Here is a 131305-nt window from a genome sequence, read left to right as displayed (position 1 = left end):
AGTTTTAGTTACAAAAAAGGCACATGACTGCTATTTTTGGGACCCACCCTCACAGTGCTGTGCCAGCAAAACAACTCAAAAGCTAGTCAATTCTTGCCCCAAGACAGTGATTCAGGTCACTGTTTGCTCTCTGCTTCCCTCCTGGGACTTGGAACCACAGAAAACATGATGACTGTTGCACATTTGGGTGTCTGTAAAGCAATTATTATGTGCAGTGTTAGAATTTTGTATGGTATTTAAATGCAAATTAGGATGAGATCCTCAGTTTTTGTCTATAACTTCTGCAGGATTTGAACCCAGTTGTCCAATGAAAAGTTTACATTCAATTTCAACCTATTATGCCACAAGCCTTCAGCTGATGATATTACAAAACAGTTTTGTACTCTAAATAATAAAAAGTCATGAATTGCTTTTAACATCAAAAGTAGTAATGGGATAAGAGTTAAAGTACTTTTATGGATTAGAAACTTGCTAAGAAACAGAAAATAAATAGGAAGAAACGGTCTTGTTTCAGCATGGCAAAAGTTAACAAAGGGGTGCCTTGCTTCTGCACTAGGGGCCTGCTCTACTGGCCCAGTGAAATCCAGGGGAGTCTTTCCTTTTACTTCAGTGGGCTTTGGATAAAGCTGTGTGAGGTGTTTAATATATTTATTATCTGGAAAAAGGAATTGACACTGGGAAACAAAATTTGCATATGAAGAGCTCTGAGAAGCTTCAGCAGGAACTAAAGATTAAACTAAGATCCCAATCCTGTAAAGATTTAGCACATTGCACATGCTTAACTTTACTGTTGTCATGCTGTCTGGAATAGCTCATGACCGTGAATGCCAACCTCAGAGCAGACTGTCAAAAAATGGAAAAAATCCCCAACTGGTTGTATGTTCCATAATTAGATTTCACCAACCTAGTAACAAGTAAGAACTCCTGAAGCACTATAACAGTTTTACCACAGAGTCATAGATAGTCCCCTTGGACATTCCAATTTATCTTGCCACCCAGGCAAGATGGAGTATGTGATAGATGGTCATTTTACACCAGAAATCACAATAATATTCAGGTTACTCTAAGTCCCAAGGGGCCAGTCACTTACCCCAGGTCAATTTGCACTTTAGATCTCACACCAAAGACAACATTTGTAGCCAATCCTGTACTTAACTAAAGGTTTATTAACTAAGAAAATGAATGAGAATTATTTACAAGGTTAAATCAGGAAACATACACACACACGCACGAGTTACCGTCTTAGATTTAAAAAGGTAATATAAGCTTCTATAATAAGCAGCTCTATCTGAACTTTAGGGCTGACCTATGCCAAAGGGATCTCTTGCTTATGTTTAGGAATCTTGTCCCTCTTAGGGTATGTCTATACTGCAATTAGATGCCCATAACTGGCAAGTGCCATCCGACTCAGGTGCACGGGACTTGGGCTAAGGGGCTGTTTAATTGCAGTGTAGATGTTCGGGCTCAGGCTGCAGCCTGAGCTCTGGGACCTCCCACCTTGCAAGGTTCTAGAGCCTGAGCTGCAACCTGAGCTCAGACATCTACACCACAGTTAAACAGACCCTCGGCCCATGTCCTGCGAGCCCAAGTCAGCTGGCACGGGCCAGCCACAGGTTTTGAATTGCAGTGTAGATGTACCTTCAGAGTCCAGACAGCATAAAGTCTCAGTTTCTCCTTGTTAGAGATTTTTATCGCCCCTCAACCTAGAATCCAATCTGATGGGATGAGTTCATGCGCAATCCTCTCCTTCCTGGACGGAGTTGGGAATGCAATCAACAAGGTCTATCTACCCTTTGGTGCTACACGATGCCTCATTTGCTTTCAATGGGCCATCTTTTGTGCAGAATGAACACTTTACCTTCATTAATGCTTTTTTTCCTATTTGGTGAGGACTTCATAACTGGGATACAGATATTATAAGTAGGATTAACACATGTAGCATCCTACAAGCATTCCATAAAGTATAAACACTTTCTTATAATTAATATCTATTTTAACTATACTAACCCACAGTTAAGTTTCCAACTATGCCTTTGGTCAGTGTTCAGTGAGGCCCTGGGCCTTGGCATGAGCTGACACCTGGTCTGCCAGCATCATGGTTACCATGAATAGTCCCATTGATTTTGATAGGACTACTCATGGTAGTAAAGTTAAGCACATGTATAAGTGTTTGCAGGGTTGGGACCCATGTGACTCATTCTTATATAGTGATGCACAATTCTTTAAAAAGCTGGGAAATCTCCACCCAAAATACTTAGTCCACTGTGAGTTACAGTTGCTAGCATATTCCACCAAACAAGTCATTCAACACGCCATCTATACTCCATCTGTTTGACTTTTGTCCCTCAAATACCTTTTCTCCACCACCCACACTGTTGCTTGTTTATCAAGAGTATCATGTTATTTGGTGTTTTCCCTAAAGCCACAGCTCCTAGAGCCATGAGATTGTGAGATTTGTAAATTTAATGATTTTTAAATCATAGACTTTTGGGGGCTTGACATGATTTGTGAATTCTTGGGTTTGGCACTGCTGTACCTCTCACTTTTTTCTGAAGGGGTGAAGCTCTGGGAGATTATTTCTCATTGGATGGCTAATTCTGTCAATTTGCTACTCTCTAATTGAAGGTTTCGACTGGAAAAATATAGAAGAAAATGAAAAAGTCCAGAGATGGTGCTTAGAGGATGGGACTTGTAGGTTACAAACGAAGGCCAAAAATGAGGATGATTTAAAATCAAGCAGATGATGAGTTAGAGAAGAGATACTCAGAAGTAGGAAGGGTGCAGTGAACACTGATTTGTCCCTATGATTTGAATGGTAAATGAAAGGGTAGACAATATAATGGGGGGAGGCAATGCTGCTTTATATAGTGTGCAGCCAGTGAGGGATATTCCTGTAGGCAGGTTGTTGGCCACCTACCAAGTGCTTAATTTGTAATGAAAGAGGTGCCAGGGCTCAAGCAATTTTTTTACATTTATAACTGCTGCAGCAAGCCCAGAGGTGGTGGGGCTATGAACTGCCAAGCCCTGGCACAAATTAAGCCCTGCACCCACCGAGTGATGTAGGGCCCCCCAGGCCGTCCACGGGCCCCTCAGTGAGAGTGGCAGGATGTTGCCACAGCAGCCCGGCAAGGAGAGGAGCGAGGGTCCCTGCTGGAGCTGGAGCATCACAGGTCTCCCGCTTCCTGGTGCTGTGCCAGGGCCTCTCGGCAGCAGGGGGAGCCCTAAGCGCCCCAGCCCCGCCCCCGGGCTGCTCAGGCCGGGCTGCGGCGGCGCGGGCGGAGCTGGGCCGGGAAGATGGCGCCGCCGCTGGGGCTGGCGAAGCGTCTGTTCCTGGCGTCCGGGAGCCTGAGCCACAGTGAGTGCGCGCGGGCCGCGCCCTGGTGGGGATGGAGGCTGGGGAGACCTGACCACAGCCGCCGGGAGGGGAGCGGCGGGCCCCAACTCCAGCAGCGCCCGGTAACGCCCCCCTCCCCGCGGCTTGGGGCTGCCAGTGACCTTCAGCCTCCCGCTGGGCCAGTGGGCGCCCCAGTCCCTGGCGGAGGAGGGGTGTGGCTGGCAGGGCCGGTGCGGGGAGATTCCTCATCTGGTGCCTCGTGCCGCGTTGTCTTAAATGTCGGCGAGGGCTGGCAGGCGCCGGTACACACGGAGGGGGGTTGCACGGTAGGTGCTCGCCCGCGACATAGGATTTGTCCTGGCATATTACTGCCTCAGAAAGTAGGTGATGAGACTTGGGGGAGAAAGCGGGTTTTGCTGGTCCCCAGGAGCTGGGTCTTTGGAAGAGGTTTGGAGAAGGGAAGCACTGACGGGATTTGCCCGTTATATTCTGTGTGTGTCGTTTCAATGTCCATGAGCCCATCTGTTAAATGGGGCTAGCTGGGGCCAGCCTTGGACACAAACAAATGACCTTTTCTGACCCTTCTCTGGTGCCTCTAAATCCCAGAGAAGTTCTATACCAACTCCTTGCCAGACTGTCCTTCCTCTATATTTTCACACATACCTTGGAAGTTGGAACAGACAGAGGCAAATCCTACCCTGCTTTTGCCCTCAACCTCTTACTGCCATCTCTGGGCAGGCTCAGGTTAACAATACTGCCTATCTCATAGTATTAGGATTAAGTTTTTTAAATATTTTTAATTTTTGCATATAACACTCATTTAATAAGTGTAAAATCTCTATTCTAATCCCTCTTTATATTGAAACACTTAAGATGCTTTGAAAAAATTGCATGGAAGAAGTTATAACAACTTATTTATTGTCTTTATTACTTTGTTCTGCACACCAATCACCATAGCAACTACGGTGACCAGATGTCCCAATTTTATATGGACAGTCCCAATATTTGGGGCTTTGTCTTATATAGGCACCTATTACCCCCCACCCTGTCCCGATTTTTCACAGTTGCTGTCTGGTCACCCTAATAGCAACAAGGCACATATATAGAAATGCACAATATTATTGTCTGTATTACATGAAGCTGTTTTTATTTCACACATATAATTGTCTCTAGGAAGGTTTTCCAGCTAAGCTAAAGGGTGACAACAAAGGTTTTATTACTTTTTGATTATCATCAAAGATAATTGGTTAACCTCTCCCTGAGTATCTTAAACTGCTTCCCCCAGGAAATGCACATATTCATGCTCTTGTTATATTTTTATTTTTTGACGCTGGAAGTCCTGATTAAATAATTTTCACCATAATAAAGACCTTTTTTTCCTTTCTCCTCTTTGTGATGATTAGATCTAATACACGGTGTGATGATGTATGTAGTTTACTGGTGGAAGACCCATTGCTTAGGACTTCTAAAGTGGGACAACCAATTGAGTAAAATATAGTAGGGTACAATCCTATATTCCCAGAGGGATGGAAATAGGTAATTTAGTCAGAATTGTGCTATCACTGTTGCTTCTCATCGTTCCCTTGATGAATTCTTGTGCTCAATGAATGATCTTTGCAGAAATGGGTGAAATGATAGGGCTGGAAGACCATTTACACCAGTAATATAATTTGTCAGAAAATCTTTTATAATACAGATCAGACAAGACTGTCATGAATTGGTTTGATAATCTAAATAAACTTGACAGAAACTAATGTGTGTGTAAAATTCCTATATTTTAGCATTGACTCGTTCTGCATTCGTTGCAAGAAAACCTGACTATACAAAACCAAACTGGAAAAAGATTGGACTGACTTATGGCACCACTGCAGTGCTGTGGGTCCTAGTAAGTATTCTCGCGTTGTTATGCTATACTTAACTAGTCACTAGAGAAATCTTAAGACAGTGGCTACTGTTAAGAGAAGGTTGTACATAAATACCTATTCATTTGCTGTAATGGATAAGATAACTGAAGGAAATGTCAAGATTTAAGAAATACACATAGATCAAATACATATCTCTGAAGCCTCAGGTAGTTTGTAATATTCCTTTAAAAACTAGAAATTCACGAAGCTATTCCTCTTTGCTACAACTTTCCAAACAACCATACACTGAAGAATTGATTTTCTACAGATCTACCAACTTCTCTCCCAGGCCAGGGGTGGGCATGTATATATTTATGTGTAGAAGTGTTTAACAGTATGCTCTTTTCTGCTCTAAGAAAACCCATGCTTTAGGGAGGAGCTGTAATAAAACCTTATTTTTCTTTTTGGATATATTAGGAAAATCATAATTTTATGACTGGATCAGACACTCCTATTTTTTTGCTAGTTTAAAGCTTTGTCCTGTCAACTATTAGGGCACCATTGTGCAAGGCACTGTGCAAATTCTTAAATAAAATTTCTCTGCCTTGGAGACATCATGGCTCAGGATAATGGCAAGACACAACAGGTGGAGGGAGCATGTAATAATAATTGTAAAATGAACATGTTATGCAGAATAAGCAGCAGTCAGAGGAATGTTTCACTGCTCCCAATTTGTCCGGTAACTGGTATCCAGTATCCAGTCTCTATCAGTGGCCAGCGCAAGATGCTGCTGTGGAAGGTGTAAGAAACCTTCCTGTGGGTAGTAGTGGGGTACTGGTAGTCCTCCCAGAGAGTCTCCTCCTAACTTCTGATTGTCAAACACTGGCTTACATCCTGAATCAGGAGATTTTCTCTCTTTTAAAACTTACTTTTATTTCTTTTTACAATAATGCTGGTTCCAGCTTGCTGCTTCCCCATATGGCTTTTTTAAATCATACTGTCATCTTCTAGCTCTTCAAGCAACATGATAAAGATGTAATGGAATATGAAAGGAGAAGAGAAGAGAGGGAGAAACGTGATGCATGTACAGGATGTTCATAGTAAGTATTCAAATACAGACTGGTAATACATAGACTGATTTATCTCTTTGTAGACAAGCCTACCTCCTGCAAGGTGCTTACTGGCCTGTCTTGCCAATTAAAGAATGAGAGTTGACTGTTCCTCTTCTTTCCTTGTTTCCTACCCCTTTACTCACTATCCCCTCTTTCCCTCACTTAACCCCTCATTAAAAAAAATTTAAAAGTCCAACACAAATAATAACTAAGATAACTGTGCCAATTCATCGCTATATTCATTTACATGTATGTTTTATCACCATTCCCAAGCCTTTCTTTGGCTTTTAGACTGTAAGCCCACCATGGCCTGAATTCTCTTTGTGCATGTGTATGTCTGAGCATTTGTATGATGGTCAGGACAATGGGCCTCGGTCCTTATTGAGGCCTATGGGCAGTACCATAATATATATGTTTTGATGATAAGATGTCTCAAGGAGCTGTTCAGCTTATTGTAGGATCAGGCCCATAATAGAAATCATTATTTTCTTAATTTCACATATCAGAATATTCCTGTGCCTTGTATTTTATATATCTTGGTTACATAGAGGATACCACAACTCTAAATCAATGCATATGAATTGGGCCACTTGATTTTTGACATATAAAGATAATAGCCCTCATCATGCCAATAAGAAATGGATATTTCACTCATCTGTGTTTAAATGTAATTTATTTACTTTACTGTTACAAAACATATAATTAACTGACAGATATGGGTTCAGAGGCAGTTAATATGCAGCTTTAAAAGAACATTTTTTGTTGGGAAACCCCACTGTTGCTGGTCACTTTTTCTTCAATTTGATATAAATGTCTCTACTGTGCAGCTAAAAATGGAATGGACACAGAGAAAACATTTAATCACACTTACTGAACATATTTCATTTTCCATGTCAACCTTACAAGTATGGTTTTTTTCCCCTAGGTTGAAGATATGCTCGAGGAAGTGATTGAACGATAGTTGTAATCCACAAGGAAATGATGAACAGAGTATCAGGAAATATCTGGATATTTATCTGTTCTCAATGTTTGTACAGAGCACTGTGAAATAAACAACAATTACTGTGGAAGAAGGGGTTGAATCTATTTTCTTTCTGTAAGTGTTTTATTCTGTAGAAAGTGTGTTCAACTGATATTTCACATTTGCATAAAATCTGTGTTACTGTTTGAGTTAATGATTTTTCATTTTTAACAAATCGTGCTTTTGAGATTACCTCAGTTATTCTAAAACATGGAGTTCAAATAGTACTGTCTCTGTATTTTTATATGTAGCAAATTGCTGAAGTCATTAACTAAATCATTTCAGTCACTAACCTTTAAAAGTATAGAAAATAAACCATATGACTTACATAAGTGTAGGGAATTCACTTAGAAAAAGTGAATCATGCTTCATGAAAGAAGAGCACTCAGTTACAATCTGTATATAAATGCTAAAATGTGCATTTCTGGTATTTTATCTTGTGAATATTGTACATTGAAAATAATTTCTTCTTATAAGGTCTTGTTTGAAATTCCACTTGGTTTTGGAAAAGTTGCTTCAGAAGCTACTGCAACTCACGTTTACACATCTGCATGCAAGCTTGAAGTCATTCCTAGAGCACTAGTGTGCTTCTCCAATCTTGTCTGCTCTGCAAGACGCACACTGGGTTCATTGCCCTATAGCAAAGATGTAGACCTTCATTCAGCTAGGAGAGAAAATACAGAGCTGTAGTCAGCCTTTGGATTTGGTGTGGTGGATGTTTGGAGCTTTTGCTTTCTAGGGCTTTTTGAGAAATGCTATGTACATTACAGAAATGCTGTGTAGTGTCTCTTTTGAAAGTCATGAAATATGGAATGAAGGGTTAGTCTTAACTTCGAAGTTAGGCTGATCTGCCCTTGAGGGTTTATATATCAATAAGTACCTAGCCAATTTGTCTTCTAGGTCTGAAATTGTATCCCCTGTTTTAGAAGTGCTCTTTTGAGAATCACAGAAGCAGAATTCGCCTTCAAGAATTCTGTAGGGGAGGAAAGGGAGTTGATAATTTTTTGGAGACTGATTACAACCAATATTTAGTTTGAATTGTAAAATTTCAAACACACACTAAATCAGGCTCTTAAATTAAAAGTTTAATAGTGCAAAGAGAAACATACTTCCATGTTTTTCCCCTTCATGAGTGTATATAGCACAGGGGTAGGCAAACTTTTTGGCCTAAGGGCCGCATCTGGGAATAGAAATTGTATGGCGGGCCATGAATGCTCACAAAATTGGAGTTTGGGTGTGGGAAGGGGTGAGGGCTCTGGTTGGGGGTGCAGACTCCAGGGTGTGGCTAGAAATGAATTCAGAATGCAGGAGGCGGACTCCGGGCTAGGGCAGAGGAATGGGGTGCGGGAAGGGGTGCAGGCTCTGGCTGGGGGTGCGGGCTCTGGGGTGGGTGGGGCAGGGGATGAGGAGTTTGGGCTGCAGGAGGGTGCTCCAGGCTGGGACCGAGGGGTTCAGAGGGCAGGAGGGGGATCAGGGCTGGGGTGTGGGGAGAGGCTTAGGGCTGCAGACTCTGGGCGGTGATTAGCTCAAGTGGCTCCCAGAAGCAGCGGCATGTCCCTTCTCCGGCTCCTACGCTGAGGTGTGGCCAGGCAGCTCTACAGGCACCGCCCCTGCAGCTCTCATTGACGGTGGTTCTTGGCCAATGGGAGCTGCAGGGGTGGCACTTGGGGTAGAGGCAGTGTGCAGAGCAGAGGCCCCTGGCTGCCCCTACGCGTAGGCGCCAGAGAGGGGGCCATGCTGCTGCTTCCGGGAGCCGCGTGGCGCGGCCCCCGACCCTGCTCCTCGGCTGGAGCAATAGAGTGGGGCAATCCCAGACCGCACTCCCCAGTGGAAGCTCGAGGGCCGGATTAAAATGGCTGGCAGGCCAGATCCAGCCCACAGGCCATAGTTTGACCACCCCTGATATCACACCTGTTCAAGTAAATATGAACTCCCACGTGTAGCTATGAGCAATATTTGGGCCATAAAACATGTAGCTGATAAATGCTATTATGGTAGATTTAGTTTTATGCTTTGAGGTTGGATAAAAAAAAACCCTGCAATCCCATTCTTACAAATTATCTCATCGATAGAATACTGAACCTCTGCAGACGAAGGTAGTGCCCCACTCCTTGTGTGTCAGTTCAAAATACTTCCTTATCATGACAAGTTAACCAAAGTGCTGATGAGGCAGAAATACTTAGCCTTCCTCGAAGGTACATGTGATATACCAAGCATCTTCCTAGGATGGGACTTGAAAGTATGTTTAGGATTCAGTTTCCTGCCGCTACTTGGTCATTGTCCATTAAGTATTTGCTTGTTATTACTGATTCCATGTGTGATCTAATGATTCCGTGGTCATTTAGTTTACAGCAAAGAAAAAAGGAGAGGATTCCAGAACTCTCACCCTGAAACTTCATTGGTCATGCATCTTTATTGCTATCATACCTTTGTCCCTTTCATCCTCTCTTTTACTAATAAGGAAGGTTGTGGTTTAGATACTTGACCTCATGGCTTATACTAAGTCTTTGTCTGCGCTGTATTTTGAAACAGCCAATGAGAATTAGGTCTTTGCATGAGGAAATTGACTAGCATAACTATTCTGGAATAATTCCTCCTCTGGACACTATTCTGGAATAAGTGATTTTATTTTCAAATAATTACTTGGCTCTCTGATACGTAATATAGTTAAATGTTCCCACAGTCCAGTTTTTGCTGTTGTAAAACAGATTTTCATTCCATATGCTTAATGAGTTATGTCTATTTAAGTATTACGCTATTTCATCCCTTTACATACCAGTCCAGCCCTAAAGATATCGCATGTTCCCTGAGATGGGATGGTGACGCAGATGTCTTAAACTGATATTTGGTGGTCTGTAATTAACATGTTTTTTAATTAATTGATAAAACATTTCAAGACCTCTAAATATATATGTAAGAGAATGGTTTCCTCCTATTTAAAGGCTGCTTAGAAAGGTTAAAAATGGGTCTGTGAGGGTTTTTTTTGTTTTAAAAAGCACATTTATGATGTAGAGAAAGTGTGAAATGTTTTTTTTCATTTAAAAGAGAAAAAAGGAGTAGGGTTATGGTTTCTACTTGTTTTTTCTTTACTGAATTAAATCTTCCCTTCCTTTGATGACTAAGGGTTTGTCTTTTCTTAGAAAAATGACAGTAGGGTAACTGCATCAATTTTTAATTCATCTATTAGACTGGGGTGCAAATGTTTAATGTAATACCTAGACCTTATACAGTGCTTCACACAGTATCATTATCCCCATTTTACAGATGGGGAAACTGGGATAGAGAGGTGAAGTAATTTGCCCAAGATTGCAGAGTAGGGAACAGAAGCTAGCTCCAGGGTCCTAGTCCAGTGCCTAATCTAGTGGATCATGCTACCTGTAGATGCATGTAACCATTTGAAATCAATGAATCTGTTTAAGTGTGATTTAAACTGGTTAAGTGAATTGACATTATTAAGGGTTTGAACTAATGTAACTAGATATTTAAAATCTGTCTGGTTACACCAGTGCATACATCTAATCTAGTCCAGTCTTAAAAGAATTGCAGTGGAAGCACTTGAAGGAGCAAGGATGCCGAGTCTCAGAGAAAACTCAGACAGCTAGAATAAAAGCTAAATAGGTGCTAACATCAAGAAATTAATCAGACTGGATTAAAATAATTTCCCCTTTCAACTAATCAAGTTCTTATTTCCTTTAAACCTGTGTTGGCTCTATTGCCTTAAATGAAGACTACTCAACCCTACTGAAAATTCCAGCAACTCCTTTGTGATTATCCAGATAATCTCTGTTTCTTCTGTGCCCTGTTTCTTTCAATCAGATGCAGGCATAGAAACCAGCAGCTGTTACCCTGTTCCTAACATACCTCTGAGTCTGCCAAGACCCAAACTTGGGACACAGTGTGTGACAAAGACTTGCAATATAATACTTATGCATGAAATTTAATATGCTATGGGATTCTTCTCTTTACTAAAATAGCCTTTATTTTTATGTAAATTTTCTACAAATAGAGAGGCCACCACATTTGGGTGAAATGTAGAAAAATGGGACTAAAATGAGTGATGTCACTCAAAAGGAGGGACATTGGGGAAAGATGGTTCTCCAGTGAAAAATCTTCAAATGAACTTCCCACTTGGGCCATTCGCAAGGGGTGCTGGATCAACCCCTAAAACTGACCATCACATGTCTTTCAGCATTCACAGAAGCCTGACCTAGCAGGGATTAATCTTGTATGCATTTTGGAGCATAGATGTAGATCATGTTCTATTCCTTTTAACTACAGGTCGGTGTTTGAGGCAGCATTGGTCCCTACGCTAAAGTTATAGAAATAAATTTGACTTCTGCTGAAGGTGTGGAGTTCTCAAAGGGCAATAATAAAAGTTTGACTACGAGGGTTAAGAATTGGCAGTAGGGGGCCCAGCTTGAAGTTCTGCTCTGACAATATTTAGCTCAAGGATAGCCAATCTGGTCCGACAGATGCTTTTGAATGGACCTTGAAATCTTTTTATTTATTTGTTATTTTTCTGAGTCTGGACCTTGACTATATACCTTGCCCAAGAAATTTAGGCCTGGACAAAAAATAATTGATTACCTTTGATTTAGCTGATGGAACATAGTACTGCTCATCCTACTGTAGCCTAAATAGCAGTCACAGGGTGGGAAACTTTCAAACAGTATGTTTTGCTTCTTTAGCACAGACTGCAGTAAATTGCAGCAGAGGATTAAAATAAACTGAGATACAAAACTGGAAAGACCCTTCTTCACAACAAGAGAACCTATAGTCTTCAAGAATCCTGCATTCCTGGCTTTTAAATCAGCTAGACGGAACTAGCAAAATTCTTCACCACAAACGTGAGAGATCCCTTGTGGGCTGAAGGATTTGTGTGTGCCCATTACTCAGATTACAACTTTTTTTAAACCTCTCCTCTTATCACCCCAGCCCTTTAGTTATGTAAATGACTCCCCATGGGAGAGCTCCCAATCCCTCGGGGACTGGTAGGTCTGCACAGTCCGTGGCTCGTGCCTCAGCCTTCTTGGGGTCATTTCTCGGACAGCAGAGGGGAGGGGAAGGACCTGAGGTCCGGGTCAGAATGAAGGGATGCTGGGCCCTGGTTGGAGAGGTGCGGCCTGGCCCCGGGAGGAGGAGAGTGGGCCGGGTCTGCCCTCTCTCTCCCCTCCCACTCACGCGGAATCGCTGCCTCCTTCCCTCGCTCAATCCCGCAGCTTCGCTCGGCAGCCGGGTGAGCTCTGCCCAGTCGCTCCGTGCAGCCGCAGCGCAGCGCAGCCACCATGTACGTCTGCAGGGCTGCCTGGCAGGCGCTCGCCGCTCGCTTGGCCAGCGTGTCCTCCACTGCCAGCCTGCTCGGAAAGCGCGGTAAGAGCGACAGGCGGCCGGGGAGCCGGGGCGCGGGCGGGCTGGGGTAGAGGTCAGACAGCAGCGCTTCATGGTCACGGCTCCGTCAGGTCACCTGCAGCAGCCCCCGGCTGGGCTGGGCTGGGCAGGGCGGCGGGATCGCGCCGACGCAGGGCGGCCTGCGCGTGCCTCTGGTTGGAATGCCCCGGGAGAGGAGACGTGAAGGTCACAGGTGGGGAATGGAGCCCAGCCGTGGGTACGGGACAGCTCAGCCCCGCCATCCCCCGGCCAGGTCCTGCAGAGGAGGAATGCCAGGCAGAGGCAGGAACAGGCACCCGGCTCCAGGCCTGGAAGCTGCTCCTTTCCTTTGACATATCTAGGTGTCGCCCGCCTCTCTCTGTACCGTTGCTATTTGCCTGACCAAGAGGTGTCGTTCAGCCTTGAGTTACCGGATCCCTCTGCGCTGATTTTTATTTCTATGTCGTGCTGAACACCGGGGGTGGGGTGGATTGGGCTATTTTTTGCTGAATAAGAAAAGGGGGTGGGGGGACACGAGTCTATAAAAATGCCAACTGAGCATTGTGAGCGTGTTGTGCAATTGAAGCCAGACGTCCTCAGTCTGCGCCCTACAGGGATCCCGCATGTAACCAGCAGACACAAATACAGGAGATCGCAAACAAGGTCCAACGATTTTGTGAATAATTTGGAGCTCTGAATGTGGCTGGGTTGGAATAACGAACGAGAACAGAATTTTCATGCCGTTCAGCACCAAAACCTGCTGCCCCCAGCCAGTGTTGATCCATTTAATTTGTTATTCCTGAAAATTTAGCATTGCAATAAGCTATGTGTTTATCTGGGTGTATGTACTTACTCTGTTAGGTTATATTTGGTCCTTATATCCTTATCTTTCCCCCATATATGTTTCTAAATTCCATGTAATGTTATCTTAGAAGAACAAAACTTGTTTTAATTTTTTAAAGGTAATGATTAGCAGTGATGACACCTCAGTGTTTGCTTAGTGACGGAGAATAAGTGCTAAGGATACAAATTTAAGATTCAAGTATCCAAAGGTGATAGCAAAAGTTTGCTTTGAAAAATACATTCCCCTGGTCTTCTCTAGTAATGACAAATATTTTGTGTAGAGTAACTGCTGTGTTTAAAAACAACTGGTCTATCGAAGATGACCAAGTCTCCATAAAAAACAAAACAAAACTCAGTTTATTCTTGACTTGTTTGATCTTCTGAGTCAGTGGTTAAATGTGTATTCCTCCTCGTCACTCAAAAGAAAATGCATTTATATATTTAGATTAGAATATTTTTGTTTGTTTTTTGTAATTTGAATGAAAATAGTCAAGAAGAGGCTCTGAGTAGTTTCCAAACTGCAGCTTTTCTCTCTGAATATGATGATACAATTCAGTCTGGTACATAGCAGTGATACTTTTTGACACTTCAGGAAGTGTATAACCCATAGCAATGCCTCTCAACCATACTGAATATTTTCATCCTAACTGTATACTTTCATATAAATAACACACAAGCCACACTGAGAATCCCTACCCGCAGAACACTGCAGCAACCGTTGCAACAGTGCTTCATCAATATTTATGCAAAGTAAGAATATCCATCAGATTCCTGAACCAAGAGAAGAGTAAGAATAGCATGTGATGAGACAAATGCTACTAGACATAATCTGGCACATGATGGTAATAGTTTATTATAGAATGAAGCTATTGATTCTTCTTACAGACACTGGTATGTATACAGCTGCAGAAATGACTGGACAATATACATATATTTTAAATTGCAATATACCCTATGAATATATGATTAAATTGCTGCAGGCTGGAGTCCATTTTGCCTCCCTAAATACCCTAGTTACAACTCTGATGACAGAACTGCTTTATATTTAATGAAAGATCGTTCAGGAACATAACACTTAGTATACATTATTAATTTGGGGTGCAGTTACAGAGTACAGTTAAAATCTTCATTAGGTCACAGAAGTATGTATGTTGTTTTCTAAGCACTATTTGACATTTAAACTGATGTGCAGTAGAATTCCTTGGCAGTGCCTGTTGGATCTACATCTGGGTGAGCATCAAACCACCAGAATCAGACAAAAACAAACCCAGCCAACAACGCTACTGTGCCCCCATAACAAATTTCAGCTACTACTGATAACAAGGTGTAATACCCCACCCTTTCTTAACCATTCCCAAATGCCTGAGAGAGAGGGGTCTTGCGGGATGTTCCAGACCAGGACTCCTTGGAGTGACCTCCAAGTTTGAGCTATTGGGACCAGGAATATGTAAATCTAAAGCCAAGGACTCCTCCCAAAGAATCCCCAGCCAGTAATCCTTCCTTTTTAAAGTGACAGGGCTGTGCCTCTGTTGATCACAACTATGGCAGAATCACACAGGGACAGAGTCATTCTCACACATAGGTATAGGGCTTTATAGGTTAAATTAATAGACAGCCAGTGCACATCATGGATCACACGTATAATGTTCTCACAGTGAGATACTCCACTTAGCAAGTGCGGAGCAACATTTAGTTAGTTAAGTACTTGGTTAATTTTCTTTGTGTTTGCCAGCTGATTTTGTTTCAACTTTCTACAGATTCATCACTCTGCATCTCAGGTTAGATGATATTTTCTGCTATTTTATTAGCACTTTATTTTAAAGTTATTTTAATGTTTTATACAGCACCTCTTCGCCAGATGTCATCTGGCAGCGACCCTGGCTCTTCTGGGGAGAACCTGATTTACTATCTGTTTGCTGGTGTGGCGTGCACTGCTGGTGGATATTATGTAAGTGCCTCGTGTTTTAGGAGTATATGAAAGACGCAGTTAACATCAGTGGCATGTGGTGCAGATGTAGCACAATCACATACTCAAACATGGACTTAAAATATGGTGAATCAAGCTTCTCTTCTCTTCCCATACTAGAGAAATGAGATGATGGGTTCTGGATAATTAAATTTCAAATTGGCGGAGGGAAGGGAGCGAAATCCCTTATCCCAAAGTAAAGCTGAATTTCTCTGTTGGATATTCTTGAGGTGGGAATTTCACACCAAATGATGCTGTTCTACACCGGCAGTGAGATAATGTAAAAGAGGTGTACAGAAATAGAGATACCAAGCTTTTTCCTTTTTCTGTGTTCTTGGCTAATAAGAAAACAAGTATAAAGATTACAGGCATGTCTGAACAAACCATGTTTGGGCCCAGTTCAAGACCCGTTCTCCTTTGAATAGATTACTCTTTGCGAACATATTTTTTGAAGCACGGATGTCAGACTATAACACTCCCGTCTTCTAAATACTTCAGTTCTGTGAAGGTGTAGCGTTTTCATTATGGAGTGATGCATTTTTTATTCCCCCTTTTCCAAAGCCAGTCTCCTCCCTCCTCCTAAGTCTTTCACACTTTTTTTCTTCCACTTCATCTTGCTAAATCCTTCATTTCTCAGTTTCTTCCGCCACTAATTGCTACCTCCAAAAATAACACCGTCTAGTGGGTGAATGGAATCTATCACTCAATAAGTATTCAAAAATATACTCATTTTATTATTTTCATTAGGCTTAATTTTCTACTTCAAGCATTTGGTTTGTAATGATTTCTACTGCTGATTGACAAATATTTTTTTATTAAATGAAGACTATTGGGTCAGTTTTGACCCCTACATTTAGGGTTTATAAAGCATAAAGATTAACAGAAATATTTCCTTGTTTTTCAATATTCACCTCCAATTCCTAAACAATGCAGTTTTGTGTGAGTGTGAGGCTGACTAGTTTGTTTCCACTTTGCAAGAGGAGAAAAATGCAAAATTTAAAACTAGACGTTTGTATGATTAAAATTTAAAGTAGATGTATTTGTATTTTTAATTATCTAAGGTGACCTTTCAACATAGGGAAGAACACTTGGTTAACATAGGATTTTTTTTAACTCTTTAGTAGTAGAGCTTGGAAATAAGTGCAGGTATGTAATTTTATTTTCAGGCCTACAGAACAGTCACGTCAGACAAAAAGAGGTACAACGAACGTATTCATGCTATTCAGCAGAGTAATACAGCTGAGTGGAAACCAAAACCCTGGCCACCCCAGTGTAAGTTGTGGTGTTTTTGTTTTGTTTTGGTTTTTACCACATTTCTTTCAGCACACAAGAATTCTACAAGAAATGGAGTTTATTCCTAGACTAGACAGTCAGACCTTTACCATACTTTGTTTCCTCCACAGTCTGTAGCTTTTTACTTGCTTTATCAGTTTAAATCGTTCTGCTGGTGTTTAAATTGCAGAGAAAAAAAAACGTAATGAGAAGACAGTGAATCCGGTAGGTACCCAATTAGAAGAAATCCATTTGAAAGGAAATGGTTAATAGACTAACCAGTAATAGCAGATTGGGTGATAGAACTTGATGATTGAAAGCTTAATTAAACTTGACTAAATGAATAACGCTGTCAAAACCAGTTCTGTCCTTTGGTTTGTTTGTGAAGCGAAATTATATCTTTGTCCTGGTCAACAGTTTGGCTCCAGGCCATGCATTAGTGAACACAATTGCTGCACAGTCCAATCTCAGCAGGCTGGGGAGAGGGACATTTGTTTAAGTTTTCAAAATACCGTGTATAAAACCCATTTCTTCCTCTTGCCCTCCCGCCTCCCAAGCATTGGCTTAGTTTAATGTTAAGATTAACTGACATAATTTAAATTTACAGCCAGTTAAATGAACTAGAGGATTACAGAGCTCTGTTAGGTTGAGCAGAGACATCATTAGCTCAAATACTCGTGATGGAATCTTCTTGTTCTTTAACATTATTATTGTACAGAAGTTTACAGTCTTTTTCAATTAATCAGTTACTTTAATATAGATGGAAAACTATGTTTTTCCCCTGGTGTGTACTTTGCCCATATTTATATGTGCTGTTTCTGATATTGGTCTATTTGTATGTGCCAGAGTTCACACAATGTGTATGGCAACCTAACACTACTAAAATTAAAGAAAAAGACGGTGGGGAAGGAAATTAGGCTAAAAACGACCTGAGGGTTTAAAATGCATTAAATGCAGTTCCATTATGAAAAGTAACTGTAAAATGACATTGTAGGGATCCATATTAGGGTGACCAGATGTCCTGATTTTATAGAGACAGTCCTGATTTTTGGGTTTTTTTCTTATAGAGGCTCCTATTACCCCCCCACCCCCACCCCCACCCCACTCCCGTCCCAACTTTTCACACTTGCTGTCTGGTCACCCTAATCCATATATAGATAAATAGATAGATATAGATATATAGATATTGCTTCAAGTGCCAAATCAGATGGGCTCAGTTCACAAATAAAGAGATGGCACTTAGCTGGTATATGCGATTTTATGTCTAAAGTTTGCTGAATACAACTGAATACATACAGGGAGCAGATTTCTGGAATAAGAAAGCACCATCTTTAAAGTCCCATTTCAGAAAAGGATTTTAACACTCCTCTTATAAATGATAAAATATGTATATTTCTTTCCTATTCTTAAACAGCTGGAAATGGTAATTTTTTAAATTTCCTCTTTACGTGTTAGGACTTGTTAGTTTAAATACAAAAAGCAAACAAATACTGACTATCCCTTCCCAAAATGTAAGTCTTTATTTGATAAATGTGTGAGAATTTAAAATACTTCTGTGATGAGACCAAAAAAAGAGGTTGCTTTTTCCTGACATTGGCCTATGCAGTACAATATTGGGATGGTCTCAGAGTAATCCTATCCTGAAGAGCCTGATATTTGTAGAGAGGGGTAGACAGTCTACCAGTGGCAAGTAGAACTTCATAAGGTAGTTAATTGGATTCTTTCTCTGAGGATTTGATCTTACAAGGTGACGAGGTTTGTGGCCCTAATCCAGCAGAGCATGTGTGTGCTTAACTTTCAGCTTGAGTGTGATCCCACTGAAGTGAATGGGCCCACTTGCATGCTTAAAGGTAAACATGTATTTATGTGTTTTGTTGGATTGGGGTCAGAGTACTTTATACCATGTGGGATCAAGCCTTTATTTTGTAATGATCTTCAAGATCCTTTCCACAACTTTATATCTGTCCTGTATAATACCTAATGTCTTTCATCTCCTGGATGTATTTCACAAAGATCTGATGAAGCAGTAAAGCGACCATCAATGGAGGATACTCAGATACCTTCGCTTCTATTTTTTGTCAGTTCACAACTGTTCACCAGCCCTCCAGCCCTCTTCTTTAATGACCATGCTTGTTAATAAATTAACTTACATTCTGAAACCTCTCTCCAACCTCCTTCACAGGATCAGACTCCTGACTCTGAATGTCAGTCTTGAGGTCTTCACTTTTAATTCAGCATTTGAATAGCTTTAACCTCAATTTATAATACAAATCCACTGTTGAATCAGCTCTCACATTTCTACCCTTTCTGTAGCTTTTAAAATTCTTCCTCCCCTTCGATCCCCACCACCACGACCCAAAATTCTCCTCCCACATTCCCTAAACTGGCTTCTGGTCCCTTCTATCTTAGAATCCCTTATATTAACATTTTTCATTTTCTCAAAAGCACAAATGTCTTTGCTCCCTCTTATTTTTTTCTTCTATGTATAGTCCTAATTCTGTATTTAGCATGTGTCTCATCATAGAGCAGTGCTACATGGCTTCCCCTCCCTGCCTCCACAGGATCAGTGCCCACAACGTCTCCACCCCCAGCTCCTTTGAGTGCAGTTAGTTATCGTACTTATTTTTCATAGTGCTTGTTGTGGAAAAAACTAATTAGAGAACTGGTGAACCTGCCACTCAGAAGAACATAAAATCTAACCGTTTAATGCTACAGGTAGTGACTTATTTGAGAAATTTCTGAATTTTTGGGGATGTTGAGGAACAGTACTAAACAGTGGACAGAGATAAACACATCCCAGTACACTCTCTTAGCATGATACAGATAATAGTTTTATTAATGTAACACGGAGGAGGCAACCATGGGAATAGATGGTAAATTCCAGAAGGACTGGAATTTACAACCAGGGAATAGATGGTTAGGTTAGAGGGAGAATTTCCTTCACTTTCTACTGGTCATTTGTCTTTCCTTTCCTTAAAATAACCAATGTCATTTTCTCTGTTAAATATTTTTTCCCAAAAAATACTTAATTCGCAGAAGGCACACAGCCCTCCCAAAAATAATTCATACAAAAGAACTACAGCATACAGCAACTGGAAGTGGTCAAAAAAGGGAGAAATATCAAATGCTTTTTTCAAGTTCATTTTTAATTTGGTTATTTGCAACCAGCTCTACTAGCAAACCTTTAAAACTCCTATCGATCTATGAACCAGACTTTAACAAACACAGAATGTAATAGTAGATTTTAAAGTCTCTGGTAGGAGCACAAATAGAAATAGTGGTGGAAAATCTTAGGGAATTATCTTATTGTAAAGTGAATGTTTGCCACAACAGAGTGCACTTCATGTTTTATCCTTTGAGTGCTTGTATTTGCTTATGTGTCCTCCTTTCTTGTTCTAGTGTGTCCCCTTCTTCAAACTTGTTTCTGATCTGCTTTTTAGTGGTAATTTTCTCTTAATGTAACTTTTAATTGTAAAAGCTGATTCAGCCTTTCTAATCACTACTCTACTTTTACACTTTCCAGAATAAAATACAAGGGAAATCTGTCTTTCCAAACCTGAGGATGTAAAATACAAAGAAAGGGATAATCCTTCACCATTGCATACCTCGCAGCCTACCTTGGGATGACTTTATGCCTTCTACTGTAAAACTTCACACTTGTGAGACTTAAAAAATACTATCTTTACATTTGCAAGGCCAAACCATATTGAGCTACTGAATATATCCTGTAGAAGGCAACTTTGAGATTTTTAAGGAGCTGGCTGTTTTGAATGAATGCACTTGTATATTTGACTGTCCAATAAAGTGTACTGAATGTTGAGCTTGCCTGTTACTCTGGTCTTTGTGTGATAAAGCTTAGTTTGTTGGAAATATACTAAGGGACACTTAAAGGGACACAGTCAGGTAACTTCATCCTATTTAGTGTTTTTGTTTTGTTTTTTAACCAATGGAATCAGATTTTGTTTGAGTTTAAACCCAAATAATGCAGCCCTGTGCTAGTGCATGAGAACCAGGGAGTGAAACTGACTGGTCAGTTTCATCCCCCCGCCCCCATCTGTTTGCATTCTCCTAACTGAGTGAAATGCAAAAAGTAAGGAAATGGCATATGGCCCTCCCTTTTAATCCAAAGTACTAACATTTTTAAAAACAGGATTTTTTTTTAGCCTGACAATGTCTCTTTAAGCTTTTTTATTTTCTCTCTCTCTGCCTGCCTGCAACTGTTATACGATTCTTTCCAGTTCTGTTCTTCACCTGGTGAATTTGGTGTGAGGGTTAACTGACAATGAATACATGGCATACTGTTTCATTTTGCCAACTTCTGTGATGTTTGTGTGGTTTTTATGCATGTGTGTGTGTTCTTTGCATGCCCTCTTACCTTGGACTGTATTCATTTTAATTATGTTTTTGAATCCCACTTGAGTCTGAACTAGTTCATTCTCATGAGACAACACGGGGTTTCACTGCTTCTGAACAATTTTATACACAGAGATGCAGGCAAACCTCAAACAGAGAGAGCTCAGATTTGCAAACAAGAAAATGATCAGTCGTAAGTGGCTGCATGCATCTCCAGTGTCTCTGGATGATCAACTATGGTTTAGTGTTTACAAACTGTTTCTCTATTTTATACACCTAGTTTTTTTAAAAGTGTCTTCTGGTTTTTTTTGTTTCTGCCCCATATATAGAGAGAGTGGGCTTTACTTTCCTTAATTATTTATGAATGCCATTACTCTTGAACTGCAACTCTGACATGGTGCTAAACTGCATAAGAGCTTCTAAGCAGGACAGTTAATGTGTTGTATTCCATGTTTAGATAATTTAATCAGTGAGTATAACTGGAATGTGGACTCTGATCCTACTCCCAAAGAAGTCAATATCCATTTTGCTATTGAGTCCTTCAAAGAGAACCAGTTTGGACCCATAAATCTTACATCCCTCTGGCATGGTTTCTGACGCACTTTGTGTGCGCGCACTCATTCTATTATTTTCTTTGTTGTCAACCACTTGCTTTAAGCCATATTTTCCTTTCCATTATAGTGACATGGTAGTAAAGCTAAGCTAATGATTGAGAATATGGCTTAATGACATTTTAAACATTATCTGATGCGGGGACCGTAACTTTGAGTTCTTTCACTTTTATATGGAAAATCTCAACCACAAAACGAACAAAGTTTTTTTCAGTGTACATTTAAATAAGATGGTGAAAGCAATTGGTGAACTTGTTTTCCTGTTGCATGCATACACTTTACACTTGCTTTATTGTATTAACTAAATCCTTAAAAGGTGATGAACTGGAGACAGCTGAAGACACTGAAGCAAGTGAGCAGGCCACAGAGGCACCTACAGAAGAGGCTGACGCACTAACTGCTGATGAATCTACAGAACAGAATGAGAGGTCTATGGTATCCACAGAAGCTGAAGGGGAAAAAGAATCGCCAGTTGCAGATGCATCCTCTGCTGTGGAGGAAGCACAGCAGGAAGCCACTGCTAGCTTGGAGGCTGCCCAAGTGCAAGGTTAATTCATTATTATTTTTTTAAAAACAAAAACAAAGACAAAAATCTTTTACTACAGGGAGTTCTACACTGTTTGCAACAAATAGTGTAGTATTCCTAGTGGAATTAACCTGCAGTGAAAACTAATTCCACCATCTGCTTGACAAATCATGAGCTTTACATTAATTGTACTCTCAAGAATTGTACTACAGTAATCTTTTTTTCCTAAAAGCATAGCACCTCTGGCACTAAAGTTGGCACTTAAGACCATGAGAATGAATGGTCCTTACTACTTCTACATCCCATGTCTCTTCCACATGTTTTTAAAGTAACACTGGCAAATAGAGTGACAGGAATACACGTGTGTTAGTGCCCCCCCATAAGGAATTTTTACAGATCCATACTAACACAGCTACCCCTCTGATACTTAACTGTCAGTTTGATGATCACATTTTACAGTGCAGTAAAAAAAAAATCAGAATTAGGTATTTAATACGGCTTTGCTGCAGATGGCAAAAAAGGGTTTGTTGGAGGCTATTTGTCTAGTTATGTCTCAAGTCTTCTGAAGCTTTTCCCTGTTTGGGACATAGTAGTTTTTCACTTAATAAAATTTGTTTTCATTATCATAAAAGCAATATAAAAGCAAACCTACAAGTACATTGTTGAAATGCAATTTTTTAAAAATGAGACTTTATTTAAAGAGTACACAAATCATCTAAATTGATTTTAGTAATATAAATCTTGTGACTGGGCTGGAAATATAGAGCATCCATTCATGCTGTTCTTCCAGAAAGGAAGCGCTTAAAGACGATAAAGTCATTGCGGAGAAACTAAATGGATTCTTTGCTTCAGTCTTCACAGCTGAGGATGTTAGGGAGATTCCCAAACCTGAGCTGGCTTTTGTAGGTGACAAATCTGAGGAACTGTCACAGATTGAAGTGTCACTAGAGGAGGTTTTGGAATTAATTAATAAACTCAACATTAACAAGTCACCGGAACCAGATGGCATTCACCCAGGAGTTCTGAAAGAACTCAAATGTGAAGTTGTGGAACTGTTAACTAAGGTTTGTAACCTGTCCTTTAAATCGGCTTCGGTACCCAATGACTGGAAGTTAGCTAATGTAACGCCAATATTTAAAAAGGGCTCTAGAGGTGATCCCGGCAATTACAGACCGGTAAGTCTAACGTCGATACCAGGCAGATTAGTCGAAACAATAGTTAAAAATAAAATTGTCAGACACATAGAAAAACATAAACTGTTGAGCAATAGTCAACATGGTTTCTGTAAAGGGAAATCGTGTCTTACTAATCTATTAGAGTTCTTTGAAGGGGTCAACAAACATGTGGACAAGGGGGATCCAGTGGACAAGTGTACTTAGATTTCCAGAAAGCCTTTGACAAGGTCCCTCACCAAAGGCCTTTACGTAAATTAAGCTGTCATGGGATAAAAGGGAAGGTCCTTTCATGGATTGAGAACTGGTTAAAAGACAGGGAACAAAGGGTAGGAATTAATGGTAAATTCTCAGAATGGAGTGGGGTAACTAGTGGTGTTCCCCAAGGGTCAGTCCTAGGACCAATCCTATTCAATTTATTCATAAATGTTCTGGAGAAAGGAGTAAACAGTGAGGTGGCAAAGTTTGCAGATGATACAAAACTACTCAAGATAGTTAAGACCAAAGCAGATTGTGAAGAACTTCAAAAAGATCTCACAAAACTAAGTGATTGGGCAACAAAATGGCAAATGAAATTTAATGTGGATAAATGTAAAATAATGCACATTGGAAAAAATAACCCCAACTATACATACAATATGATGGGGGTAAATTTAGCTACAACGAGTCAGGAAAAAGATCTTGGAGTCATCGTGGATAGTTCTCTGAAGATGTCCATGCAGTGTGCAGAGGTGATCAAAAAAGCAAACAGGATGTTAGGAATCATTAAAAAGGGGATAGAGAATAAGACTGAGAATATATTATTGCCTTTATATAAATCCATGGTAAGCCCACATCTCGAATACTGTGTACAGATGTGGTCTCCTCACCTCAAAAAAGATATTCTAGCACTAGAAAAGGTTCAGAAAAGGGCAACTAAAATGATTAGGGGTTTGGAGAGGGTCCCATACGAGGAAAGATTAAAGAGGCTAGGACTCTTCAGCTTGGAAAAGAGGAGACTGGGGGGGGTATGATAGAGGTATATAAAATCATGAGTGATGTTGAGAAAGTGGATAAGGAAAAGTTATTTACTTATTCCCATAATACAAGAACTAGGGGTCACCAAATGAAATTAATAGGCAGCAGGTTTAAAACAAATAAAAGGAAGTTCTTCACGCAGCGCACAGTCAACTTGTGGAACTCCTTACTTGAGGAGGTTGTGAAGGTTAGGACTATAACAATGTTTAAAAGGGAACTGGATAAATTCATGGTGGCTAAGTCCATAAATGGCTATTAGCCAGGATGGGTAAGGAATGGTGTTCCTAGCCTCTGTTCGTCAGAACATACGTAAGAACATAAGAACGGCCGTACCAGGTCAGACCAAAGGTCCATCTAGCCCAGTATCTGTCTACCGACAGTGGCCAATGCCAGGTGCCCCAGAGGGAGTGAACCTAACAGGCAATGATCAAGTGATCTCTCTCCTGCCAGAGGATGGAGATGGATGGCAGGAAAAAAATCACTTGATCATTGCCTGTTAGGTTCACTCCCTCTGGGGCACCTGGCATTGGCCACTGTCGGTAGACAGATACTGGGCTAGATGGACCTTTGGTCTGACCCGGTACGGCTGTTCTTATGTTAACAGCTAATATCAGTAGGGAGACATAAAGGAATCATGATTTCATGGTGGATCAGAAAGTAACATCCACTTAAATCCAAGGTCTTTTGTAAAAAACAGACATATGCACTTGATCTGCTGTGCAGTGTCTCAGTACCTGTCTTGCAGAGAAGAATTTTTTTTTTTTTTAGTCTTTAGTGTGAGTGTAACGTGGATGAAAAATACATTGATACAGCTTTCAATATGATTTGCAATGCAGTCTAGGAATTTCTTGGGTGGATAGGAGAAGTAACTATTAATGTACTGTTCCTGGAACGTACCTTCTACTGTGAGTGTGCATGATACCTCTTCAGCCAAATGAGCTAGCATCAGCCTAAGGGAATACATTAAAGCAGATTTTAGAGGTTTTTTAAAAATGTCATGTTGTCAGTTGTGGTGATTTGAAATGGACTTTTAGTAATGACTATGAAAAACCCTCCATAAATTAGGTGTATTGGCTAAGTCTTGCATTCACAATACTGAAGTGACTAGTATAACACCAGAGCTACCTCCAGCCTTGCTATAGGCAGACACAACTTCATTGGACCTCGTAAGTTGCATCTGCTTACCCACGTTGGCTCATAGAGCATTTTTTACTGGCAAACAGAATGCTGAGTTTGTGTGTGTCAACTGCCTATTACTAAATAAACCAGGGAGGTACATTTTGCACAGGATTTCAAATTGCAGACTTCTGTAAAATCTCTGGATCTGCTTGGATTTTTCATTCATGTTTAAAGAGTTTCTACAGACAACTGTTTGCAGAGCAATCAGTTATGAAGTATATGTATAGAGTAATAAATGTAGTTTAAAACAACAAAGCAGTCTTCTATTACTCATTCATATTCAATTCAGTGGGGTAGTCAAACTCTCAAAATAATTGTGTACTGTTAGATATTACCTGTGTCACTGATGGCTTGTCTTTACGATTTTTTCTCATCTGATGAATATGTCTGAATGATTCTTACATTCTGCATATGAAGTAGCAAGTTAAGGAACTTATAAAGCAGAATTAAAGAATGGCAGAGGATCTTTCAAAATCTCCATTGCTATACAATCCTAGCAGACGGCTATTCTAATTCCATGGTAAATACAGTCCGACCTATAATAATGCAGGCAGATTAGAGCTCCAGACACAGAGGGTTCAGCAAAATATTTGCACAGCTCTTCATAGAAGTTGTATAACGTTTTCCCTCCCTTTTAGCCAATGCCCCGTCTTGTTGCAGAAAAATTACAGAACTTTTCTTAAGACTCTTCTGCTGTTGCCTTTATCTGGATGCAGTTCATACATTTTCCTGTTTTACCTACCTCTGTATAGCTGTAGCCATCTTAAATCCTGTGTAATTGCCACTGTACTATAGATGTGGAAGCTAAGATCCAGGTACTTTTCTGGGAGGCATTGTTCTCTAGTGAATGTGGCGTGAGACTGGAATTTGATGGTCTAATTGTGAACATAGTAATTTTGGGTTCCTCGTGGTGTGTTATGAGACCTACTTAAATGTTTAAGTACTATGTAAGTGCAAATTATTATTGAAGTTGATCAGAGGCAGGTACAGTATTCTTGACTTCAGCCCTATGTTTTTCAAGAGGCCTAAAGCGGAACAGTACCAATGCCAACCCTGCCTTCCAAATATTTGATTTAGAGGGACTCTGAGATTTTGTTTAATTTTGAAAAAATGTAATGTTTTTGCAAGGTTTTCAGAACTTGGGGTGTGAAATTGCATGAACCAAACAACCAAACAAAAAAGCCTTTCACCATTTTCAGCCAGCTCTCTGCTAAACTCTGATAACATTCTGCTACCATGTAATATTCTGTTTAGTCACCACCATGTACTTACACTCCCCATGAATACAGTCATGTTCTCATAGAAGGTTATATCTTGTCCAGTGTAGCAACTGCCTGTCCCCTCTTGAATCTGATACATTATGATCTTTACCTTTACTATAATTTGGCACTGAATGCACCTCTAGAGACCAGTTTTACCTGCATACTATTAGATAATGCCAAACTCCACTCACTATGTAGAGTCTCAGCCAATATAGCTGAACTATATACTGGATCACAAGCATATTCAGTGGTTAAATATTAGTTTCTTCTTTGAGTACATAACATGAAATTGTATGAAAACTGAAATTCCCTCTTTCCTGGCAGAAAATACGGAAAGCGCTGATTCCTTATTTGAAATGATACAAGGAGGAAGTATTCTAACTTATGTTGACAGCTGTCAATTTCAACCAGATCTCTGATCAAGGACTGGATAACGATGCTATTTTTCAAGCAACTTACCTTCCGTAAACAAACAGTTTGCATTTTTTTAAATTAATTTTTCTTTTGCTTTATCAAACAACTTCTGGTAACGCCATCCTCTGCAGTGTTTAATGTAGCCTCTTTGTTTAAAAACAATCAACTTAGGTCTTGACAAGCTTTCACAGAGTTAAATATAGCAATATTTTCCTTTCAAATGTTTAGGTGTCTACTACTGATCATGAAAAGGCAGACCTACTAAAATACCTGCATTTTTAACAATTATTTGTAAGAAGTGCCCTTTTCAAAGCTTGTGTTTGGTATCTCGACATGCCTCCTGCATAGTGTTGCAAGTATTTTTTCTAGAAAGTTAAATACAAACAAACTTTCACTACTTACCATGGGATAAATCAAGTTCTTTTGCCACATAATTGGAAATATACAGAATCCAGCTGGTGAACATCCATCTTTTATTCCAGGGTGTAAAAAGGGATATTTAAGGGGCTAGAGTCAACTGATTAGGATAATAACTATTTTACCAAGTAAATCAAAGCTAGTTACTAGTCAGAATTCTCTCCACACCCCCAATGTAACCCTTCACTGGTACCTGTGATACATGGAGATTGGACAGGCAGTCTGTATATTTAACAAGAAAACTCTGTGAAATATATTGCCTCTAATTTCACATTGCCAAGTGTTGCTTTCTCTGGCCCAGTCCTGCAAACAGTTCTGGCCACAATGAAGAGCTGATTCTGTTTCATTTAAATCAATGAGAGCAGGATGAGGGCCTTAGTTCCACTGAAGTCAAGGGGAATCTTTTGGGGTCTGGACCTAACGTTTTAAAGATGCCACGATCGCTGCCTCCATGTTACTCTTCTGAGATTGAAGGTTACTCTGAACTCCAGTTTCCTGCATCACAAAGGCTGATCATGGAAGTTGAGCTATCAAAGTGCCATATTGTTGTGTGAAACTTGCTAGTATCAGTCTATATTACAGTTCATGCATTAGGTGTTCAGAGGCCATTAAATAAGGCCCATTAGTCCTGGGTTATAGGTATTAAACAATGCATGAACTGATAGGACATTTGTACTAAGAGTCTCATTATTAATGAGAGCATTTGGACTGCTTTTATGCAATAAATATTTACTTCCACTCTGGTATTAATAGCACAGGAGCAGAAACATGTTTTGTTAACTCAGAACAGACATTAGTTACTATGTGTTTTAGGCTTCGACATGCCTACTTCCTTCCCATTATTTATCTGTAGATTCCGAGTCAGATAACTAATGTCGGCACAGCTGCTGGTAGGCATACCTGTTTAGCACCACTTTTATTGGCAGATAGTACAAAGCTGTTCCATATATTTAATGTGATGGTATAAAGAAAAATTATTATCTAGCACTCTTCATCAGTGGATCTCTAAACTTTATTTTTTTAATCAAAATCCTGATTCTTAAACAGATTGAAGAGAAACATAAACTTGAAAACCACATATACAGTGTGCTGGGCTTTAGGATAACTTATTAAAGTAACTAACTAAAATGTACACTTGAGTACTTTCACTGTGAAAAAAAACTGCAAAAAATTGACGAATAAAAAGTGTTTTTTCTTATACTTTGTTCTTGGTTGCTGTTGCAGACCTATGTAAGAGCTCTTAACCTGACTTCCTGATCTTGCACGGAATTGTAATCCTGTGTTTCAGGCTTCTCAATTTGTTACCATAGAAATGATTGTGATATCTGTAACTAAGTATTATTAGGACAGCTCTCAATCTGGGATCAATTGGGAGGACAAGATTGGCTATGGGGCAGGAAATGCTTGAGAGTATATGTCTAAAAATTAGCAAAAGTGGCAAAGGTAAACTACAAAAGCTAAATGTTTTAATCTGAATTTACCTGTTAAGATTGAGCACTGTTATGTTCTTGAAAGGTGACTACCCTAAGAGTTTTAAATATCGTATGGGCTGTAGGCTTTGCCGTATTTCAAAGTGCTTGAACTGGATGCAGGGAGGCTTATAGGTAGTTATACTATACTCCCTCTTACTTTCATTGAATGAAAATAGGAGGAAAAATTCTAAGAATTGCTTATCGTAATTATTTGTACAGCACACAAAATATTTATGAAAGTATAAATGAAGTAGGTACATCCCTCTTATGTTTCCTTCCAATTTGAGTGCAGTTTAATTATAACTTGCTGAAAATATTGCCCAACACTTCTTGTTTATACACTTCTTTCTTGCTCTCTATGTGCTTTGTGCTATTGAGAAATTGTAGAGCTAATGACGGCAGCAGCAAAACCATTTCCCCTGGAACAGGCTTTTTGCAGAATTTGTGAGTTCAAAAGCAGTAAATTAGGCCAGTGGTTCTCAACCAGAGGCACATGTACCCCATGGGGTACACAGAGATATTCCGGGGGTACATCAACTCATCTAGATATTTGCCTAGTTTTACAACAAGCTATATAAAAAGCACTAGGGAAGTCAGTACAAACTAAAATGTCATACAATGGCTTGTTTATACTGCTCTATATACTGTACACTGTGTAAGTATGTAAGTACAATATTTATATTCCAATTGATTTATTTTATATGTGGTAAAAATGAGAAAGTAAGCAATTTGTCAGTAACAGCATGCTGTGACACTTTTGTATGTTTGTCTGATTTTGTAAGCAAGTAGTTTTTAAGTGAGGTGAAACTTGCGGTTAGTCAAGACAAATCAGACTCCTGAAAGGGATACAGTAGTCTGGAAAAGTTGAGAGCCACTGAATTAGACAATGAAAGTGATTTAATTTTCAATCTTGCAAACCTTTGTGTAAGGACTCTCTTGTCAGTTTGGTGTTTCAAGTATTGTCCTGTCATGAAGAGGTTTAGGGAGGGTGCGTAAAATGGGTTTGGAGAGGATTAGTGTGTGAATGTGCCAGTGTTTTCCATGTTAAATGTTTGTGCACTGATTCCATTCAAAGCAGCGGGGCTAGACTGCACTAGGCAGGAGGGTCACTGCTTTTTGTAATAAGGTTCAGCAAAATCTCAGTACACAATGGCCCAAAAAACCTATCTGAGTAGAATGTTATCCTTTTGTCTGGTGTGATGTCAACCCCGCGCTCATGTCCACCTTTGTTTTAATGTCGACCCTAATAATGGGAGAAGGATGAACTGGCATTTGAGAACTGCTTGAAGAATGCTAGTTGATGAAACTATTGATGTCTTTCATAGCAATTAAAAAAAACCCTCAATCTACTCAATAGAATGATGATGTGTCTTCCTAATCAGGTGAGTGTGACCTGGGGGAAAACCCACTTGCCTGCCCTTTGGGATCTCTTCCACATTGGATGTTATGGTGAGAGGCAGAAAGGGCTCTGGACTGGGACTCAGGAGACCTAGGGTCAATTCCTGCTGTCTGACCTTGTGCAAGTTACTTCTCCTCCCTGTGCCTCTCTCCTTCCGCCAAAGGTCTTGTCTAGGCAGATTGTGAACTCTTCAGGACAGGGGCTGGCATTTACTATTTGTACAGTCACACCAAGATCTCAGTTGAGGCCTCTAGGTGTTACTGTAACACAAATAATAAAGAAAAAGAAGACCAAATATTCACCTCTTTGAGGCACTTTTCTGTTTTTAAGCTATTTCTTTCTCAGGTACCCCCTCTCGTCTCTTGCCACCTTCATACTTCATCTGTGTTACTGCAATACACTGACCGCTGCTTACCTATTTCTTTTCTCTCTTTCCCTTGTAGTTGAGCCACTGAGTAATAGTGCTTGTAGTATAACCAAGTTCCAAATCCTTGGGGGAGGACTCTAGAGAAAGCTTTTTTAAACAGAGAGCTTGTTGGAATCTGAAGTTATAAGTTGGGTGAATGGTGGCCCAGAACTGAACAGATCTCAGAAAAGGATGATATAATCAAAAGTGAGAAGGGTCAGAGAGAAGCAATAAAAATATTAGATGTATGGGGAAAACCATATGTGAGGAAAGATTAAAAAGGCTAAAACTTTCTGGTTTAAAGAAAAGACAATAGGCAGTACCATGATAGTGGTATAAAATCATGACTTGTATAGAGATGGTTGTTTGGGTGCTTCTATTTATCTTTTCTTATAAGAAAAGAACAAGGGGACAGGCAGTGAAATTAAAAGACAATAATTTAATGCAGATGAAATAGCTTTACAAAATGATTTAACAGGTGAAACTCATGGCCATGAATCATACTGAGACAAATGGCTTATAATTAATGATAAAATGATCATCTGCAGTTACATTTATCTAGGCTAATGAAATTATAAAAGATATAGACCCTCCTGCCAAGACTGAGCCTGGGATAATTGTACTATTTTAAAGAATAGAAAACACTTTTATTCTGGATGAACCTAAACTCTGCTAATGTCTATCTTACACTGAACAGTACATGGGCTACATCTAGGGACTATATTGCACTGCAAGTTATTAGTCACTAAGGTTGTGTTTGGGGAATATTAGTGATGCTACTCATTGGACAATGTTAAAACCAATTCTTTTCTCCTCATTTCTAGTCGCTGTTCAAATGCAAGTTAAAATCCTATGATATTTCTTTTAAATAATTGGGGGAACATACTTGGGGCCAACATTTCTCCTTGTAGTAAATGTTATTTTCAAAACTGCATGGGAGCTACTGTAACAAGTGCACATTGATTGCTTCTTTGGAAACAGTCACCACATTAGTATAATTCAGTGGATTCATTTGTATATCTTGAGTCTGACTGGTACTACAGAAAATAAATGTGTCTTGGTGGTAGGGGAAGTATGGTATAAAAACTTTTGAAAGATTTCATAAATCCTATTATTTCTTACTGACCACTTTCATATGTAAACTATGTAACATTAACTTGATTGTTAGTGCCACATGAATTTTAGTTAATATTTTTAGATATGAAGTTGTCAGTAATTGATCAAAATAGATCACTGTGGAAAACATTTTATTAAAACAAGAATAGCTAAGATGTGAGTTGGCTCTCATATTTCTATAAAACATAACAAACCTAAAAACTTGAGTTCCTAACAATGAAAACACTTCCTACTTTTACTAAATTTGTGATCATAATATGAATTTTCACCAATAACATTAAACTACACTTGTCAAATTAATAAAGTATCTCTTACAGTGCTGTATCCTTGGGTTTTTAATTGCTCACTCGCTAACTCACAAAATTAACCCGTTTGCCATGGGTCTTGTAGTCATTCATGTGAGTTAATGAGGGCTGTGTATGTGCATAGGAGCTAATGACCTGCCTTCAGGACTAATACATTGCTTAGAAAACCAATTTCATTGTTACACAGGGATTTAGAAATACAAACTTTTAGAAATACAAACTCCTTGCTTGTTATTTTTAAATGTACTTCTAAACTGTTGGAGTTACGATCCAGAGATATTTGTCTCTGGGGTGGAGCCTTTTCTCAAGTTTCTGTTTGGAGGGTTTAGGGATGAATTATAAAAGAAAAGGCTGGCCGCCTCAGTTATAGGGGCACAAACAGTCAGGAATCCCAAGTCTTCTCCATTCTGGTTTCACTTCCTCAGAACCCCTTAGACATTAATTGAGCATTGTGTTATGCAATTAGTGTGGTGCCAAAAGGAGGAGACTCCAAGTTTCAACTGTATCCAGAATTGGGAGGTGTTTGGAGCTAGGATTTTTTTGGGATCCCTCTACCTAAACTACATCTGGCATATTTTTGGCAAGAATAGTAGGATACTCTGAAAATAATTACTCCAGTGTAGATGCAGGTAGGTCACCAGAAGAATGCTTTCGTCAACCTAGTTATCATCACACAGGGAAGTGGAGTTCCTACAGAGATGGGAAAAACCCCTTCTGTCGCTGGAGTCTGCATCTACACTATGGGGTTACAGCAGCATGACTATCTTGCTGTAGCACCCATAGTGTAGACATGGCTTTACCCTTTAAAAAACAAAACAAAAGTGTAATCCAAAAAAGTAGATAATATTTGCAGGTCTTTACAATTCAAAGGGTGCACTAAAGTTTTCTTAATTTTTTTTAAGGGATGGGGTGAGAAAACTTTCCCTTTTTTAATGAGCTGTGCTGTAAATTTTATTTATTCTAAATTTATATGAAGCTTTCATTCATAAATAGAGACTACCCTGAGGCTTTGCCCCTTTAATATATTCAGCAAACTCATATTTCAGGCCTGAGATTAGACTGATAGATTGTTTTCTATGTTGCGCTAGAATGTGATGTTTTTAGCTACAGTGTTCAACAATTGTTAACAAAATATTTTATCTTTTGTTCTTTTCATGAGTGTTTATTATGAGAGAATATTTTTCTTTTGCATTGCTCTGTGCAGCATGCACTGGATACACTGCAGGAAGATTAAATAATGAAAGACATTGCATTGCACTCCTGCTCTTGTTCACATGCATAACTCCAGGCAGATTCCAGTTGTATTATGCTGGCCAACTTGTATTATTTTAGCTTCATAAGTTCTGCAAAGACTCTTTGAAGAACTATTTGAACATGACATTTTGCATTAGAAAGAGCAGACTTTTCTTGGCTGAAAAATTAACTGAGTAAATGGAAGATGTGGTTCTGAATGAAGTAGTCAGTCTCTTTCATAGAGTTTCCTTTGCTTTTTTAAATATTGCTTTAAATACCTAAGCAGTGTAAATTCTTACTTCTGAAAAGATTCCTTTCCCGCTCCGTGTCCCCTGTTTATTTCTAGCTTAACATCACTTTTTGAGTTTAACAGTTAAACCTTGCTTCCTATTAAGCAGGAAGAAAATTTAGGAAGAATTTACAAGTAGTAGCAGGAAGAACTTGTGATTCAGGTACACGTCTGCATAACTGATATATATAAGTTCTATTCCTGAATTATTTACAGTCTTCCACTTCTGGCTGTTTGTGACTTCCCCCAATGCAAAAAAATCTCCCTCTCTTCTCTCGGAGGGGGAAGATGTGTAATAAACCACAAATTTTAAGGAGGGTGAGAGAAGAAAATACATAATATTCATTTTGTGAATATATTTATTCCGCAAACATTAAAACAGGCCAAATTGAAAAGCTCGCACTCCTGTAAGTAAGATACAAGAACACAATAATCAAGTTAAATTAGATAGTTAGGCCTACTGCTTTTTTGTATCTGGCCCTAGAAAGCAATACTTTTACCAACTTGTTTGCTTTTTTCAGCACCTAAACTATTACCAAGTTTCAACCAATCCCAATGTGCTATAAACATGCTGAACTGTTACTAAGTTGGCAGAACTGTAAGTGCTGAGTACTTTTTACAATATGACAATTCTGAACTCAATAGGCCTATTTTTACTTCCATAATTTTCCATTATTTTGTTGCAACTAATTGTGACACCTCCGCTGCCACCATCTTCCATTTTAAGTGCTAAGAAGGAAAGGAATTCTTTATTAATTCCATAGGATAAAGTGTCACCTTTTTTTCTTTTTAAATTAAGGTAATGTTGTTGTTATAAAGGTTTGAACTTTCTTTTAAGTATTTGCCTTTTTAGTTTTTCTTATAGCATAATCAGAAAAAATTTTTGAGTTGGGGTATTTGAATAGGTACAGAGCCTCCCCTAAATACGCTGCTGCTGTTGTTGAATAGTTGCAACGAGGCTTAAAACCGTGTCTTAAATTAGCAGCATGGATACCTTTTAATTACAACATAGCTGTTGAAAACACCCACTTACAGAATTATCGCCCTCACCAATGTTCTACTCTTCTGCTTAATGTATAAAGCTTCATTAAACAGCACAGTTGACCTTGAGCACTCCTATTCTTTGTGGTCTCTCAGGGCTTGTCTAGATGTGGACACTCAGGGAAGTTATTAATTAACTAAACCAAGTCTCTAACAGTTCCCAAAGCCACCCACTTCCAACAACATCCATTGAGAATTTGTTCCACATGCTTGCCGTGGCCTTCGCTGTATCCATCCCCCTTCCCTGTTACTTGAGAATTCTATAACTCACTGTTTCGCAGTAGGTAAAAGTCCCTTGCTGTCCTCACTGCTTCCTTTTTTTAACCCTGTACAATAAAGTTTTCATTCTTGGATAGAAATTCCAGCCTGTTTCTGATGTCAAAAAACTTTCAAGGATATTACAATTCAATAAATACTTCAGAGGGACAAGTTTAAAAAATGAAGGGAAGAGTGGGAAAAATCATTTCCTGAGAGAGAGGATTTTTCACAATCCTGTTCTTGTGTGACCTTCAGCAAGTCAATTCACCTCTCTGCCTCAGGTTCCCATGGTAAAACGGGGCTAGTATCTAATCTCTTAAGAAAGGTGAGGCTTAATTCACTGCTGTTTGTAAAACAGTTTGAGATCCTTGAGGAAAGGTGCTAGGTAAGTGTTATTAAAAGACTGACACAGATTACTCAGGAATGAAATCTTTGCCAGTTTAAAGTAAGTCTGGAACCTGAATCATGGCTGTAAGGATGTTGTTGGTATATGAGAGCTGACAATAATTTCCATATCTCATTGTACTAATAAATTGAGTAAATCTATTTCCAAACTGCTAGCCCTCGAAACTCAACCTTGACTCTAAAAGTTAGTCTGGGTTCTTTCTTTCTCACATGACATCACCAGTAATAAAGGTTCTGCAGGTCAAATTAGGCCCTCAGTTACACCTCTACCTGCCATTCTGTTGAGATCATGGCCTGAGTCCCATTACTTTCAATAGGACTGCAGATTGAAACATATTAATTCTATTGGTGCCACATAAGAGTAGAGAAGCCTGTTCAGTCACAGTTTTAACTGTGCTGGTGCTCAGTGCTTCTAGGAGTAAAAATGTCTTTAAATTCAGCAGATGTGATTCTTAATATATCCAGGGAGCAGATATTCAATTGAGTAAGAAGGGGCATTTTTATAAACCCACCTCTCAGGGGGGAAGCAGGCTTTACATTCATACCATGTTCAGTCCATTGGAAATAAGCTATTGGGAGAATGGCAATTCCCTTCTCCTGAGCATTCAGTCATAATCTGCCATTTCCTTTTGTTCTCATAAGCAATTTCCTCTCCTCCACATAACTATGTACAGAATTTTGTTTTTATAACAGAAATAGTTTGATATCCTTTGCTTTGACAGCAGTCCCAGGGCACTGATGGCACTTGCTCAGTCACGTTTTGTGTTTGCAGTCATAGGTTTATAAAATTAGCTTGGAAGGACATATTTCGTCCCAAAATAGTTGTCGTCTTATACCAAGAACAGAACAGAAATTAGTCAGCATGGACCAGGGGTGGCTCCTGGCACCAAGTGCGTGTCTGGGGCGGCAAGCCGTGGGGGGCGCCTTGCCGGTCCCGGCGAGGGCAGTCAGGCTGTCTTTGGCAGCATGCCTGTGGGAGGTCCACCGGTCCCACGAATTCGGTGGCAATTCGGTGGCGGGTACGCCAAAGGCGTGGGACCGGGGACCTCCTGCAGGCACACCGCCGAAGGCAGCCTGACCGCCGTGCTTGGGGCAGCAAAATACATAGAGCCGTCCTTGGCACGGACAATAATACAACAAAAAAATTGTGTCTCTCTTAGTCAACAGTGCCTATAATTGCCTTTAAAAGGTGCAGAAAATATCTTCATTAGATGTCAGCAGTGTGATATGTAAGCAACTAGCTTAGTTTAGGAGTTTAGTTAAATTGTGAAATACTGTAGAGGAACAAAGTAGATATCCCTTAAAAAAGTTTGAGCACTCTAATGGCCCTCACTATCTTGTGTGTTTTAAAAGCCACTGGAACCCTGCCAGACTGAGCAGCCATGTGTAGAAGTAGGTAGGCCTTGTTTGTCGTTAGTAAACAGATACTTGGACCCCACTGAGTCCTGTGGTGCCTTCAGATTACATTCTGTTCTTTGAAGCACACCAGTCAATTGGGGATGAGGACAGGCCCCTAGTCCAGGAATACAGTGAAACAAAGTGTGACTACAGGGGCCTAGTAAGTAATGAAACTGAGAAGGAAACTGCAGCTGCTGGGACAGTGAGTTAATTGCTCACTCTGAGAAAAATTGAAATATCTGGCTGTTTGGGGGAAACGGACTTCTTTGATAGCTCAGTGGAGGACTGGCCCAATATACTGATAGCTGATGAAATACCTGATGGGAAAACAGGTGGCAATTCTATGGAGTGTAATGGAGGGCTAAAATTTTACAATCTGCCATGTAAGCTAACAGGTCCTGTTAAACTCAAGGACAAAACATTTGCTGAGATTGTGGAAACTCCATCAAATCACCCCACCCCAAAGCCACTGGTGATTGCAGAGTGTTTCTGCTTTTATAAACTGATTCAAGAAGAAAATGAAACAATTTCTGAATGTGAGGCTGGATTAAGGAAACTAACAAAGCACTGTCAGTTTGGGAAGATTGTAAATAATGAATTAAGGGAGCTGATAGTACTGTATGTGATGTTCAGAATGAAGAAATCCAAAAACACTAGTTGACCAAGGTTAATTTGACTCTAAAACATGCTAGAAATTGCTGAAGACAGCTCTCAAAGATGTCATGGAGCTGTAACAGCATCACATGATATGGGCAACAAATAAACAGAGGGTCACACAGAAAGCACAACACAGCAAATGCTCAAAGCCTGTGTTCTTTCACGGTGGGAAACAGTCTTACAATGCAAATGACTGTTAGTTTAAGGGAACAATCTGTAGAAACTGGAAGAAATTGGGGTGCAGGCAAAAAATGTGCAGGTTGGGGGAAAAGCATAATCACCCCTTCCCCCCCCCAAAGGGCAGTATCAGAGGATTTCAAAGTCATCAGCTGGCAGATGACAATATAGAGCAGGGGTTCTCAAACTGGGGGTTGGGACCTCTCAGGGGGGTCACAAGGTTATTACATGAGGGGTCGCAAGCTGTCGGCCTCCACCCCAAACCAGGCTTTGCCTCCAGCATTTATAATGGTGTTAAGTATATAAAAAAGTGTTTTTAATTTATAAGGGGGGGCGCACTCAGAGGCTTGCTGTGTGAAAGGGGTCACCAGTACAAAAGTTAGAGAACCACTGATATAGAGTCCACAGAGAATGTTACAGCATCTCTACAACTGTTAAGACCAGGCCTGCACAACATGCGGCGCGCGGAGCCTCACTGTGCGGCCTGCAGGGGAATTCTAAATCCCCCGCACATGGCGCTCTGCAGGCAGCCCAGAGCCCTTTGAATCCCGGCCACAGCCTGGATTCAAAGGGCTCTAGGCTGCCGGCAGCCGCGGGGAGCCCAGAGCCCTTTAAATCCCAGCAGCGGCCGGGAATCAAAGGGCTCTGCGCTGCCTGCAGTGGCGGGGAGCCCAGAGCCCTTTAAATCTCAGCCGCGGCCGGGAGTCAAAGGGTTCTGGGCTGCCCGCAGCGGCAGGGAGCCCAGAGCCCTTTAAATCTCAGCCGCGGCCGGGAGTCAAAGGGTTCTGGGCTGCCCGCAGCGGCAGGGAGCCCAGAGCCCTTTAAATCCCAGCCACGGCTGGGAATCAAAGGGCTCTGCGCTGCCTGCAGCGGCGGGGAGCCCAGAGCCCTTTAAATCTCAGCCATGGCCGGGAGTCAAAGGCTCTGGGCCCTTTGAATCCCGTCTGTGGCTTCAGCGGATGGGCTGGGGCTGGGATTTAAAGGGCTCGGGCTCCCCTCAGCGGCAGGAGCTCTGGGCCCTTTAAATCCCTGCCCCAGCCACCGGAACCCTGGGCCCTTTAATTTGCCCCTGAGGGCTCCCAGCCACCTCTTCAGCTGGAAGCCCCTGGTTGATTTAAAATCAAGTATCACCTCCCCACCCCCAACCTTCCTTTTTGGCCCACAGCTGTTTTGGTGGGGCAGCGCTGGGGAAGGAGGGTTTGTTTCTGCAGGGCTGGGCGGTGCTGGAGTGGGGTGTTTTCACGGGGCAGGGAGGTGCTGTGGGGGTGGTGTTTCTGCGGGGCTGGGTGGTTTCGGCCCTCAGCTGTTTTCTTTGGAGTAATGTGGCCCTTGCCGCTTTACGAGTTGTGCAGGCCTGGTTAAGACAAATGAAGTGTCATTTGGATTTCATTACAAGTGGAACGAATAAGCTCCATTTTAAACCTTAAAATAGGGTCTGCAGTTCCTGTAGGATTATCACATGCTACTGAGAGGTAAAGTTGTGGAAAACTCACTGCTACTAAAAACATATGCAGGGGAAATCCTTGCTTCCCTGGGTGTTATTACAGTAAAAGTAACCTTTTACTATAAAAGTATGTGCTAAACCTTTATGTTGTGAAGTGAAGGGCTGCTGTATTAGGGACAGTCATGATATTTGGGGTTTTGTCTTATATAGGCCCCTATTACCTCCCACCCTGTCTCGATTTTTCACACTTGCTGTCTGGTCACCCTATGTATTATTGATGGAGAATGGCTGAGAGAGATTCAGCTGGTCTAGAAACACCTGAATTGTCTGCAGGCTTAACAAAACCAAACCTAACTTTATAAACTCCAGCCCAAAACAAAAATTAGGTGAACTTTTGGACAAGGCAGCTGATGTCTTTCAGGGTGGTATCAGAACCTTAAAACAGATGAAAGCAAAACTTTGTTTCATATTGAAGAAGGAGGAATTCCTAAATCTCACCAAGCTTGTCCAGTATTTTTTGCAATGTAGCCGAAAGTAGAGACGGAGCATCAGCATTTACAGACTCTGGAACTATTTCCAAGATTAACTGGAGAGAATAGAACATCACTATAGTACCAGTAATGAAAAAGAATGTGGCTGTCCCTACTGGTAGTGATTTCAAGGTTACCACTAACCCAGTGTTGCATGAGGATCAATATCCTTTATCGCAAATAGAAGCTATATTTGCCTCATTAGCTGGTGGAAAGCATTTCTCCAAGATCAACCTAGCCCAACTCAATCTACAAATGGAGACTGAACACAGTGGTAAGTACAACCTCGTGATTAACACATGAAAGGGCTTATTTCAATATAACAGGTTAGTGTGTGGCTTGCATCCAAACCTACTATTTGGCAGTGGCCCAGGGACCAGGTACTACAGCGTATTCCTGGCACTCGGTGTTAATTTGGATGATTTATTGGTCACAGAAGCTAGTGATGAACACCTTGAGAATCTCCACTTGCAAGGCTGAGTGTGGCCTTAAAGAAAACAAGGAAAAATGTGAATTTTTCAAAGATTGTTACATATTGTGGCTGTACCATTGACAAAGATGGTTTGCATGAATTGCAAAATAAAGCAAAAAGCACTCATCCGGGCACTACAACTACAAAAACATGTCATGATTAGATTACGTTCCTTCCTGTGAATGATTACCTGTTACTACAGGCTCTTGCCTACCACAGTAACAGCATTACATTCTGTGAATGAACTGTTACATAATGGACAGAAATGTCATTGGTCTACGCTGAACCAAGGCTTTTGATGAAGCCAATAAGCTACTAGCATCTGACAGGGTTTTACATACCACAACGCATCTTTGCATAAAACATTAGCTTGTTACATTTCCCAACATGGAATAAGAGCAATAGTTTCATGTGATGGAAGGTTGTACAGAAGGGCCTATTGTCTTTGCTTCTAGATCTCTAACCTCTGTCAAATGTAACTATACTGAACTTGACAGAGAAGTCTGGGGAGTTAAAAAAAACTTTCCCAATATCTGTATGGGAAACATTTTACTCTGGGTACAGACAGAGCATAATTGCTGCTTTAAATTTTTAACCCAAAGAAAGGAGTACTGGCAATGGCTGCAGCAGAGTTACAGACCTATGGGATACATTGGGCACTCATTGTTACAATACTGAATTCAAAGAACCAATGCAGATTGCTTGTCACAGCTACCATTGGCAATAGCAGATAAGGATACTGAAGTGGAACCAGAGACAGTAGATATGACTTCTATGGAACAAACTGAGCCCTGGACAGTGACAAAGGCCGTGGTGCAACATGAAACAAAAAATGATCCACTGCTCGCTGAAATATATGACATTATAATGAATGAATGGACTTATGCCTACAAACAACTCTTCCCAGCTTTCTTTTCTTAAAAAGAACAGTAAAGTATATATCACGGTTCCTTAAGTTGTGGCACCAGCATGGTTACTTCTATGACTCTCAGGTCATATGTATTCCAAGAGTTACATGAAAGCCATTTGGGAATGTTAAAATGAAAGTCCTGGGCAGGAGTTTTGTGTGGTGGCCAGGGACTGATACACAAATAGAGGAAATGGTGAAAACACTGATGAGATTGTCAGTATGTGCCTAAACATGTGCCTTTGCACCTGTGATAAATGGAGGGAGGGGGAGAAAAGCTCCCTTTTATGGACACCCAACCAACCAGTTAGCTATAAAATCCCTCTTATTAGCTGTTCTCTACTTGCTTTACCTGTAAAGGGTTAAAAAGCCCACAGGTAAAGGGAAGTGAGTGGGCACCTGACCAAAAGAGCCAATGGGAGGGCTAGAACTTTTTAAAATTGGGAAAAACTTCCCTTTGTTCTGCTGTTGTTCTCCGGAGAGAGGGAACAGAGCAGAGACGAGGCTGGAACTATGTTCTAAGAAGCATTTTGTCAGGTATGGAAACCATCAGATCATACCTAAAACCTTCTCATAAATTAGAAAATGTCTAGAAAGACGCAATTAGGTTTATTTCTGTTTATTTCTTATTGGCTTGTTGTGGACTCCTCTGTGCTAACCCCAAATGCTTTTGTTTTGCTTGTAACCTTTAAGCTGGACCTCAAGAAAGTTATTCTTGATGTTAATTTTTGTAAGTGGGTTTTTTAATCTAGCAAAGCCTAAATTCCAGATGTATTTTCTTTCTTTTTGTTTTTAATAAAATTTACCTTTTTTAAGAACAGGATTGGATTTTTGGTGTCCTAAGAGGTTTGTGCATATGTTGTTTAATTAGCTGGGGGCAATGGCTAATTTCCTTTTTTTTCTTTCTCAGCTCTTCCCCGGAGGGGGGGTGAAAGGACTTGAGGGTACCCCACAGGAAGGAATTCCCAAGTGCGCCTTTCTGGGTTCCAAGGGGTTTTGCATTTGGGTGGTGGCAGTATTTCCCCATCCAAGGTCAGAGAGAAGCTGTAACCTTGGGAGTTTAATACAAGCCTGGAGAGGCCAATATTAATTTTTAAAAAAAGAACAGGAGTACTTGTGGCACCTTAGAGACTAACAAATTTATTTGAGCATAAGCTTTCGTAGGCTACAGCTCACTTCATCAGATGCATGTAGTGGAAAATACAGTAGGAAGATATATATATACACAGAGAACATGAAACAATGGGTGTTACCATACACACTATAAGGAGAGTGATCAGTTAAGGTGAGCTATTATCAGCAGGAGAGAAAAAGAACTGTATGTAGTGGTAATGAAAATGGCCCATTTCCAGCAATTGACAAGGAGATGTAAGGAATTGGGGGGAAGAGGGGAGGGAGGGAATAAGCATGGGGGAAATAGTTTTACTTTGTTTAATGGCCCATCCACTCCCAGTCTTTATTCAAGCCTAATTTGATGGTGGCCATTACACAAAGTAAAACTATTTTCCCCATGCTTATTTTTCCCCCTCCTACAGTTCCTTACATCTCCTTGTCAATTGCCTGAAACGGGCCATTTTCATTACCACTACAAACAGTTCTTTTTCTCTCCTGCTGATAATAGCTCACTTTAACTGATCACTCTCCTTATAGTGTGTATGGTAACACCCATTGTTTCATGTTCTCTGTGTATATATATAATCTTCCTACTGTATTTTCCACTACATGCATCTGATGAAGTGGGCTGTAGCCCACAAAAGTTTATGCTCAAATAAATTTGTTAGTCTCTAAGGTGCCACAAGTACTCCTGTTCTTTTTGCGGATACAGACTAACACGGCTGCTAGTCTGAAACCTATTAATTTTTAGAATCCTTGCGGGCCTCCACCTTCTGCACTCGAACTGCCAGAGTGGGGCATCAGCCTTGACAGCACCCTATGCAGTGGCAATGAATCCACATAGCCAAGGCTAGCCAGTTTTTGGGACATCTATGATTGCAATAGATGCCCATTCTAAATGACCTGAAGTAATTCAAAGTCATTCAAAATGATCTGGACAAACTGGAGAAATGGTCTAAAGTAAATAGGATGAAATTCAATAAGTTTCATGTGGGAGAAAAAGTCTTAGTAAGAGACTAGGGAGATAAGTCATGGCATTCTGGAGTGGTTACATGTATTTTTTCATTCTGGGGATGAGCCCATAGGGAAGGGGATGGAGACGGAGGGGAAAAGACACAAGGCTCTTGAGCTTTAAACATACTTTACCTTTCAGCAATCTGGCATTCCCATTTTCCATAATGAACCTTTTCATTTAAGGTGTCAATGTGACGGGTGGGATCACAGAAACCCCCTTGGGACTGCCAACTGATGTGTTGAGACTACCTCTAAGTCCATTTTCCCTGGCAGCTTGGGACTTCAGAACCCTACCTAGTTTGAGCCAGACACACTAGCCTGCTGCAAACCCAGACCCAGGTCTGAACCATGTCCCCCAACGGCTGCAGGCTTAACTGAAAACAGCTTAAGAAGTGTTCCTGTCTCTAACACTCAGATGCCCAGCTCCCAATGGGGTATAAACCCCAAATAAACCTGTTTTACCCTGTATAAAGCTTATACAGGATAAACTCATAAATTGTTCGCCCTCTATAATGCTAATAGAGAGGTATGCACAGCTGTTCCCCCCACCCCCAAGTATTAAATCTATACTCAGGGTTAATTAATATGTAAAAAGTGATTTTATTAAATACAAAAAGTAGGATTTAAGTGGTTCCAAGTAATAACAAACAGAACAAAGTTAATTACCATACAAAACAAAATAAAACATGCAAGTCTATGCCTAATAAAGTAAGAAAGTGATTATGGATGAAATCTCACCCTCAGAGATGTTCCAATAAATTTATTTTACAGACTAGCCTCCTTCTAGTCTGGGTCCAGCAATCACTCATGCCCCCATGGTTACTGTCCTTTGTTCCAGTTTCTTTCAGGTATCCTTTGCGGGTGGAGAGGCTATCTCTTGAGCCAGCTGAAAACTAAATGTAGGGGTCTCCCAGGGATTTAAATAGACTTTCTCTTGTGGGTGGACACCCCTCCCTTCCCCGTTTAGAATCCAGCTACAAAATGGAGTTTTGGAGTCACATGGGCAAGTCACATGTCCATGCATGACTCAGAACTTACAGATAGCAGCCATTGTTCACATGCTACCTTGAACATCCTTAGGTAGACTTCTTATGTGGATTGGAGTCTTCCAAGATCCATTGTCTGTTAAGTGTTTCTTGATTGGGCACTTAATGAAGCCCCATTTGAAAATTCCTTTCTAAAGAAGCTGACCAAATGCCTTACTAAGACTACTTAAAATCAAACAAGTACACAGCCAATATGCATAACTTTGAGTACAAAAATGATACACGCATACAAATAGGATGAATATATTCAGTAGATCATAACCTTTGCAGAGATACATTACATGGCCTATCTAGTATCAAACATATTCCAGTTATATTTACTTTCATAAGCATATTTCCATAAAGCATTATGGGGTGCAGCGTCAGAGTCAATACAGTGAATTAAGGTGTTTCAAGTTAGCTTATACTGCTGAGTTTAATGGTGGGTCTTTTGCCCTTAGAGCTTATTTTGTTAAACGTCTTGGCCTTGGTGTTTAATTAAGTTCCATAGTACACACTGATGTACTGCTGTTTCAAACAGTAGGTCAAAGCGCACGACAGAACTTTCAGTGCATGGCATCAGGGTCCACATGGTGATTTAGTGCTTGACAGGCTGGTGTGCTGTATGTTTACACCCTGGCTTGCCTTGTAGTAAGTCTCCATGTGGACAAGCCCGAAAGAGGCAAAGGATACAGCCCATCAAGTAAGGTTAAATAGCACTCACGCTATGGCAGATCTCAAACCAATCACCCAAGCATGCTGTTAACAGGGCTAGTTTTACATGAAGAACTGCTCAACAGTATCTTCATTTTTCCATAAATACATTGTATATAATCCCCAAACAATAGATTATCCTATCCCACCCAGTTTGCACTGAACCTTCTACACCCAAATTAAGTATCAGCATTGTGCAATGTGGGTTAGAAAATTTTTAAAATAAAATATAAAAATGACCAGCCAGGAGACACTTTCTCAAAAGTACACACCTCAGGCTAGAAAAATATTATAAATAGCAAAATAGTTAATGTTTATAATTCTCTGCCCTAAGGGTAGGAGGATTCATCAAAAAACAGTGGATAGTATCTTAAATTCCAGTCCTGCAAACGCTAATGCACATGCTTAAACTTTAAGTACTTTAATAGTCTTATTTACTTCAACAGCTCATGCTTAAAATTAGAACCATGCTTATTGAATTGGGGCTCATATGGGGTTTCATTTATACTGGCAAATGGAGAAAAAAGAAAATACAATTATCTCTCTAATTCCCAGAAGTTGTGGGTGAAGACTTGGATGTTGCAGCAGCTTCTGCTCATGAGGACAACGTAGACAGTATTCAAGAAGGAACAGCCTCAGCAGCTCAAGAGATGTCTGACACATCCTCAAGGAACCAGGAGGCTGTAGAGGATGAGTCTAGGCAGGATTCAGAAGGTGCAGAGTACTGTCTAATCTAAAATGTTTTATTTCTAAAATAAAGTCATGGCTGTTTGCTCTGGGTTAGCTGCACTATTGTATAGAAAAATTAAGTGGAGTCATATGTGTGCTAACGAATATACCATACATTTTAAAATGTCTTTTGTAGGTTAATAATTTAATTTTTAAATCATCACCACACATTGAAAATAGCGTTTATTAAGCTTTGGCTAATGTTAAACGTACAGGGCTTTTTGCGGGGACCATACTGCAATTGTCTCATGATAGGTAGCAAAATTATTTGATGGAAAAGTTACTGCCTAAAGAAAACTTCCACTTTTGTCACATGCCGTGATAAAGATTTTTTAGACTAACTGAATTTGAAAGGAGGAATCTTCTGACATGAAGTTGATGAAAAGACCAATATTCTAAAGGTGGTATTTTATTATTGTTTATAAGCAATGTAATGTTTAATACAGTTATGGTACTTTTATTTTCTCATTTATCTTAAGTGGTAATACGATACAACTAAACTAGAAGGAATGGGTCATGGTTGAGCAGTCTAGAGGATTTAAACACATCTTCCATTAAAATTAGAAACAAAATAAAGTTAATGACCAATATGTGTCCAAATCCCCTAGATGTCTTTGAAAATTTCAACCCATGAACCCAAAGTACTACTCTTATTTCTAAAATAGGGTTTGCTTTACTCTGTAGCTACACTGTTAAACCACTGAACAGAAATATTTCCAGCTGTTTGTATTTTGTCTTCCAGCTTCTTCGGCAACAACGGGATCTCAAGAAATTCCTAAGGATTCTTAAAGGTATATGGAACATTCAAGCATGCCATTTTCATTTTAACCGCCAACTTCCAAGCTTTCTCAGCTAATTACAATCAGTCCATGTTGAAACGTTGCACATAGATGAATTCACATTCCATCCCCCATAAAAGAAAATGGTAAAAAATAACTTAGTTGAAGTGTCTTGAATAGCTCAAGAATCACAGTGGTTCTATTGACATCTTATTGGAGCTAGAGGAAGCATAGCTTTATTACACTATCAATAGTCTCAATTTTTTTTTCTATTTATTTAGCAAGTTTTAACAGGTTTCCAAATCATTGCTATATACATATATATATATCTGTCAGTGACAAAATGATATTCATTACAACAGTGAGTTTTTGTTTAGAGAAACACTATGCAGTAATTTAATACATCAAATCTCTATTTAACATGGTGCTGCCCTGCTACTGAATATGCATCTTTACAATCCCCAGGAGATATTGCTTCTACTGATTTTGATTAAAATGAGTGAAACTTCTGATTACACATTTATCTGATTCAGCTCCCACTGACTTTCATAGGAGTTGAATCAAGCACGTAGGAGCTGGTGGAATCCTAATTTCGTTCAAGATAATGAGTTCAGATGTTGATTTAAATGGGAACAGATATTGGACCCCTGGATTATTACCTTATCAAACTGAGCTCCTCTCCTGTCATCCTGTGTAAACACAATCAGGCCCAATATGTTCCTTTTAAGTACAGTCATTGACCAAGATCAGGTTTTCAATTTTTAGGACTCTTCAACTTGCCTTTAATACAACTGCTGAGTTTGTCTGATATCTTTCTCAGACCCAATTCAGCAAGGTTACTGAAGCACATACCTAACTTTAATAATGGGAGTAGTTCTATTGGAGACATGGAACTACTCATGTAGTTTGGAGAGACAAGGTGGGTGAGGTAATATCTTTAATTGGACCAACTTCTGTTGGTGAGAGGGACAAGCTTTCAACATGTGCCTAAGTTTAAACCATATGTTGTATGCTCTGCTCTTCTTCACTGCATACATGTGGTTTAAACTTAGGCATGTGCTTACGTACCTTGCTGAATTGGCTTTCCAGATGAAAGTGTTACCATTCCATGTGATTTTATATAGTCCTAAAGGAGTGAGTAAGATAGTGAAATGAATCTGCAGAAAAAATTGTCCATTGCAAGATTTTTTCCATAAGGTTTATAACAAAAATGTAAATAATCATAAACAGAAAAACTCCCCAGCTTAGGATTCAACCCTTCCCAAAGCCATTTTCTGTCTCCCTACTAGTTTCTCAAGCAACCTTCTTGTAGCACTTCCCTAGAGCACCTGTGAAAGAAGAGGGGGAGGTTGAACAGAAATGAACTAATTGTTCACCAGGGATCTGTCAGAGAGAGAGAGAGTGTGTGTGTGTGTACAAAATAGTAAATAGATTCCTCTCCTCTATCTGTTTGCTAATTTGTTCAGTCCATTACATGGTACTATGTAATATCACTCAAGACCTGTCACCATCTTGTGATTAAAAAGGCAAATATTATTTTGTATTGTACTAATAGAGAGGCCATATGTTCTGGTTTTTCATCTGATATGTCCCAAAAACTTCTTTTGGAACATCTGAAATGTCCTGTTTTTTTCCTTTCATCGATCCAAACATTTTTTAATAACTATACGACGTTTGTTCAAGATATATTACTGTTCCAAACAGAATTTGCTCTGTACTTACCAGGAATAAAATGGTGCAGTGGAACAGGTATTTTGCAATCCTAACTACTTGTTCTCATAAAAGTGTCCCAGGTTTTGATTTTGGAAACAGTCACCTTAATGAATGTAGAGGTAGTAACAGTATTATTTCATTAGTTAAGGAATAATAAACTCACAGCTGTAAATGATCCATTTTTGAACTAACTGAAAATTTAAAGAAAAAATATTCTGGGCATTAAGGGAGAGTCTGTGCATGTGGTTGTTACCAACTAGAATATGGCCGCAAATATTACTGGTTAAAATGTGCTTCTACTACAAAAAGCAACGTTTACAAAATAGCATCATGGGGTTCCAAATGACTCCATATATAATCCTGTTTAGTTTACAAATAAAAGGATGTATTTTTCTAACTGCCAGTGCTGCAAACACAGCAAGAAATGTGAAAGGCAAGCTGGGTTTTTCTGCCTTACGCATCACTAGCAATAAAGATTCTCCACTCGGGACATAGTTAACAAGATGGTAAGCTTTTTATTATACGTCAGATTGTAAGATCTTTGGGGCAGGGACCATTTTTACCAGTGTGTGTAAAATTCGTAGTATACGTTGGGGTGTTCAAAGTAATACATCATAAGGACAGCAATTCTGTTAATGATGTGACATCCAGAATAGAGTTGCTCTCTCCCACAGATATACCTGTTCTCCAGTGCAGGAATAAAAGTAGCAAAGGCTTATTTTAATTGATGAAGTCATTAGCTATGACTCTGAATAGACATTGAAAGATTCAATTTTTAGTCGTCACTTTTCAAAGTAGAGCCATGCTTCAATATATGTCTGGTGGTTGAGAGTTTGGCCCCTAAGGTGAAATCACTCAGGTGTGGAGGAGGCCTATATGAGGCCTGTTTTTTAAACAAAGTTTGGGGTTTGGTATACAGAGACCGCAGCCTGCCCGGTGCCTTGGCAAACACATTACTACAAAGCTTTTAAACCCTTTATTAAAGATTCTGGGGAGAGGGAAAGAAAAACACTTCAAGCCTTTGAAATGTAAAGTATTAAGTAAGGCTTTAATTTTAACAACAACATCCCCTGTTCCTTTTCCACTTAGCTGGAGAGAGTCTTTAGAAGGAAAAATCCCCTGTGTTCGACCGTCTTAGATGGTAATAACTATCTTTTTTGGGGAAAAGAGAAGAAGCACTTGAGATGGGCTGGCATTGCTGTTGTTAAAGTCCGATCCTGTTTCCTAGAAGACAAAACAAGACAAACACACTTAAAAGGGGGAGGGCAAAGAACTGCAAAGATAGACAATGTGACTTCTGTCTCTGACACTGACTCTCACTTGCAACCTCACTGCTGGAGAAACACAGGCACAGCACACGGGTCTTCACAGTCTGCCTGGGTCTTAACTATCTTTAGTAATTTTGTATCATCTGCACATTTTGCAACTTCACTGTTTACCCCTTTTTCAAGATCATTTATGAATCTGTTGACTAGGATTGGTCCCAGAACAGACCCCTGGGGGACACCACTATTTTACCTCTCTCCATTCTGAGAACAGACCATTTATACCTACCCTTTGTTTCCTATCTTTTAACCAGTTACCAATCCATGAGAGCACCTTCCCTCTTATCCCGTGGCAGTTTACTTTGCATAAGAGCCTTTGGTGAGGGACCTTGTCAAAGGCTTTCTGAAAATCTAAGTACACTATATCCACTGAATCCCCTTGGTCCACATGCTTGTTGACACCCTCAAAGAATTCTAGTAGATTGGTGAGGCATGATTTCCCTTTACTAAAGCCATGTAGACTCTTCCTCAACAAATTATGTTCATCTGTGTGTCTGACAATATTGTTCTTTATTATAGTTTCAATCAGTTTGCCCGGTACTGAAGTCAGACTTACAGATCTGTAATTGCCAGGATCACCTCTGGAGCCCTTTTTAAAAATTAGCATCACATTAGCTATCTTCCAGTCATCTGGTACAGAAGCGGATTTAAATGATAGGTTACAGACTACAGTTAGTAGTTCTGTAATTTCACATTTGAGTTCCTTCAGAACTCTTGGGTGAATACCATTTGGTCCTGATAACTTACTGCTATTTAATTTATACCTTACTGCTATTTAATTTATCAATTTGTTCCAAAACCTCCTCTAATGATACCTCAGTTTGGGACAGTTCCTCAGATCTGTCACCTAAAAAGAATGGCTCAGGTTTGGGAATCTCCCTCACATCCTCAACTGTGAAGACCGATGCAAAGAATTCATTTAGTTTCTCCACAATGGCCTTATTGTCCTTGAGTGCTCCTTTAGTACCTCAAACATCCAATGGCCCCATTGGTTGTTCAGCAGGCTTCCTGCTTCTGATGTACCTAAAATTTGCTATTACTTTGAGTCTTTGGCTAACTGATCCTCAAATTCAAAAAGTTTCCACGCAGCTTGCACTTTTGGCACTGTACCCTTTACTTTCTGTTTAACTAACCTCCTCATTTGTGTAGCTCCCCTTTCTGAAATTAAATGCTACAGTGTTGGGCCACTGTGGTGTTTTTCCTGCTACAGGATATTAAATTTAATTATATTATGGTCACTATTACCAAGTGGTTCAGCTATAGTCACCTCTTGGACCAGATCCTGTGCTCCACTTAGGATTAAATCAAGAATTGTCTCTCCTCTGGTGGGTTCCAGGACCAGCTACTCTGAGAAGCAGTCATTTAAGCTGTCAAGAAACTTTCTCTGCATCCCATCTGAGGTGACATGTACCCAGTCAATATGCGGATAACTGAAATCCCCCATTATTATTATGAGTTTTTTATTTTAATAGCCTCTCTAATCTTCAAGCATTTCAGTCATTTGACTCCATGCTTTCTTTCACATATAATGCCACTCTCCCACCAGCATGACCTGTTCTGTCCTTCCGATATATTTTGTACCCTGGGATCACTGTATCTTATTGATTATTTTTATTCCACCAAGTTTCTGTGATGCCTATTATATCAATATCCTCATTTAATATGAGGCACCCTCGTTCACCCATTTTATTATTTAGACTTCTAGCACTGGTATATAAGCACTTTAAAAACTTCTCCTTTTGGCTGTCTGCCATTACATGATGTAACTGAATGGCATTCTCTTTTATTTGACTGTTTCTGATCAGACCCTGCCTGTATTCTATAATTTTCCATCCTCTTGTCCTCATTAGAACATAGAGATTCTTTATTAATAGATCCTCCCCTAAGGGTGTCCAAACCACGTGCTCCTCTGCACCTGTGGGCTTTCCCCTAGCCCTTAGTTTAAAAGCTGCTCTACAACTTTTTAAATGTTAAGTGCCAGCAATCTGGTTCCATTTTGGTTTAGGTGGAGCCCATCCATACACCAAACCGTACACCTATTCTCTGCAAATCTTTAGTGTAGCTATCTTCTGGTTGATATGAGGTCCCAAGATTTCTTTAGTTATTGCTTAGTCAGTTAGCTTGTACAAGCTAATTCATGTCGATAAATGCAAAGTAATGTACACTGAAAAATATAATCCCAACTATACATACACAATTATGGGATCTAAATTAGATGCTACCACTCAAGAAAGAGATCTTAGAGTCATTGTGGATAGTTCTCTAAACACATCCACTCAGTGTGCTGCAGTAGTCAAAGAAGCTAACAGAATGTTAGGAACCATTAGGAAAGAGAGAGATAACAAGACAGCAAATATAATGCCACTATATAAATCCATGGTACACCCACATTTGAATACTGCATGCATTTCTGGTTGCCCCATCTCAAAAAATATATATTAGAATTGGGAAAAGTACAGATAAGGGCAACAAAAATGATTAGGGATATTTGTAACAGTGCACGACTGACCCCTACAGTACCTCCTGCTAGTCTCTTCCAGGAATTAGCTCATCCAGCCTCTGGAGCACCCTCTGCAGGCCAGTGTCCCACTGCCACTTGGCCCCCATGTCCCTCCTGGACCCAGTGCCCCATTATCTGGGGTGCTACCCCCTGGCCATACACCCCTCAGACTCAGGATCTCCCCTCCCTGGGGAACCCCCACCCACTATCCCCACCTTGCCTCAGTGCCTACTGCCAGTCATAATTTAGCCCATACTCACTGGGGCAGTCTGCAGCCTGTGATGGCCTACTCATCACCAGCAAGGTTGGGTTTGGACTTGCTGCCTTTGCCTACCCCTGGGCTGCCCTCTGCAAGCCCCCAATACCCGTTGTCCTTCTGCTAGGTTGCAGCCTGGGGCTTTCCTGTCTGGAGCCTCCCCAGCTGCGCTGCGCTGCTCTGCTCTGCTCTGGCCGCCACCACCGCAGCAGCCCTCCCCCTCAGAAGCTAGAGGGAGTCTGCTGAGCACCTGCCTCCCAGAATCTTATATAGGGCCAGCTGAGGCCTGATTGGGACATGGCCCAGCTGCGGGTGCTTCCCCAATCAGCCTAGTAGCTGCTTCCCCCTGCAACAGCCCTCTCCCAGTGCTGTCTTTAAACCCCTCAGGACAGGAGTGGGTGACCACTCTGCTACATTAATGAACAGCTTCCATATGAGGAGAGATTAAAAAGACTGGGACTTTACAGCTTGGAAAAAAGATGACTAAGGCAGCATATAATAGAGGTGTATAAAATCATGACTGGTGTGGAGAAAATGAATAAGGAAGTGTTATTTTCTCCTTCATGTAACACAAGAACCAGGGGTCATCCAATGAATTAACAGGCAGCAGGTTTTAAAATAAACAGAAGGAAGTATTTCTTCACATAACGTACAGTCAACCTATGGAACTTGTAGCCAGGGGATTTGTGAAGGCCAAAACTATAACTGAGTTCAAAAAAGAATTAGACAAGTTCATGGAGGAAAGGTCCATCAATGGCAAATAGCCAAAATGGTCAGGATGCAACTCCATGCTCTAGGTGTCCATAGCCTCTGTCTGCCAGAAGCTGGAAGTGGACGACAGGGTATGGATCACTCAATAATTGCCCTATTCTGTTTGTTCCCTCTGAAGCACCTGGCACAGACCACTGTCAGAAGACAGGATACTGGGCTAGATGGACCACTGTGTTTGACCCACTATGGCTGTTCTTATGTTCTTAAGCCAGTTTAATTAAACATACAGTGGTACTTCTAATAGCTGCACAAGACGTGATGGTGTTCTCTCTCTCTAAAACTTCAGTGTATTTTTTTTTCTCTCTCTCCCCAGTGAGCAACAGTGACGCCGTTGAAGAGTTTCACAGAAATATGTATGACAATCAACCAGCTGACTGATGTTCTGAAACCTAATGTTCTTATTTGGAGATGTAAAACAAATCTTGCAGATTGTTGCACCTAAAACTGCTTGTTAGGGCTAGCATTTGATATTTTGATCAGTGTTCATTCCTTACAACAGAGAACCTAACATGGCGTAGTTTGTCAGAGAGAAATAAGCTTTTGCAGTGGGTATGCTCCTTTCTGAATCAGAGACACAGCATACAGTAATATAGGTCAAGGTACCATATAGTATACACTAAATCTATTTACCAAGAAAACAGTAGATTTAATTAAATCCACAGCAGTTTTACCTTTAAATCTAGTTGTTTACATTGACTCCTTACCGGTATTCTAAGCTGTGAAAGGTGATTATAACATTGCAATATTCCACACTAATCAGAAAAACACTTTATCATCTTATTTATGTTTTATTGAAATAAAAACATTCATGGACATAATCTCATACAAACTACATATATGTGACTAATATTTTTATAAAAATAAAATAATATCTTGGCCACAAGGTAAGTTTTATATTATAAATAGGAGTATTATTGATATTTGGCATATGGAACTATAGATAATGAGGCGTTTATGTTCTTGTTGCATAAACATTTTAGATTTTATCCTTTTTCTCACATTTGTACACTGTCTCTATTAAATAGATTGAACACAACTTTCAGCTAAGATATAAAAAACTATAATTCAAGACTGGAAGTGCTTAGAGGAAGACAGCAGCGGGGCTTTTAAAGCTCCTGTTTACAAAATATAATAAAAAACAATCAAACAAAAAAACTCTTGGCAAGGTGTAACAACAGTTACACCATAGAAAAATTACAGAAAAGCTTGAAAAATACACACAAAACTTAATAATATGGCCAAGGATTATTACTGATGATAGTACTAAAGCTAGACCAAAAATAATATATATCATATACAATTTATATGGCAACTATGAATCCTAAAAGTAGTACTAGTATTTCTTCTCTAAAGCTGATGGAGAACTCTGAAAAGAAAATTAATGTAGTGTAGTTTACATGTGGAATTCTTCCTTCCGATTACATACAAATGTATCCTCCCTCCCCTACATCCTACAGCAAGTTATAGTGTTGTCAAGATGAATATATGGCCTCAGTCTCCGCACCCTCTATAATGCAGGGGCAGAACGGGGCTTCTGAACTTCAATAATCTATACCCCAAACTCACTTTAAAACAATGCTATTCTGATTAGAAACAAATACTATTCTGGGAAGATGTGTTTTGAATAAAAGTCTTAAACTGATATTTCTGTGGCTGCGATCTGTACCCTAACTTACTTCAAATGTTAAACATGCTGCACCTATTTTTAAACATTACATTTACTGTGCCCTCTTATCCTTTTCATCCATTCCCAATGAAAAAAAGACTTTATACTTCTATTTTTCAGCAAGTGCTGACTGTACTTCTCAAAACGTGGGTGTTGGAGAATGCTCAGTTGCTTTCTGAAGCTGCCCTTTCACAAGAGTGAGAAGTCTGTCAGCCTTCAAGAAGAAAGGTCCTTAGAAGCAGAGCTCAATCCAGGACTTGTTTAGGGTTTCCAGAGGCTTTTAACTGAATTAAAGAATCTAATCACTCCTGTGCAAATTGTACAGCTGCTTCTTGTCATAGCTCTTTTTTTGAAAATATGTCCATAGTGCTTCTGCAACCTACGCTACAAGAAATCCAGTGTTGTACTGTAAACTCTTGCTGAGGCTACATGTTAGCACAACATGCAGTACTGCCTACTGGCTAGCTATGGATTTGACGTGTGATGGTATTTTGTAGTATGTACAGTGGTGCTCTATGTAGAATAGCAAACTACTGTACAACATGCAAAGTACTTAAAAGAAGTTTCAGAATGTAAAGATAAAATGTATCTTTGTCTACGATCACACCACCCTTGATAACAATAAGAATAATAATTAGTGCTTATAATCTGAAGGTGGCAAAGTGCTTTACAAAGGATGGTAAATATCATTATCCTTGTTCTGTAGATGAGGAAAACAGAGGTTGAGGTGGCTGAAGTAACTTGTCAAAGTCACACAACAGCTTAATGGTAGAGCAGGGAGTAGAACACAGGTTTACTGATTCCTGTCCAGGTCCCTGTTGGTTTTGGATCATGTTGCCTCCAGATAAGATCCATACCTATCCTGAGTATGTGGAGGGTGCTCTTTATTGTAGTATTTAGGCAGTTAAGGGTTTCTCTTAGCTTAGCATATAGGTAGTTCTGGTTGCATGAGATTAGTTTTGGTGATAAGTATTCCAGAACACATTTAGAGAAGAAGGAAGGGCTTTCCCTCTCCAACAGAAGGCAGTGCTTTCATTAAAATGGTAATACCTGAGACTGAACAAATCTGAACAGTGCAAAAAAATTCTATTATGTCTGTATAGAGCAAAAGCAGTTCACAAAATCCTGTGATGCTCCCACAGCTGACTCTGGGAGTTTAGGATGACCAGTCTGACAAATTGTTGCCCCCCCCCTATAAACATAACTGAGCCATTTTAATGAAAATGCTTCCTCTGTTGTCAGAGAAGTGGGGCCCATACGCTTGTGCTGGGGGCCTTGGCTAGCTGTCAGCATCTAATATTTTTATCAAGGGACAAATCTCCAGATAAGACAAGGATCTGATGGCTACTAGGCCCTCACTAATCATATTGCTGTGAGTATCCTGGTGGATTTATGTCCTGTAAACCCCCCCACACCCGCTCTCCAATCTTCTACCAGTTTATAGAATCTAAAGTGGCTAGCATTGTTAATATATTAATACACAAAACTTCACTGGGAAGCAGGGTTGCTATACACAGAAAAGGCAGGAAATTAAAAGATAAGCCACTTAACAGAACATACCCTCTACTCCTCCACCCACAAGCACTCACTTTATCATTACGACAACTGTCATACACCACAAACCATGCACAGCAGCTGTAACTCTGCTCAATTTTCACATTTCTGCACACGTCCCTACCAGATTATTTTCCCGCAACACAAGTAGTTGTGGATGTGTGATGTAGTGGGTAATTACATTAGGAGAAGGTAGTTTGGTAAAGAATTGTGTGCAGATGGGCAGCTGAAGGGGGTAATGGAAGGCTGGCATCTGTAGGGGGCAGAGTAATGGTTGCTGTCAGGTGGTTTAACTTTCATGACCTTCATCTTGTGGTTTGAATCAGTTGTGCTGTGTACGGAGTAGCTGCCATGGTTATATAAGGATGTGGGAGTGAGTCCAGAGCCCTAAGGTTTTAGAACACAGACATCTGGAAGGCAGAGGGCAGACAGCCTGGCAAGCTGAAGCCCACAGCTGGCTCACATGGCTGTTAGGGAACATTTAAATACCACTAACTTAACTATTAAGCTCTTTCTGCCTTAATAAGAACAGCACACCAGATACTTGACAATCAGTATGCTGTGTATTAATTTCCAAGGTTTTTTCTGTGCTTAATGGGGTGGGCAGTGGATGAGTGAAGAGGAGTGGGCCTAGGGGGCTACAAGTGAAGTGGGAAAATATTTTATCTGTCAGCAGCTCTGCCTGAACCCTCCCCTATCAGCAGTTGTGCGCACAAACCCTTTTCTGCTGCAGGACAAAAATCTGACAGAAAAGTCAGCTCCTCCTGGAGATAGTTTTAAGTGAGTCTGGACTCTTGACCCCATCAGTCAGGGTTGCATGTGGCTGCTCCCCCCCACTCAAGCAGGCTTCTAGGTCTCCCCTCACATCAACCAATAAGGTTGGGGTGTGCTTGCCCCCACCGCTGCCCCGCCATCAGTCAGGCTAGCATGTGCTCGCCCCTAAAATCCCCTCTAATTAATCAGACTTTTGTATGCCCCCACACCAATCGATCAATCAATCATGTTTTGTATGCGTTCACTCCTTCCCAAATAACCAGTCAGCTTTCTGTGTTCCTGCCCTACCCCATCAACCAAGCAGGGTTGTGTGAGCTCCCTTTGCCCCCCTCCCCTCCTCAGAAAAATCAGCCTTCCATGCCCCACCATCAATCAATCAATCTTGTGCACATCCTACCCTCACTGCCACAATCAATTGTGTTATCATGTACATGCACTCCATCAATCATGCTTGCATGCACAGTATATATAAACTTGCAGTTACAATGTTAGCAGCAGCTAAAAATGACCCTAAATCCAACATTCATTTAAAAAATTTTCTCTGTTGCCCCAGTTCTACGCAGGATCCATCTCTACCAAATGTTTGTGTGGATAAACTATGTAAGTAGAACTGCCAAGGAGATCTTGAGTCAGAGTTCAAATTTCAAACCCTTACCATTAAAAAAAACAAGAAAAAACAAAAACTACACAGAAAATTCAAAGAAAAAAACCACTAACCCAGTCTGAAATTTCACATAAACTGGCCATACACTTTTGAAGAAAAACAGGAATTTATGCCCTATTTTAGAATATCACCCTAACTATGGAGTCTCCATAACCAGGCATTTCCACTATTCTAACAAATATATGAGATATTCTGTATACGTCTGTGCATTTGGCTGTGTCAAGAAAGGATGAACTAGGCCTTGAAAAATGATGGATTATGAGAATTTAGAGTGTCTATAAAATTTCCTTACTATACAAGTGCAAATTACCACGGTGATGTGCTGTTAGCTGAATCATTAATATCTGGTGTCCATACTGGCTGAGCTGCTGTATAAGAGATGACTTCCACTGGTATGTCTTGATACGTCAGTTACTAAAACCCCACAAACATCATTAACAATGAGATTTTGGAGAAACCTCAACTAAAGTAAAAGTTAATGTCAGAATCATTTAATGGTTGTCTTTGACCTCTCTATCAAAACAGTGCACTATTATTAATACCACAGTAATGCATCAATGTTTCCCCCACCTATTTTTAAAAACACTTATAGGTGGAGTACTGCCTATTATTAAGGTTATCTTTATAATGGGAAGTGTTGAGTGTGCCTTCACTGTAGGGTTAACCTGGGCTCCTCCTGGCCTTTAGCCCTGAGTCCCCAACTATCCACATACAAAAACTTTTAACTTGGGTTTGGAGGTGCTTTGAATGTGAGCTAACTTACCCAGCTGAGGGTATAGATTAGAGCCTGGGTTCTGCTTGAACTTGGGCTGTAACCCATGTACTTTGCAGTATACAGGCTGAAACCAGTTATTTAACGTGGGTACTGATAGTCTTCCAATCCTTTCCCACAATTCTCTTGGGCCATATTTTCCTGCCCTTCTACCTATTCCCTTCTTCTGCACTGCAAGTCACCTATCAGTTTATGTACACCAGTTTAGTATTTAAATCCCACATGCCAAGAGTGTAGAAGTGCTTCAGTTTACTGAGTTAACAGGCTAAGAGTCCTTCCTCACAGGGGGTAGGGAAACACAGACAAGTTCTCCCACAATACACAGTGAAACAATTCATAGAGTGATGCAGCTAAGAACCATGGGATATGCTCCCAGAAGTGCTAGCCTGGATTAGGGTAGTGCCGGTAGGGACGTGACTATGCAGGTAGGACCAGTGGCTTAGCAGTGTGGACACTCAGACCCAGGCTTTGCTAACCCAGGTCCCCTGACTGCCCAGACCTGAGTTAACTCTTGAGTGAAGACATTCATTGTTTGTATTGCCGTAGCACCTACAAGCCCCAGTGATAGACCAGAACCTCATTGTGGTAGGCGTTGTACAAACAGCAAATAAAAAGACAGACACTGCTGCAGAAAACTTACAGTCTTTCTAAGTAATACTTTGAAGCCTGTTTTTCAGTGGCTTTATATCTTTGCCAAACTATAACTCTTTGGGTTGAAACTTTATATTCCAGTTGTCTGCCTCAGGCTGATTATTTTTATTTATTTATTTATTTTTGGGAAAATTCAGCCAAAACAGTTCAACTGCTTCCGAGAGTGAGGTCAGGAAAAACATGCTGTTTTGTCCATCTAAACAAACTCTGGTAAACTTTTATTTGAAAAGCTCTAGCATCTCCATTCCTTGGAGCAAAGATTTGAAATTTGGCAGGGGGTGGCTTTTGTGTGATGGATGTGCCTTTGGCAGCCCCTGTGAAAACCCACCCAAATTTGGCCAAGTTATAAGCCTTTGAAAAATCATAGTTTGCACATGCTCCGTAGAGACTCAGGCACCAATCCACAAAGCTACTTAGGCAGCTAAATCTTGGGTTTAGGCTCTGAAGTCCCACTCTTAGGCTCCACTGTGATCCACAAAACTCTTGCTGAATCCCGCAGGTGCCTAAGTTTTCAGGGTAAAAGTTCCCTAGGTACCTGTGTTTCTGCCTCTGGGAGCACATGCTGCTGCCTCACTCTAGGCATCTGGATGCCTATTTCCTGCCTAAGCCCCAAAGTGATCCACAAACTGAGGGGAAATAGGTGTTCACTCACTCACCCATCTCCCAGGCAGCACCTGATCAGGTACGTGTGCTCAGCAGTGGCAGTGGTGTCCTCCTATAACTTTTAGCTCAGTAGTTAGAGCACTCACCTGGGATGTGGGAGACCAAGGTTCAATTGCCCACTCAGGCTGATGGGGAGAAAGCATTTGAACAGGAGTTTCCCACCACTCAGGAGTGCTCTAACTATGGAGCTATGGGCTATTCTTATCTGGGTCTCTCTCAGTCTCTCCTGTGTAAGCTGTTCCACTGTGGATAAATAATGAAAGAGTGATTGGAAAAGGGGGCCCTGGGCCTTGGTCTCCCACCTCCCAGGTGCCTCTCTCTCTCGGCCTATAACTATTTAAGTATTATAATGTATACACAATGGAACAGCATTCCCCCCTATGATTGACATCTCCCATTGACTAATTTAGATGACTCACTGGCTTTTGTTGATCACATTCTAAGGTGCCTATCTTCCCCATTCATTGTCTAGGGAGTCAAGGTGCCTAATTCAGGTTTTGTGGATCACAATGCTGTTCCTTTGATTTTCTAGGTGTCTAACAATTAAGCATTGTGACACTGAGCATTGTAACGCCTATGTTCCTTTATGGATCCAGACCTTAGATTTTAGCAACTAAATTCTCTGAAGATTCCATCTGTGCTGGGCATGCTCCAGCATAGGGCTGAGCAGAACTTTCCCTGCAATAAAGCCCTGGAATGCTATGGGCTATATTGGATCCAGATTCAGATCCTGGCATGGGCACCTGAACTAAGACTAGGGAGCCTCTTTAGCCTGTATTTGCAATGACCCCATGCTAGGCCCAGGCAGCATGGAGGAGAAGCTGCCTGATTCAAATGGATAGGGGACAAGAGTTTAAGGGGGGGAGTAGATTGGAAAAAGGAGCCTGGCCAGATCTGGCAGCTTTCTAGGGCATGCCAACGTGGCTAATAGGAAGCACAGAATCTGCTGCCCTGAATCTCACCCAGCATCCTTCCCCCTAAGAAAGAATGGATGGGATTGCCTTTGGGGCTCATCAATGCTACTGTTTAACTGGAAGGGTTAGTGTTTTAGTAACACAAAACATTCTCTGAAAAGGGCAGAATGCATTTCCTTGCTTTATTCTGAGTTCTTTGGTGGTCAAATGAGAATCAAATTTAGATCTCATGCATACCAATAGAAAAGGCATTCAGCTAGGGTAAAATGGCATGATTAGCAGATTTACAAGCAATAATGAGATAGTACTTTGTACTGGGAGTTGTATGAAATATTTTCTCTTATCATCACTTTTCCAATACCAACAGAATCAAATACTGTATTATAACTCTGTCTACTCTTTATGTTCAGGCATATATCAGCATTATTTCATTATTCCTTAAGGATCAATATAACATGAACACCAAGAATTGATCCATTTTGTGCCTATAAAAGGACCTGTGGGCAGCAATTAGAAACCTAAACCTTAAAATAGCCAAAAATATTAAAAAATAGCCGGGGGCATATTTTGGTGTGGGTTAATGCATTAGCTTTTCATCTCCTCAAAGTTAAAGTCAGGTCATCAGCCCAAATAAGTTTGGTGATCTTATCTGGCCTTGATTTTTGTATGTCTTAAACACATCAGTAATTGCAGTAAGGTGAGTGCCCTGACCACTAGGTTATAGGATATTCTGATGTGGGGTTCCCTCAATCTCTCCTGTTGAAGTTGGTACACTTAAATTAAACAATTAAATACCTAAACATTAATTGGGCTAAAGAAACCATTTGAATATCTAGCTTAGTGATTAGGACACCCATTTGAGAAGTAGATGATCCCTGTTCCAATCCCTTCTCCCCTCTCTGGACAGGGAGTCTCCCACGTTCTGGGTAAGTACCCTGTCCACTAAAGATTACAAAGGAGGTCCTTCCTCCCCACTGCACCTGCTATTGTATAAATTCACCTGAGGGGCCCAATCCCGTAGGCAGCCTCTGAGCAAGCCTAGTGGATTATCCCCCCCGCCAGCGACTTGGGCAGCTGCACGCCTACCTTTCCCGGTTTGTGTGGCAGGAGACAGACATCTGGGCATCTAGAGTGAGACTGCCCGTGCACATGCCCAGAGGCAAAAACTTAGACACCAAATGAATTTAGGCATCTACAGGGATAGGCAGCAGCCAGGAGGGAGTTTTGTGGATTATAGTGGTGCCAACAACAGGACTTAGGTGCCTAAGTACCTTTGTGGATCCTATCCCTTTTGCCTCCCTATTCCTGGGTTTCCACCAGGCCTCCCCTTCTCCTCCACCATTCTTATTTCTTTTCTTTTTACCTGTCAACATTTTAAACATTGGGATGGTGAGGAGAGCTGATCTGGAGTATTGTTATGCCAGAAACTGTTAATGGATCCCATGCACCAGTTCTTTGATCTATAGACAATTACAGATGTGGATGAAACTGCTTGGTCTGCTAACCAGATACAAGGAGTTCTGTGCGAGTCCCCACATTTTCCCCATCTGTTTTTTTTTTTACCAAATTCAATAGAGTTCTGCCCATTGATGCTTAGAACATTCCCTGAAATTTTGTAGTTGATCAGATGCAGTGTTCAAAAGTCACCATGTTACATACAGACAAATAGAAAAATATCATCAAGTTGCATGTAGGACTTTGCTGTGCTTGGCCAACTAATTATATTTTGCTGGACATAAACCCAAGTTATCAGCTTCATGTACAGATTAAGTGTTCCTAAATATCTCAAACGGTTGGTAGTGTGCTGGTGATTAGCTTTCCCCATTCCAAACACCCGTGACCTCCTTACCTCAGTTATGATGTACACATGAACCCAGATCTCTCACCAAGGAAAGCATTATATGTTGCTACTGCTCTATTGGCTCAGCTGAGTAGGTGGTATCAGTTGTAATTTGTCTCAGCAAAAATTCTGCAGTTCTGCAAACCAGTAACAAAAGGAAATGACATAGGAATAAATTGGAGAGACCAAGTGGTAAAGGAGAAAGCCCAAACATTTGTCAAGTATGCAAGATAAAACCAACAAAGACTATTCCAAAAAAGGGCATTTTCTGAAGGACTGTAATTACATTAAAAGAAAGGCACATACAGGCTTGCAATGATTTTATGGATTTTTCCACAATAGAATTTTCTAGTGGAGCTTTTCTTCCTATGTCTAGTGCTCTTGTAATTTTCAACTTCTAAAACATTTCAGTCTGTTTCCACTCCCGATAGTTTTTAGTAGCATTGTCTCTGTTTAGGCTAAATGAAGACAACAAACCACTGGCTTCGTGTGTACTGACACTATCAAACAGAAGAGGGCACTAAATCAAAGGCATCAAAGTGGCTGAAATGTACCACAGAGGATCCCTCCAGTACACAGAAAACCTGAAGCTGAACAATGCAGACAAAAATGAATAATTTATGTTTTCTATTGGAGAAAATTGGCTTGATTTTGAAGCTTAATTGCACCTTGAAGGAAATGCAAATCATATTGTTCCTTTTCATTCTACAGCTGTAGAAGGCAATTATCTTCAATGCAAAGTGCTTGGTTTTGAATTTGTTATACTGTGACTAGAGATGAGCCAAGACTGGAGTCATTTTTCCAGGCTTGACTGAATTTTGAGGACAGGGAAAAATGGGCCCTGGCTCTGAACCATCTTGTTTTTTGTTGAAATGATCATTAAAGTTTTGCAAAACCAAAATCACTCCAGTTTTACCCCTTTCTGCTGATAGAAACAGGGCTGATTTAATGGAATTAAAAGGAGGTGCAGACTATGGGCAGTGTTAATCTACGACTGTAAACAAAGAAGTCATGTAAACAAAGAAGACAAGCACAACATCTGACCAAGTGGGTATTCACCCACGAAAGCTCATGCTCCAATACGTCTGTTAGTCTATAAGGTGCCACAGGACTCTTTGCTGCTTTTACTATAGTGTTTGAAGTTGTTACATTAATCCCTTTGTAAATATAAGTAAAGCCCTTCTTGGATATTTGAATCCATTTTTATTTGTTTTGCCTTTTGGTGTGTTGTTCTCAAGACCTCATTCTCTGTATTAATTTCAAGATGCCTTCACCCGTGTACAGTCCACATGAAGACATTTATCAATAGCAGAGTCGGTAGGTGCATAGATCTGAAAAGCATTTTTAAATGCAAGGGGTAAAATAACGTATTGTGAAAAATAATTTGTCTTGTCCAGGCCAAATCTTGTTTCCACTTTCCTTTAAAGGAAAATGGCTGAAAATCAACTGGATCTAGACTGGATTTTCTTTATGTAAAGAACCTCTTTTTACAAAAGACTTTCCATATAATGTACCAAAAAGGAGTAATAGGAGGGACTCTCGTAGGTGTTCTGTTTTATGTCACAGATTAAGGAACTCAGTCTAATAACACTTGCATCCTACATATCTGTTTTTAAAATAGTTTGAATGTAAAAGTGGTGTAATGCATCCCTGTCATTCAAAAGGTATGTGCTTGTAGTTTCCCCGAAGAATCTGCTTTTCTAGATTTATACTGAAATTGTTACTAGTGTACCTTTGAGGTGAAATCAATTGTTTCATTAGGACTGAAATAAATACAAAAGTTTAAAGAAAATACTCAGAAAAGCTCTTTAAACAGTCTTATTTCCTTGTGTGCATCCTCTATTCCCATGTTGTGTGTAACCCAGGATAACTCAGAGAGACCACAAAGTGAATAGTGGTGAGCAAGAACAGGGTACTTTACAGCAGAGGTTGTGAGCAGAATGTGGAGTCTGTTGAAAGCCCCTCTTGCCATTTTCTGTTTATTTTTTAAATTATTGCCACTATTACATTTTGAGTGTTGAATGATTGCATGACTGCTGTCCCCCGGGACTTTCATGAAAATGAGAGGCGCATCTCATGAGGCTTTCCCAGTGAGCAAAGACGTTAAATAAATATGTCTAAAGAGTTAGCACTACTTAATTAATAGTAATTACAAAATGGACCAGTTGAGATTGAGGGGGACTTAAACTCCTTCACTGCTTCTGTGTCATTTCATTAATATAATTTCTTCCCCTTCACCAGAGTGACAAAGGCAGTAAACTCACTACAGGCAGATTCAGATATGCCTCACCATCTGAGGGTACTGCTTAGAAGCAATGTGGACTGAAAGCTCCCACGTGGAAGAGTGTCAGACCAGCATCAGTTCAACTGCTGATCCCACAGAATCCCTCTGGAACACCCCAGCAGCAACAATTTTGCAGTTGCAGCTCTCAGCAGCTGCAGGTCCGTGCATCTGAACTGAGAACAAGGAGTCTGTCTCTCTTGTGCTCCCCAAAACCATCCCCCACTGATGCCTAAGCAGTGTGGAGGAGGAAACTGCTGGATTGGAATGTAAAGTCCAAGAGCTGGACCTGTGGGAGGTTAGTGATGGTAGGAGTAAGGGAAAAGGAGCCTACGTGGAAGCAACTGGGACTGGAGGCTGGCAGGAGTGAGGGAAACTGGAACTGGTAGCTGAGGTGGGGGGAGACTGGGCCTGGCTAGGTAAAGAGACTGGGCCTGGGAGTCAGGGGGAAACTGACTGGCTGGGCCAGGAGATTGGAACTGAGAACCAGTGGGGTGGAAGAAGTAGTTGAGGGGAAGGGACAGATCTGACAAGGAGTCAGGCTGAGGGGAGAAAACTCGGACTGACCAGGCAACAAGACTGGGACTGGAAGCCAGGGGAGGGAGATTGGGAGAGGGAGCTACTGGGGTAGGGTGACTGGACACCAGGGATGGGGAGAAAGACAGATCAGATGAGGAGCTGAAAAGGAGAAGTGGGACCGTCTGGGCAAGGAGACCAGGAGCTGGAGGTGAAAGGGACTGAGAATGGCTAGGTAAGGGGACCAGGAATCTGCAAAGGGAGACTAGGATTTGTAGGGCAAGGAGACTGAAACTGGGACGAGAAGCCTAACCAGTGTAGATTGGGACTGGCTAGGGGAGGAGAATGGGATTACGACAAGGAGCTAGGGAGGGAAGGGACTAGTGGAAAACATAGTATATGATCATGTAATTAAAAACTGTATCATAATGCAAACACAGAAGGAGGCTGAATTAAGATTTCACAGGAAATCTTAATAAAGTTCTTTTAACACTTTTTTTGTGTGTATTCTGTACATAAATTTCTATTCTATTCAAGATCTTAAATCACAGCCAACACTGTGGCATTTTAGCATGGCTAAAGCTTAATATTTGCAAACATATTTAGGTACTTAAATGAAAGTGGCCTGGTTTTCAGAAGTGCCAAGCTGCTGGTGCAGAGGCAGGCTGTGGATCTTGGGGAACCTTCGGGCTTGGAGACAGTCCTACAACCTTTCCCATGGATGAGGGGAATCCCCATTTCCTTGCCAGGATGACATGGGGGAGATCTCTGTGAGGGAATCTCCACAAGGGTCTTAATGCAATAATTTTGTAATGTCATACTACTCCACTAAGATCTCATTTCCCGCCCTGGTTATAACATTGGAAATTATCCAGGGTAAAGTCTGATCAAAGTGCACCACAGCAGAAATGGAAAACTAGCCACCAACTCAAATTCTGTGGACTTGCTTTGAGAGGAATAGTGGAGAGAAGAGAAAGTTGGGAATTTTTCAGTATGAGCTGTTGACCAACAAAACAACAAATCTCATTATTTAGGCTGAATGCTAACCAAACTTGATAGTGTTACTGAGTCATCTTATTGCAGACTGACTAAGCTCCAGTCCTGCAAACATATGGAGGTGTTTAACGTCACTAGTGCAAGTAGTCACTATTTGATTCAGCTCTGTTTACAGAAACTGTCACTGAAAGTGTTCTTTTTATTATTTTCATTGTTACAAGCATGAATAGTAAGTGGACTATTAATGTACAGCCTCTATTTTGCAAGTGACAGCTGCTCTTGCAACTAAGAATCATTGTTTTATTGCAGCAGAAAACAGTTTCTACAAATGTATGGGATTTAAAGCTCTGATGTTTGGGTACCCACACAAGTCTTTTAGCGTTTTTTCTTTTTACACTGACTGATATAATTAAATTTACCAGTACATCTTCATTTACATTAATAAGACATTGTTACAGAAGGCAGCTATACAAAACAAAGAATCACAGAATCAAACAACACATGTTATAATATTACACATTACCAGAACAAAACATGTTTACTGATTATTTTTTTTGCAAAAATAGTTGGAAGGAAAAGCTAAAGTACTTCTTCAGCAAGACAATTTATGATCTATTAATATTTATGATAGGTACTTACTGAAATTTAAGGTTTTTTTTACTTCTGAAAAAGGAGGGCTATTAATTTAAGAGAGAAAAGATCTGACTAGAAACATCACCCAATATAAATAAAAACAAATAAGTATGGAAATATAGAAAGAAAAAAAATACACAGCAAAATCTAATTTGAAAGTCACTTGAAAGTGAGACACTTTATTATGTTTTAACTGACAATGTAGATTATAAAGTTCTCAGAACAGAAATCATACATAATTCTGGGTGATCTTCAGGGGATATCATGGACATCAATACACAGATTATCAATTAATGACAGCAATGAGCAAACTGCTCAAGCATATTGGGGACACTGAATGCTTGTATTCTAGTTTTTCTCTGTCGATCTAGATTCTTTCTGTTCCAGTAATGACAATCCAAATCCAATAAAATCATTTTATTATTCTTATATTCTCCCTGCTTTGCTCCTCCTTCCCTTAACCTACATCTGCTCACCCACCTCTGCATCCCACTGATCTCCTCCACCACCCTCATTCTCCAAAATCTGCCTCACTGTCCCTCACTCCTGTTCTCTCCTCCGCCATCCCCTCGGATCCCCGATCTGTAACCCTCCCCCGAAACCAATTTTTTGCTCCATCGCCAAGATCTGCTCCAGCCTCCTCCGTCCCCCACCTCGATCTGTTCCTCGTCTCCTTCCGACCCCCCTTTTCTTCCTAAACACCTACCCCGACCAATTCCTCCCTCCTCCCGGCCCCCTCTTTGCCCCTGCGCCCCCACTCCCGCGATCTGTTCCGCTCCCCAGCCACTCACCCGGCGGGCCGGACTCCCGCCAGCTGCTGGGTGCTCGCTGCTCCATCCCTCCTGCCTGCGCCTGCCCCGCTCGGCTCCCCGGCCCGCGGCGGGCGTTCCCTTGGCCAGAGACCCGAGCCCCAGGGAGGCGAAGGGTGAGGGCAGCGGCTTCACGCCGCCAGTGGGCATGTGCGGAGGCTGCGCGCATGCCCGCTGGGGCCCCGTGCGGGGCGCGAGCATGTGCAGAAGGGAAAGGGGCACGTTCTGAGGCAGGGCAGATTCTGCTGTTACACTGGCCAAGCCCCCTCCCACCCCCCGGGGCGGCTGCTACTGCTGGGGAGGCCCCGGCTCCCAGTCTCCGGGCGGCTGCGGGCTCTCGGCCTAGGGGAGAGCGGGTGACGCGACGCCAGCCCCTGACACACGGGCACGGCAGGCGAGCAGGGGTGTTGCTGCCGCCTCCTCCCCGTGTGCGCCAGGGGGCCGGACCCTGCCACCTCCGCTCCGCTCTTCTGGCGACAGCGACCTGGCAGCAGCGGCTCGGGGGTGAGTCCGGCCTGGGTGCGGGCGGGTCCTTCTCCCCCGCTCTGCGTGGCGGGCCGGAGCGAGCGGATGGAGGGGCCGGCTCAGGTGGCCGATTGGTGTCTGGCTGAGCCCAGCCGGTTCCCGGCGCGGTCTCTCCGTGGCCCTCTCCAGCGGGGCTGGGCTGGTGGCTCGCCCTCCCCGGGGGGGGGTGTGTGTGTGTGGGGTGGTGCCGGGGCTGGCTTCGCCCCGCCGGTGTTTATCCTGAGACTTCGGTAACCCCCCCGCGACGGGCGCCTGTCCTGGGGGCAGGTGCTGTAGGTATTTACCCCCGCGGCAGGGCTGTCAGCCGGGGGCGGGGGGGCTTGCTCCGCTCTCACTCACGCACTTTGGTGCTGTGCAAATAAACAGGCTTGAGGGAGACGTCTCCGGAGAGCAGGGGCGATCTGCAAGGCAACAGCCTGCCCGCTCCGTGCTGGGGTTGACTGGGGCCATCGTGTTGCTTTGCAGCCGAGCGGACTGAAATGGAGCAGTTTGAATCGGTCCTTGGCGAATGAGCTGTCGGCGTTACACCAACACCACCCCCTCCCCCGCAGGAGCCTGCACTTTCAGTTTCATGTGTATTTACTCGCCCCCTTCCCCGCTCGGCGTTGCGTGTAACTCCTCGGGGAAGCGTCACCCAGGCAGGGGCTTTGATAATCACATTTGCCTTTCTTCGTGGCTGTGAGTAGCTGTGGATTGCGTCTTACTAGTTCTGGGAGTCAGTTTTTGAACAGTGAGTGTGTGCGTGCTGGGCGGAGGAGCTGGTGGCTTGGACATGTTTTTCACCTCTGTTGAGAACAGCGGCGTGAATCAGCCTGCAATCCACACACGAATGTTTTCCAGGGTAGGAGCGCAGTAACTGAGACCATCGGTCTGTGTTTTTCCCTGTGATTTAGGTCCTGTGCTGCTCTAGCTCTTTGATGTGTCTTGCTTGGTTTTATGGTGGTGCTGTTCATGGGGATTCCCGTCCTGTCGTTTAGATGACCTACTAAACACAGAAATGTTAGGGAGTCATCACCAGAGGGCTCAGATCCTGGAATGGGAGGGGAGATTCCCAGCCAGGCATGATGGCAGTTCTCTTTAGCTGTCAGTATAAACATAGCCTCAGGAATCTTTGTGTGTTTAGTTTTCTACTTTCATGAAAATACCTATTCTATGTTTCTTCATGTTACTTGCTAGTCCAGAAGTAGAACTTCAGATTGATAAATATGAACATCTACACGTCTGTATAGTAACTTGAAGGGGTATTAGAAAAATATTATAGAAATGTTCTCCTGTTTACGTATGATGGGCCAAGTAAGATGGCAGCCTTAGCTTGCCCTGTGATGGCTGGTTAGCTGGTAGCCATTACTCAAGTTTACTTTAAAAAAAAATATTTATTTTCTGCCACCATCCCTTTCCTAATCTTTTTCTCTTATTGTAAGATTAATTGTTGTTTTTAAACTATCATGGCTCATTTCTAAGATTGTCCATTTATGATCTTTTTGAACTCTTGCTTATATATAACTGAATATTAATATTTTGTAAAATATATTAAAATCTATCAATTTTGTATTTGTTTTTACTTACTAGCCCCTTTAAAGTTTTTATTAAAATAATTTAATTCCTCATTTCCTCTTTCCTAGTCCCTCCCTAGGACTAGTCACTGCCATGTCCTCCACAAATACTATTTAACTATTTTACCCCTTTAACATGGAAGAGCAGCAGCAACAACTTTTTAAAGTAGTCTAAAGATCCTAATTTTTGTGGAATACTACTTGCTTCCAGAGGATATACTGTATTATGGCCTTGTTGTGCCATCTAACAGTCAACTTTTAAAATGTATGCTGAGTGTTATTCAGAACTTAATTTTAGTATTTCCACTATCAGTGCTACAATAAATTTGGATCATAACATCAGACCTACAGTTATTAGGTATTTCTTGATGCACACATAGTGTCAAAGTTCTATGTTGATATCATAATTAGTCAAGACAAAGGGCATGAAATGAGGATTCAGACACAAATGTAGATATTCTGGTATATGAAAATCTGAAATGCAGAAAACACTTGATTATTAGAATGTTGTTTCAAAGCTTGTTTCTTTTGCTCTAAGCAATATAGGCCTAAATGCTATGATATGGCCATTTTGTACCACACTGCGTGTGCCAAAACAACTCTAAGATCAGTATAAAAGGATATTGCTGAAGTGGGGGGTCAGAGAAAATTTTAGTCAATGCATGGAAAAACTCTCATGAAAAGAAATTGAAAAGATTGGGATTATTTACCTTAGAGATGAGGTATGAGGGACATAAAACATACAAAATAATGAATAGGGTAGAAAAGAATCAAAGCTTCAGATCTATCTAAGAAAGTAAGAACTAGGGGACATTCAATGAAATTGAAAAGTGTCAAACTCAAAACAGTTAAAAGGAAATAACTTCACACAATACACAATTAACCTGTGGAACTTGCTGCCACACAACATAATGGAGGCCAAGAGTTTAGCAGGATTCAGATAGAGATTAGTCATTGGTATGGATAACAAAAATACCCAGCGATAATGGTAAATACTGACCAAATATACAGGGGATAGAAACCCTCATGGCTTGAGATGGTCTCTAACTACTGAGATTTTGGAGGAAACTCTGCCTACACTACAGGGTTTCCTGCATCTTCCTCTGAAGGTGCTAGTACTTGCCACTGTTGGTGATAAGTACTAGATGAGACAGACTGGTAGTCTGATCCAGTATGGCAGTTCCTATGTAACTGGCCACAGAAAGATTACCCCAATGCAGAGGGATCCATTGGTGATATAGAGCTTCTGGTGTGGGGGATGTGGCCAGGATTTTTTGCCTTGGTGATTATTAGTGCTTGTATTAGCAAGTTGGAACTGGTAACTGGTATAATTTGGCAACTCATTGGGCTGTTCTGAATTCACCGAGGGAACAACCCAGCGGACAGATGGCCTTGGACCGGGGACTGCAAAGACCACCATTGCATCCCCTACTTAAGCAGTGGTGGGTGCTCAGCAACTGTAACTGAAGATCTGTGCCTGAATCTAAGGCCTTGTCTACACTGCCACTTTACATTGCTGAAACTTTCTTGCTCAGAGGTGTGAAAAACACCCCCCTGAGTGATGCAAGTTTCAGTGCTGTAAAGTGTAGGTAGTGTAGACAGTGTACCAGCGCTGGGAGCCACTCCTCTCTTGAGGGTGTGTGTGTGTGTTTTTTTTTTTTTTTTTTTTTTAAAGCATGACATGACTACACAGTCATGTTAAAGGCAGTGCTTTAACGTTGGTAGTGAAGACATACCCTTAATCTTCTCTTTCTGGGTAATGACTCTCTGAGTTTCACAGCAAATGACAAGAAGTAACAATGATTCAAATTTTCATCTGCAAATGCCTTTTTTTTTTTAAACCAAGGTTTGAATATCATCTGGGGAAAAATCTCACATAAGTACTTTAATTATAGGTCTAGCAGAGAGTAATAGTGAAAATTTGCTGAGATACAGAAGCCACTATATTTGTTAAATTGGGCCCCTGTGCTGATGTGAAATCCTGTTACAGGTAAAGAGACTCTTCCAGGATTCTGGATTAGTGGATCACTGTGCAGGATTTGGGCCTGAATTTGTAACTACTGGTAATTTAGTTTCCTAGCTGACTGCCCCATCCGTTCTATTGCATCTGTAGAAGGCTTTGCTGCTGTTTTGAAAAGTAGTATAGTACATTGCTGCTGACTTCATCCATGTGGGCACCTATCAAAATCTATCTCCCACACTCTGGGTATAAAAGAGGTTAATGTTTCAATTACCCTAAGTTCCTTCAGTCTCCTGCAGGAGCAGATGTCTGAGCACATCTCAGTATCCTTAAAGCTTCCCTTGTTTAATTTATTTGTTGCTGCTGCTGTTCCTTTTCTGCCCTTCTAAGCACTGCTTTTGTCTAGATTGTGTGGTTTGTTTTTGTTTTTAAACCCAACAACCCAGTTTTGAAGTACCTGTGTCATTCAGGGTCCATCCCTCTTAGTCTCCATTTTCTTCTGTTTTTCTGCTCTGTTGGGCTAATTAGGCCTTGTTAGTTGTCTGTTGCCAAGCAGAATCATGGCTACCAGGATAGTCTGAAAGCCTTGGGCTTTATGTGACCTGGTGATGTTGGTCACTGATAATTTGTTGCCTTCAGTGACTGGGAGAAGACTAGTGTTTAGACTTGCTAAATTTCTCATCTTCTCCAACAGTATTCAAAAGATTATTAGGGCTGTCTCAAATTCCTGTGGATAGATGCTCGGATACTATAGTGATGTGGGCCATAAATATATCTAGATAGGCCTAGTTGACTGACTGCTACTGAAGCCTGGTCTACACTACGCGTTTAAACCGGTTTTAGGAGCGTAAAACCGATTTAACGCCACACCCGTCCACACTAAGAGGCCCTTTATATCGATATAAAGGGCTCTTTAAACCGGTTTCTGTACTCCTCCCTAACGAGAGGAGTAGCACTAATATCGGTATTACCATATTGGATTGGGGTTAGTGTGGCCGCAGATCGACGGTATTGGCCTCCGGGCGGTATCCCACAGTGCACTACTGACCGCTCTGGACAGCAATCTGAACTCGGATGCAGTGGCCAGGTAGACAGGAAAAGCCCCGCGAACTTTTGAATATTTCCTGTTTGCCCAGCGTGGAGCTCCGATCAGCACGGGTGGTGATGCAGTTAAAAATCAAAATAAAGAAAGAGCTCCCGCATGGACGATGCGGACGTGATCGCTGTAAGGGCAGGCAAATCTGTTCTATCAGCGCTCAAAATCATTTTTTAAATATCTCCAGACAGATGCCATAGCAGGGACTCAGCTCACTGCTGCGTGACAAGCGTAACGGAAAGCCAAAGAATCAAATGGACGCTCATGGACTGGAGGACTCAAGCTATCCCACAGTTCCTGCAGTCTCTGAAAAGCATTTGCATTCTTGGCTGAGCTCCAAATGCTTCTAGGGTCAAAAACAGTGTCCGCGGTGGGTCAGGGCATAGCTAGGCAATTTACGCACACCCCCACCTACCCCCAGAAGTGAAAGGGAAAACAATCCTGTCTTGACTCTTTTACATGTCACCCTATCTTTACTGAATGCTGCAGATAGACGCGATGCTGCAGCACTCAACACCAACATCCTTGCTCCCCCCACGCTATGGATGGCTGATGGTACAAAACGACTGGTATCCGTCCTCATCATCAGCCTATTGGCACATGGGGCAGTGCAAAAGGACTGGTAACCATGCTGACTAGCATCTGTTAGGTCGATCAAGGGCGCCTGGCCCTAATTTTTCCTGGTAGATGGTACAATATGGCTGATAACCATCTCTGCTATCATGCAAAAGCAAAAGCATGCTGCTGTGTAGCGCTGCTGAATCGCCTCTGTGAGCGGCATCTAGTACACATACGGTGACAGTCACAAAAGGCGAAACAGGCTCCATGATTGCCATGCTATGGCATCTTCCAGGGCAATCCAGGGAAAAAAGGCATGAAATGCTTGTCTGCCGTTGCTTTCCCAGCGGAAGGAGTGACTGACGACATTTACCCAGAACCACCCGCGACAATGATTTTTGCCGCATCAGGCACTGGGATCTCAACCCGGAAATTCAAAGGGGCGGGGGAGGCTGCGGGAACTATGGGATAGCTACGGAATAGCTACCCACAGTGCAATGCTCCAGAAATCGACGCTAGCCTCGGACCGTGGACGCACACCACCGATTTAATGTGTTTAGTGTGGCCGCGCACACTCGATTTTATACAATCTGTTTTGTTAAACCGGTTTATGTAAATTCGGAATAATCCCGTAGTGTAGACGTACCCTTAGCATCTGACACCATCTGTGACAAGTAGCCCTTAGTCTCGGAAGACTCATCTCCTTGCCAGAAGTGTTTTTTCAATCACCAAAAGTAACAAAGATCACAGTCTCGCCTTTGTCTATGAGGAGTGTAAAGGTCAGTGTCAGGAGCTCCTTGATGTTGAGCCCAGCTAAATAGGCTTGCAACACCAACTCAGTTTCTTGACATCTAGACTCAGCATTTCATGACAAGAGGGAGAAGCTGAAGAGGTACAGTGGGACAGGCAGGGCCATCCCTATGGGGGTGTGGGGCCTGGGGCAGAAGTGACGGATTCGTCTCTTCTGGGACTGACCACACCAGCCAATTGCACTGGCTGGCGGGGTCCCCCAAAGCGCGGGGCCTGGAGCGGTCTCCCCGATTTGCCCTACCCAAGGGACGGCTCTTGTAACAGGTGTTTCTTCCCTCCCCATTCCTACTTACCGGTCACAGAAGGCATGGTACCAAGTCATTCTCCTAGCTGCTTTATGTTACCAAGGAAGTGTGATGCCTCATTGTTGCTCCCTCAGTGTTAGTATTCTTGATTCCAAGGGCTCTGGGAGCTTCAGTGTTGCTGATACTCTGTAAACCAGGAAGACTGGGGAGCTGATGCCGGTTGTGCCTTTGCTGATACTAGTTACAGTGGTTTTGTCATCTTCCTCCTCCAGAGACTCTAGCATTGATTTTCCCCTTTTTACTCCACTTTAGGCTTTGGCGCACACACCTGAGTAATTAGGCTTTGCCTTATCTTTCTGGCTGCACTGTGTCTGAATTCAACACAATTTTTATCCTGTACCAGCATTTCCCCTGTCTGAACTGTATCTCTAGAGGTTCTCTGGACTCTTATAAACCTTCTGCACCACCTTTTTCTTATGGAGCCATGGGCCTTTGGCCTTGTTTGGCTTTTGTGACCTTCTCAGTCTTCGGGAATGAGAGCCAGGGGGCTGATCTCGAAAAAGGAATAGGCAGAATTCTCCTCTATGTAGATGCCTATCCTTTAAAGCAGGGGTTCTCAGCCTTGGAGTTTTGAACAGGTGTTAGGGCTTTGCAATCACGCTGCTTTCCCCATATTATTAAATAGGAAGTGGAGTTCTGGCTAGATGAGGAGGGTCTCGGGGTGGTCTTGGGATTGAAAAGATTGAGAATCATTATAAGAAAACAACCTACCCTTTAATTTTGTGTTCCCAATTTGGCATCTCCATAGCAGTCTCAGACTGAGTGGTCAGTAATAGAGGCGATGGAATGTGTGGGCTCTTTATTGCCTCCTGTCTCAAAGAAGGCAAAGTTTTGAGTACTTTTACCCACATCTGACTCTAGGGTCTTTATTAGCAGCCATCCCCAATGATTTAGATTTGGGAGGGAAATAATGACTATCTGATCACCTTGATAGCTCTCCATCAAGAGCAGAAATTGTAATCCAGGGGATGAGTTGTCAGAAATTAGTTGTTTGTTGCATGTTCTGTAAATGGGGCCGGGCCTCAACTAGATCTGTAAGCCAGCTAGGAAAAATACCAAAATCCCCCCATCTTTGTTTCAGGGATAGGCAGGATCCAGTATGTCAGATAGGTGCCTTTCTCCTAGGTGGAGGACAAAAATTGCCCTGCACATTCCCTCTGACCCTTATTAATCAGAAAGCCAAACAGGGCAGTCTATGCTGTTAATATCCCTGTCCTGGGCTTGATGGTCTGAGTTCTCTAACTTTGTGGAACTCATATTGGAACCTTAAGTCCTGCTTCCCAGTCTACCAGATCTTTTATCTCAGGGTTGGAATGAGATTCTGTTCTTGGAGCCATAGTTGCAGGCTGACAGTTTAGTTTTTGAATTGGTGGGGTCACTAGATTGAGTGTTCTGTTGAGGTCCAAAAATTCTATTGAAAAGCAAGAAGTGTTCTACAAGAAAATTTGTCTTAATGAAATGGAAAAAATCTTCATCAGGCCATCTGAGAAATGGATAGATATGCAACAGTCCTGTATTCTCTTAATTTTGGTCTCTCTACTTGATTTAAAACAGTCAGATCTGTCTATCAACCTGACTGTTCATTCACTATTCTCCCTGCTGTCTCTCTCAAGATGGCATTCATCATACCTATAAATTAACCCAGCAAAGGGCTAGTGAGATCCAGGGCCTGATGAGTGATTTCTGTGTACACTGTGTTCAATAAGAATAAGGTGGTCCTGTATCTTCCCCCTGAATTTCTCATTGAGATAGAAACCAGAGACCATAACACTCAGGCCATTGCCGTTTATCCTCCTCTTCCCTCACCTCATTGACAGCCAGGTGAGGTGCATCTTAAGAAGGGCCCTAGTTATTTAAATAGGACCAAACCAATCTAGAAGTGCCCCAGACTACTTGTGTCATAGAAGGAAAAGACTAGGGGCAGTATCTCAATGTACATTGTCCAAATGTGTATTCTTGATTGCTAGAACTTGGCAGCTGTTCAGTCACCTGTGGGGAATTACAGTACTGTCAGCACTGGGGTTTTGGTCCATGACTGGGATTTCTAGGCACTAAATTAATACAGATAACTAGATTTATGACATGTCTTCATGATGCATGTGTCATTTGAAATATGCAAAGTTGCTACTTGGCGCTCTGTATATACCTTTACATGGCATTACTTCCTCAATTTGGCTTTTTGATATGATGCCCAGATCAATCAATTTAAAACTCAGATCCCTCCTTGAGGGTCGCTATTGCTTATTAATCTCCCAAGTGTGGATCCATACAGGAAATTCTAGAAATGTTAAAAATGGTTGTTTACCTAGTAAATGTAGCTCTCCTAGAAGACTGCGTTAATGGATCCACTTTGGCCAGTTTTTCAAAACGTTCAGATAAGGATTTCTGAATAGTGAAGGAGCTGAAAGACAGGTGAGGACATGGCACTTTTTATATTCACAGAACCTGGGTGGTGAAGAGATGTGCATGGCCTCAGTGGATACTGTTTGTGTGTTGGAGGCTCACGTCTTCTTCGCAAAAGGAAAGACTGACTATCCAGGGAATCAGTAAAACTGACTATGCACAATGTGCCGTCAAATGTACAAATCAAACCTTGAAAATTTTTAAAAATTACAGTAATAGTGGGTATTGTTACTACAGTAGGTGAAAAATTTTTAGGCATGTTTTTTCTTCAAGTTCACTGTCCGTTTAAGAAAAAATACTTTTTTTTTTTTAAACAACTGAAATATTGCTGTTATCCTGTGTTGGAATATTTCTCTATGCTGTAATTATTTTGTTGCCATAATAATTACATCAGTTACTGAAGAACATGAAGAATTCTTATTCCAGAAAGAATTTTCTATTATTTAGTTTTCAGTTAAGATTAATTGCTCAGAACACTGACATCAGAATAAGTTCTCAATTTTTTTTTTAATCCAGGTGTGGTGAAGTATTTACACTCTGCTCCATGAAAATGGAGCAAAATCAATAGCACAGTCTTGCTTAGTGTACTAATATATATGATATGATATAGGGTCCCATCCCAATGGTGTTGAGGATCTATCAGCAGCTCGTACCAAGGTGTTCAGCACCTTACAGGCTCTGGCCTATATTGTAGTTCTGTCTGTTGTCTTTGCAGAACTAACTTTGTTGTGTGACTGTATTGGGTTTTTGTATGGATGGCATTATACTGAAAGTGGAATAAAGTCTAAGACCTTAGGCCAGATTTTGATCTCCCCTACAGGGCACTGATTTTAATGGAGTTACTTACAAGGTAATTGAGCTCAGAACAAGTCCATGCCACGCATCTCAAGTACCTAAGAATTTGTGCTTTCTGCGCTATTACTAGCAGTAGAGACCAGATTTGAATTTTTGTGTTTGAGTTCAAAGTGGTAGAAAAGAATATATGTAAATCTAAATAAACAGCAAAAGCTTGCATCTTGAAGCAATAAACCAACCCTGCAAACACAGTGTTTATGAATACAGATTATTTCTCCTTTGGGAAGACTGGATATGAACAATAGTAACATTTATAAGAATATTTTAAGATAGCAGTTCTTCAGAAACAAAGTTCTAATCTCAATTTTGATTAAAGAAATTTACAAAAATGAAGGTTATACATTCTCATACCTGTATGAATTTGATATTATTGACTGTATAACTGAGATATGAAACTTTCTTTGTTACAGGACTGATTAAGAACAAATTCTAAAGTAGAACTGTTTCCTCTTATAGCAGATGGGGCACAGAAAATAAAATAGAGCTGGTCAGTTAATAGTGTAGTCTCCTGTGAGCTCTAGTACTTTGGTCTCATTTTAGTTGTTTGGTTTAATGTGCAGGTGGTGTTGGTGGCCTATGATATACAGAAGGTCCGATGATCTGATGGTCCCTTCTGGCCTTAAACTTTGATTTCGTGGAAACATATGTTAAGGCTAATGCATTAATTTATGTTTAGAAGTAATTTAGTATTTAACTGTATTAAAGCCAAACAATGTTGTTAGTAGAAGTTAGTATATTTCTTCTTTCGTACTTTATTAGGTGTTGAGTATTATACACCTGTTTGAGCACTGCATTTGTGTAGCTTATTTTTTTCACAGATAGGGACTAGTCTCTGATATCTATCAGTGAGAAATACATAGCTGTATATAGATTTTTTTTTTAAAAAAAGCCCAGAACCAAAAAACCTGCCCTGATAAAGTTTGCAAAATTGGAAACATTTTTTTTAAAAATTGAGATATCTGTCTTCCTGTTGAGTATCTCAAATAACTATCTGGGCGCTCATTTGTTATATATTTGCCTCTCTTCCATATCAGTACTTGGTGACTATTAATGAGGCAAACCAGTGCTCCACTTATGTAGACCCACTCTTTGGTGTCTTTACTTCTGTTGTTATCTAGACCCTCTCTGAGCCTAGTTAGGTGACACAGTTCTAAAAATTCTGGCCAGTTGAGACTAGTGCTTCTGCTGTTGCTAGGGATCTCTGCAGATGCATTGGCTGTAGGGCAGGGGTTCTCAAACTGGGAGTCGGGACCCCTCGGGGTCACGAGGTTATTACCTGGGGGGTCGCAAGCTCTCAGCCTCCACCCTAAACCCTGCTTTGCCTCCAGCATTTATAATGATGTTAAATATAAATAACTGTTTTTAATTTATAAGGGTGGGGGTCGCACTAGGTGAAAGGGGTCACCAGTACAAAAGTTTAAGAACCACTGATCTAGAGCAACAACAGTAGAGTGAGCAAATCCTCCATGTAGGCATAACCTTAAATACTCAAAAATTGATGCAATCCATGTCAAAGGACCGCTGAATCCTACTTTTAATATATTCACTTCTTCAGAGACACTTAAAAAAAAATTCTCATCCTCCATTTGAGATGTAATTGCACCTGAATACAATGTTCCGTACCTATCTTTAATTCCCGTAATTGCTCACTACTAATCTTTTAAAATGTTGTACTGAAATTAATAAATGGAGGGAGTTGGTAATTCCGTATTTTTAATGCTGTCAGATGTGTCTTCTGTGAGAGATTAAATGCTTGGTGACTTGGTAAGATCCATTTTCCTAACCAGGCAGTCTGTGTTCTTCCCATGTCAGAGAATTTTGTTTATGTATTTAGTAAGGGTTTGATTATTGATATCACAATAATTTAAGGGAAACACACACACACACTAGACCCAGCTCTATGGAGTGATAGAGCTTCTTTGTATCACTTGGGTAATACAAAACAGCACTAAATCCAGTGGCTCCACCCACTGGAGGATTCCAGCTGCATAAGAGAATTCCCAGGTGGAGCAGAGTCATTCCTCCTTGCAGCCCCTGGCATGGAGGAATTGCTAGTAGATGCTATTGGCAGCTGGCACATCATAAAATAAGTAGCCTGAATGCTATTCTACCTTGCACTGAGAAGTGGATCAGCACCTGGGTGCCTCAGAATCCAGGGACTGTAAAAAAGTCTTCAAACCACCTTTGTTCATCTTGATTTATGCTCAGCATAGGTTAGCCAAACCAGAGGATTTGGACCACAATATTTACTGAAGTCACAAATCATCTCTTAAAACTTTCCAGAGCAATAGGATTATTTGGTCCCTTCCCAAAATCATGCAACAAAATCGTAACATTTTCTACAAAATCAGTTCACCTTACAATGTCTTCCTTTGTATTGGGAAACAGTAAAGAAAAAAAGTAATAGAACAAATATTTAATATGATTTTTCTAACTCTTACATGTCCAGTAAATTAACTTTCTAAAACTATATTTGATTGGATGCATGCATGTAGTCCCAAAAGAATTGAACCTCTGGTTTTCAAGGACTCCGGAGAGAATGTTTCCATTGTGTTAAGGACAGAAAATCAGTAGATAGTGACAGTGAACAGTTAAGGTAAATGTAAAACTATTGATGTCAATTGCAGGGAACTAAAAGTTAAACTTTATTCCTTCAGCATTAAAAGCTGGTATGGAAATACTGTTTTGTGATGGTAAATGACTACTTGTTCAGAGTGTTGTAGAACTATCAAGGTCAGTGCATTGTGTCTGAACTAGAGTGCTCCCTGGTGTTCTCTTGATGAAGAGAGTAGTAACAATTTAAAGGCACTGAATGTAAATTTAAACAATGCAAAACTGAGAATTTACAAAACTTGCGTTTTCCTTTTTTTATACCTTTCTCTCAAATTGTTTTGTTTTTCAGCATCTCTGATTAGCAGTACAAAAAACCTGGATACATGCTACTTGGATACAGAATTTAAGCCTCTGGTACCTTAGGTTTTCAGCATTACTGTCTTTGGGATCACTAACAACTTTCAAAGATCCTTCAGGGAATGCACCATGACATCAGCAGTGGTTGACAGTGGAGGTTCTGGCCTGGAATTTGACAACAGTGGAGTAGAAAATCAGGAGGTTAGAAATCTGTATAGAACTTATTTGCCTACAAACTTCATATCACTGTGTATGTAAAAAACAAGCGTTACTATAAACTTGCTTTGTAAAATAGGTTAGAAGTTGCTGAAGAGAGCAGGATATTAGTCAATTTTAAAAGTATCCTTTATTAGATATCTTCTTATCGCAGAGAAGAAATGGAGAGTTGTACTGTCTGCCATACTACAGAATTGTATATAAAATGCATTTTTAAAAGTTTAAACAAGGGTTCCAATTTGATATGTCTAGATATTTGTATAATATAAAGAGAGCAGACCAGAGGCTTTTAAAATTAGCCAGCTCCAAAGACTTTTTAAATCATCATATCTTGTATTGTTAAGCAACGAGGTATGTTACTGTCATATGGCTTGCAATAAATTTGGGTATAGTGTTCATAATTAATCAGATTTTCCACTCAGTTGTACCTGTGCACCACCACTAAGAAGAATTTGGCTCATTAAGTATGTTTGTAGGTTCAGGATTTAAGTATGTAACACTTCTATATGTGCCTGCCTCTGAACATCTGAGTAGTTCAGGTGACTTCATTGTGACCACTCAGATGCTTAAAGCTAAGCATGCGAATATGTGTTGGCAGGGGCCAAAGACATATGTGTGGTGTAACAGGTACATTACCAGAAAGGAAATATTGTGTCTAAAACTGATTCATGTAAATTCTTTGGGTGTGGAGAGAGATAATTACTTCTCAGATCTGATTTTTTTTACTGGAAAACGTAACACTCTTTGCCAACATTCTCATGGAAAATAAATTTATTCTCACATTACAAATATTTTAAAACTCTGCTTTTAGCTTGCTTTATATTTAAATCCTGATATGATTTGGTAGTATCTCTTATTTCATGATAGGTCCTTTTATTTTTAATTTTGTTTTAAAAGTTTTACCTTAACTCCCACAAAAAAAACTTTTTACAAATATTTTGTATTGGTATTCCACAAAATATATAAAAAACAATAGAGAAGAAGGGGAAGGCATTAGTTTAGATTTGGTGGTTCAATATTTAAGGCTTTTTCTCTCCCTATAGGAAAATAAGCCAGTCTCCGAATACCCAGCAGTGATTGTGGAACCAGTTCCTAGTGCGAGATTAGAACAGGGTTATGCTGCTCAAGTCCTGGTTTATGATGATGAAACTTACCTGATGCAAGATGTAGCAGAGGAACAAGAAATTGAGACTGAAACTGTGGAAACAGGTAGACTTTTTTTTTTATTTAAACGTTTATGAACTTTTCTTCCGCCCTCTCCCATGAGTTCAGAGCTAGCACTCCCAGAAGAATGTGACTTTATATTCACCCTCAAGAAGAGATCCTGACCTGGGGCCCTATGCAAGTCCTATTAAAGTCAATGGGAGTCTTTCCGTTAACTTAAGTGGGAATAAACTTAGGACCCTGATGTGTTAAAGTAGTTCAGTAAAAGCAAAGTTACTTGTACCCAGATGCACAAAGATATTTATTCACTAACTTCCAGCGAAATCAGTAGGTGTTAAGTACATAAAGTACATAAAGTTAAGTACACCTTTTGAGAATCTGGGCCTTACTTTCTTCAGGCAGCTGCTCCAAAGGGCATATCAGCTCATTAAGATGCATATAGGCCAATGATTGTAACTAGATGTTAATATTTACAATAACTAGCTTCCTCAAAACTTAATTTATGTAATTAAGTCAAGACATACAAGTTTAACAAATCTATGTAAAGAAAATCTGTTAAGTATTGTTGTCATTTAACCTTTACTGTTAGGCATATGTACACATCCAAGGTTAAGGTATGCGTAGAATACTGGTGTGCAGGGCCTGGGAAACTTGCTGCAGTGGAAGAAGGGTAGACGAAAAGTGGTAACCTGTAAGAGTAACTAATGAGATGCAGTAAGCTGTAACCTTGGGAATGTTTTTGTGCAGGAGATAGGATTTGGGGCTTTCAATGGAAAATAGCTGCTTGCAGGAGTTGGTGACTGGTACTGTGTACAAAACTGAATTATAAAGCAGGCATCTAAATGATAAACACAATACATTAAATAACAAGGAAAGCACTTACTAGATGACAGCAGCATTTAGTCTATAATATTAATTTAAAGAGTACATGTTGGCTTCCCAAGGAGCATGTGATTAAGTTATGCTGATTTAGCCTGAGCAGATTTCAAATAACTTAATGTTTCAAATGTATTTCTTACTAATGTTTTGAAATTATTTAAACTTAGTAATTGTACAAATCTCTCAAAGAAGACTGCTCAGTGATATGTTGACCATTAAATATACAGTAGTTCTTTGGATAAAATTAAACATAATGCTGTAGGAGTAAAGTTTAACACAAATCACTTGTACAGCTTCGGAATATACTGTATAATGAACTTGTTTTATCATCTTACTATTCAGTTGTGGTTTTTGGTACTAGAAGATAGAAAATCAATATTTAAAATTCATACAGGCTTTAAAATAAACATTGCATTAAGTCCAGATTTCATTATACAACTGCACTACTGAATATTATACAGCTTGTCTGTAGGTATTTCTGTAGTACTCATTCTGGTATCTGAGTGCCTAATGTAATCAGTGGGCCAGGTTCCAATCCATTGCAATCATTGACTTCTGTAGGGTAACACAGGATGTAAATCAGCACAGAATATCCTAAAAGATCTGAACCACTTTGAAACTAATCTGTTCACAAGCCTCTGATTAAAACACAAATTCCTTGTTTTCAGTGATATGAGGCAGTCTCCTTTTTACCAAATATAATGGGCTGGTTAAGAGTGAGGTTTACACAATGGATTGTAACCTTGAGAGAGGATTTGAAGTTTATACATTGTGTACTATGTAGTGAAGAATGATTACAAGACAGGGGCCACAGGCATCGGATCTGCTTGTGTGGACCCTTGCAAGGGTCCATCAATGAAGCTCTAGTTGTACTATCACAGCCTATGGTGTGGGTTTATTCTAGCAAAAAGTCATCAAGGACTAGTGCTTTTGATGAATTTGAAGAATGCGATTCAAATAAGTACTGACTCGACTATACAAAGCATAAGAATTGAAATCCATAATACTTAACTGTCCGTTAATGCTAGCAGTACAGGTTTGGTTTTTTCTTTTCTTTTTTTTTCCTTTTGCCACACTAAGTTTCTTTAAACATCAGATACTAATTTTTACTGAGGATTCAGTCCATGACGAGCGCAAATCGACAGGGTATTAAAAAAATCAAAACAAACCAAACAAGAATCTTCATTTTTTAAAAGGGACATACATTTCATATTGTTGAAAAATTTAAGAACAGCTCAGATGACTTTTTCTGAACATTCCAGAAACATCCACCAGTTGACTGAGAGTAGAAAAATTCCAGCCCACAGGAACACCGTAAGAATGTAACCGAGGGTTAAATTTGATGCACACATGGCATTCCCACTGAAGTCAGTAGGTGCCTTGTGTAAGCTTCCAAAGGCAGAATATAGGGCTTAGATTGAAATAGTTCTTAACTTATATTTACCATAGCTGTGATGTCACTCTAATCGAGGAACCTGGGAGCTTACAATTCAATTTCTTTAGACTCACAGGTTATGGCTATGCTGCAGCTGAGAGCATGCCTCCCAGTTCACGTAGACTGACACAAGCTAGCTCTGCTTGAGCTAGTGCACTAAAAATAGCAGAGTAGACTGTTGCAGTACAGGCTTTAGCCACCCAGGTATGCTATTTTTAGCACTCTGGTTCAAATAGATCTAGCGTGTCTCTCTACCCTTGGCTGGTAGGCACACTCCCAGCTGCAGTGTAGACATATCATCAGGGACCTGGTTGCTGCTTAAAGTTTTGTTAAAATGCAGTGGTGGTTACTGTTAAACTGTATACCCTTCAGCAAAACCTTTGCTGTTCACTCTTAGTGGCAGCAGAAGCTGTTTCCATTTAAGAAAATGTAGCCACTCTGAAATAAAGTTTACCTAAATCTCTTTGCTAATTATACATATATTTTGAATGGTGATAAGTATGTGGCTATGAGTAAGTCTGAGACTTAATAACAGTAGAACACCCAAACTTAATTTACCATTCTTGCATTGCTGAAGTATGTTTATATTCATGTAACATCACTAAATTTCTTTTGGTACACTGGATGCTTGGTAAAATGCCACACTGTTATGACAATCCTCAGTAAAGATAAAACACTAAAATAATGCTATTTCAAAAATACAACAAAAAAAATCTCTGGGAATACTTCAGGAAAATTGGTTACATATTTTGTTGAACCTTGTTTGAGCATGCTAACATGAAAATATTGTCAGCATTGATTTGTTTGCTATTGCATGTTGAGTCTTCAGAAACAGTGTCAGGTTGTGTTTAAAATACCTTTTGCTGTGCAGTAAACTAAATAAGCTATTTTGAAAAATATTGCTCTAATGAATAAACAAAATGTTTATTCTCAAAGTCCTTCTCAAAGACTAGGTAAACTAAGAACAGATTGATACTTAATATGTATCATGTTTCAGGTAATTCAAGGCAAATGCAACTAATCAGTTGTGTGCATGTGTATTTTTTGTTTTTAAATGTGCCAAAGTAAGTGAGATTTTTACAGAACAATCCGATCACAATCAAGAGGAAACTCAACTTTTTTTAAAGAGAAGTTGAGATTTCGTTTGACTTCAGTTTGAACTATGACAACTCCTTTTTGCTTTTGGCATTCCATCAGAAATCCTCCTTGTGGCAAAAAGTGAATGTCTGTTTTAATTTTAAAAATATTGTTGCCATGGGGAGGTAGAAGACCTACCCGAAAAGCTGGGATCTGAAAAGAAGCCACTCCAGGATTACCATGTGATGAAAAATATTGAGCTAGAAAGACAACGATGCTGGTATGTTTGTTTATAATTTATTTAGAAATTTAAGCTAGATAGGAGTTTAGTTATTTAAAGTTATCTTATAAATGCTCATGGTTATCCTTAAAAGGGAGGGGAATAGTAAACAGTGGAGTAAAGCTTAGAACTCCTCATCCCTTTATACAATATAATACATTAAACTGTTTGTTTTAAAACAAATTCTCTCTCTCTCTCTCTCAGATGAAATTTCAGATTACTACTTACACTACTACTGCTGTGGGAACCAATTCTTTACATCAACTTCAAGTCTTTAATTGTTTTTACCTGTTTGTGTTCCTAAACCTTGTTCCATTTTAATTAAAAATGCTACCTTTTGATCTTTCTGAATCTGAGCCTCCAAGCTGTATTACGGTTGTCTGGATATGTCTGCATTAGTTTTGATACGTTGTACGCTTAGCACTGTAGAACATTAAATCAGATTTAAACCTTGTAGTTGGATTGGAATTTATTTTTTTGCAGGGGGGGAGGGAGGAGGAGACAAGATAAAACAGTACATTATCCTCCGTTCTGTCCAGACATTTAAGCTGTGTTACTAGGAAGGCTCTAATGTGGACCTCTGGCCTACATTTTCAGGAAGCATTTGCTTCCTTAACCCTTTAGAATTAGTAGTTGAGATGTATCCCACTGACAGAATTCGGACAGAGTAGGTAAATACTGTTCCCTGGAATTTACTGAGACTAGTTTAAAAAATAAACCAACTGTTGCTTGTCGTGGAAGATCTAAGTGCTGACTAGGCTGTCCAGTTGTTGGCTCTACACACTTGCTTAAGCACTCAGCTCTTTCGAGCAAAGTTAATGTCAGTTACTACCCCTTCATCAGGGAACAAAAATGTAGTACTTTAGATAAATAGAAAAAGTTTGTAAAAACTTTGGCTAAAACATGGTGTATCTATTTTAATGAATAAATCAAACTTTTATTGTGTTTTAATGCAAGAGGGGATTAAGAACTAAATTTTGAAACTTGAATTTAAAACCGTTTTTTTTTTGAACATTTAATGCTGTAGCAGCTCTGGCCTAAGTTCCCATTTTCCCAAACGGCACATCATATGTATATAATAGGGCTGTCGATTAATCGCAGTTAACTCATGCGATTAACTTCAAAAAATTGTCATTAATTGCACTGTTAAACAATAGAATACCAATTGAAATTTATTAAATATTTTGGACGCTTTTCTACATTTTCAATTATATTGATTTCTGTTACAACACAGAATACAAAGTATACAGTGCTCACTTTATATTTTTTATTACAAATATTTGCACTGTAAAAATGATAAAAGAAATAGTATTTTTCAGTTCACCTAATACAAGTAAAGTAGTGCAATCTCTTTATCATGAAAGTTGAACTTACAAATGTAGAAATATGTACCAAAAAATAAATGCATTCAAAAATAAAACAATGTAAAACTTTAGAGCCTACAAGTCCACTCAGTCCTACTTCAGCCAAATTGCTCAAACAAGTTTGCTTACAATTTGCAGGAGATAATGCTACCCGCTTCTTGTTTACAATGTCACCTGAAAGTGAGAACAGGTGTTCACATGGCACTGTTGTAGCAGTGTCGCAAGATATTTATGCGCCAGATGCGCTAAAGATTCGTGTCTCTTCATGCTTCAACCACCATTCCAGAGGACATGCGTCCATGCTGATGATGGATTCTGCTTGATAATGATCCAAAGCAGGGCGGACCGACACGTTCATTTTCATCATCTGAGTCAGATACCACCAGTAGAAGGTTGATTTTCTTTTTTGGTCGTTTGGGTTCTGTAGTTTCTGCATCTGACTGTTGCTCTTTTAAGACTTCTTAAAGCATGCTCCACCCCTTGTCCCTCTCAGATTTTGGATGGCAGTTCAGATTCTCAGACCTTGGGCTGAGTGCTGTAGATATCTTTATAAATCGGATATTTGAACCTACAGTGAGCACTGTACACTTTTTATTCTGTTGTAACTGAAATCAATATATTTGAAAATGTAGAAAGCATCCAAAAATATTTAAGTATTGTTTAACAGCATGATTAATCACAATTTTTGTAATTACTTGACAGTCCTAGTATATACACAAGTTATTTAGAACATAAATTCAATCCCTATATCTACAAATAGGAAAAGGGGGATTAAATTGTTAATTCTACACCATTCAATATACTGACCAAGGACTGATGGATGTTCTGGTGAATTCTCTTTTCTCATTTCATGAACAGCAGCATCCCTTAAAACTGAAATCTTTGATGCCATCTTCTTCCATGCAACTTGGGTATGTTTCCTTCTTTGAGAAAATAGCAAGCAGTAGTATAGTAAGACATTGGGTGCCATAATTATATCTGCACCTTTCCATCTATTTGAAGTGCACTTATAGGAGCAGTCCTGTAAGGATTCCTTTTATCCCTTTTACAGGTCCAGGGTTTGTCTTTTGACCTGGCAACAGGTATCAGCAATGACTTGAAAAGCTAATCCCAGAAGTATTCAAGGATAGAAAATGAAACTATATGTCATTCTGTGGCTGAGAATCTGATTTCTTGTAGTGTATAGTCCTTCCTACTAGGCCTGTATAGGTTTTGAAATGCCAGACCTTAAACTCAGATAATTCTAACTTGGAAGGTATCCCCCTCAACTCCCAAATTCAATTCAAACTGCTATAGAAGAAATGGAAAAGCCTGAAACTCCTGCATTCAAATGTCTGTTTGTGATATGACTACTCAAATCATGTTGTAAATTAAAATGGCAGAGAAAGGGGGCAACACAACCAATGTAACTTTTAGATCTTGCTTCTATGTCAGGAAGCAGCAGCCCCTGATAGTTGTCTTTGTTTAACAATGGTGAAGTACCACAGTCAACTTTTGGAATCTAAAGCCTACAAGGATACTCTAAGGAAGTTTTTGGAATAGAACATAACATGTCAGCTTCAGAGCTCTCTGTTAATAGTTCCTCTTGCTGAGCAGAGTCTTCCTGTTCAAATAGTCTTTCTCCAGCATAGAACTGCAAAAATTATGGGCCACTCAAAGTTTGGGGCATAAGCTTGCTCTTTACATTTAAATACTGAAAACTCCACTTGGGATCTGAAAAGTCAAGTTATGCTCTTTCTGGTTCAGGCAGTACTGCTACCTGTAAAAAATTCTGCAAGCCAAATTTATATTATACCTATCCAATTTCATACTGTCTGTCCAAGTTGCATGCTATCCCTTGAGTTCCATAGTATTTCTTAGGTGTAACACACAGCAGCATTTTCTCTTTATTTGGAACTTATTTAACAATTGATGCATGAGTCAGAATAAAAGCCAGTTCACGGTCAAAGCTGGATGGACTCTGCAATACTAAACAGACTTAAATAGTTAAAAATTTTACTCTCATCATTAAAGTCAGCAGATCTATAAAAATACATTTTAAGTCATCATTTTTCCAGAGTTGAGCTGCATTTTAAGGCCATGATTAATAGCAGGCTGCAGGATTGTATAAAGGTTTACATAACTATAGGGAGCAGAGTACCTATTCAGATACTACAGTAATGCATATGGTATAACAATCTATTCTTGTTTTAGTTATTAGAAGGAAACCTTATTTTATGGAGTTGCAAGGGACAGTGATCCATTTATTTTAAGATGGTCAAGGAGCCAATTCTTGGAAAGCAAGAACCAAATTAAATTAATAGGCTGCATGTTTAAATCAAACAAAAGGAAGTATTTCTTCACACAACCCACAGTCAACCTGTGGAACTCTTTGCCAGATGTTGTAATGGCCAAGACTAGAACAGAGTTCAAATAAGAACTAGATAGCCATTGATGGACCAATCCTCCATTAATTTATTAGCCAGGATGGGCAGGGATGGTGTCCCTAATCTGTTTGCCAGAAGCTGGGAATGGGCAATGGGATAGATCACTTAATGATTACCTGTTCTGTTAATTCCCTCTGAAGCACCTGGTATTAGCTGCGGTCAGAAAACAGGATACTGAGGTCGATGGACCTTGGGTCTGACCCAGTATGGCCATTCATATGTAAGATAGCTGAACTGGTGCTATCTGTGAACCCTGTTTGTCTCTAGATCTAACTACATGAATATATTAGTGTTCTAAATTCTAACTGGACATGTAATGGAAAGAGTGTTCTGGTAAGCAGCCAGGCTGAGTTGAAATCACAGGGCTTTATCATGTGAAAGTTTTAGTCCACACCGGCTTGTGCCCCAATGAAGTCTTGCTACACTGCATCATAATAGATGGGGCTAGAATTTAGGCAGTGCATCTTATAAGAGAATTGTTATCTGAAGAGTTACTTTTCCTGTTTATGGAAGATAGTATTCAGACACAGGAGAATAAGTGTATTCTCATTGTGTAAGCACTACTTGGCACGTAACTTGATGTAAATCCACCTTCCAGGAGTGGTCTGTCGTGGGTTCAAGCTTTAAGTGGACATTTCTTCAAACTTGTAGTTTTGGCATAACTGGAATTTTACTTGCATGGACAGCATATGGAACATAAAGTGTATCATCGGGCTGCTTCTGCTATATGCTCTGTACTGCTCTTGTACATGAGCATTGTTTTCCATATCTGCCCTGGATCTTTTCCTTCCACACAGATGAGAAGGTGATGGCTCAGCTTCAGTAGTAAGAGGCTTAGACCTAGAGGGACGTGTTTTACTAGAAGATAGGACCTAGCAGGACTGCTAGCTCCTTGAGCATCCTAGAGGCTTAGAGTAGAATTCAGAGCTGTTGGCATGTTCAGGCTTGGTGGACTGCTTGTATAAAAGTGGCCCTTAATCAAGAGGGCTGTACAGGTTTCTGGACCCTGCATAAGTGATGATTGTAACAGGCATATAAAAACCACAAGGTCTCTACTTATAGGGAGAAAGAGATTATCTTGGTCATATGATTTCCCAGCTCTTTCTACTACTCTGAAGTTCTTAAGAGTCAAATATTAATACTAATCTATGAATATACGTATAGCACATTGGGAATGTGAACTGTTATTGACTTAGCTACTAAATAATTATTTCTTCAGAGTTGTCATAGATGTGGCCGTCACTAATTGAAGACAGGACGTTTCTGTAGGCATGCCCATTTTCCTGCTCTTCAGCACAGAAAGGTTTGCAGCGTCGTGTAAACAGGTTAAATTGTTTTCCTTTCTAATACATATCCGAAAATTGAAAGAAACAATGCATGTAGGCTCTCCTGGTGGAGTGAGTGAGACACTAGAGCAGGAGTTCTCAAACTGGGGGTCGGGACCCTTTGGGGGTGGTGAGGTTATTAAATGGGGGGTTGCGAACTATCAGCCTCCACTCCAAACCCCGCTTCACCTCCAGAATTTATAATGTTGTTAAATATATAAAAAAGTGTTTTTTAATATATAAGGGGGGGTTACACTCAAAGGCTTGCTATGTGAAAGGGGTCACCAGTACAAAAGTTTGAGAACCACTACACTAGAGTGTGCAATATCCTCCTGTCCTGAGGAGGGCTGCATCTCAACAAGTGTTTTATGAAGGACCATGTGGCTGTATTGCAGGTTGCTTGCTAAGGGGATGTGTCCACCTCAAATACCTCTACTATATAGATCAGGGGTAGGCACGGGTGCCAAAGTCAGCACGCGAGCTGATTTTCAGTGGCACTCACACTGCCCGGGTCCTGGCCACCAGTCCAGGGGGCTCTGCATTTTAATTTCATTTTAAATGAAGCTTCTTAAACATTTTAAAAGCCTTATTTACTTTACATACAACAATAGTTTTGTTATATATTATAGACTTATAGAAAGAGACCTTCTAAAAACGTTAAAATGTATTACTGGCATACAGAACCTTAAATTAGAGTGAATAAATGAAGACTCAGCACACCACTTTTGAAAAGTTGCGGACCCCTGTTATAGATAATCTATGTGCAGAAGAGAAGCTGTTTGCCTTGTGTGAGTCATGGCATCTGATGGATGAACAAAAGGTCTTCAGTATCTAGATCCCTCATTGCCAGTATACAAACTCTGATGAGCTAAATTTCCTAAACACTTTAGTGTTTAAAAAAAAAATCAAAAAAAAATCTAAACTTTCAGTTCCAGTTGTGACAGTTTTCCCCTCAAACATTGTGGTTTGGAATAAAAGGATTATGATGCTATTGCGGGTGATTTGAGATGTTGAACTGACTTGGACGGGTTCATCCTTCTAATCGCTTTGTCAGCATGAAAAAGGCAAAACTGAGGCTCTATGAATGGAATTTCTAGAACTTTCTGGCTGATGTGACTGCTATATTTAAAAAAACCCACAACACTTGAAAGAAGGAAGAGAGAGACCCCTTCTAAAAAAGTTAAGGGAAGTCATAGGAGGACATTTACCCTACACATGATGGGGTCCTGTGTAGCTGGCAGATGTATGAAAGAAGCTGCTTTGAGAAAAAACATAGTCTAGATCAGCGGTTCTTAACTGGGGGTTTGTGAACCCTTTCAGGGGGGCCACAGGCCCCCAGAGCTTGAGCCCCAGCATCTCCCGTGGGGCTGAAGCTCCAATCCCTGGTATCCTCTGCGGGGCTGAATCCTGGAGCCACGAGCCCCAGTGCTCCTTATTGGGCAGAAGCCCTGAGTCCATGGGCAGAGTGGCGGGGGCACATGGGCTGTTGCTTCCTCCCCCACAAACTACAGTGCAAGAGCAGGGCAGTCCTGGAGCAACTCCAGACTCTCCCCCCGCCCCCACAGTCCCTAGCTACCCTGCCTGCACACAGCCCCTAGCCTAGCTGCTACCTCCCTGCCCCCCCCACAGCCCTTAGCTACTCCTTTCCCTGCACCCTGAACTACCCCCCCCCTGCCTGCACACAGCCCCTACCCACCTCCTTCCTTGCACCCTGAGCTAACCCCCTGCCTGTACACAGCCCCTAGCTATCCCTCTCCCTGTAGCCTAAGCTTTTTTCAAACTTTTTGAGGTGAGCTCCCCACCTTTTGAGTTATAATTTTTGGTTTCTCTTGCCCCTCCCCCGCCAGGCAGGTGGCCTGCTGAGATGAGTCAGGGAGAATTGGTGCTCCCTTCACAGATCCTGCCATGCAGAGCTGGCTTAAGTCCCACTGGCACCTACCCACCCAAAACTATGCCTATGCCTGAGTCGCCCCAGCACCCTGGCGTTCTTATAGCATGTTGTGGGGGGCCTCAGAAAGAAAAAGGTTGAGAACCCCATGTCTAGATAAAGATTCCTTCTGAAAAGTCCCAGTGCAGTGGATATAGTACATGTACCCACTAGGGTACTTTTACAGTCAAAGGCTGCGGCTACACTTAGCACTTCAAAGCGCTGCCGCGGTAGCGCTGCCGCGGCAGCGCTTTGAAGAGCTAAGTGTAGTCAAAGCGCCAGCGCTGGGAGAGAGCTCTCCCAGCGCTGTCCGTACTTCACCTCCCTGTGGGGAATAACGTACAGCACTGGGAGCCGCGCTCCCAGCGCTGGGGCTTTGACCACACTGGCGCTTTGCAGCGCCGCAATTTGCAGCGCTGGAGAGGGTGTGTTTTCACACCCTGCTGCAGCGCTGCAAATTTGTAAGTGTAGCCAAGCCCTATGTGAGATACTGTTGTAAAAACTTCAATATACAGCATAATTTTGCTGATGTTGATAACTGCTCCAAGTACACACTGTTTCAATTTCAGCTAGATTACATTATAGTTTATAGGTGGACTCTTATCAATAAACAAAGGATAGAAATTCTCTGAATATCACTTCTGTAGGTACTTCCTTTCATGTCAGTCAGTGAAAGGCTAGACTTTGCCACTAAGTAAGCTGTTCTTTAGATATTTAAAAACGGAGTGTTCTTTGAGTAGAATCACACTACTTGGATCAAAGTGCCTACAGTTGCTAATCTGATATAAGGACGGGTCATTTGCTGTGAGGTTTAACCTGATTTGGTGGGAAGTGTTAAAATTTCCTAAAAAAGATTCATGCCATTATTTGGTTGACAGCCCATGTTTGCATATCTTTCTCATAGAAAACTGAATGCACAGTGGCTGCCTTTCATTTGCCTAAATAAAGACCTGGAGTTTGCCTAGGACAAGACTTGGAACTTTTCACAATTCCTAGAGGGAAGGATGTAAAGCTGTTGGAGTCTTCAGTGTAGCTCTGGTCTCTCTCAGTAATCAGAATCTTAAATAGATGCTATGATTGAATTATTGCCAGGTAGAGGAATTTTACATGCAGTGGGAGAAATGCTATACCTTGGCACATCTTCTACCAACAAGTCTTAGAGATGGACTTCACAGAGCTGGTCCAGAAAAAAATATTTCTGCCAAATCTGAAAAAATAACAGCATATTTATGAAGTGTGAGACAACAGTGAATTATAATATAATCCCAGTTCTCTTGAAATAGTCAACTATTGTGGCTGAGTCAAAGGTGAAGGTAAACAGAGTTTAGCAGTTTGGGCTATAGTTGAGGGACAGTTTAGTGTTTTTTGAATACATCCATGGCAGTCGATAAAGCTCTACCAATCGACCAATAAACCAATCTCTTGCAAAGTTTCTTTGTTAAACTACTTGGAGTGGACACAGGCAACAACGCAGTGCCGGAAGATTGCAGTTTAAGCCTGCGACTGATTTTCATATGTCTACATGATTCTGGGCTGCGGACATTTGGGAAGCCTTTCTCATGATCTCCAACTCGAGGAGCTTGTGCCCCAGGAGGAATGGAGAGACAGACCCTGGACACGTTACGGGACGAAGCTCCCTCCCCTTCATATAAAAGCTAGATTCCCCGGAGGATGATGCGTTGCTTGAGCAAAGCCGCTTCGCTGACAGCACGGGTGAGAAGAGCCTACTGCCATTCCGCGCGATCCTTCCTGCCGGCCCCGGACTCGCTTCTCCCGGCACGGGAACCCGCCGTTGGCCCCCTCCGTCCCGAGCAGGTGCCACCTCGCTGGCAGCGGGGACGTTTGAAGAAGAGTCTCGCTCACCTGCCTGCTCCCAACTGAGCTGAGAAGGGGGCAGTGCAATGGGCCCGAGCCTCCGCTACCCGCAGTCTGCAGCCACCCAAGGCAGGGCCGCCGCGTTAGTGCGGAGTCCTGCCTTCTGCACAGGGGCAACGGCGAGCTGTGCACGGCTCCTCTGCCGCGACTGCAGCGTTAGCAAAGGCAATGCTGGGACCCGTCCCGGGCTGCCGGAGCCTGCCGAGAGGAACCGGGCACAGCATTAGCTACGCGGTGCAACCAGCAGCCGTGCCGCTCCCCTGTCTCCTCCCCAGCCGCAGGTGTCTGTTTCCTGGCCTGCCCTAGCCCCCTCCCGCGCCGCGGGCTCCGCCGCTTGCTCTGGGTTGCTGCTGTGAGTGGCAGCCCGCCACTTCCTGTCTGAGGCTGGCGGCGGAAGGATCGCGTGTGCTGTGCTGGAGGAAGCGCTCCCCCGCTGCCGCGTTGTGTTGTGGGGGTGACCCGCGCTGGGCTGCCTGGCGGGCCGCTCGGTGTGCGGAAGGATCCGCGCCGTGTGCCCGCCCCGCGCTGGGGCTGCGTGTGTCCGAGCCCGCCCGCTCTGCGCTCCCTGCGAGTCAATGTGAAGCCGCTCCAGCACCATAAACATGGCGACTTCTCTGCATGAGGGGCCCACGAACCAGCTCGACCTGCTCATCCGAGCCGGTAGGTGCCCCGCACAAGTTTCCTCTCCGCCCAGGGGGTGCGCGCCGGAGGCTGCGGGAGCAGCTGCGCACCCTTTGGGCCGGGGGCGGCTACAGCGCTGAAGCCGTGGAGGACAAATCAGGAAGTGATCACCTTGGGTAGCAACCTGGCTGGCATGGGGCTGGGCAGCAGGTCGGCGGGCACCTGTCCCTGCAGAGGGGAGCCTCCGCCGCCGGGGAAGTTGTGTCGAGGCGGGCAGCGGAGTTTTGTGGGGGTTGTGCTGCTGGGGAGAGAACCAGGAAGTGTGTGGGATTGTCCGTTCTCCTCCCTCCCTGCCGCCCCTCCTCCCGCCGCTGCCGCCACCGCCACGCTGTCTGAGCAGAGAGGCCGTGGGCAGCCGCTTCCCCGTGCAAACACTCGTTCTCTCCCTGCATTGGTCGGGGTGGGGACAGAGTTGCCCCGTTCCCCGGACTGGCGGGCTTCGTGCGGCCCGGGGGGTGTAGTACCCTGAGCCCGTTGTTCCCGTGCCCTTTAAATTCCCCTCTCGCAGGGGCTGGGAGCTGTGGTGCTGAGGCGGGACAGGCTCGGGAGCTGCAGGGAGATTGCCCGGCCCACGTGTGCGGCCTGGGGGGGCAGTGCACGGGGGTGATAAAGGAAAGTCAATCTCCCCCTCCCCCACAAAACCCCATAGCGGAAGCGCCGAGCACCCTCAGGGGCCCGAGCGCGGGGGGAGTGAGAGCCCAGTTCACCAATCAACTACCGGGGACGTTCGGAATCAGAACGCTGAGGTCTTTGGAGGCGGGGCTCGGCCCGGCCGGACCAATGCGAGCGGGATAGGAGGGTGAGTGGCAGCTCCCCGTGGCGCTGACAATGCGCGCTTGGAATTGGAGGGAAGAGGATTGTAAACACGGAAGTGGGGGGATGGGGGTTGCCGCGGTGTGGGGATGGCTGAGTGCTGGGGGAGCGCGGTTGGGACAGGGCCTGCGCCGCTGTCTGGAAGCCGTCTCCCTGCCGGGCCGCGGGGGCAGTTCCGCGTCACCCCGGCCAGAGAAGCGGGCAGTCTCCTCGTGGGGTGGGAGTGCTTTCTGCCTGCCCCTCCCCCGCCTGGAGCCGGCGTGAGCGGGCCCGGCCCGGGTGTGGGTGCATGTACCCATGCTTCAGGCGCTGACTGCAGCAGGCAGCTCCGCTACTCCAGCAGCGCGCGTGGGACTCCTGCCTCAGCACCCTCCTACCGCGGCCCGGAAGGAAGGCTCGACCTTCCCGCCACGCCCCTCAGCAGGGTATATGTGCGGCAGGGGCTACGGTGGTCTGCAGCAGACTGAACTTAATGGAAAACATTGGGCATGGTGTACTACACAAACATACAAAACACGCTTCTACAGGGACATTAACAGAGAAACTTGCAAACTGAAGTCTCTCTCTATCATAGTCCAGCCCAACTGAAAGGTGTCTCCTTAACATCCCTGGGATTAAAATATGAGTTTTTGCCATCCCACCTGCAGTGATGGAATAAGGAGATCACATTCATTTCAACCAAAGGATGCTGTACAGTAAATCAGAATTCTTGCTGCCATTCTTATCCTGCTTCCCACTTTTTATGGAGGATGGTGGTGGGTACTCCCTTGGATACAAATTCTGAGTCCAAGCGGGTCCCCTCCTGGCCCAGAACCCTGTATTCTCACCTTTATTCACCCCCAACTGTATAGAAGGCATAGATTCTTGTGGCTCTTGAGGGAGAAGAGAAAAAAAAAAGACGGGGAATGTAATGAAGCAACATCTTCAGACCACTGAGAGGAATTCTTATGTAGCTCAACTAAAGCATATCCCATGGAAATTCCATTTGGTCATCACACAATGAAGCCACCATCCTGTATATTCAGTGAGGTGAGGAGAATAGAGAAAAAAATGGTTGGACCTGCATCGGTTGACAGAGAACCCGAGTGAAATTATTACTTTTTTGTTTCCAAATAATTATAAATACAGCAGTGTTATAATTTTTCAAAATAATGCGTTCTCAACCTGTGTGTATATGTATGTCACAAACAGGTGTTATAGAGTTGTGACATTGCCCTTCCAATATTGTTAAATGAGAACGGGGTCCCAGGCAGATGGGTTGGAGAACTTGGGAAGCAATGGGAAGGCAGTGTCCTTGTATATAGAAAGAGCCCCAGAATGGAAAAAAATTGAGAACCACTGTCCCAAGGAATTATCTTTACAACCAGCTGCAGAATGCTAATGTGCTTTTAATTACAATTTATTTTTATAGAGATTTCTATTTGCATGTCTGTAGAGGTACAGTATTAATACTTCTCTTCTTCATTCTCATAACCGCTCCTTATCTGTAAACCCTGATGTATAGACAGAATCTGCTGTTAGAGTATTGAGACTGGAGACTTCACACCTGTCTGGAATGCTGTTAAATGTATACAAAGTCAGGCATAAATCCACATAATGTGCCCTGTTTTTTTTATTAAACTGTAAATTGTACAAATTTTGACTTAAAATTAAATCATTTTTACAGTGTTGCATGCCTTCTGGAACACATTTCATGAATGACAACAAAACCGGGCATACAAAAACCATACAAAAGACCATACAAAAACATTCTGGAAGTGTATTTAGAAATATTGGAAAACAAAGATTAATCCATGTTCATTAGCATTTTAAGAATAAACTAAAGCTGGGATACAGTATAAACATTTTACTGCCAAGTTCATCATCGGGTACAGAATCATAGAAGTGTTGGGCTGGATAGGACCTCGAGAAGTCATCAAGTCCAGTTCCTTGCACTGTGGCTGGACCAAGTAAATCTAGACCATCACTTTCTCAGGTGTTTGTCCAACTTGTTTTTCAAAACTTCAATCGATGGGGATTCCACAACCTCCCTTCGAAACTTATTCTAGAGCTTAACTGCCCTTGCAGTTACAAAAATTTTCCCAATATCTAACCTAAATTTCTGTTGCTGCAGATTAAGCCCATTGCTTTTTGTCCTATCTTCAGTGGACCTAGTGAACAATTTATCACAATTGTCTTTATAGCAGCCCTTAATGTATTTGAAGATAGTTCTCAGGTTCCCCCTCAGTCTTTTCTCAAGACTAAACATGCCCAGTTTTTAACCTTTCCTCATAGGTCAAGTTGTCAACTTTTTATTGTTTTTGTTGCTCTTTTCTGGTCTCTCCAGTTTATATGCATTTTTCCTAAAGTATGGTGCCTAGAATTGGACACACACATTTTGTAGTTGTGAAGTTTCCTTTGTCATTGAACTTCATCTTGTTGATTTCAGACCAATTCTTCAATTTGTCAGGTTATTTTGAATTCTGATCCTGTCCTGCAAAGTGCTTGCAACCTCTCCAAGTTTGGTGTCATCTGAAAATTTTATACACACATTCTCCACTCCATTATCCACGTCGTTAATGAAAATATTGAATAGTACCAGGCCTAGGACTGACCCCTGTGGGACCCCACTAGATACGCCTTCCCAGTTTGACAGCAAACCATTGATAGCTACTCTTTGAGTACGGTCTTTCAACAAGTTGTATATCCACCTTCTAGTAATTTCATCTACATTGCTTTTCCCTAGTTTGCTTATGAGAATGCCAAAAGTTTAACTAAAATCAAGACATATAACATCTCCTGCTTCCCCTCATCCACTACTAGGCCATTAACCTTGTCAGAGAAGGCAATTAGGTTGGTTTGACATGCTCTCTCTTCATTGTCCTTCCTTTACAACTTAAGGATACAATTCTGCTGCCCTTACTCATATGAGTAGTTACAGTGAAGGTTTCATAGAAGCGTAGTATTTAATACTGAAGGCAGTCAATGGAGGATGGATTGCAGGATGGAAGTCTCTGGAGTTTTGCATTTGAATTGGACACCACCATGTAGTTCAATCAGATTCTGACCAGTTGAACATTAATTTGAATTTTTTAAAATGTTATTTAATAATTGTTACTGTTTACTTTGGGAAACAACTACAAGGGATGCATTTGATATGTAAATGTTCTGTCATCTATCAGTGTACTAAAGGAATATTAAAATGTTTTTGGTGAAAACAGGTATCTTCTATTGTACACAGAACTCCCCTTCTGTCCTGCCCCCAGCACACACTTCAGACTATTTAAGATGAGCTTGTTTATTTCATTTAACTTCTTAAAATTCAGATTTTTAAAAGAGCATTATTTGTGTTTGGATTTATAATAAATAAAAAGCACCGTCAGTCAAAACCAATAGACACCCCAATAGGAGTTAAAAGAAAAAGAAGAAAATGCAGGGAAAAATGCAGCTCATCTGCCAACAGAACTTGCCCCTTTCAAACCAAAATATTCTACATAAAATTACCCAAATTTGGTTAAATCTGCATGGTCATCACAGTTTTCACTAGTGAAAAAAAGAGTATGAAAATAGGGACAACTGAAGTCTAAATCATCTTAAGCATGCCAAGAGAATACAAAAAATAGTACGGATAGGATTGCCTGATCAACACTATTGGTGTATTTAAATTTAGTGCTGTTAATGATATTAGATCATTTAGAAAGATGCAATTTGAAGATTAAATCCTTGTTGCCTTAGGCAAGTAGAGTAGGCCGAATGACTTCAGTGGGACTTATGAAGGTGAATAGGGTGAGTTGGATGTGGCCCTAAGACCTTTTCTTCACTAGATAATTGAACTGTTTGTAACTGAATCAGTTTAAGCATAAACAGTGTGTTCACACTAGCCATCTTGAATATAAATTTTGCCTTACATTTACACAAGCACTGACTGTCCTAAACAGTTTATTTTTCAATGCCTGCTGGGTATTCATCCTAGCTGAGCTCCCAGAAGTAGTGCATTCTGGTGGGTTTCACAAAGCCACTGGGACAGTAGTGGGAGCATTAGCTGAATCCTTTAGTTTGTGTGCATCATAGTAGCAGCCAGGTGATTTTGACTGGCTTTATTAAGCCCGCTAAAAAGTCTCTTAAACCAGATCTTGGTAGACTGTCTGGGGTATTTTTGTATGTGGAGATAAAGTGTTCTACAAATGTGCTAGGACCTTTCACTGGTTTATTTTCTTTAGAGTAGAATAGGCCTAGATGTTTGCAAGGTATTTCCTTACTTAGCAGATGTGGTGGGCACAACATCTGTCTTTAGCTACCCTTTAACTACTTGATACTCATATTGCGGTGTTGGAAATGGCTGTCTGTACAATGCTAGTATGCCCATCACCGCAGTATGTAGACACCATATTTATCTACTTATTTTAATGTATCTACATTATGTCAAATTGGTTTAGGAAAAGCAATCCTTTATCCTAAGGGATTGCACTCTTTAGTGCTTTGGCTTTTCTTTTTCAGGAAGTCTTCTAATATGTGTTTCTGAGAGCAAAAATTTCTAGCTAGTCTATGGCTAGTCGAAGGCCTGGGCAAAGACGAATCTTCCATTGCACCCCAAAAGTGGCAAGGGTCAAGTTCATCCTGATCTTTGGTGGTATGAATTGATCTTAAAATTAAAAAAAAATATTTGTGGTCATAAGAGCAAAATATTTCTCTCAATGCTGGCCTGATAATTTGCTAATATCTGTACAAAAATTAGTGTTTGGAAACATTTATTCTTGTTTCTACTATTCAATTTTGTTTTTCTGAAGTGAATTCAGTATCACTCTGAAGTATTTTTCAGATGATAATCTTAAATAGTTAATTCAGAGTAGTAGAATTCCAAATGTTCTACAAATAAACTGCCCTTTGGACTTCTGAACAAATTTCCATCAAGAACCACCCAATAGTCTAAAATTGCTTTCAGCAAGTGGGCATATTGTGTTCTGAAAGTTCCTGAGTATTAAATGAATACATGTAGAGACAGTTTAGCTATTTAATTAAATTATGATTTAAATACTAACATTTTGTTTTCCTTTTTATGTGAAATATTGAAATAAAATAATGTTCTTCTGTAGACCTTTATGAAATCATTTAGAATACATTTGCCATTCATGTATTTGTCCATTTTCAGTGCTTGGAATTATGAATTCTTCACTAAAGTATTGCACTAGTTGCCACATGGTATTAAATAAGGTATTGTAAATCAGCTGTTGCAGTTAAATGTTGACCTTGTAATGTTGATAATGATAGCTATCAAGATAAAAAGACAGGAAGGGAACTGTTGCATAATTGTTGGTTTTTTTAAACTAGCCTTAAAAAAACCCCAGGCTTTATTTCTATTTGCTTTTGCTCATTTTGTTACTATATTATATTTTATTTGTAACAATGCTCTCAGTTTTAAAACTTGATACGATGCCAGTATTCTGCTCTGTAATGCTGAAGCACAGCACTGTCAGATTTAATTACCAAGTTTGGTGTTTTATAACAGCTGTTGAGAGCCTTGTATAATTTGCTGTGCATAATGTTTGTTTAGAAAGATGGAAATGAAATAAGAAGACATTTAGGTAATAGTGAACAGAAACACTGACGTACGTACTTCTTTTTAATAATTAAAACTCTCCTGATTTCTTTACTCTGTTAACTCTCCAGGTGCCTATAGCAAATCCAACTAGTGATCAGGGGATTAGAAAGAGCCACTCGGCACGTTGTATTTGGATTGTTCATAACTTTTTTTTTAAGAGGAATTAATTTTAGATTAATAGATGCCATCATTTTATAAACTGTCTAAAAGATGCCAGAGAATCAAGTTGTTTCATGTATGTAGTAAGATAAAACTTGGTTTAAAGAATGGAATGTGAGCGTCATGTTAGTTTTTAACTGTTCCAAATAGGTAAGTGTCATTTCCTCTGATTCTGTTACCCAGTTTTGCAAAATTTATCTCCACATGAGTGAATTATTTTGCCTCCTTTGGGAAAGTGGTAATTCATTCATAGGCAATTTTTTTTAAGGTATCAGAGTTAGGGTTTGATTGAATTGATTAATCAGTACAATTAATATTTATTACATTGAGTTTTTCAGACTTGCAAGTGAGTAGTATAGTTATAAAAATATTTCCATTTGGACTGAATGGGTACCTATGCATGTATGTTAAAAAATGTAAAGAATTAATTTTTTTCTAATCAAGTAAAAGGAGATTCTTACTATGGTATAGTGCTTATGTATTATAATGATAGGTGTTGAGAGAATGGAGGTTTCTAACGTAATAAAAGTAGGCTAGCCCAGACAGTCATTCAGTATTGTTGAAAGGCATTTGCTGTGAAGCGCCTTCTGGATTATATTTCACTGTGAGAGTGTTTTGTTTTGTTTTTGACTGGTTTTGGATTTTATTGGGGCAGCCCTTTTCTTCCCTTCACCTCCTTTACCTGGTGACATGATAAAAAGGTGGTGGTGGTGAGGAGTGCAGTCTAATGACCTGCTCTACTTTATAACCCAGATCTCTTGGTGTCTTCAAGGTCAGCCAACTTGGCTTATTTGTCTCATCTGCTGTCTTGGCAGCAATGGCAGTTCTGGCAAAGTTAGTCTTCTCCCCAATTAAATCTCCAGGATATCTCTTCTAGTTCCCCTTTCTGTCACAAAGCTTTACCAGGTTCTGTTCCTGCCAGACATGCTACAATTTTGGGAATTTAAAAGAATTTCCAGAATAGAGTTTGACAAAACTGGTCTAGGTGTAAAAGGGACTGGAGAGATGTAAAGGGGCTCTAAAATGATACCAGGCAGGGAAGGATTCCTCCAGCACAGGAGCTGTGGAACATCGCCATAAGGCTGCCATCCTGGGACCTCTCACAAGCCTGTGCCAAAGAAGAGACACATTGCTGTAATTGAGACTGATCCTCAGAGCTATCTAAATTATGATAAGGGCTGCTTCAACTCCCCAGAAATGCCTGGGAGAGGGAGGACAAAAAGCACCTCTCCCCCCCCAGGCTGTGCCTCTAAGAGATCAAGCACAACGTACATGTTTGGCATTAAGAAATGAAAATTACCATATACGGTGATTTTTTTTTCTCCCCGCAGTTGTGTTATATTAACAGTTATATTAACTTAGCATGTTTGAAAAGCCCTCTTAATGCTCTTTAGGCAGACTAACACTTTTGAAGCTGTGCTAGATGGCTGTGTTGAAGCCTAGGGGAGAACATGGCTAGCTAACATGGCTTTAAAGGTGATGGCCTCTGTCTTAATGAACGTTTAAAAGGGCTTTTAGATCATCTTAAGCTAACTTGATTAAACTAAGATGATTGAAAAACACACCCTTTTTGTCCGTCAAGACGGAGACATTGTAATGTTTGGTCTGATGTTTTTATATGATTACTTAAGTATGTTACAGAATTTTACACACATAGTACGTGTGCAAAGGAAGATGAGAGGAGTTTAAAAAAATAGTGTACTTAGGGTTGGCAGAATTAAATTTTTATTTTTTTTATAATTTCAACTCTGTGTTAATTTTTAAGCATTTTTATCAATTTTAATTTTTGGTTTGGGGAATTTATGTGGGAGGTGATAAGACAGTGGGAAAGGTCAGACAGTAATTATTTAATGACAGTAGACATTGGGTTGAGTCCAAAACCGATGCCCTGGCTTCAACCATGGGAGGTGGGGCTCAGGCTTCCCCTCAGTCCCGGGGATGGGAGCAACCCCGCCTGTAGGTCAGCCTCAGTGCCTTCTCATCCAGTGCTTGCTCCGCCTCCAGAGACCAGCATGCATGGGTCACTCCAGTTTGCTTCTGCCCTGGGCCCAGTGAGTCTTAACACGGGCCTTGTGCATTACGTAACTCCATTTATCTGGTGTAAAGGATCTGTTTCAGCGGGAGCAGGACAAATTACACAGGATAGGGAAAATTGTTGTAAACGTAAACAATATATATGAAATATGGATACATTTTTAATTTGACCATCAGCTTCAAAACAACAAAACCCACAGAGTGATAATACTGAACTTCCTTCAACGTGTTCAGCTACCATTAGGGCTGAAGAACACAGAGGAGGTGATTTGAGTAAGAAACATAAAGCTATTAGCTTTGCAAAATTTAGGAAATACAAAGACAGCTATTTGAATTTTGGTTTTATTCTTGACGTGGAGATGTACCTCCTGCTGTGTGTTATTTTTGCACAGGTACTGTCCAATGAATGTTTGAAAAGCCCTCCAAATTACAGAGACATTTAATTTCAAAGCATGAAATATATAAGAATAAGCGAAAGGCGAAGGAACTGTGTGGTACTAAAACAGTAGCGAAATCCATAACTACTGTGGATAAAAAGGTTTTTAATGTTATCCTTCATAGTAGCGCAGAAAATTGCTAAAACAAAAAAATCACAAACAATTGCTGAGACTTTGATAATGTCATGTGCTATTGAAATAACAAAGGAGGTGTTTGGAGAGGAGAAGGCCAAGGTACTGACAAAACTACCGATGTCAAATGACACTGTCAAGCAACGGATCACTTCTATGGCAGAAGACAGTCTCACAGTGCATTGATTGGCTGCGTGACAGTGATGTTGCTGTACAACTAGATGAATCCACAGACATTTAGAAGATGTCCCATTTACTTGCCTATGTTCGGGGTGTGTGTGTGTATGTGTGGAATAAGAAAATAAAGGAAGACGTTTTGTTTTGCAAAGAGCTCAAGACAACAACAAAGTCAGATGTCATTTTCAAACTGTTAGATGATTTTATGATTTCAGCAGAAATCAGCTGAACTAATTGCATCCAAGTCTGCACTGATGGAGCCACAGCAATGACCAGAAAGCAGTCTGGTGTTGTGCAAAAAATAAAAGCCGTTGCATCTTGCGCTATTTGGACACACTGCTTTCTACACCGAGAGGTGCTTGCTGCAAAAGATATTGAACCAAGTTTTCACAGTGTTCTGAACACAGTGGTAACATTCATTAATTTTATTAAATCCAGAGCACCAAACTCCAGGTGTTTTGCTGCACTTTGTGAGGAGATGGGTACAGAGCACCATTCCTTAGTCACGCATACAGAGGTACGATGGCTATCTTGAGGCAGAATGCTTACCCATATATTTAATCTCAAGGAAGAGTTATTTACTTTCTTAGATAAGAATCCTGAACTTGCCAAAGTGCTGAAAACTGACGCGTGGCAGGCAAAACTGGGTTACCTTACAGACGTACTCAATTAATAAGATAAATAAAACTGCAAGGTGGGAACATTAATTTTATTGCCCACCGTGAAAGAATTGAGGCATTCAAAAGACAATTACAGCTCTGGAAAGTTTGTGGGAGCACTACTGATATATTTGAGCTCCTACAATCTTTTATTCAGGAACGAAACATTGACTTGGATGTAATTAAAGCTCGGCTAGCAGCGCATCTGTCTGGTCTGCTTAACAAATTTAATGCTTATTTTCCTGAACTCACAACAGAACAAGCCGCTATACACGTGAGCTACAGTGAGAACATTGAAGATAAACTTCCATTTCCATGCCATCAAAACTGTTAGAAGAGATCATTGACATTTCGTCAGATAGCTCCCTCAGAACCAGGTTCAAAGACATGCCGCTGGAGACATTTCAGTGTGTGTTCTGATGAATACATCACTACTTCTTCTGCAGCACTGAAAAATTTGATCCCCTTTAATACCATCTACTTATGTGAAGCCAGATTTTCAGCCATGACATCAATGAAAACAAAGTACCAAACCAGGATGGACCATGACCTGTGCATGTGCTTGTCAAAGATACTCCCCCACGTCTTGACAGAATTGTTGATCAGCACCCTCAACAAGTTTCAGAGAGTAAATAAAAAAAAATTTCAGTTTATTTTTGTGCCTCTATTGTCCATATTTTTGTTAATATTTTGTGTGTGTGTGTTTAACTGTGTATCCACTTAATACAGCTTTTAATTTACTGGATATGCAGAAAAACAGTTGTTGCGGCACAGGTGGGCCGTGGAGTTTTTATAGCATTTTTTGTTTGGGTTTTTTTTGGGGGGGGGAGGACAGAGAGGGGAGGAGACTCAGAAAGAAAAAGGTTGAGAACCCCTGCTCTTACATACAGCTGGGACTATACTGGCACCCAGACAGCCCCAGTACTGGGGAAGTGCAAAGGTGATTTGAAGCTATTTTTTGTGCCTCTGCTCCTGTGAAAGGCCAAGTGCTCCTCACCTGCAGAGCAGAACCCAGTACCACCTGTAAAAAATGACTGACAACTTCAGATGTAAAATTTATACAGATGTACACAATTTTATTAAATTAGAAGTAGTATAAATTAGTTTACTTAGAACTTAAATCCATCAAAAATTGTTTTGTATTCATATAATGCATTTATGTATAGAACAATACATCTTGAAAAGGTATAGGGTGCTAACTAGCAATACTGCAAATAGTAATTCCTAAGAAAAAGCAAACTAAAACAAAATGAAAATTTCACAGCTGACCATGGGGGGAAAGTGTCAGAATAATTTTGAAATTTTGTTTGGAAACTTTTTAGGGTTTATTTTATCTAAAATATAACTAGTATCCTGGGACCAACATTACTACAACACGGCATTAGATATAACTTGGCATTTTTAGTTTCCAGACCTGATGTGGAATTGAAATTCTATAATTAGTTGACTGAATAGCATTTCTGCTTATGACTGATTGGTGGAAAGTTTTACCTATTGAGTGAGGGGACTGAGTCGTCAACTTCTGTATAATTGAAGCTTTTACTTAGAGGTTTTTTTGCGTTATTTGGGATCAGTGACAGTGCAAAACTGGTCAGTTTTCACTGCTGCTCTTCCAAATGCTGGACATCAGTGAAACTGTCAGAATCATATCAATTTCATGTTGCTGCTGCTTGGGAAAATGTTAGCAGGAGCAGCAGCAGAGACAGGAGGATCCAAAAATAGCTGCCATGGGAAGGTGGGGAGGGTATTGGAGAATTCCTTCCTTCTCTTCTTACGGAGGCTAAGGTTGAGGGGGGGATGAGTAAATAGTGGAGACTATTCCAACTCACAGCAATCTGGATGCTCTGGAGTGGGCTCTTCTTTCCAGCTGCTATAGTATAGTGATGGAACATCAAATTTACCAGGCACCTACTACTCCAAAAAGATAAGCTCATAACTAGAGTTCAGGGTCAGGTCTTTCTTAGAAATGTCAGTAGCCAGCTGATTGGGGAGCTAGGTTTCTCATCAAAGTACTGCATTGACCCAGGGCCTTGCTGATAATGCCTTCTTATATGAGCTTCTAGACTAGTATGTTTAGTCCTTTGGCAAGTAGGTGTTTGGTAAATTTCTCAGTCCCTGCCTTTTACTAACATTAACTGGAGACCATGCTAGAAAGAGACCTTATTCTCTCTCTCTCTCTCCCCCCTCCTCCGCCCCCAAAACGTACCACATGACTTTGTATATATCTGAACAATTTATTTTTCCTGCACCAGATATAATAGTTCATGGTTTGGGTATTTTCCCTACTTTTTAGTTAAGCAATATCAAGTTGTTCACCAGGATGTTCAGTAATTGGATAGGTGTCTTGAAGTTCCAGTAGAGTTACTAGTTGAATCCTCTTTAGTTCACTGACGCTGGAGATAGGTGACTCTGCTTACTCTAAAGATAGATTCACTCAGACATTGGCTGCCTGGCAGGAACGATTTAGCTTTGAGCAGATTTCCATAAATGGAAAGAGTAACAGGAGAGGGACAGGGTACCTTGGTGAGAGTGTCAATGATGTGCAACGGGTGTTTATGGAGTTGCCGATTTTAAAAACTTTATTCAAGGGAGAGGAGTAGAGAATTGGCCTTGAATGTAATGATATTTTAAAATTCAGCTTGCTTATTATTAGAACAAATACTGTTGCTGTGCTCATGTTAACATGTGTCCTGTATCAAGTTATAATTTGAAATGTATGCTACAGATAGATTTAATTTTAAAGCTTTTTATTTAATAATTTACTGTTTGTAAGATTGAAGTTGAAAGTGAAATATTCAGTAGTTCGTTCTCGTTTCCCAGCTCTCACTCAAGAGCATAAAGCTGCATAGTAAAAAACTGCTAACCCCCAGCTCTGTGAAGTTATAGCTAAGGTCAGGTAATAGAACATAGAACCAGACAGATCTGTTATGCAAACTAAATTTTTTGTTGTTTACCTGTTCTGCCTATATGAACTGAAAACATTACTAGGTGACCCTTGGGCTTTAATGGGACAATGCTTGGCGATGCGTCTGAATAGTAACTCCTTCCATAGACAACGGTTCATCTACAACCATCCTTTATTAAAAATCAGTTTGTTTTGGTTTAAAATTAAGGCAGAAGTCAAATCTCAAAGGCCTATCTTGTATTCCCTTAGTTACCTACCAGGAACTGTATTCTCACTGACTAACTAAAATCCAGTTTAAGAAGTGGGGAAATTGGTTTCTAGTTGTCTTTGATCTACCTAAAACATGTTTTATTGTTGTTAGCATGAAGCCCTTGGTGTAATACATCTGTCAGATTTCTTTTGGGTTTCACCTTGTACAACACAATTCAAATGTGTGCTGAATCATGTAAGGTGGTTGTATTTCAGCACCTGTGACCCTCTTATAAATAACCTTGTATGATTGTGTTTTGTATTATTTTGCAGTGGAAGCATCAGTTCATGGCAGCAATGTGCACTGCACAGATAAAACAATTGAAGCTGCAGAGGCTTTGCTTCATATGGAGTCTCCTACCTGCTTGAGAGATGCCAGGAGTCCTGGTATGTCAACCACAGTTGCATATTGTATAAGATCTTTCTCCCTTCACTAATTTAATAACCAGATTTACAAGGAGCTTGCTTATATTGAGGACTGTAAGACATTAAATACATTTGTTTTCTCATTTCAAAACAATTGTTTGATTTGTCTTAGTTCCCCAGGTTTGTGAGAGGTTTTATTTGATGTGTCTGTCCTGCAAGGGATATACCATATATACTCGTTCATAAGCTGAATATTTTTGGTAAAAAAGTGACGCATCAAAGAGTGGGGGTCGGCTTATAAACGGGTCTACACCAAAATTTGATCATTTTAAACTCTATGGAATCATTGAATTGAATATCTAATACATTGTTGTTTTGTTTACTTAGAGCGTCTGCAGGCATGGAGCCCTTCACACTTCCCGCAGCTCCCATTGGCTGGGAACGGCGAACCGTGGCCACAGGGAGCTGAGGGGCTCCATGCCTGCAGACGCTCCAAGTAAACAAAACGTCCCGGCCTGCTACCAGCTTACTGTGACGGGCCAGGAGCCAAAGTTTGCCAACCCCTGAAATATAGGGTCGGCTTATGAAAGGGTCATACAGTTTTTGCTATTTTTACCTAACCATCTTGGGGTGGGGGGGGGGGTTGGCTTATAAATGAACGGGCTAATGAATGAATATATATGGTACTCCTAACAATTTTCACCCTTCTGAGGCAGGATCTTGGCATATTAGTTAGTTTTAATGGTAAGATAGCTTTGAAAAGTCTTTGCCTAATGCTTATTTCACTGCAAAGCAATAGGCATGGTGGTACTTTTACGAAGTGACAGTGAGTTCTTCCTTCAGATGGAATGTTTCACTTCTAGAAACTTTCTCATCCTAGTGAGCTGAGGATCAAAAGCATTGAGGTCATTCTAAAACCATTGTAAATAGTGCTTTCGGTTAGACACGGTCCATTCAGTGTCCATGACTCTTTTTAAATAGTTTATCCCTTCAGTCACACAGTGGCGATACATGATGATTTTTTCACTTTTATAAAGGCTAAAGTATACATAAAACTTTCTTGGGCGTGAAAAATTGAAGACATGAAACTTACACCAGTCAGCTTTGTTTCTAGTTTGTTTCATAAATTGTTCTGAGCATGACCCCTAATTTGCCTGATAAAGAACCAAGTTACATTCCTAAAAGAGAATTCCAGTTTAACTTTTCCATTTTATTACAAAGGAGACTAAATCATACACAGAAGCCTTGGGTCTAATTTTCAGAAGACCCCCTGTTGAACTCAGTGGGAACTGTGGGTTCTCAGCACCTCTGAAAAGTAGCTGCCCATGTATCTTAGTATAATTACACAATCACACAGACTACATTAAAAGAACATTAGTAAGGCTGCAAAGTCAAGCACTCAAAAGTTAGGTAATGCCAGAATGTAGGTTGCCTATGCCATTTTAATTTGGATCCCTTGTGTGTACACATTATGATACAGTCTTTAATGACATGACCACATACTATTTTTTTCCACAGGACGGACCTACTCTGGAGATAAATCAGGGTTGTATAATGAAGGAGTCTGTTGTCTGTAGGACTCCTGCCTCATTTGTTGAAGAAGTTGGAAGGTGTGTAGCTAGTGAGGCAGAGGATTGTAGGAGATGAAAGTATGATCTCATGGTTAAGGCAGTTGAATGTTGCCCTAGATAATTGGAGTCTGTCCCTCCCTCTGTGATGGTAGGCGAATCACTTTAACCAAACATTTCCCAGGTATTCACTAATTGTGTGTTCCTTATTTTCTGGGTGCCTGACTTGCGACCTTTGGGCCTGATGTACAGAAGTACCGAGTTCCCACAGCTGCAACTCACATGTATAGAAGCTATGCTTTGAATATATAAAATGCTATATAATGCTAAGCACTCTGAAAAATCAGGCCCTAGGCATCTCACCTAGGGCACCCAAAATTTGTGGATACTTTTGACCTTAATCTTGCTGTGCCTCAGTTCCCCATCTGTAAAATGTGGATAACCATACTTCCTCATCTCTATGCGATGTTGTGAAAATAAATTTAATATCTGTGAAGCACTCCATATAATGCTGAGTACCATAGGAAAGCCCACGAAGATAATTCTGTTTTCAGAGTTGGGTTTGAATAATGTAAGTAAGGCATGAGATCACTCATTTAAACAATAAATTGGAACCAAAATATTGAGTAGCTGCTCATTAAACGAGCACCATCCATTTGGTGAACTGAATGAGGCACTGATCTTGTGGAAAAAATAGCTTGTGGTCATAATTAAAGACTGTATCATAATCCCTGTGCACATGGAGGCCTAATTAAGATTGCTCTCTCCCTGCTCCCAGGATCCTGTTCTCAGTCTACTCCCCTCCCTCCTCTTGTTCTGGCTCTTGTCTCCTCTGCACTAGAAAAATAGGGCAGTTTCCTCCTCCATGCTGCCTGGGCCCAGCAGGGGGAGCATTGAGTGCACAGGAGAGAGAGATTCTGTGACCTCTGTTCCAGGGACAACTCAGCTGTAATTGTAGGGAAAGTCCTGCCAGAACCCACGCTCAGTGCAGGTGGAATCTTCAGGGAATTTAACTGTGAAGCTCTATCAAGTATCTACTGAGTTTTGTGAACCATGATTATTGAAACTTATAACTTGGCCAAACTCGAGTGTATTTTCACAGGAACAGAAAAGGCACATCCTTGACATAAAGTCCTCCCTCACCCCTTGCCAAATTTCAAGTCGCTTTTCCAAAGTGGGTGGGCACAGGAGCTACGAAAACAAAAAAGTTGCCAGATTTTTTTTATATGGGCAAAACAGCATATTTCCCCATAGCCTTATTTTTGGAAATGAATGAATTGTTGTGGTTGAAATATTCCAAAAAAATTCAGCCTGAGCTTGACACCTGGCATCAAAATTTCAGCCCAAATTGTTAGAGTTTTGCAAAGTTATAAGCAGCTGAAAACAGTTGGAAAGTGTGGGCAGCCTTAATAATAGGCATTGCTCTGAGCCCCACCTGTAATACAGACAAATGGGAATCGGTCACATTGTAAAGTTTGGGTACTTGGTGAATGTAGAAATTACTTGAATGCCTGGGAAAGAAGCCACTTTCAAAAGTTGAGAGAGAATTTTTTTGGTTCCTTCAATTTAGGCCATTCTAAAATCATTTAAAAAATATTTAATACTGCTTGGATATTTTTTGTTTAAATATGTATATATCAAAAGTATAACTAATTCATTTCAACTTAACTTTGAATTTTGTTTTTGTCGTTGAAATCCAATCCATAATATTAAAATATCCTGCAAAAACATAAGCATGTACTCAACTTTACACATGATTAGCCCTGTTCCCTTCAGTAGGGCTACTCATGTGTAATTGTGAACATGTTTGAGTCTCTGTGGGATTGGGGCCATAGTTCTTAGTAGCTAAATTTATCCCTTTTTCAAGAACTGTAATAGCATTTAAGTATTAAAAGTTTCTCCTGAGTTGTTTTGCTATATATTAATGTTTGCTTGAGAAATTTTCTTAGCTATTGCGTAAATATATGTATACATAGTAACAAATGTATAGTTGCCCTCTAACTCTACTAGAGTCCTATTTAGAACAGTTATAGCTCCTTGGCTGAATCTGTATTTATTTAAAAAAAAAATGGATTTCCAACCAGGTAAACCATAATGGCTCCTTTGAAGACACTATATAATATAGTTTGTTGGGTGATATAATGTAGCATACAACCTGTGCTATGGTGATGTTACACTGTTGTACATGAAAATCAATCAAGTGAGGACAATAGTTTGTGTCCAGTAGCTGAAAAAAGGTAATTTGGCTACTTTTAATAAATAACAAAAAATGCTTATAAGCCTGAGTGTACGTTTTAGATGACCAGTGTTCAAAAATCCACCTAAAAACTATTTTTAAAATACATGTGCAAAAATACAGCTAAAATTGTAAGCTTATCTCTTTTTTTAATATGCTGCATTTTAAACAAGTTCATATTTTGAAGTGGGGACAGAGGGGACTCTCCGATATGCGTATGTAACATTTTGATTAAACTTAATGGTGTGTTGAGTTCTATGGTAGAATTTGTAATCATGGCTAAGTTATAAACTTATGAAAATAGGAGTGTATGATAGAACTGCTGGTGGACCATTAACATCAGTAAATATCAAAGTGCCATATCTTTACTCATACCCATTTTTGAAAAAGTTAAATTTGGGCTTTAAAGAGGATCGTGGAAAGTTTCACAAGTACTTAAACATATCTGACTTAAAATGCAGCCATTTGTCTTTCACTTATTTTTAATATCGTAGAACGTTTTCTTACTATGTTAAGAATGTTACTGATCTTGCAGCAAACAGTTTATTTAAGACTCTAGACTTATTTCTGCCCTTCAGACAAGTTGCTGCTCCCTCTGATGTGAATAGCAACATTCTTACTGATTTCAGTGAGACCTGGATTGGACTTTTAGATACCTGTCCTTGCTATATATCTAACACCACTGACTTGTATATGCATGTTTTGTGGACTGGATTGAGCTCCTGAGTGACAAATTATGTAAAGTTTGCATGATTTGGTCCCTGAATCATGGGCCCCCTCCAGGTTCTTTGCCGTAAATAATTTGATTTATGACATAATAAAGGAATTGGGTAGAAACTTTATCTGGTGCATTTTTTTTCTTTAGTGGAAGTTTTTGTCCCTCCTTGTGTGTCAACCCCAGAGTTTATCCATGCTGCTATGAGGCCAGATGTGATAACAGAGACTGTAGTGGAGGTATCAACCGAGGAGTCTGAACCAATGGATATGTCTCCTGTTCCAACATCCCCAGATATCCGTGAACCAATGAAAAAGAAAAAAGGTACACATGACTTTTATTTAAAGTAAGACATTTTAAGTGTATTTTATCCCTAGTCCAAAGTATTGTATGCAAAGTTGCTGGTTCAGGTGGAGATAGTTTTGACATTAATCCCCACTCATATGCTAATGTGTACAAAGTGAACTCTGAGTTGTGAGCATGCAATAAAAGAAGGGGGAAAGCATAAGAAAAAGAATATAGTTTGTTAAATCAGAAGAAAAAAGATGGAAGAAATAAGGATAAGAAAATGAGGCAACACTGAAAAAATTAAGGGATTCAAGATGGAATTTGTCTGTAAATATTCTCTGGAATATGTAAAAGCAGCAAAGAGTCCTGTGGCACCTTATAGACTAACAGACGTATTGGAGCATGATCTTTTGTGGGTGAATACCCACTTCGTCGGATGCATGACGAAGTGGGTATTCACTCACGAAAGCTCATGCTCCAATACGTCTGTTAGTCTATAAGGTGCCACAGGACTCTTTGCTGCTTTTACAGATCCAGACTAACACGGCTATCCCTCTGATATCTGGAATATGTATAATTTCTTCCATAAATCACAAGGAGCATCTCAAATATAAATAAAATTCTAATTTTCTTGATACATTTTAATAGTTGAAACCTATGAAAATCTTGATGTGTTATCCATCCTTGCTTATCTAAGGGCCCTTTTAAAGATACTGTTTTTAATATATGGTTGCCTTAAATACCATTTCGAATAATTCAAAATGCTACATCAGAAACAAGTCCAGGCCACCATGAGAGCAAATGACATCTGTTTAAATTATTGCCTGGGGGGTAAGAACTGTAGACTGCACATTAGCGCCAGGTGTTTCACTGAAAGTGGTAGTGGTGGGTCCTTGTGAACAGTTTCTTTATAGGCTGAAACATGCTCCTCTTCCTCCTACTATGGCTGAGGTTCACAGCTTACATTAGAAGCTAAGGCCTGGTGTACACTTCACAGATAGGTTGATGTAAGGCAGCTTACATCAACTGAATCATGTCAGTGTCTACCCTACAGCCTTGTCCTGCCGATGTAAATGCCCTACAACACTGATATAATAACTCCGCCTCCACGAGAGGTGTAGGGATTATGATGGTGTAGCTAGGGTGACGCAGTGTCTGTGTAGACACTCTGTTACTTACATGGGCTGTTAGATCGCTTGTCATGGCTTTCATTTCTCCAGCAGAAATGGGATGGGAGTGTGAAATTGACAAGAAAGCTGGGCGGCTGGAGCCCGCTCCCAGCTGGAAGCTGGGGCAAGAAGCCCCGGGGGGCTGGGTGCCTGCTCCTGGCTGTTGGCTATCATGTCAAATTGACAAGGCTGCCTGGCTCCCAGTGGGGGAAGGGAGGGGCTGAGAAACCGAGGCAGCTGGATCCTGCTCCTGGGGGCAAGAAGCCACGAGCGGCTTCCCTTCCTCTCCCCTCCCCCCCGCACTCCTAGCAGGGAATTGGGAGGCGAGAAGCCCCAGGCGGCTTCCTTTGCTCCCAGTGGGGAATGAGGCGCTGAGGTGGGGTGCAGCTCGCCAGGAGCCCGTGGGGAGCTGCCAGCAGAGCTGAGAGACTGGACTTTCAGCTCCTCACACTGCCTCTTTGAGGTTGGTGGAAGCACTCCGGGTGAGGACACACATCACTGACCCAAACATGGGTAGTGTGGACATGCACCACCACAGTAATTACTGCGGTGGCTCTAAGTCAATCTAATGTAGGTTATAATGTAATTTAAGATTTTAGTGTAGACAACACCTAAGACACTATAGTTGAACTTCCAGTAGTACCTCCATTTTGCCTACATTAACTATGACTTATTTTCTGAATATAGTAGTGTCATAGGTTTCACCCCCACACTGGACTTTAGAGTACAGATATGAGGACCTGCATGAGAAGCCCTAAGCTTAATTACCAGCTTAGATCTGGTTTTGCTGCCACCACCAGATGTCTGAGTCATCTGGAAAACTCTGTCTTTTCCCCCCCCAAAAACCTTTCCCTCCCTGGGTAGCCTTGAGAGACTCCTCCACCAATTCCCTGGTGAACACCGATCCAAACCCTTGGATCTTAAAACAAGGAAGAATTACTCCTTCCCCCTCCCTTTCCCCCCCACCAATCCCTGGTGAGTCCAGATCCAGTCCCCTTGGATCTAAACAAACAGGGAAAAAAATCAATCAGGTTCTTAAAAAGAAGTCTTTTAATTAAAGAAAAGAAAGGTAAAAGAAAAAAAAAAACCTCTGGGAGACAGCATACAAGCTGATCTCACAGACAACAGATTTAAAACACAGGATGTTCCCCTGGGCAAAAACCTTAGTACACACAAGAATACCCAAATTTGATTATTCCCCTAATTGCACAAAGACAAATTACAAAAGAAAATAAACATAAACCTATTTATTCTTTTCTAAAACTTACTACTCTGATAAGAGGCTGGTTCCTTGATCTTTTTCACTCCGGCTGAAATTGAAACTGACTCTAAACAAAGGAAACTTCCCTCCGTCTTTTTGAAACATCTTGTTCCCCCATTGGTTCCTCTGGTCAGGTGTCAGCTAGGCTAGGTGAACTTCTTAACACTTTGCAGGTAAAAGAGGCATTAACCCTGAACTATTGTTCTTACTGCCAGTACCACAAGGAGAAAAATAACTTTGTCAAAATCCAGATGCCATAATGAGTTCTGCAGTAGCTACAATAATACTCTGTTCAGCCATTTTGATGCTTCAGTGAAAAATAAAATCTACAACCCTCCAAAATCTCTCTCTATCAAACAGTCAGATTTACCAGAGTTGGGTCATGTTACTAAAGCTGTCTTAGCAGTTACCCTCCTAGCAGGCCAAGTTTTTGGTGCCAATAACTTGAATGTCTAATTGTTGGTTGGAAAGACTTACACAACTCCAGTGCAGCCAATTGTGTGTGCGCACCTTTTGGGACTTTCTTCTTTCCACAGAATGTCTGTCTCTTTCTTTCACTTTTTCAGTTTTTTTTTTTAAAATAATCCTGCTTCCCCTCTGAATTTAATAATTTAGCTGTTTCCTTGGCTAAAGCAGGCGTGACTATAAACCATAGCACCAGCAAGGTATTTTCCTTTAAAAATGTGCCTTCAATGGGCAGTAATCCTCCTCGGGATATGACTCTTGTAAATATTCCACTGTTACTGTAAGCTTCAGCTTCATTATGTGACTAACTGCACTGTAATTTGCAAATTTTTTAACCATTGTATCAAATTATAAAATATATAAATCACCAATTAAAAAAAAAACAAGAATTAAATTATTAAAGGAGGAAGCTACTTTCTTTCTTGTTTGCTTGAAACCCATTGATGAAGGAAATGCTACTCAGCAGGGAATACATGAATTTGGAGAGTTGCACAGTTTTAAGAAGAGCTTTGTATATTTTATTTAATAGAAAAATGTATGTAGCAAACGTAAATCAGCTTAAAACACTGAAATTCTCCAAACTCATATGCATCTGTGAGTGATATTGCCTTCAGAGGATGACAGCAGGCTAGACTTCCCTGTGGTAATTAGTAAAATAGCAGTTTTCATTGAGGCACCAGAATCATTCACATATATAGAGATGCTTCTGTATGACAGAGATTTCTAAAAATTCACACAGAAAAAGTACATTAAGATGGAGGACACAGCAGTAGTTTAGGATAAAGTACAGTACAAGGATAAAGCGATATAAATCCAAGGAGTTCATTATGGCTAAACTTAACAGAAATGCAAACATGGTATGGAAATACAGAGTTAAGGCATTCAAACAACCGTAGCTCCTTCCTGAAGTGACACCCTAAAGTAATCTTTATGATTAAGTAATTTTAGTGTTTGTGGTCCCAGATTAGAGTAAACTGATTTTTTTAAAAACACTTTTCCCTAACCTATTATAGTGTTGCTACCAAGCAGAGTTATAGTCAAAGAGTAAGTTCTGTGATTTTTGGGAAGGATGTGCTCTATTTTTTGTACATTACAAAGAGTTTGATTCCCTGCTTTAAGTGTAAAACTCAACTCAGTCTTAACTATGGAACTGCAATTGGCACCGCCATAAAAATACATGTTGTTGAATTTCAATGTTTGATGCACAACACTTTTATTCAGGAGCAGTTTGTGTTCATGTTTCTAAGATATGAGTTACTGGTTGAAGTTTTCTTTAGCCTTGAACACAGAAACACAGACTCTCTTCTGCTTGCAGACATAGGGGGAGATCTTCACCCTTTGCTCTGGCCCTTTTATGCTGAGTTAAAGGGTCATAGCAGCATACAGTGGTTCTGAAAGCACCAAATTTGCCTGGGGAAGGATTCTCTTGGCACAAGAACCTGAGGAAGTCAGCTGTAAAACTGCCTTCCTAGGCCCCCCCCATTGCAAGCCCTCTTTTAGGGAGCATAACTGGGGGTAGGAAAGGCATGTCAGGGCATGGCCATAGCATGCAGCACTGCAGAGATTTCAGGCAGAGGGATCATAGGCAGCCATGGATAGGCTGCTATAACTTAGGCCCCGAAGGCTGTCTAAATAATTCTGAGCGGCACAAAACAGCCCAGCATCAAGGAAGTGGAAAATCGGCTTACAATCACCTTAGTCCCCCCCTCTACCTGCGCTGTGAGTTTGGTGCTGCACCTCGTAGAAGTACTGCACAGAATCTCACTTCTAGCCTTTTAATGGACAAAAAGTTAAACAGAAATTAAGGGATACAGTACTTCCTGTTCACTTTGTTTTGACTTCTGCTTCAGTGGTGTCATAATGGTCTTCTACTGTACAATGTGTGTCTGCTCCACAGTTATATAGTAATGAAGGGATTGTGATCCTTTGCATAGTGTACTTTCACAAAGGAGTAAGGCGTTAATATTTTAAATGTAAGAGCTGTTTTTCATGTGGGTGAAAAAAAGTACTATTTCAATGGTCAGATTTCTTTAAAAATTGTTTTCCTTATATTTATTAATCTTTTTGTAAAACAAATTAGTTCTTCTGAAAGGAAGCATAAAATACAATGGATAAGATATTTAAATTAATATAGCAATAATTATTACTGACATCAGACCAAAGGAATGCAAACTTATAAGTGTGTTAATTTTTATCTTTAGTGCATACGTTGTATTTAACTCAGCTGGAACTGAGTTACATTGATTTACAAAATCCACAGTCAAACTTACTATTGTGACTTGCAAAATAAAAAATCTTACCTTTATATAAGATTTAAAATTAGCCTACTTGATAAAGGCCTATTTGACCATACACTGTAATAAGGGAAATAACATGAGAAACATGAATTGCCACTCAGACATAAGATGTTAATTATTTCTACTATATGTATGTCTTACAATTTTCTTTTTAAATGTCATGTACAGCTGGCCGTAAACCAAAGACCCAACAGTCAGCCATTTCCAATGGTTCTCCAGATTTAGGTATAAAGAAGAAACCCAGAGAAGGCAAAGGTAATTTCTTCCATGCATTAAGTCTTAAAATAATATAGTGCATTTTATCTAAAAATCCCAATACATCTTTTATGCATTAGTACTAAACACATTTTGTAAAATACCAAGATTTGTAAATACCTTGCTGAAGTCAGCAGAGCCAGAATTTCAACCCATGTTTTAGTATGTGTTTGTACAGGGTCTAAGTAAATTGAAGCCTTAATTGGGGCCTCTAGGTTTTACTGTAATATCAATATTTAATAATCATAACTGCTTCAGTTATCACGCTGGCTGATGTGCTCCCTGTTGGCTTGTTGCTGGACACGTGCTTTGTTATGCTGCCACTGAAGAGCCTGTGGTCAGGCAGAGCAAGCAATACAGTGTGTGCGCACTTATGCTGTATAATAATACATTTAAGGACTCCCTGTTGTATGTTCAGAGAAGCTTGTTGCTTTAGTAGTGGATTCAGCCTCTGCAGTGGCTTAAATATACACAAGGAAGTACCCTGCCTTCGCAGTAGGTTCAGTGTTTGGCTTAACTAGGTGGAAAACTAATTATTATATATTTTCTTACATCACAAGACTTGGTTTTTTGTCCACAAGATGAGAATGCCTTTAAAGTGAAGTGTTTTGGCCCTGTGAGGCAATGCTTGTCAGTGCACGATCACCATCACCTATCTGTGTGTATGCATACGTGCCCCTATGTTGCCAACTGTCACTACCTTAGAGCCTTTCAATTGTTCTTTCTTGACCAATTGGTCAGAAGAGCCATGCTTTCACCATCAGTTCCATTGATGCATAGAGCATCCTTCCTTGCTGCCCCTTCCCTCCAGTCAGCAGAAAGGTGGTTGGTAGTAGGCATTCACAAGTTGCCTCAGAGTCAGTGTGTGATATATCAGATCTTCCTCCAGTGGAAGACACAAAACATGGATGCCTTTGTCACTTACTAAACAAAAAGTGGTTTGGACTTCTGCTTGTGGCATAAGGAAAAAATCACCCTAGGTAAGGGATACTGTTTCTTTATATTGAAGAAGAGAAAAGGAGAAAAATTCCTGTACACCTGTCCGTTAATACAATTGGTAGCAAAGGTCTTAACCAAACTCAGGAGACACAAAGGTTTAGTAATCTTAATAGTAACATATGGGATGAGACGTGTGGTTTTCAGCTTTAGTGTAGTTGGTAGTGCAAAATCTCCTCCTTCTGAGAATGGCCATAGATACACAATTTAGCTGGCGTAGTTTATGTTCCTTTCTACTGGCTTCACTCGAGCTGGCTTTCCATTTCCTGAAAAATACTTTAGAGAAGTGACCTAGTTCTATGCCTTTTAGAGAACCTGTTTCTAAAGAATGTCTAAACTCTTATCTCCTTGAGTGTTGTCTCCACTGGGGATCTCTTCTTCTTTAGTTGGCCAATATTTTGAAAGTTTATTTTTCTGAGGACACTTTCTTTGAGACTGACTCTGCTTGTGTCTCTTACCCCTTCTTTTATATTAAAAACAATTCATGTTTCTTGCTGGGTATTGGCTAACTTAACATCTTTCAAAATATTTAGTCTCCAAGAATAAGAATTTGACAGTCCTGGAATTTTTAAAGAAGGAGCAATTGCTTAACTTGTAATTGTACTTACTTGAAGAGGTCATCTCACAGGATTCTCAGTGTCCAAGATTTATTGGGGAAAGTTCTCTCTCCCCCTGAGCCTGGCTAGATGTATATTTTGTTTATTGTGTGGGGTTGTTGTGTATTCAAGAGTTACTTGCATGTTTATGGTTCGTTTTTACATTTGGCATCTTTTGGGGAACTCCTTACACAATTCAGCACTGACAACAAGGTACTCAGGGCTAGGGGAGTGACAGCAGATGGTGTGCAACCAGTTTCATATTGGACTACAACCATCAAAGATCATATTATACACATAATATGCACACAAAGATGTTGACTGATTCACTGGTGCATCCCTGATGCTTTGAGCTGCTGTGGTGGTGCAAAGTAGCTGTAAATCTGGCTTAATTGGCCTCCTGAGGAGTCCTCATTACGGGGAGGGGAATCCCTAGGTGGTAAAGAATGACTTAGAGGTGGTTGGAAATATTTTGATGAAAAAGTTTTTATTGAAAACGCTGATTTGTTGAAACTGAACCGTTTTTGTGAAAACAACTCTGGTTTGACAAATCTTTCTTGAATCACAGATAGGGTTCTGAGTCATTAGAGCACATTCATAGCTTTCCGGTGAGATACAGCATGTGCGTTAGTCCTGGAAGGACTTGCCCTTTTGGGCTTTACCATTGTGACACTTCTGTGAATAGAAAACCTAGTTTAGATCATTTTTAAAGGTTTTCAGGCATTATTTCCTCTTCCTCAGAAGTCTGTATGCTTTGGTTCACTAAGGGATCCTGGCTTTACAAGTGAAGGGATTAAAAAAATCCCACTGAAATGTTTTAAAATTTATATTAAATATTAACAAAAACACAATTTTAGAAAATATGTAATAACTATAGAATATGCAGTGGTATAATCTAGTTTTATTGGCACTCTTTTGGGATGACCTGCCACACACCTTGTAATTACACCTCTGTCCCGATACAACATGACCCGATATAATATGAATTCGGATATAACGCGGAAAAGCAGTGCTCTGGGGGGATGGGGCTGTGCACTCCGGTGGGTCAAAGCGAGTTCAATATAATGCGGTTTCTCCTATAACACGGTAAGATTTTTTGGCTCCTGAGGACAGCGTTCTATCGAGGTAGAGGTGTAATATAGCTGTCCCAAACTCCTGCTGATGGAAACATACATATTTAGTTCAATACAGACTGTGAGGAAAGAGTGCCACCTACTGAATCACCAGTACCACTTCCTGCAGCAAAATGAGGGCCATTTACTTTCATCTGGCATTTTGTGGATCTAATGTGTTTTTGCGGGGGAAACAACATATGTTGAAATTCTTGCTCATTTAATGATGTGAGTTTTTCATTTTCGCAGTGCAGGAGCTATTGCAGAAAGACAAATAGCATTGATAGCTGGGGTTTAGCATGTTAATGAGCATTGGAGAAATCCTCTCTGGGTGGACCAGAAATCAATAACTGTTAAAAGAATTCCAAAGAAATTACAGCAAATTAACAATTTCATTTTATCTAGTAGGAACAATTTATTGAATTGAAAACTCATTTTTGGCTTTTTTTTATCATGTGCAAATAGAACAGCTATTAAGTATAATATCTAAAAAACAGCACTTAGTACTGGAACTTTGTTTCAGTTTCATTTGGCAAGTCAGAATAAAACCAGTAGATCTGGGAATGTCTAGGAAGTGTGGTCTCTTGGTTAGAACCGAGAACTGGATTCCTGGGTTGTGTTCCTGACTGTTACTCACTATGGGCCTGATCTGAATTTCATTGAAATCAGTGAGAAGACTCCCATTGATTTTAGTAAGCTTTGGATCAGGACCTATATTACTTTAGACAAGTCATGTAATCTCTGTACCTCTGTTTAGCCATCTATAAAGTGGAACTATAATAGCTTCCCCAGATAAGGGTTAGTAAATTTTAAGGAATTTTGAGGACCGTGGCACTCTTTAAACTACCTCTAAGGGAAGTAAATGTATTTTGCAATGCTTTTATCATAGACTTTGTAATAGTCTAGCTTCAATGATGCTGTCACCAAGTTTCAGGAGCGGATGCGTGAGTATTTGTTAATTGATATGGCAGCATGTTGCACAAACAGATTTATTCTTTAACGGGCTTTTGTTTATTTACTTGGGCTTCTGCATTCCTCCAGGATTGAAAACTTGGTCAGGTCACAAAATCTGGGGACTCTGACTGAGTGTCCCTTTAATAGGATGGTCAAGTTTTAATCCTTTCTCTCATTGAAGGGCTTCCTTTATTTTATTTTTTTAGGTGTGGGTAAATCTCAAAATTTACAAACTGTTTGAACTGTTTTTCAGCATTCAGCAGCCCTTCCCCTGCTCTCCCTTCTCATGATTTTACAGGTTCTCCTTTCTTTTTTTGATGATTTGTTCACAAAATCACTTCCTTCCACCTGTGATGAACAAAATGTGGTCTGTTTTTTATTATTCGTAGCCCCTTTCTCCCAGATGGAAGTGGTCTAATCGGAGTCTAAGCAGCTTCTCTGTTTAAATTGAGTGCAATGTTAAGTCTTCTCTATTACATACGCCACAGCTCTGAAACCTGAGAGCATACACTTACTTAGATTGTAAGCTTTTTGGGGTAGAGACAGTTTTTTTGTTCTCTGTATACTGCATCGCATAATGGGGTGCTGATTTATGATGGCTAGGGGCTCCTGCAGTACAAATAATAATACGCAGTAGGGGAATGGCTTTGAGATTAAGAGGTGTTTTAGACACTCTGATGTTACAGTTGGGAAGGTTTACCGCAGCAGTGGAGTCCAGTGAACAGGCTAAGACACCTTGTGAACACTGAACTCCCAATAATAAAGGTGAGGGATGGAGGCAGATCAGAAAGGAGGAGGTTTCTAGGAGTTTGTGTATGGGGATATCTTCCCCCCTCTCCTTTGCCAAAGAAAAAGTTTGCCTTTCCTTAAGTAGTCTCTCCATCCTCTCTCCTTCCCTTCCTACTCCATCCCAGAATGTACAGCCTATGTTCTGGAACTGCTATCTGCAATCTTAAGAGCTGAACAGAACTCCTTTCAGAGCATTGTTTATGTCCTCTAGGCAGCCAGGAGGTGTTGGTGATGTAGGACTCCATCACTCCCTTTCTTATAGCAGTTGAGAACTAATTTTGGTTTGAAGAGTTTCCCACATCATGTGGCATAGCACAGTTCTAGTGCTAACCCCTTTGAGTTTCAGAATGTAAATATTTATGAAATCCTTCCTAAATTTATCAGAGTGAACAAATACATACACATTACAAGTGAAGGTTAGGCAGACGATGGTATGTAATGTAGTAATTCAAAGTTCCTATATCAGATAGTTGTCTAAGTGCACTTTTGTATGTCTATATATGGAGAGGTTTTTAATAGCTTTAAGTGTAAGTTGTCTAACGTTCATATGCTTTCTGTTTTTGTAGGAAATACAACATATTTGTGGGAGTTCCTTCTGGATCTTCTTCAGGACAAAAATACTTGTCCTCGATACATTAAGTGGACTCAGCGAGAGAAGGGCATCTTTAAACTTGTGGACTCCAAAGCGGTTTCCAAGCTATGGGGAAAGCACAAGAACAAACCTGACATGAACTATGAGACGATGGGAAGGGCCCTGAGGTAAATGAAGGGGAAGAATATTGGGGATTTCCTTCAATTACAAAATAGTCTGCAATTGTATAATTAGTCATTTTAAATTGGAGACTTAAAAAACCCCCAAAAAGTATGATCATAAACATCTGACCTACATTTTTCTATAGCTACTAGATTTTAACTCTTTACAATTGTTAAAATGCAACTGTATACTATAAATCATAATCTCTGCCATTTTCATTGCTTTTTTCATATTCCCAGTGAATATATATTATTATTTAAATATTTTGTGTAAATATGATTTAAAAAATACCACAACCCAAACTTTTAAGCTATGGTCCTTGAATAGTTATGCTTAGCTAGTATGTTTGATAGCTTTTTTTCCTATTATTGTAGAAATTAGTGTGGTTTTGGTCTATGTTAACAAGCAAGTTTGAAATGTTGAGTCCCTATGTACATCCATCAGTGTTGTTTACTTTATAATTGTACTTTTCCTTGCAGATATTACTATCAAAGGGGAATTCTCGCAAAGGTTGAGGGGCAAAGGCTGGTATATCAGTTTAAGGAGATGCCAAAAAACATAGTGGTCATAGATGATGACAAAAGTGAATCTTGCAATGAAGATTTAGCAATGCCTACAGATGAGAAGTCATTGGAACGAGTGTCATTGTCTGCAGAAAGCCTCTTGAAAGCAGCAGCATCTGCACGTGGTGGAAAAAATTCTTCTCCGTTAAATTGTACAAGAGCAGAGAAGGCAGTCACCCGAGTTGTGAATATTGCCTCTCCAGGGCATGATACGTCATCTCGTCCTCCCACCACCACTCCCACTGTTCCAGCAACAGCAGCTCCCAGGTTCGTGCCACACTCTTTGTCATCTGCTGAACCCTTCCGTCAGGAAGCTGAGTTGTGGTAATGTAGTGCCTACAGATAACCTGGTGTCAACCACCTTTCTAAAACATACTGTGGTAATGAGAGCCCTGCATAGCTGGTTGTAAGCTGCTCTCCAGTCATGAAGCCCTTCGGCTAAGATTTTCAAAAATAGGAGTTTGTGGCTCCCAAGGTCCATATTTAGGCTCCTAAATAAGTGGCCTGATTCTTTAAAAGGGCTGAGCAGCCAACAAGTCAGTGAGACTCACCTGCTAAGTACTCAGCACATGAAAAATCAGACCACTTATTTAGGAGCCAGACTTTAGACTCTCTTAATTTAGAAAGCTTTGGCCTTACTATTTAAACCGTGGTCCCCAAACTTTTTCCATCCCCCCCCAATAATGGAACCTGTCCGCATCCACCCGGGGGCTGTGGTCGGGGGCTGGGAGCTGGGAACAGGGCCAGGATTGGTGCCACCACTGTGGCTGAGAGACAGATCGCTGCTGGGGCCCGAGCTGTGGCTGGGGGTAGGGCCGGAAAGGAGCTGGGGGCAGAGCAGGCCTGCGTGGCACTCCCTGCCCCCCATGGGGGCTGACCCAGGCCTCACTGTGCCTCCCCCCGAATGTTCCTCCACGCTGCCTTAGGGGGCACGCCCCATAATTTGGGGACCACTGATTTAAACAGGAGGAGGTGACCTGAGACCCCTGCTGGTGCTGGGGGAGAAGAGGCCAGGCTGCAGCACACGCCAGGACCCCTGCTGGTGCTGGGGAAGAAGGGGGCCAGGCCGCAGCAGGGGTTGGCAGGGCTCCCTACCCGGCTCTGCGTCCCTGCAGCTCCTAGGCAGCAGAGGCAGGGTCAGGGCAGGGGCTCCTCTGCTCACTGCTCCCGCCACAAGCTCCGGCTGCTGCAGCTCCCATTGGCCAGGAACTGCAGCAGGGATAGGGCCTGCGGGCGCTGGCGGCATGCGGCATGGAGACCCGCCCCCCACCTCTCCACCATCTGGGAGCTGAAGGGGGGGTCCCCAACCCTTAGCCCTGAGCCCCCTCCCGCACACCCAAACTGCTACTGCTGACCTAGGGACTGCCTGGCTCAGGCAGTCCCTGAACCAGCACCAGCCACTGCAGAAGACGTGGAGGTCATGGAAAGTCACGGAATCCATGACCTCTGTGGCAGGCTCACAGCCTTACTCATCGTGCTGCTGCTATCAGTATGCTTGCCACCAGACTCATTTTTCAAATAATGTGATGATTTATTTAACTGAAGAAAAGGATGTGAATGCTTTTTCTGATTGCTGGGTGGATCAAAAATGGTACAGTTTTCTTTTGGCAAAATTCCCTGTAAGTCCTGGGATTTTATCCTTTTTAATTTTTGTGGTGACCTGACAGTTGTCTTATCACAATGAATGTAGATACATATATATTAATCTTTCAACAGGACTGTTCGTGTGGCGATGCAAGTGCCTGTCGTAATGACATCTCTGGGGCAGAAAATTTCAACTGTGGCAGTACAGTCAGTAAATGCAGGGTCACCATTAATAACCAGCACAAGTCCAACAACGGCAACAACCCCAAAGGTAGTAATCCAGACAATCCCTACCATGATGCCAGCATCTGCTGAAAATGGAGATAAAATCACAATGCAGCCTGCCAAAATCATTACCATCCCTGCTACACAACTCGCACAGTGTCAGTTGCAGACAAAAACAGGCCTGACTGGATCAGGAAGTATTAACATCGTTGGAACCCCATTGGCTGTGAGAGCACTTACCCCTGTGTCTATAGCTCATGGGACACCAGTAATGAGACTATCAATGCCTGCCCAGCAGGCATCTGGCCAGACTCCTCCCAGAGTTATTAGTGCAGTCATAAAAGGGCCAGAGGTGAAACCAGATACAGTGGCTTTAAAACAGGAACGTGAAATGAAAACACTGCAACTTGTACAAGAAGAAAAGCCAGCAGATGGAAGCAAGACTGTGACGCATGTCGTAGTAGTTAGTACGCCTTCGGCCATTGCCCTTCCTCTAACAATGAAAACAGAAGGAATAGTAACATGTGAGAAATGAAGAATAGGCAGTTACCAACATGGATTTTCCTGACTTTTATTGATTGAGCATTCTGACAGACTTGGGGTGGGGTGGGGTGGGGGAATGGACATGATCAAGAAGGCAAAAATGAGAGTTTAAAAATGTAAACATACATGCGTATATCAGAGACTTACTGGAAATTAACTAACTGTCCCATGTTTCAGTGGGAATTGAACCACACATTCATATGCTGACAGAAAACTGCCTCTTTCAGTTGGGAAACAACTGAACCTATGAAGAAGGAAACTTATAGGGACTGGACTGAAAGGGACCAAACAGTTCACTACGATATCAAGTTACACTAAGACCTGGAACACTAAAATGAGTTCTGTGAGAGGCTTGTCTTGGTTTAATTTTCAGGGGGAGAGGAGTCTCATTGTTACAAATGGCAAATCTGATGCATTTTTGTATGCATACCAGCAATTACTACTGTGTGCGCACAGTACTCAACTGGTGCTATGTGAAAAACTCTGCTACTAGGTATACTAGAATGTGAATTAAAGGAGAGGATTAAGAGCTTCTAAAAGAAGACAGAGACCTAGAGGGATTTTGTATCATATAGCTTAAGCAGATTTAAAATGAAAGCCTTAGACTGATTTTCAGTTATCTTTCTTGAAATAAGCTAATGGCTTGTTTGTGTAAAGCTTTTTTATTAAAACAAATTTTTTTAAAAATCTTGTACCTAGCACAGTATTGTTATAGAATTACATGTAACATATTTTGTATGGTAGTTAAAGTCTGTCTAAATTTCTTAATTGTGGACAAAATAGCAGCAGGCTTTTGGCCTTTTGCTGTAACATGCCTGTGTCACTCACTTAGCCTTGACATCTGTGCATACATTTCAATTTCAGCTCCACTCTGTCACTTGAAAGGTCACGCTCAGCATGAATTTTTGTCAGGTAGTTCTAAACCTGTACAGTTTCTTAGTTGAAGTTAAGAGGGAAGTACCAGTGTTCAGAATGAACTATAATAGTTTGTATATTCAACATTTGAAGTATATTCTATTTTGTTGTACTCTTGTTTCAAAGTGTATTCAAGTAGGTTTTACTGAAATATAGAAATGAAATTTAATTGATTTTGGTCTGTTTGTTTTTCTTAAAAAAAAACAAAAACAAGATAACTTATTTCCCCTCTGTCTGTCCAACTACTTACCTGCTTGTTTGATATACTCCAGTCACCAAGCTAAGAGGACAGTGACACAGTCAGGTGGTTTGGAGCTCCCTTACACTTTTAATGGAAGAACTCTGCTCCCTTACACATAGTGTTGTGAGGCAGGTCGCCAGAATAATTGGTAATTTATTTTTTAACCTAATGACTGCTAATAGACATGTGCTGTGTAAAATCCTGTGGTCGCAGAGTACAGCTGATGTTGCATTGATTCCATTAAACGGAACACTTTTGAGTAACAGCTTTAAGTGGTAGCACAGCAGTTATTATTTACTATTTTATGTGGGTGCCCAAAGTATTACTAAGCACTTTTACAGACTGATAAGGCAGTTCCTGTTCCTAAGCTCAGACATGAATGATAAAACTGAGAGGAGATTGGGGACAACAAATGAGAGCGTGGTTACTTTGGTTAGTCATGTGCATAACTTGAGGGTTCTGTTATATATAAATTAATTGCAAAGGTTTTGGAGGACCTGGTTTGTGGGGCAGTAGATGAGGCAAGGGAAGATGGAAAAGAATGGGTTAGAGTGCTAGTGGAAAGTGTGCTAGTGTGAATGATAAGGACATAATGCAGGGACAAGTGAGGCTTGATCATAATGTGAGAACTAGGGGTGGCTGAAGGAAAAGTTAAATTCCCTTAGGCTCATTGCAGGTGGTTGTGAAGAGTATAGATTAGTTAGTACTCCTTCCCCACACTGCCTCCTCTACCACCTCTCTGTGCACTTTTTTCTCTGGATTAGAAACATAAAAAATAATAAGGAAATATCTCCTTTCATATGCCACTTTCATCTTTAGCTCTTCAAATGCTTTACAAAACCTAGATGAATGTTATCCTCATTTTACAGAGAGGGAAACACAGTAGCAAGGAATAAAACACTTGATCAAGCCACCTGCCCATCCAGTGCAGTATCCTGTCTATGATAGTAGCTAGTACTCTACACTTCAAAGGAAAACAGTGTAAGAATCCCAGAGTGGCTGCTTGTGGAACAGCCTGACTCCAGGAGAAATTTCCTTCCTCATCCCCATCAGTCGGTGGCTGGCATATGCCCTGAAATATGAGGATTTACATTCCTTATAAAGTTCTGTGGGTGTTCATTATCTATATACATGTCTAATCACACTATCCAGCGGCCATTAGTTCTACCAGGTCCCTTACCTTTTCTCTACCATTTATATTATATACCTCTGTCTTGTCCCTTTTATTCATCTAGCCTCATCGCTGTAATCATTTGTCCTTGTCCTCTTATTTCTATCTTTTATGAGATTAAGTTGTTACATTCTGATGTAAATAGGTTCTTATATTGTGCTCATCACTATTATCTAAGCACCTTCCAGTCGGGCATTAGGCGATATGACTACAACTGTCACATGGCTTGTTCTCTCATCCTCTCCTCGGGGAGAAGTGTATGCAGTGGAGCGTCTTTTTTAGCAGTTTTGTTTTTTGCTGATTTGCCCAATGTCACCTGTAAGACAACAGCAGAGACTTGAATGGAACCTAAGTCTTCTGACTCCCAGCGAGGTTTCTTATACACATGACCACATTGACTCAGTTCTTTCAGTTGCTTATGAGGGAGAAGAAAATTGGGATGACAATTTGTTTCAGATTTCCAAGGAGGGGGTTGGAAAACAAATTAACAAAATCCATGGAAGCTTTACAAGAAAGAGACCGTAGGTTATTCTGATTAAATGCCACAGGTGATTCTGGTGCTGCAGTCAGGCAATAACAAAAGGAGAAAAAGTATTTTTCAACTGCCTTTGAATAATAGAGGATTTTGCCAACACAGGGCTGTCAATCCTCTGATTCAAGCACAAGTCTCATGATTTCAGGTGAGGCTTTGGGGTCTGAACAATCTATTTAATTTTTTTTTCTGCCACTTGTTTCCTTTGTGTGCTACTGCATGTATGAAATTCCAATGAACTTTTTTAATTGAAAGCCCTCTCAGACCAGAACCAGAGAAAGCCACTATGGGATGTGAGAGACAGCCTGTGATCATAAGCATCATTAAATTTAGTGGAAGTAACTATTCAGAGAGTCCTAATTTTGCCCCTCAATGTCAGGGGATGCCACTGTGCAAACACAAACGGTGAAATAACTTAGTAGCTCATTTCCCATTTTCTCACAGAAGTCAGATTGTAGTGGTCAGCTACAAAACCTGTTCTCTTAGCAGGGTGGAGAGATTGTATTTTCTTGAGGTGGGGGTGATGGGGTTTGGGCAGGCAGAAGAAGTTTAACAAAAAGCATTTATTAAAATTTGGGTTTAAACTTAACTTTGGGTTTTGGCATGTCTCACGGTCCACTTTGTTCATTCATCTGATTTTTTGAACTTTTGGTGTTGGCAGGAACATGTAGCAGAGTTCTGTATCCATGAGAACTAGACTGAAAACAGTGGTTAGCGGGGGATACTGCATAGGTATTACAGTCTGAGAGCAGAGGGCTGTACAGGATTCTAGATTCACTTAAGCACAGTCTGAGCTTATACTCTAGAGAGCGTGTGAATCAATAAAGGAGATGTAAAAAGAGGAAAGCTTGCACCTTAACTAAAAAGGCCAGCTAATCTTGGTCTATGGGGGGGAAGTAGTGAAGGAGAAGTGGTTGTCAAGCAAGAAGCAGGACCAAGTGAAAATCTTCAGGCAGGAAGGGAGATGGTGCAGAACCCAGACTGACTTCATACAGGCAAGCCAGTGGGTGGGAAGCAAAGTCTGCTGCATAGTGAGCACCCTCTGAATATAC

The 131305-nt window shown here is 40.8% G+C and overlaps 3 protein-coding genes and 1 long non-coding RNA gene across 11 annotated transcripts; 3 read left to right on the top strand and 1 right to left on the bottom strand.

Moving 5' to 3' along the window:
* Window positions 1–3198: 3198 nt before the first annotated feature.
* Window positions 3199–7360, top strand: NDUFC1 (NADH:ubiquinone oxidoreductase subunit C1). Its single transcript, XM_045017530.1, has 4 exons — window positions 3199–3355; window positions 5116–5219; window positions 6190–6278; window positions 7216–7360. Coding segments are annotated over exons 1-4 (255 nt in total). The 5' UTR covers window positions 3199–3294; the 3' UTR covers window positions 7217–7360.
* A 5117-nt stretch (window positions 7361–12477) lies between these two features.
* On the top strand, window positions 12478–55146 carry LOC123371482 (mitochondria localized glutamic acid rich protein). Of its 4 annotated transcripts, XM_045019160.1 has the most exons (8): window positions 12481–12681; window positions 15366–15469; window positions 16654–16759; window positions 22040–22270; window positions 45641–45799; window positions 46557–46605; window positions 53472–53511; window positions 54945–55146. In XM_045019160.1, the coding sequence occupies exons 1-6, from the start codon at window positions 12597–12599 to the stop codon at window positions 46601–46603; spliced, it is 732 nt and encodes a 243-aa protein (XP_044875095.1). In that variant the 5' UTR covers window positions 12481–12596; the 3' UTR covers window positions 46604–46605; window positions 53472–53511; window positions 54945–55146. The 4 variants fall into 4 exon arrangements, with proteins under 4 accessions (XP_044875097.1, XP_044875096.1, XP_044875095.1 ...); XM_045019162.1 differs by lacking the exon at window positions 54945–55146 and having other exon boundaries at window positions 12478–12681; window positions 45644–45799; window positions 53472–54802; XM_045019161.1 differs by lacking the exons at window positions 53472–53511; window positions 54945–55146 and adding an exon at window positions 47146–47541 and having other exon boundaries at window positions 12479–12681.
* Window positions 49336–68028, bottom strand: LOC123371483. The gene is made up of 3 exons (XR_006579807.1): window positions 67874–68028; window positions 62666–62793; window positions 49336–49530 (listed from the first exon to the last, which is right to left on the bottom strand). It is a non-coding gene; the product is annotated as an uncharacterized LOC123371483 (long non-coding RNA).
* Window positions 68029–68110: 82 nt separating this feature from the next.
* Window positions 68111–128482, top strand: ELF2 (E74 like ETS transcription factor 2). Of its 5 annotated transcripts, none has more exons than XM_045019153.1 (9): window positions 68111–68395; window positions 80859–81067; window positions 82126–82291; window positions 108932–109045; window positions 113694–113867; window positions 119192–119278; window positions 124292–124484; window positions 124959–125309; window positions 126759–128482. In XM_045019153.1, exons 2-9 carry the CDS (start codon window positions 80996–80998, stop codon window positions 127384–127386), a joined length of 1785 nt encoding a protein of 594 aa, XP_044875088.1. In that variant the 5' UTR covers window positions 68111–68395; window positions 80859–80995; the 3' UTR covers window positions 127387–128482. The 5 variants fall into 5 exon arrangements, with proteins under 5 accessions (XP_044875088.1, XP_044875089.1, XP_044875090.1 ...); XM_045019154.1 differs by lacking the exon at window positions 68111–68395 and adding an exon at window positions 68993–69094; XM_045019155.1 differs by lacking the exon at window positions 68111–68395 and adding an exon at window positions 69119–69257.
* The last annotated feature ends 2823 nt before the right edge of the window (window positions 128483–131305 follow it).

The sequence above is a fragment of the Mauremys mutica genome, chromosome 5, assembly GCF_020497125.1.
Source record: "Mauremys mutica isolate MM-2020 ecotype Southern chromosome 5, ASM2049712v1, whole genome shotgun sequence".
In the NCBI taxonomy this organism is placed as follows: domain Eukaryota; kingdom Metazoa; phylum Chordata; order Testudines; family Geoemydidae; genus Mauremys; species Mauremys mutica.
The sequence above is the reverse complement of the archived record's forward strand: the minus strand, read 5'-3'. Positions and strand labels throughout refer to the sequence as shown.

Coding starts and splice junctions, on each gene's coding strand:
- ELF2 (XM_045019153.1), top strand. CDS start 80,996: ATGACATCAGCAGTGGTTGACAGTGGAGGTTCTGGCCTGGAATTTGAC. Junction 82,292..108,931: donor GACTGAAACTGTGGAAACAG/GTAGACTTTTTT, acceptor ATTATTTTGCAG/TGGAAGCATCAGTTCATGGC. Junction 119,279..124,291: donor GAAACCCAGAGAAGGCAAAG/GTAATTTCTTCC, acceptor CTGTTTTTGTAG/GAAATACAACATATTTGTGG.
- LOC123371482 (XM_045019160.1), top strand. CDS start 12,597: ATGTACGTCTGCAGGGCTGCCTGGCAGGCGCTCGCCGCTCGCTTGGCC. Junction 12,682..15,365: donor CAGCCTGCTCGGAAAGCGCG/GTAAGAGCGACA, acceptor TGTTTTATACAG/CACCTCTTCGCCAGATGTCA. Junction 15,470..16,653: donor GCACTGCTGGTGGATATTAT/GTAAGTGCCTCG, acceptor TTTTATTTTCAG/GCCTACAGAACAGTCACGTC.
- NDUFC1 (XM_045017530.1), top strand. CDS start 3,295: ATGGCGCCGCCGCTGGGGCTGGCGAAGCGTCTGTTCCTGGCGTCCGGG. Junction 3,356..5,115: donor GTCCGGGAGCCTGAGCCACA/GTGAGTGCGCGC, acceptor CCTATATTTTAG/CATTGACTCGTTCTGCATTC. Junction 5,220..6,189: donor CTGCAGTGCTGTGGGTCCTA/GTAAGTATTCTC, acceptor GTCATCTTCTAG/CTCTTCAAGCAACATGATAA.